Source organism: Chiroxiphia lanceolata, chromosome 1 (genome assembly GCF_009829145.1).
Source record: "Chiroxiphia lanceolata isolate bChiLan1 chromosome 1, bChiLan1.pri, whole genome shotgun sequence".
NCBI classification, from domain to species: domain Eukaryota; kingdom Metazoa; phylum Chordata; class Aves; order Passeriformes; family Pipridae; genus Chiroxiphia; species Chiroxiphia lanceolata.
The window spans coordinates 20,407,741-20,551,919 of record NC_045637.1 but is presented as its reverse complement, the minus strand read 5'-3'; the positions used below and the strand labels follow the sequence as shown (position 1 = coordinate 20,551,919).

Below are 144,179 nucleotides of genomic sequence, written 5' to 3'. Positions count from 1 at the left end.
CAGGATTATGGCTGCTCTGTGGAAGCGAAACCTGGTCTTAGCAGTGAGTCAGTGAGACCTGCTACTTCAGTGCTATCAGTACCTGCTGGAAAACCAGCTGTCTGGAAAATTACATGCAGGGACATTTCAACCAAGGGCAGATAGATAATGCGTGTGCCAGCACTCCAGTAGTTGCTGATTAGCTGCTACAAATGTAGAGTCCAAGGGCAGAACTGAGGTGTACGGCTCTGGATCTTCAAAATCAGAGTCTAAATGAGAGTCAGTCTCTAATTTAGAATTTCTTAGGTGTAGTAGGTAGCATCTCTGCAATGGACCCTACCATCTATGACATTTCTGAGAAAAGCAATAGATACATTTTATTCAAAAAATGGATCTGGAAGGTTAAACATAAACAGTAAAACCATAATTGCAAGTTAGTTCTGAAAGTGCATGAAAAAAGGCACTTTTTCATGAAGGATATTATTGAAAAGGTATCATAGGTGTGTAACACTCCTCTTACTCTTTTTGTTGCTGTTGTCCCTGTGAAGTTGTGTATCAGCATTTAATTCCCTTTGAGTCTGTTGTCCTCTTTATCGGATGATCCTGATGACAACTGAATAAAAGGACTGACTGCTTCAATGGATCAATCCAATAATTGGCAGGATGTGTGTGACCCATTTCAAGTAGGGAGTATGGGTGTCCAAAATTGTCTTTCTCCTCTGTACGCAAAAATATGCATGCAAACTGTACTTTCTGCAGAAACAAAGAGTTGATTAAAAATAAAATTTTAAGTGCCAAAGTTAAAGCAAAAGGTCTTCCACATAACAGTTCTACCCTCCTGTATATCAGTTATTTTTGTTGTACATAATTTGAGTGTCTTTGTTGTATATTTAAAGTGGGTCTTATTCTATGGGCCATATTCTGACAGATTGTTTTAAAAAATATTTTTGCAGATCTCAGTAGGAACATTTGATGGGGTAAAAATGATTAAAGCTTTAAATTTATTTGGGTACTGAATTGCTGCTAGTTTGAATGGGAAGTACCAAAATAGCTAAAATGTTCTAGACCTAAGGCATTATTCAACATAAAATTAAATCTTTGAAATTTGGGTCCTGAACTCATTTGCTGATATCTATTACTCTGCCAGAAAAAAAGGTGGAAAGTGGCACTTGCAAATTATATGCTATTTTGGTCTTGTGCATAAGTTACTTCCTCATGAATCTTTGTCAAACCCAGAACAATTTCAAAATTGTAGTGTGACTGACTCATTGAGGGAGGGTATGGGAAACAAATTACTCATGTGAATTTTTTTACTAGTGCCCATCTTGGTTCCTCACCAAAGTCAAGAGACACACAACGCTGTAAAGAACCTTCAAATGCTTTACAAGAGTGCCTGTAAGTAACACTTTAAGGTTAATATCAAGGAATTTGGGATAGTAATCATGTACTAAGTTAGCTGCTCTAAGGTAAAAGGACTTGCTTTAAGTTAACTATTGTCACCTGGAGGGTGTATTCTTAAAGTTCATGAAACAGTTTAGTCCTAAGCTCTTCCAAAACTATGACTATGCAAAGTTATTCTGTGTAGGAAAAGGGACTGTGTAATCTCTCATGTTCCCATCCATCCCTCACACTGGAATATTATGTGTTTTGTAGAGTTGTTTTTGGCAGTAGGGGAACTACTATTTGGGTTTCCCAAACTGTGCCTCCATTCCTGCTGGTGCTTTAAGGGAAGAATATGCCTGTGAGTTTGTTGCATCACAGCTTTGTTACACAGCCCAGAGTGATGTGAGAAAATTTGATTTCTTGTTCTATGTCCCTTCCATAACTATCCATTTTCTACAGCTGCCCATAACACATTTTCCATGTCTTGCTCTGAGTGCCCAGCTTAGACAAATATAACCTGCTAGCAATGAAGAAACAAAGGAAGAGCTTCATCTCACATGGCTTTGGATAGCTCTGGCTGAGTAATCCAAACACTTTTCATAGCTGAGCTAGAGAAAAAGGTCTTCTAGAATGCAATCCATCCGTTTTGGGGTGGACTTCTAAAACAGGTCTGAAATATGATTCTGGGGGGACTACCCTTTTCTCCTCATTGACATATAGACAACTCAGATGTGGACATCACAGAATGGCTTGGGTTGGAAGAGCCTTTTAAAGATCATCTTGTCTAACCTCCAGTGCTATAGACATCTGATATTAGGTGACATCTAATCAATTTGTGGTATCCTAAAGACTTGTTAATATATTGCAGTGTTCACAATTTTTCTGAGCCATCTATTTTCAATACATGAAGAAAAAGAGGTCACAATCTATTGCTATTTTTGCTTGGTTGGTTGGTTTTTCCTGTGTATAAATTGTTGTTTTGTTTTCATTGTTTGTTATTTAGTATTTCAAGCCCCTATGGACACATATATGATTAGACATTTTAGCCATTGCTTCTGTTTAATGTGTTTAGTACCATTTACTTTTCTTCATCCTGCAGTTAAAAGCAAATAATGTGAACATGAGAAATGATGAGGGGATAGTTAAAGTAACATTGATGGATTTTTGGTTGGGCTTTTATTCTTCTGTTGAATGTCCTGCATTGACCAAAGAAAACAATGTAAGACTCCCTCCTGTATTTTTTCCTCTTACTAAACTGTAGTTCAGCATTGGATTTTTTGACAGTATCCAAAAAAGGGAAGTAATTCTCTTCCATTTCAATGTAACTGATCCAGGCTAGGAAAGAAGACTGCTGAAACTGCCAAAAAAGGAAATACTTGTTTTTGTATTCTTATTGTGTGCTTTCTCTTCTTTAATTCCTGTATAAAATCCCAGCAGGATTTATGTGGCAAAGATCATTGAAGCTTTAGCATCAATGGTATATAAGTTTCCAATTTAACCTAAAGTCTCTCTTAATAAGACTTTATTTTTATATATAAGAATCCTGCACAACATGGAGAGCCAAGGGCTTGCCAAACTGCCATACTCCTCCTGAGATCATCTGTGCAGAGCAAAGTTGTGTCAGACTTTGTGCAAAGGCACAAAAACTGGATGGTACTACTCAGTCCTAATTCAATGGCTTGTAGTCCTACAGCTTTGTCTGAGTCAGGTCTGTATCAAAATAGAAAGTAAACTTAGGTATTTGACTCTGTTTATCATGCTTTGTGAAATCAGCTGTGCCTCTATTAAAAAGTTCTCACTCGTGGCTGGGCTTCACGAACGAAGATTTGGGAAGGGCTCTACCCACGTTTATTGCAAGCGCGTTGGTGGCTGAAAAGGCCAATATGAGACAGGCACGTCGGTTGCAGAAGGCACAGCAGAAAGACTCCTTAGGTGGTAAATTCTGCAAGGTACGATTCTTTCTGCGTTGCCTTTTCTCCTCAAGGGTGATCCTGCGTGCTTTCTCAAAAGCATCAGCAGCGTTATAGATGGTGTGTCTCCAGGCCTCCTGATTGGAGGCCAGAGTAGACCAGTTATGGTGGTCAATATGGCCAAGGCTGAGATGTTGTTTCAGGGAGTCCTTGTATCTCCTCTTCAGGGCTCCTTTCTTGCGGCAGCCAGTGGCAAGTTCACCATAAAGCAGGATCTTAGGGAGGCAGTGGTCCTTCATCCTGGAGATGTACCCTGCCCAATGCAGCTGTGTTCTCAGCAACATGGCCTCAATACTTGTGACTGCTGCTTGTTCTAGAACAGATGTATTGGTCACATAATCTGACCAGTGGATGTTTAGGATTGTACGGAGAGAGCGTTGATGGAAGCGTTCTAGGAGACGCAGGTGGTGGCAGTAGATGACCCATGATTCAGATCCGTATAGGAGAGTAGACAACACTATGGCTTTGTAAACACTGATCTTTGTGCTTTTCTTCAGGTGTTTATTACGCCAAACTCTTTTATGGAGCTTTCCGAAGGCACTATATGCCTTTGCTAACCTGTTGTCTATCTCTCCATCAATCTTACCGTCCGAGGAGATGAGGCTGCCTAGGTAATTAAACTGCTGGACTGATTTGAGCTCTGATTGGCCAATGGTGATGTGGGGATGACGGAAGACTTCCTGAGGTGCAGGTTGATGGAGAACTTCTGTCTTCTTTAGACTGACTTCCAGCCCAAAGAGCTCAGCAGCGTCTGCAAAGCAGGATGTTAAACGCTGCAGAGCTGCTTCTGTGTGGGCAACAAGAGCGGCGTCATCAGCATAAAGCAGCTCCCGGACAAGATGGTTTAAGGTCTTGGTGTGGGCCTTCAGTCGCCTTAGGTTGAATAGGCTTCCATCAGTACAGTACTGAATGTAGATACCGTCCTGATCATCGAGGTCTGTTGTGGCCCTTTGGAGCATCACGCTGAAAAAGACTGTGAATAGGGTAGGAGCGAGAACGCAGCCTTGTTTCACGCCATTCTTTATTAGAAAGGGCTCGGAGAGTGTGTTGCCATATCTGACTTGTCCGTGCTGATCCTCATGGAGTGAGATGATCATTTTAAGGAACTTGGGGGGACAACCTAAACATTCCAAAATCTGCCAGAGACCTCTTCTGCTCACAGTATTGAAAGCCTTCGTGAGGTTGACAAAGGTTACATAAAGACCTTTGTTCTGTTCCCTACACTTCTCTTGCAGTTGTCTGAGAACAAATACCATGCCTGTGGTGCTCCTGTTGGCTCTGAAACCACACTGACTTTCAGGTAGAATTCCTTCTGCTATAGCGAGTATTAGTCGGTTCAAGAGTATTCTTGCCTCTATTAAAAAGAAGTTAACTATTTAGTAAATCCCATTCTTTTACTCACTATACACTTTTAGGACACACCTGCTTCTTCCATTAATATTAAAAATTGGTGAGGTGTTTGCATGGGTGGTTAATTCATACACTAGAAATGTAGGCCTGCTGATCATGTCTAAGCAAGCAGTAGCCTGGGTAGAGATTGTTTCACAGATGCTTCCCACAAATGTTAGGCATTTTGATCTATCGCAGTTGGACTAGATGATCACTGTTGGCCCCTTCCAACTCAATTATTCTATTCTATTCTATTCTATTCTATTCTATTCTATTCTATTCTATTCTATTCTATTCTATTCTATTCTATTCTATTCTAATGTAGCAAGCCATCAGCAGCTGCAGAGTGAGCAAGGGACTAGGACAGGATCAAACTGGCAGTAAGGACAGCCACAACTTTTTGGACGATGAATACAGAGGAGTCTCCATAGAAGGCAGGGAAGAAATCATACATGATATGTGCATATACTGTATAAAAATTACATAGCTCTAGCACAGAGCCCATGGCTGAGCTGGAAAGACATTTTCTAGGGACTCCTGATCTTATGCACTTACATTCTGCTTACTCAAATCTGTAGCCACATCTGACATATCACAAGCAGGATCATAAAAATGGTTTTAAATTGTTCTCTTTTATTTCAAAATGAAAATAGAACAATACCTCTTAATTATGTTACTTTACCTTCAGTACATCACAAGCCTTAAGAATCTGCTTGTTGAAGAGCTCTTTTTGAGAATTTGTTTTTATAATTACTGCTGCCAGCATGCCATATGGTAGATTAATACTATGCTTCCAGAGTGGAGTAAGTATTTCCTAGAGAGGGAAACTAAGGCATAGAGAGGTTCTCCTTGGACCTTACAAAAAATCAGATTCAGAAGCAGAACTAGAGCAAAGAGTTTCCAGCTCCCCTCTGTGGGAGTTTCTTATCATGAGAAACTATGGTGGAAAGAAAGTGGTACTTGAGAGCAAGAAATTTCTTTCCAAGAATAATTCTTTCCTTATGCTACATAAATAATGGTAACAGCCCCCACATTAGTTCATGTTACAGGACAGAAGAAAATGTACCTTGCTTCAGACTGCAATTGAAATGAAGGTTTTGTTCTTGTCAACCTCCTATTAGAATTTATAACTGCACCTAACAGCTTCAGGAGAGCTTTTGTGATTTATGTTTTTAAGAAGGATCATTCCAGAAAGCTCTCAAGGTTTACTATTTCTTTAAGCATTGAATTAGCCTCTTTAGTGGAGCCAAAGATTTATTTCTACCTTTGAGCCACAGTGTTATTTTCCTTTCCCAAGCAGTCGCAGCTGTTTAAGTGCCTGCTAATACAAGAAATTTCAACCTCTACATTTTTTCTAGGTTTAGAGTTTTCATCCTTTGAGTGATTTTCTCTTGCTGAATGCTGAATATCGATGCCTGTTGCTGATGTCTTATGGGGGAAAACCTGTGCGTCAGACAAGCCACCGAGATGCACACTTTTACCTGCGAAAGTCTGAGCTCAGAGACGGGCTCTGGAGGGGATGGGAACACTTCCCAATCTTCAGTGAACATACAGAGACACCTGAGTATCCATGCCACAGGCTCGGAAGTCCACTGGGTCCTTCCAATGCCTTTTCTGGGTTCGTGCTGGTTAGGGACAAACCTACCATGTATGTTCTGAGTACTGCAGAGGTCTCGTGTAACAGCATTGAGTCTGCCCAGTAAATGAGACTTTTTGATTATTTTTGAGTTCTGTCCATGTTTTGCAAGTCTCCAGCCTCCCAGTTCAGAAGTATGGCTTTTGTTAATTTTAAGGCTTTGTTCTTGACTCTCTCCAATTCTTAGATTCAGTCATGCCAAACTCCCAGTCACATATTGCAGCCATTTACTGAAAGCTTATAAGCATTAACCCAAATACACTATACCCATACATAGAAATGCAAAAACTGTGCTTCATAACAACTGCAAAATCGGTGCTGATCAAGAAAACTCAAAATGTGTTATTTTCTCACATGGATGTTTTTGCATAGTATTACAGAAATGCTAGCCTTTCTGCATTTTACTCTTTTATGGCTTAAATCAAGAATAGAATGCCAGACGTATTCACTGTACAAAGCAATTTTTCTTAGATCTAGGAAGAAGTTGTGGTGGCACATGCTTTTGGCGACCCAATCTAGGAACTACAAGATTTGCTGACACGGTTTGCTGGCTGTTAGGTCTGGTTCTGCTTGACTCCAGGATCATGAATATCTTCTTTTTGATAATGTTTCCTAAAAATGTCTTTTACTAGAAAGAGGACAAAGCAGACCATCCCCATAAGCAGAGGACAACTCATGGCAAAGCCACCAATGACAAAACTAGTAGCTAATTACAATGAGTAGAAGGGGAAAATGGTGCTGTGAATGGTAGCAAAATTCATAAAGTTAGTAAAATACAACGTATATACAAAATCATAGTTTAGTTTCTGGCTATCTGCTGTGTTCAAGCTAACAAAATTCAAAGTAATATCTTCAGGAGGTATCTTGTGAAGACAACTGTTCTGTATTGAAGATAAACTTACAACTGTTTATTTTATTTAATTAACATCTTATTTGTTCTACTATGTTAAAAGGCTGATATGCATACAAATTGAATCTTTGGATAAATAGCACTATTAATATTATATTGTAAAAGAAGAAGGAAAGATGTGAGCACTGGACTGTCTTCAATCAAACTGAATTGAATCACAGAAATATCCTGTAATTTACATAACGGGCATGTTGGTAGTCAGATGAGATGGTGGCAAGCATAAGCTATTAGGGTTAAAAAGGGTTAAAAGTGTATATGACATAAAATTACAGAATGTGTAAGATTGGAAGGGACCATAGTGAGTCATCATCTGGTCCAACCTCTCTGTTGAAGCAGGGTCATCCTAGAGCACATTGCACAGGATTGCATCCATATGGTTCTTGAGTATCTCCAGTGAGGGAGACCCCACAACCTCTCTGGGCAATCTGTTCCAGTGCATGGGCACCCACACAGTAAAGAAGGAATGATTCCTGAGGCACACTTTCTTCCCTCTGTACTAACCTACCTCTGTCTGAAAAAGCAGAGTTTCACTCCCCATCCCCGGGCAGTGTGCACAGGCTGCTTCACCCATTCTTTCCTCCCTGCCAGCTGCTCTGGCTGCTCCCCATGAATCAAGCCATGTTCCCCCTCATTGGGGTACCAATGGGAAGTTTCCATGCTTCCCTCTTTCCCTTCCTGGTGCCCCTACAAGGCAGGGAGCACTGGGTGCTACGGGAGACTTGCATTCCTCTCATACACGCACACGCGCACACGTAAATATGAACCATTATGTCTATATAGCTAATTGAAGTGTGCAAAATGTAAAAAGGAAACCATTTAGAGTCATCTCTTTAGTGTTTATATGTGTGATATTGAGGACAAATATTTGGATTTCACGTGCGGAGGTTCGGCCCCACATAAGTCAGACCTGCATTTTTTGCAGTGTGGAGAAATGCAGTTAAAACTGTGAAGCCAGTTAAAAGCACATTATTGTCAATAGCATGATCCTGTAACTAACAGTATTTTTCTTTTTCTTTCCTTTTAGTTTGAGCTATCACAGTGTCAGCAACAATCAGGAGAAAATGCGAACATTTGTCTCAATAGCCCAGAACACATGGGAAATTTTTATATCTGAAAGGAAGCCTGGCTGGAAGTCTTGGATGAAGCTTTTTGGAGTTTGCCTTGCAGTTGGCTTCCTCTCCAGCTTTCTTTTTTTCCTTGGCATGCACTTCTCCCTGGCACACCACTCTTTGGGTCCCTTACTGATTTCTGGATTCATCTGGATCTTGTTTTCTATCATGCTCTTCTGTTTCAAGCACCTGCGCTGTTTTAGTGTCCTGTTCCTTTTTTCCTGTGGACTGAAAAATGGCAGGAACGCTCTTATTACTGCTGGCACAGGTGTCATGGTGGCCAACAACATCCAAAATATTTTTCACAACCTAAAAGTTCTGGCAGACACCATAACCTGTCATTTGAAGCATGAGCAATTTGCCTTGATAAAATATTATGTTGAGGCAGTGAAATGGATTTACGAGTCAGCCAAGCTTTCCACTGTACTACCTAAAGATATAGTGATCTTAAAGCATGAATTCACACCATCTTATTCAGTTTCAGATGATGCATTAAAACAAGAGCTAAATGACACAAAGCAAGAAATCCAGAGAGTTGCTAACCAGATATATTTTATGCTGACTATACTGCCCTACATAGGCCAGAAAGTGTTGCCTGTCACTGGGATTTTTCTAGTTTCTTTTGGAACTGGCCTCTTTATCAAAAAATTTTTGGGTTCTCACAGTACCAAATTTAAAAATACTTATATCACAAAAGAGTTCATTGCATTTGATGAGCACCAAAAGCAACAGCAGAAACCATGTCTTTTGCCACTTAACAGAAAAGAAAGAAAAGATTATGTGACAATCCCATCTTTCTGTTTCACAAGAAAAGACAGGAAAAAAATGCTGTATTTTTTTCTCCCTGTAATTATTCATCTTTGCATCTGGCTTCTGTTTGCTGCAGTAGACTATTTGTTTTATTGGTTAATTATTTCTGTGAATAAATATCTTCAAGAAGTACCGGATCTAGAGATTCAACTCAGCCTCTCTCAGAATGTAAGTACTTATCAGTACTGTACATTTCTTAGTTTAGTTTTGAAAAATTTCCCTTCGTCTTCAGCAGCTGCAAGAGCAGACATATAGCCAATGAGCCATCAGTTCTTTCATGGAATATCACTGATTTCAAAAAGGGACATTGCCATCACAGATACATATTTTGGATTGAACCAGACAGTTGTCTGCACTTTCCAGAGCACCATCAATTTTCTAGAGAATGGTAAATATTAGAAGGACTTTCCTTCTTCCATTTATATATATGAAGAAAACCAGAAGCTTAAAATGGGACACTCACAATGCTGACATTTGTGAAGCACCACTTTTATAGTCAAAAGTCACTGTGACACTGATGCAATAGATGCCTATCTTTCTTTCGCTGAGTAGTGTGAGGAACTCATCAGTTGTATGCATGGTGCATGCACGCCAAATAATAGCACATTACTGGAATCTCAAGGTTCTCAAGTCCTGCTCCACTGCAGCAGGAGCAGCAGTGGCATAGAGAACCATAGAGTAGTTAGGTTGTAAGGTAAGTCTGGAGGCCATCTAGACCAACCTCTTGCTCAAAACAAGGACAATTTCAGAGGCAGATCGGGTTGCTCAGGGTCTTGTCTGAATGCTCCTAAAGGTGGAGATTCCACCACTGGAATGTGTGACCCATATGGTGCTTTTAGTGCAAAGGAAATCTGTCCAGTTCGATAGCTTGCAAGATCAGGCTTAAAACACTTTGTGAAAGTATATAACCCTTTGATACTTTCAAGATAAAAAGGTTTCAAGGAAATGCTTGACTGTTAGTACAATATGGTATATGCTCTTTCTTCTATAATTTTTTCTTACTCAGCATTTTCTGTTACTTCTTAGATCTCATAATAATGAGTATTCATTCCCATTTTTCTCCATCCCCTAAAAATTAATCAGTTTCACAGAGTAAGATTATTAAGGTGAGCAATGCAATAAGTGCATTGCTTGAAATCACAAGCATACAGAACAGGATGTACAATATTTGGCAGAGAGATTCTTTGTCACTTTTCCATATGTAACATATTGAACCTCTGAGCTTCTTCAGCCAGGCTACATTTTCTATGACACACTGCTAAACCATTGCAGATTCAGCTTAGACAGTGTTGTAGCAGATTGGTTGTCCCAGTGTGTTGTGGGATGTTCATGTGGTTGGGACTGTATCATGAAGGGGAGAGGAGATATAGTGCACAGCATCCTTGAGGAAGGGGAGCACTTCCAGCAAATGTGAGCTACAAATGAAACCAGCTGGAATGAAGTCAAGCTGCTGGTGAAATTCTGTCAATATTTTGTATTGTATATCAAAATATCAAACTCTTCCATGGGATAAAAATTAAATTATTGACTAGTTTTACTTTAGCAAAGAACAGAAAAATTCAGTATGGCAGTCATAAGCCAAATGTTCACAGATTGTTTCAGTGAAAAAACACCTTTCCTAGGGTATGGAGGCCACCAGCATCTAATTGTTACCTTTCTAATTGTTACCTGAACCTTCTTTAAGGAAGGTAAATGTCAAAGCCATTGGATTCACTGTAACTGTGCAATCCGCACACATATAACAAATCAGATCCATCCTGCAGATTTCAGATTCTTGTGCAAAAGCAAAGAGGATTTAATCATCTAGTCAGTCTGTCTAATGTGAAATATGTTGAGGAGACTGATTGCTCTATGTGCTAAGGGAGTTTTATACTTCATGTGAACCCTACTGCTGCACAGCAGCTGTGATCTAACATCAGCAGCCCAGCTTGTGATACGGTTCTGGTCCCCTGGGGGTCCTTGAGAGAGCAAGGGTTCAGGAGAGCTAGCTGATATTAAAAAATCACCTACTCCAATCTCAAGAATTATTCATCTCAACTAAATCAAGCAAAGGCAGTGGGATGCCAGCATGGGTCAGCAAGGAGCTCCTGAAAAAAGCTCAAACATTAAAAAAGAAGCATAGAGGAGGTGAAAGAAGAGACAACTGTTCCGGGGGGAATTTAGATACACTTTCTATTGCAGAAGGATGGGGGCAGGAGAGCCAAAGCTCACCTGGAGCTGAATCAGGTGAGGCAGGTGAAAGGCAGCACAGAGGGCTTCTACAGGTCCATTAGCAGCAAAAGAAAGACAAGGGGAAATGTAGGTTTACTGGGAATAGCAGGAGGAGTCCTGATGGCAATAAAAGACAACACAAAAGCCTAAGGTACTGAATGTCATCTTCAGTTCTTCCTTTACTTGAAATCCCAGGCCTTTGAGATAAGAGTGAATCTGGAGCAAGGAGGATTTACCCTTGGCTGAGAAGGATCAGGATAGGGAACATCTAACCAAGTAAATGCATGGGACGTGATGGGAAACACCCATGGGTGCTGAGGATGCTGGATAATGTCACTGTGAGACCACTCTTGATTGTCTTTGAAATGTCATGGGGCCTGAAAAGGGTTCCTGAAGAGTGGAAGAAAGCAAATGTTATTCACATCTTCAGCAAGAGTAAGAAGGAGGATTCAGGAAACTACAATTGGGTCAGTCTTACCTTGATACCTGGGAAGCTAACAGAGAATATAATCATGGAATTCATTTGCATACACGTGAAGGTCAGGAAACATATTAAGAGTATTAAGGATGGATTTATAAAGGCTAAATCTTCTTGACCAATCTAACAACCTATGATACAAACACTGGGTTGCTGGATGAAGGGAGAACAGTGGATGCTGACTGTGCATTTATGAAGTTTTCCTGTGCTGGAATACTGGAAGACAACATCCTTATTGACAAACTGATGAAGTGTGGGATAGGTAAATGGAGAGTGACGTGAACTGAAAATTGGCTGACCTGTTGGACTCAAAAGGTTCTGACTAGTGGTACAAAGTCACTTCTGATGTCCTTCAGGAGTAGACACGGGATCCTGTGTTGTTTAACCTCTTCATTAAAGGTCTGCACAGAGGAACAGATTGTAGTCACACAAGCCTGCAGACAATATAAAACTGGGAAGAGTGTCTGAAACACCAGTGGATTGTGCTATCATTCAGGGTGACTAGAAAAGGCTATAGAATTGGGCCAAGAGGAACCTCACAATATTCAGCAAAGCAACATGCCATGTCTTACAGTCCTTAGAGAGAAATAACTCCATGCACTGTACATACTGGGGACTAACTGGCTAGGAGGTGGCCTTGCAGAAAAAGGCCCTGAAAGTTCTGATGGACACCAAGTTGACCACAAGTCTGCAATGTGCCCTTATGGCAAAGAAAGTACTGCCTTGGGCTGCATTAGGCAGAGCATTGCCAGCAAGCTCTGGGAGGTGATCCTTCTCTGCTGCTTAGCACTGGTGAGACCCAGTGAAAGAGGGGCATATACTGGAGTGAGAGGTCAAAGAAAGGGTCAAAAAGATGATTAAAAGACTGAAGTATCTGTCACATTAGTTGAGGCTGGGGCTGCTCAGTCTGAAGGAGAGATGGCTCAGGGATATCTCATCAGTGTACAAAAATATCTGATGGGGGGTCGGGTGTAAGAAAGAGGATTCAGACTATGGAAGAATTTCCTCACGGAAAGAGTTGTCAAGAACTGGACCAGGCTGCCCAGGGAAGTAATGGAGTCACCATCCTTGGAAGCGTTCAAGAAACAACTTGATGTGACATTTAGTGCTATGGTCTAGTTGATATGATGGTATTTGGTCACGTTGGACTCAGTGATCTTGGAGGTCTTTTCCAACCTTAACGATTCTATGATTCTGTGACCCTTCTCATGCTCTGGGAGAAGAGGAAAATGGCAGAAAATAAAGGAAATAATTTTTTTATTTACTCTTCAGGTGATCAAACAGTAGAACAAGTTTCTGAGACAGGGTGTGAAGGCTCCGTCCCTGGAGATATTAAAAACCCAATTGAGCACAACCCTAAGCAACCAGTTATAACCTCACTATTTGCTGTGTGCTGCTGTGTGTGGTTTTGCCTGTGTTTCTATCCTTCGTACCTTGAGGGCAGCCTCTTATCATGGCCTGCCTTGGGTCTGACCCAAGACAGGGCAAAGAAGGAGCTTAGTCCCACTACCCATGGACAGAAGGCCTGAGCCTGACCATGTCATGGGTCTTGTACTATGAATTTGCTCTCTTTGTGTTCACTGTTCACTCCTGTGGAAAGCTGGTTGACTCCCCAAAAACAGAGAATGATGCTATCATCAGACTTTTTCTAGTTCCCCAAGGAAGGCTAGTTACATTAAAATGTAAAATTCAATCTCAACAGATTTGTCATAACAAGCCTCAGGGCTGCTAATCTCAGAGAGTCAAGGAAGCTGGGTGAGCAGGACAGACTGAACAACTTCCTGAGATGTTTATTAATTAGCATGAACAACAACGTTCTTTGTGCACTGGTACCCCTCTTTCATATTGAGTCTCTAATGCAGTTGGTTCAGTTTAGGAATAAAAGGTACTGAGATGGATTCGAAGAGGGTAATGTCCAGGAAAGTCTAACAGGCTGAAAATGGGTAGCATGCTTTGGGAACCTTATTTTTCCAGTGAGCATCTAGCAGAAGTGCCTGGCCTCTGTAGAATGATTAGAAGAGCTACAAGGCAGAGCTACACATCTCCCTGACGTGGTCAGAAAAGAGGGCTGGGTGACTCAGTGTCCCAGCAGTGTTCCTACAGGCCGAGTAGAAAGTTGCCTGCTAGTATGAAATACTGGTCCCAGCAGCATATCTAATTTACTCTCTCTCATTCAGCATTTCAGTCCACAAGCAGTGAAAGTCATCAGGTCTTCTAAGCAAAGGTGCCTACTGGAGGAAGAGAGGTGGCTTTGCTTGCCTGATAACCTTGTGGTCAGAGCACCTGCCTGGGTGGTATGGAAACGTTGATGATCACACGCTGAGACACAACCAAAGGGATGGTAACACTCTGCTCTGCAGTTTTACCCTGGAGGAAGGACCCTCCAGCAGAGGATCTGAGCAGAGTTGTGAGAGTCGGAAAATATTAAACCATTATAACCAGATTAGTTAAATATTTCTCTATCAGAGCCACTGAGAAGATAAGTTCTTAACAGTCCAAAATATGTGACAGTCTCCCAAGAGAAATGGTGAAAATACAGTCTGAAACATTTCTAAATAGCTAATAAATGTACTGTTATGAGCACACCATATACAGACGCTAGATGGACTAGATGACTTATGTTCCTTTGTAAATCTGAATGTTCAATAGCAGAAATATTAAGAAAGGAGGCAATCAGTACCATAATCAACTTTTTTTCCCCTTTTCTTGTGCAGAGGAATGAGATTATTATTCATATCGCAAAGCATATTGCGAAGACTGATTCTTTCAAGATCCCTTTGTTTAAGCATGACTGCATCCCTCATCCAGAGCTTGCTCTCTCCACGGCGTGGATCCAGCTTGGGGTCATCATCTTCTTCTTAATAACTTTTGGATTATTCTCTGGCCTCCTGACCCAACTTAAAATACTTGTGTCAACTTCTTTTTATCCTGACGCTGCGATGAAACGGATACATCATTTGCATGCAAAATTACTCAAGAAAAGAGCAAAGCTACAAGAGAAAACTGTGAAGAACATGTTTGCTAGAAGGGTAAGCCATCAGCTCTAGGGAAAAAATAAATCTTTCTCTTGCAGGGTGGTAGCCAGATCCAGGAAATACTTAAACACTTGTTAACTTCAATTATTTATTAGCACATTATTGACTTTCCCCAGTGGTGTCCTGCTCAGGGGGCAGAGACAAGTTACCTAATACTGAGATTAGATCATCTAATTGTTTTGTTCTGTCCTTCAACACACATGCCTCAGACATGACATCAGTACATGCAAATGACTGTGTGCTGGTAAGAAAATACTTCTCAGATTCAGAGTTCTCCAGAGAAGAAGCTTCATTTTCATGAACATATGAAAAGCACAAAGAGTATTCCTGCAACACAGACAGCAAGTGTTAGGCAGTAAGAGTAGCCTCTAAATGTTGAGAAAGATGTTCACTTAACTCTTAGAAAAACAGAAGGTGATATGTTTCTTTTTAAAACACAGTATGATTGCAAATACCATTAGGAAACAGAACTTTTCTGCCTGCAAGAACATTTATCTTGTATCTATATGTATTTATACACTAACGGAAATAACAAACACACACTTACCTATGGCAAGTCCAGATAGATAGCTGCAGATACATATAGTTTGTTTAGGTTTCATTTTTTTTACAGCCTTCAATACTGACTATACAAGCTATTAGAGTTTGGGTGATCTCTAACTCAGTAGCACTATGATCATATTTCTTTCTTTTCAGGTCAGTTTTTGGTTTCCAATACTCAAGGCAACAGAGGCAGTGTGGAAGAAAGAAAGGAGTGTGGCAAAATGACAACATAGTGTGAAAAAGACCAAGTGAATCTTTGGATATGGCTGAAATGCTTTAGCTCCACAGGGACCTGCATTTTGCACCATCTTTCCTGTGGAATGTCAATTTAAAAATGTAAAAATATCAAACTCAAAGGCTGAGCATCAGTATTTTTGAAAAGTGTTAAAAAGAAGGCATTGTAGATACTGTGCAGTTTATCACAGATTGCTCTGGATTGCATTAACACTCGTTTTTCAACCTTGGGTCTGCATTATCTGGTACTTTACAAATTCATGGAGAATCTGTTCTTCTATCTAAAAGCAATCAAACAGTTTGGACCTTTTAGGACTACAGCACAAACCTCTTTGGGTTGAGCTAACAGAAGATGTAATGACAGCAGCAGGTTTGTCTTTACATTGCCAGAGACTGAAGATAGAAGACACAGCAGAGGCTGTCTATTTCCTTCTGGGATGGACAAGAACCAGGGCTTAGGTGTTTCTAGTAATTTCTATCTATTTCTCAACCCTCAACTGCCACAAATCCTTCAGCCTGGTTATTTGCCATCCCTAGCTCCCAGTCTCCTACCTAGTCTCCCATCCAGAATTCCTCACTTGGTCTTAGTCTCCTACTTCCACATATCCATAGACTGTATCACTAATTCAGATTGTACCATGTCTTTGATGATCATGAGAGAGGTGATGTAACATGTAGAAGTGAGAATGCTCACGAGAGCACAGAGGAATCAGGTGGTGTGGGTGCAGATGAGAGAGCTTTGAAGTGTAGGAGATATAAGCAAAGGTGAATGTTTCGAATCTTGAAATCTGAGGAAGCTTGCATAAGTGGCAAAAATGGGCTTAATTACATTGCCTAAGTCACCATTGCCTTCAGTGAAATAAAACTGAGCCAATACTGAAGTGTGATACTCAGTGCTTCACCTGTTCAACTGACATTGGTGATGTGACCTTCATATAACACAGGAGCAAATGTAAAAACCCTAAAGACACAGGAACGACTGACAAAGTGCTAGAGATTTAATGTAGAGCTAAATTTAATGTAGACCTAAAAATCTATCCAGCAGGCAGTGTACTCTTGATTTTCAGCCACAGCCAGCTCCTTTTTTTAGGTTGCATAACAGGAAATTCTACTCTGTTCCTCTATAATACATGCATGGTGGCAGGACAGCCACTGATCAATGTCTCTGTTATCTGAATGAATAAAGACTGACTTAAAACTGTCTAGCAAGTGTCAGAAGTTATTTTCCACCTAAAAAACCGAAAAACACCAAGTCTGTTTTTCTTTGGGCCTTCCAAAGCCTCACTCCTCCATGGACACAGGTGGTTCAGGTTGCTGGTGTGACAACAGTTTGTCTCTAGAAAATGGTGCTCAACCGAAGCATTACTGAGGGTTGTGCTGAATGTCTCCGAGAGGCTTGAGTATATCCTTTTTTGCTAAAGTGGGACAGCCCTGGATAGTAGCAGGGTGTCTGTTTGTATCTCAGGTACTGCTGTCAAGGACCAGTAGCAAGAAGCATTCTGGTGAAAGAGAAGCAATTAGAAGGTTGCTCTAAATTTGGATTTACAGACTAGCTATCCAGGTACTATTGACAAAAGGATACAGTCTTGTTGTCATTGCAGATTAAAGGGGAAGAGTTAAATGTCAGCAAGAACATTTTAGTCAGAGTTCCGGCAAGTTCATTGCTGGCAGGAGTTAGATGTGCTCCTTTCAGTCTCAAAGGACAGACTGGTGAGAAGCCCAAATCTCCTACTGAACACTATGCCCAAAGGTTGGGGCAAGTCTGAATAAGAGCACTACTACAAAACACCACCTGCTTCACTTGGCATCAGGAGGCAAAACTTGTTTTGGAGTCTCTTGCCTTTCCTGTTTGATGGTGTTGCCACCCAGCATACCTTTTCTCTCTATTGTTCTGCAAGGAGCAATCAAAAGCTTTACAGCCCATGAGAATGGTTTATCAAAATGACTCAGATAACAATCAATAGTTGGGAGAGATGCCTAAATCTGTCAAGACTTTGAGTCTTGGAGAATACTCTCAGGACAATGCCATGTCTGCACTTTTTGTTTACTTAAGGAAATTCAGCCTAGTATGAAGAAGAGCCTTGCAGGGTCACAGAACAATGTTGTGTGAATTCTGTGGCTCCCACCACTACCTGACAGGGCAGTTAACTAAGTACTGCTTAGTTTGCCCTCCAAATTGGCAAGACTCATGACAGTGACAAAAGACAATCCTTCTTGGTAAGCTAATTGTAATTCTGTACAATATGTTCAGTTCTGGTAAACATTTTACCTAGATGATTGATCACACTACAAGTGATAGAAGACATGGAAAAACCCAAGGTTTTTCTGGGTCTTAGTCTTTACAGGTAGTACTGGTTTTTAGCCATACCAGACCCCTCAGACCAGAGGGAAAGGCTGGAGCAAGGAAGACTTACCCCCTATGAAGGATGATATGTCTAGAGAGCAATTAAACAAACAGCTCATACTTAATTCCATACAACATGATTGGAGGTACCCATGGGTGTTGAGGGTGCTGGATGATGTCACTGTGAGGCAACTCTCAATTATCTGTAAAAGGTCATGGTGATCAGGAAAGTTTACTGAGGACTGGAAGAAAGCAAATGACCCTCCCACCTTCTAGCTGGGCAAGAAGGAGGATCTTCTAACTAACAGGTTTCTCAGCCTCATCTCAATCTGTGGGAAGGTGATGGAGCAATTTCCCCTGGAAGCTATTTCCAAACATAAAGGCCAGTAAATTGACTGGTATATCACTGAAACACAAGAAAAACATTTTTACTGTGAGGGTGGTCAAATGCAGGAACAGGATGCCCAGAGAGGTAATGGAATCTCCATCCTTGGAGATACTGAAAGACGTGGCTTTGAGTAACTCAGAGGAGCAGGGCTGGAGCAAATATCTCTAGAGGTGTCTGACAGCTGCAGCCATTCTGTGATTTAGTAACTTTTATGCAAACCTTTGCAGATAAAATATTGAACATTCACAGCAAAACCTTGTTTTAATTTGTGAATATGCTGTGCCAGCAGCAAGGTGCCACCTGACAAATATTGTTACCATTACACTCATACTAGAGTCACATACTTGAATGGACTAATGCACTCTGTTTGTGTGACCATGCATGTGCATATCTGTGTGCCGGAGATGAGCTGAATGGCAGGCAAAGGAGATAAATTTGCTCTTCCCCATCTCCCTCAACCTGGATTATTGGGGAAAGTGGCATATTCTGCACTTTTTTTTTTTAAATTCTAAATCAAATTCACCTTCTGTGTCTCAAAGGCATTGAGTTTTATCTCAGTGGTAGGAAAATTCTTACCCTTACCTACAGTACTAGTCCTATTTCTTCAGCTGCCCCGTGGTCCTCTTGAGTTGTACAGATGAAAAGGTAGGTCTGTCTCTCCCTTGGCATTACACAGAGACATACTTTTCATTCTCTGCAGACCTTATTGGCTTTTTGTTTTTTCCCATTTTTTTCTGTCTTATGAGCAGGGGAAGTCTGGGGATTTGTTTATCTTCAGCTGTCTCCTCTGCAAGTTGTTCAGCTATTTCTTTGGCCTCTCCGTTTACCATAACCCTCAACCTCAGGATTACATTGTTCCTTTTTCTTAAAAAAAAAAAAAAAAAAGTCTACGAGTTACAAAAAATCCCCAGCATTCCATTCACAATTATTTCTGTTCCTCTTCTTGTCTACCATCTCCTCAGATTTATTACATTTTATTTTGGCTCTTTTCCCCTGTCTTTGTCATTCATGGTCTTCTTTCCTCTTTTAGTATGTTTTCTTCAGGTCCAATAGAAAATTCTTCTCCATACATAAAAGCATGTACTTCTTTTCTTTCTGCTGAACTAAAGGTGTAGTTGAAATTAGGGACTTTATTTATTCATTTGTTTGTATAATAGAATTTTTTAATATCTTTCATGTTACTGGACATTTTCTCTAAATGCCTCTGTAGAACTTGTCAGAAATGCACTCTGCACTCAGAAGAGTCTGAGGAGAAGTCTGAATTTGGGTTTTGACTCATTCCTCCCTCTCCTTCCCTCAGTTCACAGCAGAGCTCAACTTCCTTTTTAAACGTCCTTCGCTAGTGTAGAAGCTGTTTGATTTACTGTGAAAAATCCTCCAATTGGATCAAATCTAGTTTGTAAAATTAATGAAAGGCTGACCTAATTGTCTTGTGAAGATAATTCAGAGAGACATGCTAGTGCTCCTGACCCTTCTGGAGCACAATACAAACAAGGACATTTCCTTTCAGCAACCTTGTTTACGGAACTCTCCTTATCACCACTGCATACCCCCAGACCTGGCTGGCTTCACAGCCAAGCTAAAGGCTTCTTTTCCTTTGTGCTAGTTTTGTTGCAGCATTTTGTGAGAGCAGCTGGGTGTGCAAAGTCAGAGGATGCTGGGTTTACAACTGCTTTCTCCCTGACTCCTGCTCTATCAATATTATCACACTGACTCACTCTGTTTTCATCACAGTTTAAATAGCTCAGAGGTGCAATTAAAGAAGAAATGAATAAGCAAAGCCTTTCCTCTGTTCGGCTTTACATTGCAAAAGTGGAAAGTAAGGATGAAAGGATCACTCTCTGATGATCATGAAATAAAGCCTGAAAATAGGGATGTTATTGTCGACTTTAGGGGCACAGATTCCAAAACGCGTAAACATGCTTCACGGGTGCTGCTGTGCATGAGAGCACTCTCCTTCTCGTTTCATACCTGATACATTGTACCTGCCCTGCCCTCCAGTGGCCCAGTACTGCCACATGTCCCAGTACCGCTGCTCTGCAGAGATCCATCCCCTGTACTTTAGGCTGAGGAGAGAAGCACTGCAGATGTAGCTGCACCACAGCCATGAGCTTTCACAGGCAGTGAACTGATAGCTAACAATTGGGCAATAAACACATGCTGTCTATACGAGGCTTTCTCTGGCAAATGATGAGGATGAAAGCAGTATTATGTGTGTAGGGATCAGATCTCCCAAATTCCTTTTCTGCTTCTTCCCCTGGAATCCACATCACCAGGGAGAATGGAGTACTAACGATCCCAAATTTCTGTCTGGCAGCTGTGGAGAGTGATAAAAATACGGTTAACAGAGTTTTTTCCTTACTTTAACAATGCATCTGAATCCTTAACCTTTTTAAACAAGAAATAGGAGGAAACCAGTAGGATCCCAAAGGGAAGACTAAGCAAGGAAAGGCTGTTCTGTGTTTTATGCTTGACAAAACAAGTCCTTGGCTCCTCTATATGGACATGTATTGCTCCAGAGAAAAAGGGGTTTAATGCTCTCAAAGCAATCAGAGATAGTCTACTCCAGCTGAGCGACCAATAGATTAAAAGAACAATCAAAGAAAGCAAACATTTTTCTCAGTAGGCCGTGGAGAAGCCTGAGGATAATGGCTAAATGAGATAATATTCAAACATCTGGGAAACAATTACTATCTTACTTCCCCATGAAAGGCTCTAGACAACTGTGTGGGCTGCAGAAGTCATCCCTAAGACACCTTTTCAACCTAGCGTGTGGCATCAGTTGTCTTAGCACAACAGTTATAGCACAGACCCAGCAAGAACTTGAGAATGTAATGAGCAAGTGATAGCTGGGATGAGGCTGCAGGATGAATTCAGAAGTCTTGTCAGGTTCTAGAGACTGAGGTAGGACTGAAAGACCACTCGTGCTCCTTCCAGTGCTCCACTTCAGGACCTGTGCTGACACAACTGTAATCCCATTGCATTCCAATCTACATGCCTGCTAAAATAAACCATTCTGCTGTATTTGGCTCTGCTGTCATTCACTACTGGTGTTTTGGAATAGGGACCCAGGCAGCCCCAACATTACACCCCTGTGAAGATCCCACCATTACAGCATACTTTATGTAAGTGGAAAAAGAACAAGGACAACAGAGATTTGCAGTCTAACAGTCTCAACTTTAGTAGGAGTGCCTGAATAGCACCATTGAAATGTTTTTGATGTCACATCATTCCTCAAGGGCTGCTAGGGGCAGGATTCAGGTACTAGGGCCAGCATGTGTCAAGGCAAAGAGAATATTCATGAATATCACAAACCTGACAGGCTCAATAAATTGTTGCACTAAGGATGTAAAAATACCACAAATGATTTTGTGTAAATCCCAGTTCACAATATACAGGTGATTTCTTTCATGACATCTGCACAATAGTTAAAGAGACATTGGAATTAAAACCATTGGTATTTGTTAAGAACAAAACTAAAGGATAACTCCTACTGGGAGAACTGTCCATAACACAGAGCAGTAAGTACCAACATAGGGATCAGGAATCCTTTGTTAATTATACAGAAAGATGCTTACTCATTTCTAATCCAATAAAAATCAGTAGGAAACTTAAAGACATCATACATTTCTCCATAGACAACACACATTCACAGTTTGGAGATTTCAATTTACAAAATGGGTGTCTATATAACTGATAAAACTACTTGCTGCTAGCACACTGTGAAAACACCTGTTTGTAGAAAAATCACTTTGTTCCTTTCATTATCTGGAATCTTTTGTATCATTTTGATCTTAGTAGGTATCACAGGAGCCCAAAGGACATTTGAAAGGCTCAGGCATACCCACAGTATCCAAAGGACTGTCATCCTTTACTCTTGGGTATCATTGTCATAACTGAGTCATTTTGGCCTTGAGCAACGAACTTAAGCCAACATTGGATGTTGAACATAAGGCAACAACATATATTCAACCACTTGAGAGATTTCAGGTCCTTGAGTATCCATAATTCTCACAACTATAAACTTCTACTTATTATATTTACTTGTCTCACAGGTATATGATGCACTTGCAAGGTTCTAATAATGAACCTTGAGTCTTCAGACTCAGATGAAAGACTGCACACATATATAAATTATTGCTAGAGGTAGAAATGAATCCTTTCTTCTACCCATTTTCCCCCTTACTTTTACCAGATTTCTCCTTTGCTTCCAAGGTGGCAAAAGATTAATTAGAAAAAATGAATTCATGGTTGACTTGCACCCTTGATGAGACAAAACATTAAAAAGACAGGCATCCTTCACACAAGAAAGTTGCAGTCCTGAGAGGCAAAGGTGGGCTAGGTGGAAGGCAGCTGCAAAGAAGACATCTACACCACTGGTAGATATGCTGAGCAGTCTTTGTAGTCAAAGGAGACAAAGTCGCATCGCAAGAAAACTACCCATCTCATCCTAAAGGAGAACAACTCCAGATAGATTCATCTAACCTGTGTTAGATCTTGATGCAGAGATGAATAAAATTCCAGAAACACCTCTTTCTCTGTTGATTGCAGAGGGACACTGGACAATAAACTGAGATGCAGAACATAGCAGTACAGAAGTCTATACTGAACAGTGAACTGTTTCCTTGTAATAGTCATTGTAATAGCACTGGATTCCTGGTTCTGCTGTTCTGCAACCCCAAAGACAACCTGAGAAACAGGAACCTGTGCTAGATCTTCTGACCATCCCCATGACTATCTTCAATCATCTTAGAGAGAAAATCCTCCTTTGTTAGAGACACAAGAACTACCGACCTAGTAGGAGTTTGTTTCTCATACAAACTCATCCACAGCTGGATGCCTGTGAATATAGTAGGAACCGCGAGACTGCTTTCCACTATCGAATTAAAAGTAATAGTAATTAGCATATGTTTAATGTGTCTGTCTTAAAATATGCAACACTTTCTGTGTCTGTTTGGTCTGTGAGTTGCACAGTGCAGGTTATACTTTTTCCACTCGTAAGACAATAAACTCATTGTATAGGTGATTTTGTGTTGCCCTCGTTTCTTTTTGTGCTGGTTTTGGCTGGGGTAATTTTCTACATGGTGGCTGGTATGCTTTGGATTTGTGCTGGAAAAAGTGTTGATAATTCAAGGATACTTTTTTTATTGCTGAGCAGCGCTTAGGCTGCTTCAAGGCCTTTTCTGCGTCTTATACTGCCCCATCAGAGAAGGGGTTGAGGATGCACAAAAAGTTGGGAGGGTACACAGCTGGGATAGCTGATCCCAACAGACCCCAGGGATAATCCACATCATGCTCAGGACATAAAGTTGGAGGAAGAAGGAAAGGGGGACATTCAGAGTGCTTTCCTGGGGATGGCTGAACACCTGCCTTCCAGTGGGCAGTGGAGAATGAATTCCTTGTTTTGCTTTACTTGTGTGCACAGCTTTTGCTTTACCTATTAAACTGGTTTTATCTCAAATCACGAGTTGTCTCTCTTTTACTCTTCCAGTGCTCTTCCCCATCTCACTGAGGGGGATTGAGCAATTGGCTGTGTGCTACTTAGCTGCCAGCTGGGATTAAACCATGACACTCTCTTAAATAATCTCCAGTGCCAGCTGCTTAAAAAGAACAGCTATAACAGCTGAAAATGCAACTTTAAACAACATTCAAGTTCTCCAAGACAAAACTTGTCTAGACATGGTAACAGAATCATGCTTCTAAAAACACAATTACATCTCAAAAGGGAAATCAAATAAATTGAGCAAATGAGATTTTTTTTTTTTCATCAGGAACCCTATCCTACAAACACCCAAAGTATGACATACATTGGGAAAAAACTCACATTTTCAACAAAAAAAAAGGTTTTTGACATTAATGCATTATGTTTTTGCTCTGGTGATCCCACTTCGTAAGCCTTCAAGTGATGGGTGCATGTCTCTCCATAGAGCCAGAACACAAAACAGTATTGTAGGTTTATGAGTATGGTTAGCATAGGTTTGCTTAGGGTGCAACAAAGGGAATACTTGAACACACCAAGAAATGTTTTGTAGCGTAGTTGGCAGGGAAAAAATATATAAAGTTCTTTAAAGACAGTGACATGGAGATGTGGCACCAGCTCTAAAATAATTAGTGTTCTCCTGAATCAGTATTTCTCTGTACCTGACCCCTTCCAGGAAGGGAAAATTAAAAACTAAAATTCAGCATCTGCTAACAGAATTCACCACATTGCCAAGCACAACAGAGATCTTCCTAATACATGAAAGTAGAGAATTAAAATTCATGTCCTGTGACCCAACAGAGCAATAATTTAGAAAATGCTTAAAGACCATTGTTCATTACTTTTACTTTACTGGGTAGCTGATACCTTCTAAGGATAAACATTAAGAAACATCATCCCCAAACTTACTTACTTTTAAGAATGTACAGAGCTATTGCCACACTACAATTGTAGTTATTATTTTATTATTACTCCATTTTCTAAAAAGAATTTTCCAGTTCTTATAACAAAATTACTTTTACAGAGAAATTGCAATGACAACTTTTATGTAGGAAGCCAAGTATAATGCTTATTGGTTACTGTTGTTTCATCTTGGCTCTTGAGAAGTTGATTGTAGATTGACTGTTGGACCCAGAAGGCACTGTTTTGTTGGGGACAGCAGGGTCATTTTCATTTGCTTTTATCTACAGAGAAAAAAATACAATATGATATAATCTTTCGAAAGAAAATCTCTTCTTTGCAATTTGTCACTCAGAGAGGTAATAATGGAGAAACAGTGCTAGGAGCTAGAAAAAACGATTATTGCTCCCTCACTCTATTGAAGCTTTAGCCTTTAGTCCTCTCTATTAGAAAACCTTTCTCCCTTATGACAGAGAAAACAAATGGGATGGTGCACTCTGTTGTTGCTACTGATGCCCTGGATGAGGTTTAAAGGAATGATACAATGAAATGTGGAAAAGCTAACTTTATCCTCCCACTATTGCAGTTTTGTTCCTTTGCCCATATTAATTAACATTAAGAACAGGCCTATTTTATGTGAGGTGCAAGCTGGGGCTTTATATTTGCCTGTTGGGAAATCATCCCTCAAACTAGCTGGTCTCATTGTTGGTACACATACGCACCCAAAACCTCAGCCTGGATTTTGTCATGCTTACTGCCACCCACTGTTCCCCCAAAACATATTAATCAACTCCTCTGCTGTAGCAGAAGACATTAAAGCTGCAGTTGGCATACAGCAGTGTCATGGCTCAACTGTGCTTGCTGAAGGTCTTACCTAGTTCTTTTACCTCTTCCTGAAGCATTTCCTCTGCTTGTTGAACTGTTAAAGTTAAGTGTTGTCACCTAGTCTTTGTCCCCAGCTGCCTTATCCCATCCATATGCTGCACTGTGCTGATCTCTGCTAGGTTCTTCTAGGAGACACTTCAACTCATCAAGGCAACCAAAAACTAACCCAGAAAAAAGAAACTAGTTGGTTTCTGCTTGCTTAGCAAGGAAGTCAGTTCAAAGGTCTGCCAAGCACCAGGGCATATACAGGTGAGAGACTGTCATTAACCGAGCTACACACTGTGAACACTGGAGAGGAGGGAAGGGGATATGCCAGGTGTTATTGCCTTGTTAGCAGAGATGAGCTTACACTAACTCAGCCAGCCATTAGACCACTGCTGTCATTGACTGCAGCACCACTATTCATGGAATCATAGAATGGCTTGGTTTGGAAGGAACCTAAAAGATCATCTGGTTCCAACCCACCTGACATGGGAATGGACACCTTCTACTGGACCAGGTTGCTCAGAGCCCCATCTAACTTAGCCTTAAACACTTCCAGGGATGGAACATCCACAATTTCTCTGGGCAACATGTGCCAGGGCCTCACCAACCTCATGGTAAAGAATTTCTTCCTAATATCTAACCTAAACCTACTCTCTGTGTAAAGCCATTCCCTCTTGTCCTACTACTACATGCCCTTGTAAAAAAAATCCCTGTTCAGCTCTCTCATAGGCTCCCTTTAGGTACCGAAAGGCTGTTCTAAGGTCTCTCTGGAGCCCTCTCTTTTCATGAAGACAGGTTTTGTCCTTGCAAAACAAATCTGTCAGCTTAACCCAAACAGCACATTTGTTGGAGGGTTACTGTCTGTAACACAGGGACACCAACAAATTTAATTTTTTACATCAAGTTGTTTTTGTTGGTGGTTCTGGTTTTTTCTGCAAATTTGCACCCAAACATTCATGCTTTGTTTGTACTCCTTTCATAACCGAACTCAGATTTTCTATGGGCCTTTATACCCACAGCTCAGTCTAGCAGTTAAACTCCATCTGTTCCTTTCAGCTTAACTTCTTAAATGATGCTCCAGTCAGAAAGATGCTCTCCATACCTGGACTGCCACACTTTTTCATCAAATTTACAGATACCAGGACAACTCAGCTTCTGAGAGGGCTTATTTCAGACAAGCCTGTCACTACCTATGCAGCCTGCTACACTTTTGATTTCTTGAAGTTTCAGAGTGGCATTCAATGAAGTAGTTTTCACTAACCAAAAGAGATGGTTACCTGCAAGAGCCAGAACTGGTGAATGAGCACATTATTTTCGTGTGATGGATATTCCTGAGACCATGCCTGTATATGGTGCTCTCTTGACAGGAGCAGGCTGACAGACCTGCAATAAAATATTTTTTTTGTTACTTTGTCTTCCCCTTGAAATTGCTAATTGGACGCAATTAAAATAGCAGTCCTATGATGACTCAGCTTTTTATGTAATGCATCCCAATACTTTCACCAAATTTCTCTCTGAAAAAGATCCCTTGCACTGGGATTAAACTGTTCAGTTCTCAGCTTTCATCAGGAGCTGGGTGGCTAGATCTGTTTGACATTGTAACAATGCAATTCTAAATCCATTTCTTTAAAGAAGTAAATGACTGTTTCCACCTCATTTTGTGGATGCTTCTCTTTGCTAAAGTATTCACATTTTCCAGTGACGCTTTTAATACAGGTAAGAGATGTTAATAAATATCAATGAAACAAAGCAAATTCTGCCTTGTGTGGATATTTACCATCCACTATTCCAGCCACTGGCTACAGGAGGCCGAGCTAGTTGAAAAATCACTTCCGAAGACATGCTGCAATTGATGTTTGGGTTGAGGAAAAATTCTCCTACCTTTGATGGGAAATGGAAACCACTATGTTCATGGAATTCTTATGAATTGTGTAATTATCAAATTTCTTATAAATTTTAGCTTAGTTTTGATACTAGTTATCTACTAATTATGTGTATGAACTTGTAGGCAACTCATTACCTCCTGAGAAATTGTGGTCTTTAGAGGAAAGCCTCATTCAGCCACTTTTGCATGCTCTTCTCAGTCCATAAAGACAATAGCAGAAAGAAATATACAGAATTATCTTGGAAGCTTTTCACTAGGCCATATCTCACATGGATGTTAGTCTGATTCAACTTTTAGATCCTGCAGTGAATTCCACTGATTAGGTACATTTTAAAATTTACTTACGCTGGGTGCTTTTGAAAATCCTAGTAACAGTAAGTAACGCTAAGGACACAAAAGCATCATGAATGCTTGCACAGTAAATAGGCACTGAAAATTCAACCTTCAGGTATTTGCAATATTTCTCTTAAAAAAAATAAATAACAAGAGCTTGAACACAGCTATCTTGCTTGGTCCATCAGTGTGCTTTGTTCAGCTTTTAACACACTCTTGCTGTAACACAGCAAAGTGTTTAATATTCTACAGGGTTTAGCTCCAAAGATCCGATCCGTGAAAGAGTTAGAAAATTATTGATTTCTTCCTAGGTGCAAGATTTCTTGACACAGATCTTAAGGTTCTCTGATTTTCAGTGAAATCAGTGATGAAATGCAGCAGCTGGTCAGATTACTCAGGAGCAAAACTTTGTCCACTTTTATTGCAAGTGGGACATGTCTATTTTAGAAAGTACTGAGGCTTATTTCACGAGTTGTACAGACTACTGTAAGAGCAGGAACTAGTCTATGATATTTTTCTGTAGATAAAGAGCAATAAACATTGAGTTCCCTAGTTTCATTTCCTCCCACCTTGGCATATTTTGATTAGTAAGGAAAATTACCATTGAATCCCCAAACCTCTCTTCCCAAGAGCTAGTTATCCTCATGTTGTACAAGGCATTACAGAGATTTATTAGTTTAATTAACCTTCTCCCGCTGCCTGACTCGTTTGTAGACATATGGAGGGAACGGTGGACGGGAGACATATTTGCCTTCTCCTGCTGTGACATTGAAAACTCCACCTTCATAAACCACTTTGCCTCTAGAAACTGTCGCAGCTGGGACTCCATGGCAGACCATTCCTTCAAATATATTGAAGTTATTTGCCTGGTGGTGCGTCTTTGCAGATATTGTCCTGCGTTTAGAAAACAACACTCAAAATTACTATGATCCTTGCATTTCACTTCATTATAAGCTTTTGATAAACTTATACAGGAAGAAAATTTAGCAACATTATTAAACTATGACACTGTGCAGTACATCATGAAACAGCTTTAAAAATAGGATAGAGAAATAACATTTCATTGAACAGTAATTGCATTCCAAAAGAATAAAGAAGGAACCAAAAAGACAGAACTTTGCAGACTTGAAATGCAAAATTTTCCAATAGAAAAGAGATTAGTGGAAAAAAAATCAGGCTGCAAAATTTTCTTTGGATAACATGATTTCATTTTGCCTTGTCAAGCAAATATCTATGCACAATTCAGTCAATCTGACCTTTTAGCTGGAATGACTTGCAATTTCAAATTTGAAAAGCACGGCTGCAATATTTCATGTGTTGAGACTCACAAATAGCACAAAGAACATTCCACTAGAAAGTCAGCAGATGATAATGATTTTTTGGTAACTCTTAGTGTGAGTTGGATTGACTTGATGATTGACAGCTCAAATATTTCAATGCTGCTAAATAATAATGACAACATCACACTTCTACATACCTTTCCTTCAAGGGTATTAAACAAATTATAGTTTCAGACCTCAACAGTACTCATTTGAGTGATGATATTATTACTTTTGTATATATAGACCTCATTCTATATGATTACCATTTTTCTATACAACTTCTCCAACCCTAAGTGGCTACATTAAAGGCAGAGTCAGTGCTGGAGCTGACATTAGCATCTGGAAGCGCAGGCTGTGTATACTTCCTTTGTTATCTATTCTCCTTACTGAGCTAATTACTGGGTACTGTATCTACAACAGGTCAAACAATTTTGAATTTTAACTAATTATTTTATGAACTTCCTGTATCCAATCTACAGAGTTTTTTTATATATATAGTTTGGAGAGTTTATATTTTTATTATTTGTAATTTCTGAAAAGAAGAAAGCTTCATGCTTTTGGCTACCAGTCAGACTTTTTCCAGTACAGGCGCTCACACGATCAAAAACTTATCATGCCTATATTATAATACATACATATGCATTCATATTATTCCAGAGACTACATCTTTTGCAAAGGAATGATCAAAGTCAAAAGCAATATGAAATATTAATAGATTAAAGTATTGATCTATTTGGAGAAGAATTTTCTAAAATTAGTTATTGATTAGTTGATTATCAAAATGAGAAAACCACAAAAAAATTCTATATCTTACTTGAATTATAGTCATTTTCAAAAGTTATCACATATTAAATATTTCAAATTATTATTTATACAGAGGAAAAAAAGAATTTGTGGAAGGATACTTAGTTTTCCTTTCATATCATTCTGTTGAACTAAGAGAAATTGGTTTGCTAAAGGCTACATTTAAATCTTATGGTGACTCACTTTTCAAAGGCTGTATATGTAGAAATACTCTCTATGACCAATCTACCCATAGGAATAAAAACTTTTCCTTATTCAGCACACCTTGGACAGAAAGCTTATGCATGCCTGCTCACCAGTATCAGCATCACCTTGTAGATTCTTAGTGGAAAGAGTTAAACATCTCATTTTCAATTTCAGTCCTATGAATACTGACAAACAACATTATCCATGGGTGTTATAATAGCCCTACAAGGCTATTATATGTGAACATATGCGAATATGTTCCCATATTCCTCCAGCTTATTGCATTACCCTTATGGGTCCAATTGCTAGAACAGTAAATAAGAACAACTGTAGTATAATTATCTTTATAATTCTCTAGGTATACATCATATCTATTTGCATAATAGCACTGGGACATGAAAAGAAAGATCCAAAAGGTAATTTCAGCAAACAAACATAAAAATAAGTGAGACCCTTCAACTCAACATGTGAGCTGTTTAAATGTTCTAGGCCAGGATCACTAGAGATAAACAGACCTCAGAGATAAGTACATCCATCATTTAAGGATACAAAATGAATGGAAGTTGGCACATTTAAAAGTAATATCCATTTGTACAGCTAAACCTTACAATATTAAAAGATACATTTCCAGAGCTTGTCTCAACAACAAACCTGTATAGAACTCATTTGTAACTCTTCTGTTGAAACAAGCCTTAGGTCATGTTGCCTTTTCTGGAGGTGAAGTGAATTCTCCCTGCTGGAGATCACCAAAATCTATCTGTGATTTAACCCTTTGACATTATCAATGGGAGGGAAAGTTTCAGGTAGCAAGTGGGCAACCAAATAAAACAGAACTAGATGGTGTGCTTGGGTTTGAAGCTTACAACTCAGCAACCTTATGCAACAGACTGTTTACTGCTGTATCACCAATTTCAGTAGCAGGCAGTTTAGCAACATGCTAAAGTTTGCTCTCAGCTAATGGCAATAACAGTTGTAACCTATTAATAATCCAAAAAATCAAGACTGCCACCATAATGGAGTACAATTTAACAGCTGTCTCCAGCATCCTAAATGATGTCTGACAAAGGATTACTCAGTGTGAGAGAGCAGATTCTGACTCCAGGCTTAAAAATATATATTTTATTTTTTTAAATAAAATTTGTAAAAATCTCTATCTCTGGTTATAATTTACAGTGGCTCTTGTTTCAAACAACTCTCAAATTGAGACTGAGAACAGAATTATTATTTCATAATTTGAAAGAACATTCTCCTCTAGAAAGAGGATACTGCAAAGACTTCAGGTCCTTTATTGTTCCTACTCACATCAGTGTTTCTGTGCAGTTCACTTCAGCAGCTTTTGATATAGCTGGCTTGCAAAGATATTTGAAGCTATTAATATAAATATTGACATTCCTCTAGTTCCAAAGGAAGACATGCTTCTGAAGTTGTCTTTTTCTCAACAGAGTGCTTCTGTCAAACTAATTTAGAGTCAAAGAGTAATTTAGTCTAAGATTAATTACCAGATTTTCTCTGTGGCTAGTAATACTGTCCTTATTTATACTTTAAGTGATAAAGGGCTTTACAGATACGCCTAGAATATTATAACTAAATAAACTACAAACTGCAGCTTGAAAATTTGGAAAAGAGCAGAAGATTAGACTAATGCAGCAATATGTAGAATGAAATTCAAGACTCTACAGGTAGTAAGCTCAAAAGTTATGACCTAAAGCTTTGTTAAGGAGTTAGAGGTACCAGTTTTCATCTCAACAAACATCAATGTCTAATGATTTCCCTTCATCCAGGTCCCCCTCCTGCCCAATTGTAACTCACTATTTAGCATTTCGGTCTCTGACTGAGACATAGAAGTGATCTTCTACCTTTCATAATGCATAGATGATGTAGGAAGCTACATCATCTTTAGAACCTAAACTTTAACTGCCATGAGGATTATCCCTTTATTTTTCAAGATGACACAAGCAAATGAAGAATTTCATTACTTTCAATAGAAACTAAATACATACCTCACCCAGTTTTCTTTAAAATTTCAGGCACTGGAATATGAAGGAAAGCTGTAGATGACAGCCCTTAAGCAAGAACAGCAGCTCAACGCCTCAGTAAAGGGAGGACACCTATTTTATAATTAATTAAATAGTTCATTTAAAACATAGTAATAAAGTCAGGTAAATTAAATGAGTCCATTATTGAAAACTCTAAGCTTTTCAGAGTTGGGGGTAGGTGAGAAATGCCAGTTTGCTGAGGGTAGTACCAGCCTTTGGGAGTTGCCTTTTCACACCACTTTCAGATGCGTTTGAACTCTCTCTCCTGTTAACCTGCTTTTCTAAAATCTAGAAAAAATTAAATAGATCTTTCATTTTCTGTGCTTTCTGAGCACTGATAACTGAGTCATCAGTTATTTATAATGATAATTAAGACTAAGTTTTATTAAAAAGAAAGGCATAGAACAGGGAAAAAAGAGAAAAATAAGAAAGTCTTAAAATCTGTGTGCAAAACCACTGGCTATAAGCCTATATGAGGATTAAAAACTCATTTGCTACTTTATATTAAGGAATTGCAATAACTGCACATGCAAATATATTCAGGCAACTATTTGTAAAGTTGTATTCTTAGCCTCTTAAAAAACATCTTCAATAAACATTGCTTTTGAGTAACTATATGAACTAAGAATTGTGGATAAAACAACAGATGCAAGAAAATGCAGGAAGTTAATTTTAGGAGCTTCAACTCAAAGTGATTTATCTGAGGAATAAGATCTTTATTTCACATGAGCATTTCTCCTAAAATTTGTTATTTTAAGGGGGGTAGAGAATGATAACTTTTTTTTTTTTTTTAATTATGGTAAGTAACTCATTTGTCAACAAAATTATCAGTTTGGTCCTACCAATCACTCCAAGCTGATATCAAACTGTGGGCAGAAGAAAAACAGCATTGAGAAATTAAGCTTGTAGAAAATCATACAAAGAGAGGAAAACACAGATTAGTCTATTCAATGACTAAAGAAGATCTTGGAGACCAAGGAGAAAAAAATCAAAATTATATAAGAGAAATATAAGAAAGATTTAATTTTTTTCATAACATTTCTCAGATTCAGTTCCCTAAAGAGAACAACTGACATTTTGGAGGCAGCAAGTTACTAGGGAGACGTACATCATGTGTTCTCAGAGAGGCTTATCTTGTTACGATTCACAGAACCGGAGAGTCACTGAGGTTAGAAAGCATCTCTGGAGATCTATTCTGAACCCTCTGCTCTGATCAGGGTCAGCCAAAGTAGATTTTTCAGGGCCATGTTAAATCAAGGTTTAAATGCCTTCAAAGATGGAGATCCACAATCACTTTGGGCAACCTGTGCCAGTGTTTGATCACTCCCACAGCAAAAAAAAATATTTGTTATGTTTAAATGGAATTTCCTACATTTTAATTTTTGCCTATTGTTTCTTTCTCTGTGTTTTCTTAATTTGAGATAGAGGCCTTTGGCAGGAACTCTGATTCTAGTGAATTAGTGTACATTCACGCATACACGAAGTTTCACTTATGCAAAAGAATATGGGACTATTGAAAATGCCAGAACATACTTGAGCTACACATAGATATTTGTATGCCACAGTATTTCATTTTGCCTCATTGTGACTAGATGCAGTTATCCATTCACTCAGTATTCGAAATTATGCTCATTCATCAAAAGAGTAAGACAGTTGCAGCATTATTTATTCTAATCTTTTGCTAACATCTTGGTTTCTTCCTCTCTCTTGTTACTAAAAATTACAAGCAGTTGGCTGGTAGAGTGCTTAAATGTTGTAACTTGTCCCTACTTAAGCCTCTGAGGCTGAAGACTTGACTACAAATGAGGCAGACATAGGCTGCAGATTTTGGTTCTGATAAATGCAGAAGATTTATCCATGAACATATCTACATGCAAACAAAAGCACTGAGGAAACATATGCCAGCAGACTGGGGAACTCTGACTTCTCACTGATTCACATCCAGTCGCTATTTCCCCCAAAATGCATAAACACTGGAATCAGGGTAGAAAACACAGCTTCCTATCATTTCATAGCAGGTCGATTACAGAGTAACCTGTCCTTTTCCTTCCTCCTATCCTTACCTCAGGACTCCTGTATCCCTGCTGACCAGGGACCCTGTTCCAGCAGCTGTTTAGTTGGGGTGCAGCCACCACTACTGTGCTCGGGGCCTGAGCCCATCTCCACCAGCACACATGAGGCACACACTGGGCCTGCCAAAGAGGGACACTCCAGCAAAGTTGAAAGAGGAGGGTGCTACCTGCACAACCAGCTCAGCTTCCTCAGTCAGAAGTATCTAACTTTTCAGCTATATTTAATGGGGGGAGGGGGGGGAAAACTGGTGAGTGAGGCTTCCCAAACTGCATATTGTTATAATGAAGTGGCTGGACTTAAACTCTGTTTGAGACAAGATTTTTATCTTGCCATTTGATCTTGCCTTTGGGGCTTGATCCAGAATTTATTTGCAAGGTTCCAACAGGCTACAGTGAATTTATTGAGCCCTAATATCTGCTGGGGGTTGAATGTCTCTTATGAGATTTTTGGGATCTTCTGTCCCTACTTTACAAGGGATGCTCAGCTCTTTTTACTGCCTGAATTGGGTACTGCAGTATTCAGACTCCTTGCTGAGCATTTCTGAAACAAGCCCTGGAGATTTTGAACTCTTGTTTGCTTTCAGATGGCTAAAGGCATCAGCTATAGAGGACATTGACTTGCTGACAGGTGATATTCCCTTTTCCTTGCTTACTCTGCTCTCTCCTCCTGGAAAAGCCTTTAGAGTTGCTTTTGTTTCACAGATGTAGGGCTGTTACATTATTTGTATGCAGCTGAAAGAAGCCAATGAACAATTCTTGATCAAAGCACAGATTAAAATAAGATGGTACAGTGAATACACATTTGCTGCCTACATGCATTTTCCCAAGGAGTTTTCACAGAACAATCCTGTGTGCACAGGCTGTACTTTGGATGCTGAGGGTGTTGAGGTCTGCAAGATGATGTTTGGTGGGACATGGCTTACAATAAGCCAACAGTTTGGTATTTGTGTGATCTTTAATGAATGCAATGAGTATAAGGAAACTAAGAAATAGACCTCATCTGGAAGGATCCACAACCTGTCTTTTGAAATGCAATTTCTAACCAACTTGTACATTTAATGTTTCTTACCAGTAATGCTTGCTGCCATGTAGACCTGCTAAAACCATTGTTTAGATGCTTTTAAATAGAGTAATGAATGTCATAATTGTTCACGTAGTCTTTTCTCTAGAAATTGCCAGAAACTGCTAAAGAAACAGACCAGTCAGTGAAGCTGACCCTTAAAAAGAAAACCTCAGCTGAAGTGGCAGAGTGCTGGAAGCAGAACCTTGAATTGCAATTGCTCCCAGCTTGTGTAGCTGTCACATTGAATTCACTAGGTTTTTGCAACCTAGAAAGAGAAAATTCTGAATAACCAGATAGCACCCAACATGCTGTTATTGTGCAATGATGTAGGAAGAGAAAATGCAGCCAATTTTGTGGGGATACAAGTGTTTGTATTTTGAAGAGATTCACTACCTTTCTGAATTACTCTAGAATTTTCCTTGTAGAATTCCTCTGATTGTGATAATATCAGTTCCTCACAGAAATACTCCAGTAATTATCTAATTTTTTAAGCTAGTATCAGTCAGTATTTTAAGACTATAGCAGCACAACATCAAACCAGAACTGGAAAATTACATTTTTCTCTTACAAGATTTAGATTTGCAAACAAGAAAAAAAGGCATGCACAAAAGAGGAAGGACTTAGCAAGAAAGAGGAACAAGCCTATTGTGAAACTGAAAATCACTCCCCAGAGTCAACAAAGCACATGAGGTTGCACCTTGTGTAACATCTTAAATGGCTGAAGTCCATTAGTGAGATCCTTTTTTTTTCTGCTGGGCTGTTTATGCCCTCTTCAGGATTTGTGGTGAAATGAATAGACAAGCACCAGCGAGACTTATTTATACTCACTCATGTAGTTCACACAATTGTACAAAGCCAAATGGATAAATGACGGGAACAGCACCAGATTATGGAAAAAAAAACCCCTGTCTGAACTTAAAACCAGTTTGCTCAGTAAGACAATACAGTTTAGTGTTAAAAAAAATACTTGAACTAAAACTGCACCTTCACAGCTGCAGTGGGCAAAAAGGCAATTAGAGTACTCAGGAGAGAGTGAAGAGAAGCACAAGGAATGTTTGGGAGGCAAAAAAGATAACTACAGGAGCTGACAAAGCACCTTGAGAACATTGTCAGAACTCTGCTATCCTTCTAGATTTATTTGTCCCCAGGCAGAGCAGAAGTGAGGTCAGAAAACAATCCTTCAGGGGCTTTTTTAGTCAGAGTTCATAGCTCCAGTCTCCTGAAATATCTCATTGCTGGTATCTCAAAATATGCTTGCTCAACATGCCAGAGGGCATAATGCACATGAAAATCTCCCTGACCCAGCACTGGGCAGGCCTCTATGTTTATTTGGATTGTTGAGACTCCTGCAACTTCTTTTGCTGGTGCTGCCAGTTTTTTGTGGGACTTCTGAATAGCAACCTCCATGTCTTCAAATGTTTCAGCTTAAGGCAAAGAACACTTTTCTTCACACTCTTACATGTTTTTGGTACTCATTAGTATACTGAAATGAGAATTGCTTTATCAAAAATTAAAAAATGAGGAGATTGGTCAAGAAATTTTTGTTTTCATAAGGTAAATCTAGGATTAGGGGTTTTTTTAATCTATTTGTCCACCAAAATCAGATATGCCCATTTATGTTTCAAAACTTTCCTCAACCAAGAGCAGAGTCTTCAACTTTTTTTTCAAAAAATATGGCTGAAAAGCACCATTGGATGCTCACACTGCTTTCTGAAGTTGAGCCCATGACAAAAGCACCAGCCCAGCACATCTCCTGACCTGCTGCTGCTGCTCTGTGCATAAGTGGTCAGAGGCAAGACTTAGTTGTTAAAGTACCTGCAGGTTTAAGTTATCCTGCTCAGCACTGGAACAGTGGAGATGCACTCACACAGCCCACAGGCACCTCAGCTAAGAGGGACAACTCCCCAGGTGCTCTGGCTCTGTGACATCCAGCTGCCAGACCATGTCCAGGTAGTTTAAACAAGACCAGAATGGGCACAAGAGCCAGAGCAAAACTCAAGACATATAATTCCTGAAATATTTATAGTGTCCTGAGCAAGGAGCTGGCTGATGCTGTGAATATACCTTAAGACAGAAATCAGCTGTAATGCACAGTACACTGTGTGAATTAAGGCTCCTAGAAAGAACTGCTCTTTCTAGCAAAAACGTACCATGGCATCAAGTCATGCAGGGTGAGACAACAGGACACTTTTTGTGCACCTGTTCTTGGTGTGACAAACTCTATTTTAGCAGAATTACTGTGCACACAATCAGAAAACTAAAATACAAGCATAAGCATGCACAGACTGAGCTTCAGAAGTGTTTCCAAGATTTAAATATGTCTGAAGTAGTTGTAAATTCAAAACACAAGCTTTTAATGGGTCATCCTGCAGCAATACAAGCTCTTCTCCCTGCTCTTTGTAGTAGGAGGAAGACAAACATACTCCAGCACTGAACAGAGTTACTCTAAAATCTCAAAATGATTATTTTTACTCTTAGGATATCAAGCCCTGGTTGCATAATGCACAGACTTTTAAATTTTTGCACTTAGTCAGCAATCTAGGAGAATACTTTTTAATCCATCTGGGGATTAAAGATCTCTCCTTACATACACTATTGTAGGAGAAAAAAACTTATAATTAATTCCTGTGAGGTGCTGTTGAAAGACATCATAACCTCACCCAAAGGCTTGTTGTTTTACAAAGGCTTTGAGATATTTTTTTTCTGCAGAAAGGCTGGATGGGGGAAAATAATTTCCCATACATACCTTGTAGCTTTAGGATCCCAAATTACAATGTCAGCATCAGAACCTACAGCAATTCTCCCCTTTCTTGGGTAAAGGTTAAAGATTTTTGCTGCATTTGTGCTGGTAACAGCTACAAATCTGTTTTCATCCATTTTTCCACTGTACTGTAAAAGAGTACACAAAAACAAACTCATTACTTTTTTAAACAAAGAATGAAAAAACTGTTCCTCTTATTGAAAAAGGTAGGATGAATGACATCACAGCAATTTTTTTTTTAGATGTCATACTGAAGATTTTAAAAGAAGTAAAAATAACAATTTGTCTCAGATGCCCATACTGCAATGTACTTTCACTGAGTACCATAACTTTATCTTACTTTATCCCACAGCAAAGAGAAAAAAAAAAAAAGACAATTTTAAAGTCAAATGCTCTGTGGATCCAGTCATATGTCAACTGAAATCGAATGTTTTAGTTGGCTTTAAATCCATACTCCTGTTCAGTAGTTTCCTCGGGAAACATGTCCCAAGTATCTAGGTTTTGGAAAATGGTGAGACAGTATAAAGGAGAGTCTAGAAGATGATGAAGAAGAGGTGAGGTACAATGTGTAATATAGGAAAACTGATTTGCAAATTTCTTTGGCAATAACAGAGAGGATAGTACTGTTCAGTAAATGTTGAAATCAAGTAGTATAAGAAACAGATTTGCTGATGTGACACATCAGTAAAATGGAAAATCATAATGGATATATATGTGTCTTGGGACTGTCCAGTGCTATGTAATTAATTTAATCCAGCCTCCATGACTGTTGTTTGCTTGGAAAGCCAGCTACACTGGCAGTAATATTGTGCATAGTCAGAATGTCTAGGAATCAGAATGTCACAAAAACATGTTTATATGTCTGTGAGCAGTCATCTGAGAAGAAAAGCATAATGAAAATGCTGAACACTACTCTTCTAAATAATGGTGTGTGGGAAGGGAGGAAGCTCTTAGACAAACATTACACAGCTGTGTAATATTTTACAAGTGAAAAAACGGAGGATAATACCGATTGAAGAACTTCTTTAAAAATTGTCTTGCCCAACAGGATACACTGTTCAAAAGCCACACTGATGTACATATTCATGTCTCACTTTCCTACAAAGCTAGATTTCAGTTTACATCATAAAAAATCACACTAGAGCTATGTCACACCTGAACATAGGCATAAATGTGTGTCCTTTGTATAAAACATCCCAAAAACCATAAACAAGAGAGATCATGGAGCAAATGCTTACCAAGTGTGTGAGGCAGATAATTCTACTGTGACCACTGTAATATACTTCACAGTGCATTATCAACATGACTTCATTACCGCAAGAGAACTTAATATTAAATAGAACTAGAGCCTCCAGAACTGAACAGTTTTCTATTAGTTTCTATTGTTCCAGAACAATCATAACACCCAGTATGCAGCAGATCCCTCAACAGATTGCCTCACGTCCCCCAAATCAAACACAGTCCTGAGAAGCACTGAGCATTCTTGTGTTGGTGCTGAGAATTTGAAGTCAGTGAGATTTGAAAGTGCTCATTTCATCATATCACACAGCTGAGGCACACATTAAAGAAGCATTTCTTAAAACCCAAATTAGAAGTTGAGAGGCACATACCCAGTGAAGAAACTCCTCCAACAGCTAAGTTTGAGAGAGATCAAAGAGGAAAAAATACAGAGCTGATCAAATTGAAACTGTGGGTATGTCTTTCTTTTTATTTTCATTTCATCAGCTGAAAAAAATGCTGCAGGGAATTGTACTGTGCACTACCACTGAAACAATAGCAATGCCTTACTGCTGAATGATAGAAATGATTCTTTAGTGATATATTTTAAGCACCAAGAATCTTCTTCCATCTTCCAGGATCATAAAATGAGAGTTAGTAATGACTATGTTATAGTCTTCAATAAAATGAGTTAACCTATGATAAACAGACTTGATAAAACTGGACAGATAAAAACTGCTGAGAGATTATATTTGGAGTTGGAGAAATCAGCTACCTCCATGTTCTGACATTTTTATATACTTACAACGCCTTTTTCCCATATGACTGACATTCTGTCTTCCACACCATTCACTCCATTAGGGATTTTTGTGAAGTCATCCTTTCCCAGAGCTTTCTGACATGTGTCAAAGGTGCAATTGTCAGTCCCTGTCGCAGATAGGTCATCGCTACAGAGAAACAAAGTTCATTATGAATCAGAGCATGTACCAGGCAGTGGCATATAGGAAAACATCATTCAAGGAAAAAACAATATGCCCTGTCAGCCTGTCTTCAGTTCCATCCTCCAAGAGCAGCTCCACAGTAACAGACAGTTCCCCTATGAAGAAGTTTCCTCTTCAGAACCCCCTTGGAAGAAACCAAGCACCAACACTAACATTTTTACTCTGGATATGTCAAAGGTGTCCCACAAGTGGAGTACTGTTTCACTTTGCCCAGAGCAAGCAGCTTAGTTTCATCCTCATTTTGGGTAATTTTAGTCTATGCCACTCCATATGCCCTGTGAAATTACTACAGATCCACAAAACAATCATTGAGTGTTCAGGCACACCTTCACAGGCTCTTTGGTCAAATTCAACCCTTTTGTGGAGTTAACCTTAATTGTTAATGAAATACCAGCAAACCACACATCTTATTAACTGCAGGTGTCTGAAAGATATTTCTTTTTTTTAACTTCCTTCTGACAGAGATGTTATGAAGTGCATAACTTATATGTACTTTCAGAAGTTAGCAGGCTTATTTTTTGTGCAACATTCAAATTTCAAGTGAAAAAGGCAGCTGACAACAAAACCCAGAAAACTTAGATGTGACCTAGCTTTTTACACATTTCCCACTGACTTACAGCCTTACTGTCCTCCTGGGCATGTTGCAATTTTTGCTGCAGTGTTAGCAAGGCCAGGCTTATTGAATACAATCACATGGGGACAGAAGGCCACAAGAGTTCAGAGAAACAAAATCTGGAAACTGAAATGTTTTTCTTCTATGGTTTCACCTTCTATTTCTCCTTCCTGATAATGTAACATTCTGTACTTAGAAAATCTCCAGAGCATCAACCAGCTATTATATAATCCAGACAGAATTTGCTGTGCACTTGGGTATCAGCTGTCACTGTTCATCTGCTTACTTGGCCAGTAAGTTCATGAGGAAACCAGGAGTAGATGGATCAGGTCTCAGTGGAGGTCCCATCACATATGCTGCAGCATGAGCCCAGTCTTTATTCCAGTAGTTGGTGCCATCGGTGCCAAGACTAGCAGCAATAGGCTCCCCATAAACCACCTTTCCTGAAAAATGTAGAGCAATGGTGTCATCATCAAACAACATGAAAATGTTGAGGATCTTTTTGGTGGCAATGAATTTAAATTTGAATGAGTGTTTCAAATTAAACACCATCATATGGAAGGGCATAATAAACTAAGCTATAACACAGCATCTTTGTTCTGAATATTCTGCTGGTGATCTTACAATATATTTCCTTATAAGAACATTGCTTGGGCAAGTTTTTTAATTAAATTGTTGACATATATATTATAATGGGTTCTACACATTGTTTACAAGACGTGATTGAGATTTCAAAAGGAACACTGTCCTCAGTTGCATTAATTATGTTCAAGATTCATATACTTGGTAGCACCTATTTGGTGCTCTGAAATTACTGACAATGTAACAATGTAAGTTAATACATACAGCATATAGACTTTGCAAGATGGTACTTTTAATCGTCAGGCTACAGTTGTGCCAGGAAGAACAGTATGGCACTAGACATAAACTGAAAAGTATAAAAACATTTCCCAAATCAAAAATCATAAATAATTTAATTTTAAAAGTTATGTCCCAAATTTTAATCTTTAATCCTTTGCTGCATAGTATTTTAGTTTCCTAGGAAGAGGACACCAACCCAGACTGATTGTTAGCCTTTGGACAGAGCTAACATATTTTAACTATTTTTTCCTCCTGGGTAAAATGGGTTTGAAACTTGTCAGAACAAGATGTTTCACCCCCTGAGGACGTTGTCCAGCCACTTTGCTGTTCTGTAGCTGGCAGGTGGCAATGCCCCCAACTGCAATGGTCACTACAGAACCAGAGTGAGCTGGGACCTTCCACACCCACTCATAGGCTGCTTGGTTCTGGTTAAAGGCAGCCCGTGCTGGATCCCCACAAGAGTCTTCTCCCTCCTTTGTTCCCTGCAGACTGTGGGCATTTTGCTATGGATCCCAGATTTCACTCCAAGCTCAGTTTTTATTAAAACTACCAGTGCATTACCCCAGCAAGGCCTCAGCTGGTAATTGCTTGGTAATACAAGACAGCGACCTTTCTCTATCTTTCTGTGCATAAGTCACACATTCATGGTACTGTTGGAAAGCGACAAAGCAAACCTTTGCAGATTGTACATTGGACTCTCTTTTAGACTTGAAATCATGATTTAGGCAGTGATTTACTGGTTTTTGCATCTTACGTTCAGGTCTTAAAGCACTGACTATGAAGCCAGGTGTGGAAGTGATATGACCACTCATTCAATTAGGAGGTTTGAGTCAGATCAGTGTTTTCCTAATGCAGAGCTCCTGCAGGAGATCTTGACCTTCCCTGGGCAACTCCAAGCACTGTATTTGAGGGCAGGCTGCCACAAATGGAGGTATAGAGAGAAAAATTCTGGTATATGTAATTAATCTATCATATTTACATATTAGGCTTTTGGCAGATTTTTTATGATTAAAGCCAGGAGAAAGGGAAGGGAGTTGATGTGTGCGTATGTCTCTCCTACTGCATCTAAACAAGCTGAAGAAACTTCTATTCAAAGTAAACCTATACTATGGATCATTAGGATATATCTATAAATGATTAAAGTTGAAATGGCAGTAAAAGACTGAGTTTTTAGCTTCCATAAATAATTTTCTTATCTCAGTTTCACAACATCAAAGTGAAAGGAAATTTCCAAGCTCCCAGTTGGATATGCTTAGTTGATTCTAACTCATTGTACCACAGCTGATTTCTACAGTCAGAATTTGACTTGACCAGATTCCTTTGTTCCCATGAGTGGGAAGAGTAGAGTTTTTTCTACAAGTGATTTTGAGTCTGAACATTGCAGTTTCAATAGACTACCTCTGGACAGTTCTGCTGACAGAGAAATTTCTTGCATTTAATTTGGACCGTGACTAGCCAGACTGAAGGATAAAATAATATCAAGACTCTGCTTTAATCCAAATAACAAGGAAATTCCGCACTGAGACTCTTTTAGTTCGATTGGCAACAAGGATATTCTGCATTAAGGTTATTCAAGCTTGACTGACTTCTGCCTATAGGCATAAAAGTAGAGTAATGCAGTAATAAATCGGGTCTTTCCACTTGTTATGTTTTCCTGTATTCAAAAAAAAAAAACACCAAAAACAAACTGGAAAGTGTTCTGCTGTTTGGTCTTGCTGACATTTCTGAGATGCTGAGAAATAGCTCTGGATGTGGCAACTTCTTCATCAGATGCCCAAACTGGCTAGCAAGATTTATTTTCACATAGATTACTATATAAAAGAGAAGAACATTCAACTGCAATTTATTTTACCACCTATCAGAACTCATGAAGAGTTACAATATTGATAAACACCAAAAAACATTTAAAAGCTTGAAAATCTCATCTGTATGTTCTTAGTCCAGTAGAATTTTTAGAAGCACTTAAAGTCATATGGGGCAAGGATACTTACAAGCTATGCTCTGAAAGGTACAGAACTGCAAGGCAGGGTTTATTAGATCAGGCACAGCATTGCACCAGTTAGGCTTTTTACAGTCTGGACCTGAGATGTCCTGCATGAGACAGCTAAAAGGTTGGCATTTTCAGTTGCACTCCTGTGCTCAGAATCAGCTTCAGAGTCTGTATACCCTCAAGTATGGAGATGCCCTTCCTCTCACTAAGAGGAGACCTAATCTGTGACTGATGGTGGGAACTGACCTTGTAAATCTAAGCAAACTTCTTGGAATCTGGCCAAGTACATATTTTTGTATGCGGTTTTTAGAAAAGGAAAAACATTTTTAAAGGTCGACTTTTTTAGCAAGATTTTGCTCTCCACTTCTGATCTTCACTAGAAATTCTCATTTCTCTGGCTGTAACAGCACAGCTAAATGAGCAAAGGGATATAATCTTTAATCATTATACTAGATGATCTTTAAGGTCCCTTCCAACACAAACCATTCTGTGACTCTATGGTCTCCAGCCTTTCATGCACTTAAGACTGAAAGCATTTTTTAGGGGGAGACAGTATAAATCATCTATCCCTAAATCATATTTGATTAGCCTTGCTTTCTGCATAGGCAGTTCTGGTGGAAGGAATGGGCAACAGGGCCCCATTAAGTTTACCTCACCTAGTCCAAAGAAGAGAAGGAGCTACACTGCCTGACAAGTGCTCTACAGACCTCTCTTCTCATTGTAGTGAAGATTTTATACAATAGCAGGATGATGATCCTTTTTGTTTTCCACTTAAGAGAATAAGACTGTCATGCATACAGATATATCAGACTGCCCTTCTGTAAAAGAATACAGTTCCTCTATCTATTCTATCAAGATTCAAGATCATGTTTCACACACGGATGAACAAACTGACACAAGCAAGGACAGTTCTCACAGAGAGGTGCTGTCTTTGCCCTCTCAGTGGAGAACTGATGAACCATTGCTTTTACAAACAGTCTGGTAGGGTACCCAAGAAAGAACAGGATGGGGTCAGGAGTTAGCCTGTCCCTCTCCAACATAGTCACAATGTGGGAATTTTGGATTTCCAGTTGAATATTCAGCAGCTACTACTGATGTACATGAAAAACTTGCTGCTACAATCTGGAGGTTTCCTTCAGTGAGTGGTGTTGCTGGAGATCAGAGCAGACATAGATAGTGAAGTTTGGCATGGAGGGGAGAAGGAAAGACTTTCACTCATCTGGTTCTCTTAAAGTTTGCTTAATCTAGAATAAGAACTACTATCCCTTTACACTCTGTATAACTGATTTTAGCCTTTAAGATCTGAACTAGAGATCATAGAAGACAACAGAACTACGCCTACTGTCTTCAGCAAGCTGTATCAGGCCTTTGGTCTCTAAAATTATTTCTCACCTTGTATGTCTAAATGAGGGACAAAGAATTGGGCTCTGACTTACATTTTTGACTAGGAGAATCACCACCCATAGAACTTGAGAAGCAATGCTTCAGTTCTGGTATCACACTGTCACTCAGAAAATAGATTTCACTCCCTGAAGACTCTCCTTCTGAGGCCAGTGATGGAATTGGAAAGGGATAGCAATCTTCCTCCAACAAGGGCGGGGATGAATATGCACACACATATTGTTCTTCATGCTAAGTGCTTGGAAAGGACCAAGAAAAATGTCACAATTGTAAATAGCAGGAAGCTAGCATCAAGATATGGAGAAATAATCTTGGAAAGATGAATAAACCCTATTAGAGTGAATTTTTCAAATGCTTGAGAGCCTTCCAGTATTTTAAGAGTTTACACAGTTTTCACATTCCTGTGGTTTTTAATCTGTCCCAGTTGAATGTCTTTCATCAAAATATTTGAGTTTGATTTATGTAATTCATATAATAGTTTGAGAATTATTTTTTTTTTTGTGGTCTGGAACTCGTTGTTTTCTACTATCACTTTTCACTGAAGAACGGAAAATAACTTCTATTGAAACCAACAATAATGAACTTCTAATTGCCAAAATTTATATAAATCATTAAAAACGATCATTCTTGTAACTACCTTTATTTACATTTTGAAATTTCTGTTTTTGAGATTTCTGTTTTCTAAACAATACACTTCTATGCAAATAGATATTAACTATGAAGAAATGTTATATGTTGCTGTGCACAAAGGTAAGCATTAATGATTCTGACTACATCAGTCCAGGGAGCTACAAAATACAATTTGCACCACAATAAGCATAAGTTGTCCCTGTCCCGATTTCATCTTCTTACATATCAAAGAATCATGCATCTATCATCAGTTATCAAACTGGCACTGCAGGCTATTCTTATAACACATGCTTAACAGTATTTTACAGTATTTACTGTCAGCAAAAAGTTCTGTACTTGAATAACGTATTATAAAACACCATCTTCTATCTTATCCCTTTTGTGTTCACAGCCAGTGTTTCATCTTTAAGCTGGGTATTTTAACTGTTGTAACAGCTTCTTGTAGTTAATGTTCACACCATGCCTGTGAACATACAAATAACCATGCACTGATGGATATAATCCACATTCCCAGCAGCACTGTCATCTAGTGGAGGAATCTAATATAGCACAGTACTAAAAAATGTGCTTGCAAAATACATTCTGACGAGTTCTTTTATAAACTTGAATTACTTCTAAGTCTTACTAGAAGTCATAGCTAACACATATTCTGCATAAACATATCCATCTATATTAACACAATGACATGACACTGGCTTTGATTTGCCAAGCTCTCATACTCTACATTTTAATATTAATAATCTATGCCCCCTGTGAAGGCACTATCTAAAGTCAAGAAATAAGGAAAATGAGGTCTGTATGCAATTCATGCTAGGTCAGGTGAAAACAAGCTGTAAATGCAAAAGATGTAAAAATGAAGCAAAAAAGATGTAAAAAGATAATGAGGACAGATATTCCATAAAGTTTTAGGTTTTCCAAATCATGAGTTTCTTTCCTGTTCCTTCCACCTAGACAATGTCTCCTCATAGTGTTATAGTTCCACAGGCTGCTCTGGATGAACTTATAGATAAGGAGATAAAACATCCTAAACATTTACAGCCTTCAGGCTGCTTCTACTCTGTCCAACAGATGGTCAAAAAGGTCAGGCTCCCTTGGCTGACCAGACCTATTTATGAATGCTGCAATGCAAACCTGAGAAACCCTGCACTACAGGCAATTGAGGCTTTCAGGCATTGTCATCATCACCATAACTTCTAAATGACCAGTGAATAGGAGTTGTAATCATGTCATGGCACTGTCTGTAAAAATATGGTGTGGTCTCTGTTGTAGAATGTCTCAACTAAAATAGTGGATAAAGTCTTGCAGACTCAATGGGGGGCAATAGCAGAGCATTTATTGCCTTGGACTGGTGACATAATTTCTAATGCAATAATGCTGTCCTGGTCCTCACTTTGACCTGGGAGGTACAGTATGAAGAGAAAACAGTTTGCTCTGGGGAGAAAGTCTTAATTCCAGTTGCTGTTGTTCCACACTGCTCCCCTTGAGCCCAAGAACATACACACAGTTTCGACATCCCACTCCGAGAAATTCACCCATGTTCTGAGGCTTATGGCACTCATGACAAGTAGGACACCAATGCTGTGTTTGGTTTTCCATGACCCCTTCTCCAATGTCACTGTCCAAGCATAAAAGAATTCGGACTTTTACCTTCTCTTCGTGCATTACTTATCACCCTTGCTGAAGATTTACTCATTACATGGACTACATAAAGGGGGCAGTTTACAGCATTTGCTATGGTAATTGCTCTTTGTGTAGCTTCAGCCTCCACCTCTTCAGGACGGCACAGCTCGTGACCCTCAGGGCCAGTTATTCCCATTGCCAGCATCTTCGTTGCACCCTGAACACCACACAAAAACATGTAAGAGTCAAATAAAGTGTAGCCATGGATTCATGAACGTGCTGCCAGTCAAATGGATTCTAAACCACCCATTGCAGCCAGTTCAAGGGAAAAAAACCAACAAGGCAGTTACAATTTTTTCCTAGATAAATTATTGTTGTTTTATCTGAAATCCAGTATATCTCAATAAATGCAGGTCTCAGAATAGCTAAGTAAATTCAGAGAACACACTTCACTAGCTTGCAGGGGTAAATCACCACTTTTGAAAACCCTACTCCTCTCTCAGTATGTGCTCTTAAATGATCACAGCCAGTAACTGTGTTACAGTACTAACCCCCCCAGGTAAAAAAGAAAAAAAAAAGAAAAAGGAAAGGTCCTTACTAAACAGAAAGATACATATTCAGAGCCTCTGAAAACTCCTAGGTTTTAAGAGGCATAAGATTTTGTCCCTACTATATTTCAGTAGCCCAAGATTTGCTGATCTGAGATTATTTAGCAATAACTTAATTTTCATTTTGGGGCCTGGGGCAGAGTCAAAGCACTGTTGACAAGAATAGTTGAAGAAACTATTCTAGTATAGCCACTATAGTTATAACTGGTATCTAGTATAACCAGGACAGTTATACTCTCAGTGCCTCCACATAGCACTAAGGGGACAGTGGCAAGTGTGAAATGAGGCTAATTACACTTAGAGAGATGTTGAGACTTTCATGCCCTGTCAGTGAAACTTTGTCCTTACTTCTGGATTTGTTCCTGTTAGATAAGCTGACTATGTTTGGAGATACCATCTATATTCCTGACTTCAATGAAAAAAATGTCATATGTGCACCTGTGCAATCAGCTCCCCATTCTCGGCATGGACTTGAGCAACTGCTCCAAGCTCCTTGCAGCAGGAAAAGGCTGCAAATAACTCCTCATCATTGACCATGTATATGTCTTTATAGGCCATAAACATCTTGAAGGAGTTGACTCCTTTGTTTTGAACAAGATGTTTCATTTCTTCCTTCACCTGAAAAACAGTCAGCAATTTTCAGAATGCAGCAATTATCTTTTACATGTTAGCAACCTTGTATAAAGAAATTGTAACTGAAGGGTGAGCCTTCACTCACTCATCAAACATATGTTCAGTATAAGCAGCTCAAGTCACATATTTAAAGACTGACTTCTACTATTCTTGTAATAAATTAATTCTCGAAGTATATAAATGAGTAGCATGGCAGTGCAGATATTGGAGGCAAAAGTGAATTGCATGAAGGGAATGCTTTTTGCAAAAGATACTGAAGTAGAATTTTATTCCAAATAAACCTCCTGATGTTGAGAATATCCAGTCCAGTATTACAGTCAATGTGTCCAACTCACACAACATATACATTTGTGCAAAACTGATTTTCAAAATTGGATTGTAGTAGGCTTCAGCTTCTGGCAAACAACAGAATGACAGAAAAGATCTCATCTCTTAGAGCTTTGTCCTTACTCTAAACAACACACAGCCTTTTGAAATATTTTGTTGTCAAACAAAATGGTTCCAAAATGCTAAATGCAAGCCTGTTTTGTTTATATGTTTGTTTTGTTTTTCCTGGGGGGTGGGGTGGGGAGTGGGGGGTGTTGGTGTTGTTTGTTTGTTTGTGGATTTTTTTTGTTTTGTTTTGTTTCTCTTGTATGCAGTCCTTGATAAGATGCCCTGTTTCTGCTAGGGTCTATGAAGCCCAGCAAAACATTATGTCCCAAAGAAAGAAAGACACAGATTTTAGTCCAAAGGCTTCTTGCTCAGCTGGTTAGTTGTAACATACCTTATGTAACTTTGGCTCTCCCTTCCCAGTAAAATGATGGTGACAGTAATTGACATGAATCTGCAATGCTATTACAATTTCCATGGGATTAATTCCTTTCAAAAAGTACTTTTTTTTTTTAATTTTTATTTTTCATCTGCTCTTTATTAATCTGGTTGGATCTGCCCAAGAAAGGAGAGATTTATATAAAACTCAAGGAATTTTTTTTAATTTATCCAGAGAAGGAATGAGAGCATATTTTAAGTGGGAATTATCAAATAAAGGCCCTGTTCTGGCTCAAATATAGAGGCATGTCATTTGTTCTCTTCTTCCCTATTTACTATAAAAAAGGGAAGGCATTGTAAAGAATGTATGCTTTTAATCAATACTTTAAATCCTGAGGAGATGAGAGCTAATCAGAAGGGCATGGAATATTCTTCACCCAGGTCCTTTACAGCTACAAAATATTAGACCTTTCTATTTCTTTCAATCAGGGTCTTTAAAAACATTTAAATTCTTAATATAGACCAGAACATTTCATTGATTTACACTTCTCTAGTTTTATTGGATTTTTCAGTACTTCACTGTTCTCTACCAAGGCTGTTTCAAATGCACATCACTCAAACTTCACTGAAGAATTTATTTTATGTCTTTGCTTTAAGCTAGAAGTTGTGGTCAGCCTATTTTAGTGCTCAGCATACAGAATATCAAAGATGTGTTGTTTGCAGAGTGAAGACTTTCGTATTCTTATTTAAAAATGGAAATGACTTAATATATCTGTGTACTGATGCGTAGTTCTCTGAGAATCCAAAGTGATCTTGTAACACATGGGGCACATTCAGATAGATATCAAGCACCTGAAAAATTAATTAATTCAGTAAAGCTTCCAGGTTATTAGCAAACATTCACTCAACAGGGATGATTCTCCCATATATAAATTTCAAAAAGGTTTTTTAGATAATCTCACTTTCAATTTACTATTTTCTCCAGTCCTGCTTTACTTTAAGGGGGTATTACTGCAGTTACCCAGGAATAGAAGTCTTCCTCTACAAATGAAGTAAAGTACCATATTTTTCAGATATACCTTATTTAAAAAAACCCAAATACAAACTACCAAGACTCAACAGGAACATAAAATTTCAAGTGTTCAAGTGAAAAAAGGCAAAATTATTGCAAAAACCTCTTTCCCCCTCTGGCCTGCCTAGTCTTGGTCTCTCACAACTGCTACCTTTACCTTTGTGCAGTATTATCCAAAAATATAGACTATCTGCAGACTTTCTTTAGTTTTTTAAATATGTGTACTTTTAGAACAGTGTGGGCTATTTCAAATGCTGTTTTTACTCACAGAAATGCTAACCATTATACTGCCAGCAAGCTATATTTAGCACGTGAGGACTAATTCAAAGCAGGTGTGATACCAATTCATGGAATTGATAATCAGCTCTAGTTTCTACCTTGTTGCTCCACCATGTAACCGCCACGTGCAGCGAATAATCACAGCAGACTTTAGGGTCTGCCCAGCTTTTCCATGTATCAAAGGCCTCAGTAAGAGAACAGCCTTTCTGAGGGATGGCAAAGTCGATGATCATAGTGGTCCCTCCTGCTATAGCAGCCTGAAAAGAAGAAAGTCAATATTTAGCAATCAGAGAGAATGCAAATTTCCTCCCACCCTCTCCAACTCCCTGTGTAGCAATTAATCTTGATACACTGGAAAGCCAAAAGCCACTGAAGAGTTTCCCTGAGTGAAGTCTGAATTTGCAAAATGATTGTGGAGATTAATTTCATCTGCTTTGAGAAAGATGTTCTCAAGAGGTATTCAGGAGAATCACAGTGAAATTCTCAGACTGAAAGGAAAAGCTTTCGCTCATGTACAAAAACTTATCCTAGATTTGGAGATGAGCCTGTAGCATTCATGCATCACTGAGTTTCCTTAAGTGTGTGGAATCACAGAGAAAGAAGAGCACCAGAAGACCAAGGTCAACTTGAGAAATGTTTCCTCAGAATCTATATAGACCATAAAGCAAGCCTGTGTGACAGGGAAGTATTAAAGGACAGATACACAATCAATAAACCAAAACCAATTCAGTTTGAACATACACTGTGAAAATCCCCAAACTCTTGTCTAACACCAACAGGATTGTAGAAGTGTTTTAAAGTTATTTTTATTAGTGGCAGGATATCATTTAGTGAAACTGTATAGCAGATTTTTAAATAGAATGAGGTAGTTACATATTTCATATAAATATTTTCAAGTCATTAAATAAATAACCCCCCCTTACTTTATGAATGCATGAGAATCAAAAATTGCTTTTAACTAATAATTTTTTACTCTCCCTAATGGAAAATTGAATTATTACTTTTTTTTTTTACTCTGAAGGATTTTTATCAATCACTCAGAGAAATCAGATTCTCGAATAACAGAAATTAATTCAATATAGAAATTCCTTTACTGAAATTATTTCTCTCTTCCAAATTAGCAAGGGAAATCCTTTCTATTGCTCTGAACAATATTCCTTTGCACAACCACTTCAGATCAAAATATACATAGTTCAAATTCATGCTATATTACTCTTTCTAGATCAATCAGTCTCTTCCCTCCTGCAGTTCAGTTAGCACTCAGAAGCAAAATTGTAAATATGTCAGCATATTTTGCAAAATGAGAGGTTGGGAGAGTGACATAAGTATTTGAAAATCTGTGATGAATTCAGTAAAACATTTTCTCCAAGAAAAGTTCTTCAAACTGTCAAATATTTTTCAACAAGACCGTCTAATTTGTTAAACAGGATTTAGAATTAAAGAATATTTATAGACTTCAAGAAAAAAAAGATGTCATGGGTTCCACAACTCCACTAAAAGTCTCTTTTTATCCCCAGTATATTTTCTCCTCTCTTTGTAAAGAGAGGTACCTTTACTTATTTAACTGAATGAGTAAATCTTAGCTAATCATTGTAGCATATTTTGCAATAGTTTTAACACAACTCTGTCTCCCTGAATTTCTTGCCAAAATATTTGTCAGATAATGACCTTCAGTGAATAGCTCTGAACGCTTTCCACACTTTGACCTGGATTAAGAAGGTCCACAATATCTAACCAGATATCTGATCACTAAGCTGGATCTAGAATCTTCTTCTTGTAGGCACCAAAGAGACTATCTGGACACTCTGTTTTGTATATGCAGTCTCTGTTTCACAGCTTCCCTGTCCAGTATCTCAAAAAGTTATTCAAAAAACAATTACTTTCTGCTTTTTAGCAAACCCCAGTTCTGCTGTGAGAGGAACAGGATATAAAAGCTCTCTAAAGGTGTTGGCTACCAGACAAGCCAAGCAGGGCAATGTGATCCCTTCTGTGAGCAAAGATTTCAACCTTCACAGCAAAGCTTTTAGAAAAGTGCCTTAAAATTTTTGGGGAGCTCTGTATTTTAACTGTATGGAGATGATGCATAATACTGTTAATGGGAGGAATTGATACTCTATTCACATGCAGGGAATATAACGAGATCAGCTAAAAAGCTAAAAAAAACCCCAACACACCAAGGGTAAAACTGAGAGAAATTAGGTAACTCCAGAAAGTTTATTTGAACTGGACTTGCACTGAGAGACACACTAAGCTCCGAAGAGAATGACAGAAGAAAAGCTTGCAATCCCCTTTGCTAACAGAGGAGAAACAACAGATTACCATAGAAGTGCTCCAATGACGGTGGGGAATTCAACTGTTGCTTTAGTTAATCTTTCCTCAGAAAAGTATAAAGCTTGATGCAGGTACCAATGCACGTTGAGGGTAAATGCCTGCCTTTAACATTTGTCACCCTCAGCCAGATTAGTTTCTGAAGGAACCTAAGGAACAAACTAGTTGAAGGTGGACCTCTGAGTACTCCAACTTATGACAATGTCCTGGTCAAGAGACAGTAACAGTTGCCTGTGCTTGATTCACACTCTCTCATAACCAGCAGACAGATCTGAGAAAGCCCAAATGCATGCACAGACACACATACGTGCACCCACCTTGGTTCCAGTATAGAAGTCATCTTTTGACCTGCTACCCATAAAAGGGAACTCCATGTGTGTGTGAGTATCGATGCCCCCAGGGATCACCAGCTTGTTGGTTGCATCCAGCACAATGAGTCCAGTCGAGGGCTCTGGGTTTAAGTTTGGTCCCACCTGCTGCACCACTCCATCTTCCACATACACATCAGCCACCACGGAGAGGTCATCATTCACGACTTTTCCCCCCTTGATCAAAAGTTTCTGCTGAGCCTGTTTTTGGGGTGGCATGCCAGCCTAGAAGGTGAGTGAGGCCTCAACTCAGAAAGTTGCTCTTGCCTGAGAGTATTTCCCTGCCCCCCTGCTTCCAGAACACCAGTTATCTCCAAATGGCCCTAAACTCACACCACAACATGCTCTTTAAACGGACACTGGAACTGCCCTCAGTGCCCCTGGCTGCTCCACCTCCCACCTCTCATGTGGCTCAGTGAGCTGGATGGGGGCAGAGCACTGGCATCAGGCCCTTTCTGCTCTGGACTCTGCCCAGGGAAAGCAGAGCCAGGCTTGCAGGGGGGTCTGGCAGGGTTCTCATGGCACTCGCTCCAGCCTGGCCTATGCACCTGGGAGTTTGTAACATGCTGGGATACTTTGAAAATGTGGCCCTTCATAGCCTTGTGATACCCAAAGGTAACCCAAGCTCTTTGCACCTGCATTTGAGGAAACCAAGTGTGACCTGAGCTCTCCACAGAAGAGGCTGGGGAGCCCAAGGGTGACCTGAGCTCCCTACAGGCATGTCCAGGGAGCCTGAGAGTCCTGCCTGTGCAGAGTGGCTGTCTGAGTGCAGCACTATGGTGGTTCAAGTGTCACACTTTCCTCAGCCAAAACAGCAGGGTCAACTCAGGGACCATGGGACTGAGCCACCACTGGAGGACACTGTCCATCAGGAACTGTGCCCGAGCTGTTTCTCAGAATACGATTTGGGACACACAGCCCTTAGGATCCAAACAGAGTTCCCCTCACCCCCACAACACCACTCTGGCCTGAGGAGGAAGCCATGGGTGTGTGTCAAGGTCCATGTGAAGATTTCAGTAGCAGATGCCTTGCTCCATCTGCCCCACTAGACCTGTGCTCCCACACCTTTGGTACCACTGCCTGCACAACTGCCTTTGGCCTATCCAGCCCTGGCAGCAGCCCCCAGGGTTTGCTGGCCACTCGTGCCTCCCTGCCCCATAGGGGCCCTTCTGAGGGCCAGAAGAAAGGGAAAGTAGGGCCTTCTGCAGTGGGTTTCACACGCAGGGCTGGCGTGACCTCAGCGAAGAGATGCGCCTTGTGTGTTTCAGGATATAGACCCGGAAAGAGAAGTGGGAAAGTAAAATGAAGATAATTGGAAAAGTAGCTAAAAGCTTGGTGCAGAGGAAAAGACCTGCTCTGTACCATCTCAGAGACACGGTTTCTATGGAATTTTCCCACTTCCCCCATAACCCTATGTGTGCATACTCAGCAGTGACACTGCTCAAGCGTGTCCCTAAATCTGCTGAGCACCTGCAACTTCATTCCCTCACCTCTTCCAGTTCAGTGGCAACGGCATCAGCAGGCAGAACATTGTCTCTGAGGGCTGTGAGAGAGTGCACATATATGCTACAAAAAAGCCACTTTGACAAATGACATGAGATTTGGAAAAAATTCACCTTCCCATCAGTGTGTCACCTTTGTTCCTTGCCTCATGATGGGTAGGAAAGCAGTGCCATATATTTGCCTTTCTATCTGCTCATCCCAAAGTATCCTGTCTTATACCTCATCTCTGTGTGGTGTGACAAAGACCCACTGGGACTCATCACACCACACAGCAACAGAAAAGGTCAAAACTCATTTGGAAAAGCAGAGGAGAGAATGAGCAAAATGCCTCAATGCTACTGAGGCAGCTGTGCAGTGCTGAACAGGCAGGAAATGGCAACATGCACCTACCATGTCTGCTGCATTTAAAACTGTTAAACAGACAAGGGTCAAGGTACTGTGATGGGAATTCAGGCAGGAACTCTGGCTCGCTAATTACAATGGCATTGATGAGCCAGGAACGGCTGAGTTTCAACAATATGATTACTCAGATGAAGAGCTGGGGAATAAAGATGCAAGAGGGAAGTCAAAGTAAGAGAGCAATTGCAAAGATTAGAGAGTGAGGACAGAAGAGGTCCAGGTGGGCACCAGAATGGGGCTATAACCTGAATCTCTGCTGCTGCTAAGGCAGTGAACCCACTTTTCCCAACATGCAGATAGGCACCTGAATAGCTGGACTGCCAGGGATCTGAACATGTCTCAGGTGCAAAAGTTCCACTTTGTATAAATGAAGTGACCTTTGTTAAGTGAGGAAAGTGGGTAGCGAAGTCAGAGGTTCATTTGATCGTGTGCAGTCACGGGGGGTACAGCAGGCAAGTTCACATTCCTACTTCAATGGATATTTAATGATTTGATGTGGAACAGCCTCAACAAAATTTTCAGTATATGTTGACAAAGAGACTTCACTCTGAAGCTGAAGTTTCAGCACCACCTCACTGCCTAAACTGTCAACCTAAAATAGTCACTTTCTTACCATTTCTCCCTGGTCAATGAATACTTAGTATTTTCTGTGAAAGGAGTTTCTACATGACAGACTTAGTCACCTCCGAGTATGCTCTTGGGCTAGTGGCAGCAGTAAACTGTTCCTGATCAAATCCTTCTGCCAAATTGGGCAGAGGGAGATTTGAAGGCAGGCCAGCCACATCACAGCAGATCACACCAGGATATTCAATTCCCTTTTTGTGTATGTTGCACAGGAAAGAGCTGACATGACTTGGATACTTAAATGCATGAAGACTAGCACAGCTCAAAAACCTTCCTATCTGAAACTTCACGTCCAACTCAGATCTGCAGAGCTGCCAACAAACCGGCAATGTAACTGAGTGTCACGTCTTGCAATGCTGTGCCTAGAAAAACTAAATTTATCCCACAGGTGGTTTTGAACACCTGTATTAGCACATAACATTCTGTCTAAGCAGTCCATTTATTTAATCTATTGGCACCAGCAAGATAATCTCACATCAGTTGCATTTACATATATTTGGTAAATATTTAATATTTTGCAGCTCAGCTATCCCTCGAAAAATGGCCTGAAATACCACAGGTGGGACAGAAACAATTCTCTTAACACTGTGAGAAGACAACTGGCCCCGTATTCTTAATGATCACTGAATATGTATTGCTGCTGCAACAAGGCTTCTGGCTCCTAATTCACTCCATTTTCAGTGAGATAAAACTAACAGAAAGGATACCAACAATTTTCAGTAATGCTGGATAAAGCACTTGGTTTTGGAGAATTGGTGCAAAGATGTGTCACCTTGAGGTGAACTCTGGATTTGCAGATGGGAAAGAATAGTTATCTTTTCCCATATTCAGAAAGTCGAAAGGACTGTGAATACTCAAGTAGGCATTTCTCTGCAACTTCTATAAAGAACCTATAATGCCATCTCACCTGGGATTTACTTTCACACTCCTTAGTGTGCATTTAATACTCATTCAATAAAACCAGATGGTCTACACATAATTGTACCTGCAAAGTCTTCATAATTGTGAGACCAGTCAAGGTGCCCCTTGTCAAAACCTCTCAACTATTTTTCAGAATAATCTGGTGCTGACTACTTTCATGATTGATTTGCAGACACAAATGAGTGGTTATTTTTAAAATCTAATCTCTAAAGCCTTCTTCAGCTGTAAATGTTTTCCAAAACTAGAAAGTACACTCTATTGGTTTTCTATTAAAAAACAAGGCTAAAAAAATGTTATGAAAGGAATTCAATCCTGTAGTTTCACATAAGTGGTACAATTATAAATATGCTCCCCTCAGTACACGTACTGGCCCACATCCAAGATCCTAATGCCAGTCTTTCCTCAAATACATTGGAAGTGATGGTGCAGCCCATTAGCACTCAGCCTCAGGCTCCACATGTGTGACACAAAGGAAGGCAGCCAAAGCTGTGCATGTGCTGAAGACCATCCTACTTTCTAAAGCAAGAGTAGGTAGTAACTGTTCCCTCTCATTTTCATAAGGCCAAGTGCCTCTTCCTCCTTGAACTTGCTCAACACAAATGATGGACCACAGACAGCAGAACCAATAAAGAGAAAAGAATGACCAGGAACCCAGGAGAGGAACATCTAAGGAACCCTAGTATTATGCTCTTTAGTCTTTTTACTAATCCTTGGCTCAACAAGGGTCAATAACATGTCCACTTTCTAAATATCTGTGAGGCAGTTCAACTCAGGCATTTACTAAGTTTCAGGATGATCTGTAAAAAAAAAAAAAGACTCATCATATCTGTCAGTTACTTACTGGTGGACGATATCAAAGAAAGAATTCATAGGTGAGATTTTTCCAACTCCAAGAAACATGACAAAAGCGGAAATTAGCTGCTTGGAAACAGAACCATAACTGCTGGTCAACATACTAGGCAAAATAAAGCAAAACTGAACATCTCTGTTCCTTGCCATACCACTGCAGAAAAAAAATGTCTGTTTATGACAGTCCTCACTATCCTGTATATTGCTCCAGACTATTTTTCCTCTGGTGCACCAGAACCACTTCCTCCAACTGTCAAAGGTGGTTGTTAAATAACCACAGGAAAGATGACAAGTTTTAAAAAAATAAATATTACCAACTGTTTTTCCTCAGTTTTATACACCTGGAGAGGCGATAAAATGTTTTCTTAATTTCTGTTGGCATACCTTCAGAGGCACAACTATTTGATTGCAAAGGTATGAATGCAATTCTACTAAACCATGAGTCAACAATGCTTAGACAAAATCTGAGACTTCTGCTCTGAATTCAGACACCTGCCTCTGGTAGGTAACATCTACAATGTATGCTTATTTCAGGGGTCAGTTCCTTGTACCTTAAAATAATTTTATTCCTTTGTCCTTTACATTTTCCATAAGAAATTATTATTTGTTAGAAAGTGCACAGTGAACCAGAACTCCTTTCTTTCTCTAATACATTCCTGATTTGACATGCCCTACATTCTTGGGATGCCGTCCTACAATTGCTTACCTAAAAAAAAAAAAAAAATAATCCTTTGTGCAATGTAACAGATTATAATTATATTCCTTTAGAGTTTCTAGTCCATTTTATTACAACCCTTTCATCAGACAAGTTCAAAATTCAGTGACTCATCCTTTCATCTTAGTTGGTTTTGCCTCCTGTGTTCCATCCCTTCTTTCCTGCACAAGCAGCATACAAGGTAACTGTAATCTGAAAAAAAAACCCCTTTCAAATTGAATGCAAGTATTTCAGATTGTATCTTTTCTTTTGTTCTTTGATAGTATGATGCCACTTGCTCACAAGGAGGAATTAATGCTGAAAGCTAAACTCTTCTGCTAGATTTCAGTGTGTGTCTGTAGAAATACCACAAACATTAATTTGTATCTGGATATTCACAACGATTAGCTAAATTTTGTTAATGCCAAATGCCTTTTCACAAAGCGTGACTAGGAATCAGTAACCAAGACTGCTTATAGAGCGACATCTCCCATTAACTCCATCACCGATGTGGGAAGTCTTGTCATTCTGAATTCTCAGCTGATACTTCAGTTTAGTGAATACTACATTCTCTTCCCTCAAGTTACTGTTCACCAGATAGACCACAGTGAGGTACTGCACGTGAGCGGACGCCTGAACCGGACACATTGACTTGAATGTTCTGCTATAAAACTTCTCTATTTCAAGTCCAGTAATTACAGACTTTACTTTGATGAGGGAAAGCTAACTACAGTAGTGAAATCCCAATGGAGGATAGAAGGGACAGAGTTGTAACCATCAATCTGCTTACCTCTCCTTACTTTCGGTGAGTTGGCAAAGGGACAAGACAGACTCCTCCCTTGTCCTTTCAGAACATATCCCATTTTGGGCAACTGAGCTGTAGCTGATGTCCTGCAGGAGTTCAGTTACCAATTGCTTATTTTCAGAAACCCACATGGGAAGAAGGAAAGAGATACAGTCAAAAAAACCCTGCAAACCAACAGAACACACTCCACAAAAAGGTTCATCCCAATTACAGGAAGATTAAAGCTGTTGACTTAAGGTTTATGGGAAATGTGCAGCACTTCCTCAGGACAACTGTCACTGTCAAACAGCTGCAGGAGAATGAAACATTCACTTTTCAGAAAGGAAGCAAAAACTCATCCCAAAAGTAAAAGTCCTGAATTTGATCTGCTGCGAGTCTTTAAAATAAAGACTCACTGACAAAGTATTTGTGTCCTAACTTGAACTGTGACTTTCCCAGCCTGAATGCAAGCTTTGACACAAGTTCTTGCTTTGGCATTTGGATGGGAAGTGGAACACATGATACTGTAACTAATTCCAGCATCCTCTCCAGGAACCTGTTTTGAAAGAAGAGTTATCAGCAATATTTGCTGAACTTGCACTGAAAATGGACTTTACTTTGGAAACAAAACAAACCCTCGGAAGCTTAGCCCTAAATGTTTCAGTGCAAATCAAATGACAAAAAAAGTGTGATATGTGAAAACGAACAATGACAAACTCTTTCCACCGCTTAAAAAGTTTTACATGAGGAGAAAACTTGCCTCACAATAACCTGCATTCTTCAAAGTTTTCAGATTAAAGTGACTTATTACAGAAAACAAGGTAATTCCACAGTAAATAATTCTGACTTTTGTTCAAAATGCTCTAGCATTGTAGCACAGCTAAATCAAGAATCAATTAAACAAAACACTAATTCAAGTTCTCCAGAATGAAAAGAAATGGGGTAATAATGACCTATTAGAAGCCTTCATAAAAGCGAACTAAACAAATACAACCCCAACCACTAATACATTACTCAAAGGAAAAAATGATCGCTCCTTTTAATATCACCAAGAAAAAAAATCACTGCAACAAATTTGCCTCATACAAATATGAATTTTATTTACAGTTTTCCAAATTCTCAATCAAATCCAACTTCTCAGTTAAATGTGTAGCATTTCTCCTTTAAAACAAATTAAACATTGTGTTCTTTTTACATCTGCAATATGGAGTCCATAGGTACATGCTATTTGGGGCATCTAATGGAACAAATTTAGATCACTATGTGTGTTTAACGCCAAAGGTATTCTGTGAAGACTTTCTTCAAAATTTATCTGCCTCAGGGACAAGCATTTCTGTAACCAGTTTCTAATGACAACTAGAGTTAGGAAGGTTTAAAAACCCAGTATTTTATACCAGGACATACCGTTCACATATACTTCAGGGTGCGTTACCATGTTCCTATTGCAAAGTTGCCTGCTCTAAAAGCAATGCTACTGAAATCAGACTAAAGATTGCCCACAGATTTAGATATTATTCAATGTGAATAAAAATGGCCATTGATGACTTTTACTCGAGTATGTGTAATTATGGGCCAACCTGTACCTGATCTGGTACCAGTGTGATGTGATCTGTTCTGAAACTTGAAACCGCATGGGTCATTATAATAATAAAATTTTTTACAACTGTATTGCACATAAGATTCCTCAAAAGCACAAATCTACATAATTGTGTCCTGAACTCAGAATTTACCTGCTAACTGTCATGAAAAAATCAACCAGATGTTAAAATCGCTTATTTTTCTCATCCCAGTGTCTGTGAATGAAGAGAAGAGGGAGAAGATATGTACACTTTGGAATCCGTTCAATTGTTTGTTTCTTCTGCATGTGATTTGTACTTCAGAGATGAGGATTTAAAAAAATAAAAAGCCAGACAGACCTTGGATTTATCTTTAAAAGTACCTCAAAAACATAACAAAAATTCAATTTAATTTTGATACATATTAAAATTTTAGTCAGTTCTGCCCGACAGCATAACACGACAGAAATGCACAAGACTTTAAACATGCTTTAAAATGACATTCAACAAAGTATTTAAAATTTAATAAATAGCATACAATCACACACAAATACATTTCATACTGGATCTTTAAGCCTACTGAAAACAGACTGGCAAAGAATAAATAAAACAGTAGTTGACATTTTTGTTTTTAAAAGTGTAGTTTCTTGTTGTCACACTAGTAGCCACATATTAACCTGCTTATCACAAAATTGGAAGTTATGAGCTTTTTTTCTCACTGATCTGTTTTGCTCCAACATGTAACATCATAAAAAAATACACTAAAAGGGGTTTTGTTTTTTTTTAAACAACCAGTCTGCAACCAAGTAAACCAGTTTTTAAATACAACGAATAAATAGGGAATTAGTAAAGCAAATTCAATTGCAACAAAAATGCAACACCCCAAGAAAAGAGCCATGGAAATATATAGCCATTGCAATATTAGACAATAATAGTACTTAAAGTGATAGTGCTTGTGCACTAAGCTCATTAGAGACCTTAATATGATTTTAGTGCAAATCCCTTGAGTCCAAACAAGCTTTATACCCTACAGTATTAGGGAAAGATCTATTACCAGTTGGAACTTATTCTGTAGTGTATTTGTACATATCAGATATTTAAAGAACTAACACATATTGTAATATCTTCGGCCCTTTTTTACTTCAAATCGAAAAGACTAATGACTGGGGATTTTACATACAATTTGGCTGTACCATATTAGACTGCAGTTTAGGAAAGTCAGTGCTATAAAAGCTTTTGCCATCAGTTTATCTATTATGTCTAAATTTCATATATCATTGCATTTTGTACTTCTGAAAGAAAAAGAATGCTCCTGGAGAAAGTTTCTCCTCCCTTTACATAAATTCACATTATGATGAAATTTAAGAATATTTAGACAAAGTGTTGTATAAACTCAAAGAAAAGTACATATTTTACATTAACAATCCTTACCAGTACTTAGTATATTAAGTTACAAGTATGTTGGCAATAATACAACAGAGTCAATTCCTAAATGAAAAGAATTCTGTACAAATTCACCTGTTAATATGGGGTTAAACAGGCAGCCAAATGAGTCTTGAGCAGCCATGTTTCTGGTTTGAACTACAGTACCAGGATAAACTAAATTTGAAACTAACTGGGAAAACTTCGGTTTAAGGAGTAATCTGATTATACTGGATACACACTGTGTATTCAGAGCCATTAAAATGTTCACTCTAATAGTTCCATAATGTCATCCAGTATAAGAAAAGTTTAATCAATCACACAGGCTAAAGTAGTTTTAACATACTGTTGTCCTGGAGTTTTTAGAACTAAAAACTAGTTTTAACTGTGAAGTACAAAACAATGACAGATATTGCTCCAACTTGTACACAATCTTTCCTAAACAATCCGTACCTAGCAGAGTAATAATGCCTCATCGTCACTAGTTTCATTTTTCACTGTTGCCTCTAAGCAAGTGTCGGGTATCTGGGCAGTGTGTACGATGCCACAGCTCTCACAGGGGCCATCTCGACTGCATGACCTTACACTGTGATGCGTTGCACTGTAAGGCTGTCTAAGCCCTGGTCCTTGATCTGAGCTGAGATCAAGTAGAGGTCTTGAACAGTCATTCATGTCAAAGTCTGATGCTACATCAGAGACTGGAATTAACATTTCAACATCATCATCCTCTTCTCTTCCACTTACCCCATTATCAAGCTGTCTCAAAGGACTTTGGTTCTGATTCACTGAGCTTGATCTCCCTAAAGTGAAGCGCACCCAGCGCAAGCCTTGAGTCATACGGCTGAGTGCGCTCGTGAGCTGGTGACGTGCAGGACTTGTGCTCGGGGGCTCTACACTCGTCACTTCTCTTCCACCATCCGTGTTACTGCCACTGCCACTCTGAGCAGAGGAACTCCCACACGCTCCCACTGTTGCTTCTATTGCTGTTGCAGGAGGGACTTTTTGAGGCAAGGTGGCAGCAACACCACCAACTGCTCCTGCTGTGTCTCTTCTTTCATTTTCTGTGTCTGTATCATCAGATTCAACTGAAAATAAACTTCTGTGAGTATTATTTCTTTCAGTTTCTCTACTAGTACTTTGGTTGGCAACATCATCTCCATCTGCTGAGACCAATGCCAACGATCCAGAATGGCGTGACCTTGCAAAATTAAAAATTCGATTCCAAATATTACTTGATCTGCCAGCAATAGGAAGTCTGATTGAGGTAAATCCAAGCTGAGAACGTACTGCCAGCCTCAGGTTTTCCAGAACTGAAGCCTAAATGGGAAGACAAGCAACAAGCAGGTGTTAATAGTTTGTTGGTACTGTTCTAACAAAGAAAGAATGATAATGATTGTGCAAAACAGCCTATAACCATGAATTAAAATCTAGACCCTTAGATATTAAAACGTGTTGCATCTTTAATAATAAGGATCTGGTAAACGTAGTAATATGCTATTTTAAAAACAAAGTTGGCATGACAAAAGTCTAGATTTTCTAGAGGAAAAAAATATTATGAACAGGGAAATTAAGTGGAAATACATAAGGAAGGGGAATAAAAAAAGCAATGAGGTATAGATAAGGTACACTTCTGCCCAAAACAAGGATCTTTATATAACAGCAAAGTGAAAAGCAAGGCGCTATAATCAGGATATGGTGCAACCACAGACCCAATACAGCAGGCGTACAAGATCTGTTACAAACAGTCTTACAAGGAAGGTAAAGTAGTCATTGTAAGTTTTAAAGAAAAGCACATAAAAACAGGACTCAAGAAGTTTAGGATTTGAAAACAAAATCTTTCAGAAAGATTTAACAGAGGTGACCACCTTTCCTTAGCCACTACTATAGGGTTGCCTCAAAGGGACTAAATTAATTATCTTCTCCAGCAGAGCTTTGTAGTTTGATTTTTTTTCCATTTTGGCATAATCAGTTAATTCCAGTTTCAAAATGTTTTAATGCCCCTGTTTAAATAAAATTATCTTATGTGTTCTAAAGCATACATTTTCCAAATTCAGTATGTATTTTCCAGTCATTCAGTTACAGAGGAATGCATGTCTGAATTTTCCTCTTTAAAACTTTGTATAACTTTTCAACTGTAAAGTAACACAAACACATTAACACCTTTGACTTGCAGATCCCTTACTCAAACTTGCACAGAAAACACTGCCTCAGCTAAGTAGCTCAATTCTCAAATAGGGCAGAAGATCTGCCATACGCCCACGATTTTAAAAATATTCATGAATGTGTTTAATTACAGGATAAAGTCCATATTCACAACTTTTAATGAAGATTATGGAAAAATAAAGAATATTCTTCAGAACAGCCATTTTTCCCCAATTAAACCCTTAACATACATGCACATATTTCCCTTTGTTTACAAACACTTCAGTTGTCCCATGCCATCACCATCAGCTCCCTACCACCACCCTTCAGACAACACAACACAGTATTCAAACAATACCTCATGCACAACCTACCTCTTCCCTGCCAATAGTTCACAAGATGGCATTTGAATTCAAGCTTAAAAATACATGTGTTCAGCAGCCTTACTTTCAAAAGCTACTGAAGAGATTGCTACTCATCCTCAAAAACCCAGCTCTGAAGGCATGTATCAGTTTTAGATGGAAAGCATTACATACAATTTAGAGCACTCAAGATTCCTCTAGCTTGAGACTTCTAGAAAACTTGAACTATCTTCAGTCCTACTGAGATTTGCAATCTTAAATGTATATATATAGCTCAAAACAAAGTTGAACACAACTTAACATTGACTCCCCCAATACTTAACTGTATTAAAAACTAAGTTTTATAATTTATAGAATTCCATTTACATTGCCTTGAGCTTTTACTTTTACTGATGTTCTCAGCTCTGAAAAACAAAGTTTTTAAATTGTGCAACTTCATTGGTTAAGTAGAAGTTTTTATCATGGAAGCATCAATGACTCCAGAATGACTTTTTATTACTTTTGAAGATGATGGCATGCTCACTACTATTCTTTATTTTTATGCTAGTTAATTGCCCAGTATAGCTACTTCAGTTTTCAAGGTCACAAGTCTTATCTGAAACACTGGTCTTCATAGTGAGAGTTCAGTAACACTCTTTCATTGTTGAAAACTATTGTATGTGCATCAATATTTTTATGGAGTGTTAAATCATAGTTACAGAGAAAGACAATGAATCTTTTGTTGTGTTTAATTACAAAAGATTGCCATATGATTCCATTATACTGTAATTCTGAAAAATAACTTAAAATATATCCAAAGCAACAGTGGTTAATTCAATTAAAGTCAAACTAAAGATAAAAGAAAATTTTAATAATTGCACAGCTTTTTAACAGATCCAGTACCAAACTCTGACTGCCACTACATGTCTGGATTTTCCAGAATTATTCTATGAGGAGATTTCATTTTAGTAAAAAACAAGATCTTAGGTCACCTTTGTGAGGTTTCATGATGAAAAATGGGTCTGAGCTAGCCAGGTTTTTCCTGTAAATTTTAATTACTACACATGTTCATGTACATCGAACCTCAAATGTCCCACACAGGGTTTGTTCTGCAGGAGTTTGTTCCAAGTTACCTGTACTAAAGGACTTGCACATCTGAGCATGACAACTGCACTGTCTTAAAAGACTTCCTTCAGCTAACCCTGCCTAAAGAGACTTGTGAGCACAGATCCGTCACAAACTGGTGAAGCCTAATTTTGGAGAAGAGGACAGCAAGCCAAATTTGAAAAGTACAGAACCATTTTGAAACAGAAACTTATTGATCTTTATTATAATCACAACTACCCATCCAACAAGAATGAGGGATTCTACGGTGTTCATTTTAGGCATTTATTAATAAGTTTGTGAATGAAGTTTAGTGCTAATTTAGCTCCTGAAAAATCTTTACAGTATCTTCTTTCTGATACATTTTCAAAGCCTCTCATGCAAACCTTTCCTCTTTTCCTCTCCCGAACCCTTTGCGGCAGATCACAGCTGCTTGTGAACATGTAAGCACGAAAGAACATGTAATGGTCTTGTAACTATTTTTCTTACATGTTCAGCAATATCTGCTAACAGTAAACTTTGCTGTATTAATTGCAACACATAATACAATTTAATCCCAACTCTAAGACTGCGCAGCAGGATTCTTAGACTAGGACTTTTCTTCTATTTCTCAGAGGAGCTTTGTAACTTTAGTTAATTGAAAATGTCTTTCAAAGTTGTTATGATAGAAACCTCATTCATTAATCAAATTAAGAATTGTGCTAATCATCTATATGAGAATCTGGATGACTAGACACTATTAGTTGCCATTTACTGGCTTTTACTTTGTTACTCGTTCATGTTACTTTTATATGATATTACAGCCTTGCCTTTTCCATCATCTTTTCTATGGGCATGGTGGTACCCAAGCACATGTGGATATCAACTAGCATTCTGCATTAGAAGTTTTAATTCTTCTTTCACAAATTTCCAAGTGCTATCTTGCACAAGTGCTAACTTACACAATGTTAATAGAGAACATATAATTAGATCTACCAATCTAATGCAAGAGGGGTTCTATAGTGTGCATTACTGGCATGCATTATCAACAGAAAGGCCTGCAAAAAAAACCTGAGCGGTGTTACTGTATTGTGATTTTGTCCAATGGCTAATCATTAGCGTAATGTTATTGACCTGAAAGGAAGAAAAGGAAATGCTGTAGAACAAAAGAATGCAGATGAAAGTTAAAAAAAAATCTTTATTTCAGTCTCCTTAAAATTTAAGTCGTCTTCCTGCTATTTTGAAAGCTTACCTGATTTGGTGAACAAACAGGAAAATCTTCAACCGGTGGAATTAAACCCTGGGCAATTAATTGTCCATAGGATGGAGGAGCTTCTCTTCTTAACAGCTCAGCCTCAACCCTTGACAAATGAGTTTCAAATGATCTTTTGAAGAGAAAAGAAATTTCAGAATATATAAGACACTGATTTATACATATTTTAAAGATTAAAAGTACATCAGACTATTATAATCTGAAACAAATTTCAGCAGCAGAAGTTTTGCTAATTTAATTGAAATTTAATTGACAAAGAATATACAATATGTCCTTTCAGTCCTATGGGTCTGTCCATGGGTCCTATGTCCCATTCCTATGGGTCTGTCCAGCTGAAATAAGAACAAAAAAATCAACCCAAAAATAAATTCCTTAAAAAACAAACAAAAAAAAACCAGCCCAAAAATACGGGCTAAATATAAAAAGCACCATGAGAGATGCTCACATTATTTTATAAAAACTGAAGAATGCATAATCCTGGTATGAGCTAGTCTACAATAGAAGAAAAGAAACATGCTGTCAAATACAGAACTGAAACATTAATTGCAGTTTAATTAATTGCAGTTTGTACCACACTTTCTTTTTGGTAACAACACTTGAAAGCTTAACCCTCAATAGTTAAGAGATCAGAATATATCCTCTTTTCTTCACTGAGAGAGTGGTCAGTCACTGGAACAAGCTCCCCAGGGAACTGGGTCATGGCACCAAGCTTGTCAGGGTTCAACAAGCATCTGGATGATGCTAAGCCATAGGTCTCAGCAAGGTTTAGTTTTAGATGTCCTGCCAGGAGCAGAGTCAGATTCTAGGTTCCAATTTGAGATACTCTTATGGTTAACTAACCTCTTTTTACTCTCAAAGAAAAAGGAACAATGTCTTTAGAAATCATGCACAACAATGTCTGTACAGTAATAAAACTGCTTCAAGTACAAACAAAAAAGACACAAAACCATTTAATACATTTGAACTCTCAAGACCATCTGTTCTACTCACCTTCGCTCAAACATCCTGAGTGAGTACAATTTACAAGTACATCCCAGTGCAATGACAAGCAGCAATCCACAAATAAGACTCCCAATGACAGCTGCAGTTATCACTCTAGTGGGCACAATGACTGGGCAATTCTCTTCATCGCTGCCATCGCCACAGTCATCTTGAGAATCACAAACCCAGCTCTCAAACACACAGCGGTTATTTTTGCAGTGAAAATTTCCTGGCTGACAGAAGAAACAATTCTTTTCATCCGAACCATTAGGGCAATGATTCTGGTAGTTGCAGCGATCTGAACGAGGGTAGCAAACACCATTTCGAGAGCAGGGAAACTCATCTCTTTGGCACATGGTGCAGTTGGTTTCATCTCTTCCATTTGGACAGTGCCAGTAGCCATCACAGCGTTGCTGCTCTGTGTAGCAACCCCAATTTCCACCGCATGGGATTTCCCAGGGCAAACAGAAGCCATCTACTTGATACGTTGCATTGAATCCTCTTGCAGCATTCACTTTGTCAGCACAAAAATGCACTCTTATCTGTCCTGAGGATGAAACAACTGTGAGGGGAGCATGAGAGTCAAACGCTGTTAGTACACGCAACAGCCTCCGTGGATTCTCCTCTAATCCATCATATATTTTAACATAGTCTCCATAACCTGTACCATCAAGTTTAAAATCAGTGAATCGCAAGATTACTTTGCGATGATCACCGGTGTCTATCAGCCAGGTGCAGTTGCTGCCAGGTGGGTAGAAGTCAGGATAGTTGGGAGAACTGAAAGTACCATAAAAGTATTTCAACCACTGCCCACATGTTGGCACAGCACAGTCTATTTCATCTCCTAGGTCAAGACAATCAATGTTACCATCACATTTTAAAGACTCTGGAAGGCAAGTGTAAAGCTTGGTGAAGCGGGAAAGACACTGGAACTGATTGGAAGCACAAGGTTGAAAGGAAGTAGCTGTCGGAGGATTAGCTTTGGCACAGATTTCTTCGTCCGAGTTGTCTCCACATTCATCCATATTATTACATTTCCAGCTTTCTGGAATACACTTCCCATTAGCACAATGAAACTGGTCACAATCACAACTTGGTTCATCAGATTTCCCTGAAAGAAAAAAAAAATATCTTAAGAGTTTAGCACTTCCATGGTTTGTGTTGCATACGCATTTGCTGCAGCACGTACTCCAGAATGGCAAACCAGCTACTTGAAGTCTCTGTAAAAAACAGCAACTTTCAGTAAATTTCAGGATAGAACAGTTTTTTTCAAGTCGAATTTCCATCAGCAAATCTGCATGAACCTTACCCTTAGCTGCTTCCAGTCAATTAACTTTAACCCAATCAAGAAAACAATGCTCATTTATAGCTATTGAGAAATCTGACTTCTGAAGTGCTAAAAATAAGTTAGAAAAATACTGTTTCTCTTCTCTCTCACTCAAAATACAGAAACATTTTGTGCTGCAGTACTGGTAACCTCCTCAAATTCCTTCCCATTAAAAGCTTTCTCTCTTCTGCTTTCATAGGTTTCTACTTGGTACCAAAGAATCTATGGCAAGAGAAAAGCTGACAGCTGAAGATTACATATTACTGCAACCAAAGAGGAACCTCTGTCCTTAAGTCCTCCCACTGTTTGCTCCTGCCTCTCCTCCAGTAACTGAGAGCGCAGCAAATGCAGAGATGCATGCTTGCCTGAACAAAAAACAGTACTTTAAAAGTTAAGAATCCAGGTAATGGTCCAGAAAATGTGGAGGTGAGGGTTTTGTGGGGTTTTCTGGTCTGGTCTCTCTTTTTTTTTTTTTTTTTTTAATTATTACAGGGAGAAGAAAATGTCAAGAGACACCTTTATTGAAGAAAATGTGGTCTACTGGCTACTACCACACTTATAACATCAAGGATATTTTTCAGGCCTTCACTGATTAAAGTTCCAACCATGTGAAACACAGAAACATACCTGAGAACCAAGTTAATTCAGCTCTCCAACATTTAAGCTGAGTCAAATACCACGGTATCATTTTAAATCACTATTATTTCTAAAAACCACAGTACAGACTGTAAAATTGGCTATAAAACAAACTGTCATGGTCAATCCCCCCAAAAATTTAAAAAACCATCTGCAATGCACATGGTCCTACATAGCAGTAATTTGGAAAATAAATTAGACAAATATATACCCATTCTAAGTAACACCATACTTAAGGCTTTAAAAAGGAAACAGGAAAGACAGCATGATGAACTCACTAAAATCCAGATGTTCCCAGGAGAAGCACGTTCTCTCTTTTTTTACAAGAGGACAATTCAGATTTGAATGAAGGTCATCTAATCAAATCACCTGCTCAAAGCAAGGCTAACTGAACTTATTAGGCTCTTAAGGGCCTTCTTCAATCAAGTATTTTTAATGTTCCAGTGCTTAAATATTCAACATGATAAAAGTCTTCATAGTGAGCCTGAATTTTCCTTGCTGCAACTAATCTGCTGTGATAGGTCAAGTCATATCATACCTCTGTTCCCCTTTTTTCTACTTTAGTGCATATTAGAAGGCATTAAGAATAAATACTGTTTCTTAAAATAAATTTTTTTTAAATGTGCAATGCATTTTTAAAATTTCACAAATGCTAAGGTTTTTAAAAAGTGAATGCAGGAAAAAATGGAATCAACAGGAGTGATAAACATTATAAGCACTGCTGAAGAGTGTTTAAGTCAACAAATTTGGTGACAAAGAGTGAAAGGAGAGCAAAATGCATGTGCTGGCAGTGATCAATTTACAGAAAATGTTCATTGCACTAAAAAACACGAAGAATAGATGTAGTATAAATGATACCATCTTCTTGTTCTGTTACATATATATGCATATTTTTATATATATAGTACATTCACACATGCTTCATAAAATTAGGACGTCAAATAGAACCTTGGCCTTGACTTCAAAACTTGTAAAACTGAACTACTAGACTTGTCCTACCTAAATTGAATGACTATGCTCCAAAGGTGGAGGTAATACTAGTAGAATATGTGTCATTAGTATCAAAACATGATTTTTTCCCTCTCTTGCCATATTTATCATACTCAGAAGTCTACCTAACTAATTTAACCAACTAATTTTAGTCCAATGAAAACATTTCAAATCTCAAACTATGTTAAAAAAAACCTTCCAGGTGCCTGGTATTAACAGCTAACTTTTTTCTTCCCCAAATCATTTACTCTGCTTATTGCTATCATTGATTCCCACTTTGAATATTCAAGTTGTGCATGGGATCAAAATACCTTAACTAACATATATCTTCCCTAATTTCAATAAACCTTGAAGTGACTACAGGTATTTCCTGTAAAGGGAATTATCCTCCTACATGGAAATACTTCTTGAAAGATGAAACAAAAAGTGAAAGCATAAAATTATACTAGGTATCATTTGAAACATACCAGCAAAGTAGGCTAATCTGAAGCCTTTTCTGGAGATGCTATCATCTGAATGAAACCTGATCCAAACATGATCCTGTGAAGAGATGTATGGTGAGGGAATGGAAGAGCCGCACGCTCTGTAGCCTTCAACGTTCTTGTAGCTTCCAATTGTTAACCAATCTGAGCTGCACCGCCGAGATCCCTGAACATCAAAATCTTGAAAGCTGAAAAACAGAAAAGGTCAAAATTGCTACTGAACTGGATGTTACACAACCAAGCTGATGAATTACTACACATAAAAATGGAAATTAGCTGTAAGTTTTTTTACCACGAAATAAAAGAGCAGCTTCTCTATCCCTGTAAGAATAGGACTTAACCTTGTGGTGATACTTTTATATTATGAGGACAACAAGAACCCATTTAGTTAAACAAAATATTGCATCCACTACTTAAAGAAGCACAGTTTTTCTACAAAAAACAAACATTAAGTCTTCATATAAAAATAAATTCTGTTATTGAAATTGCTCTTCTGTGTCTCATTTAATGACTTTTATATATTAGTAAGTGGTTCTGTTTAACCCAAATTCCATCGGGATTTTAGCTAATTCTACACTTATGACAATGATATGATTTGACATTAAAAATACAGCCAAATTGGTCAAAATTATGTTTTCAGGTAAGACTTTCTCCCAATTGCACTACTCGGCTACCCAAACATTGTATTATGGAATGTCATGGTATGGCTACTATATCAAGACAGGCTGTCATGGTAATGAAGTGTGAACGGGAGACAATCTGGGCAAAACAGGTCTGTACAGACAACAGAGAAGTTTATCAGAACTTAAATGTGATATGAGTGGAAGAAAACAATGTGAAAGGGAAAAAATTAGTTTTATTAAAAAAAAAAAACAGTATGAAAAAGTTTAGAAAGTGTTCTAGTAGCTAAACAGTTTTACCCACTTTACATTGCATTTATGCCAGTTCAATATTTAGTAGAAAGATGGTTTAAATTAAGAAGCAATACTTGAAATGAATAACTGATGTCACAGCAAGTCTGTACTGGAAATCGAAGTAAATCTGCAGGCAATGCAGTTTCATGATTAAGTCTATGAAATGGTATTAACTTGTATCTTGATGCTCAAATAAACCAGTAATGGTGAATGAATTGATGAGAACTTCCATCTACGATACAAATTTTTGACATTACTACTTTAGAAAAGTGACAAGATTTGTGAAACTATGAGGAGCTCCCTGCATCAAAACTCAGCCTTTCCAAAACTGCAGTCATAGCTACTGACTCACTATTTGTCCCTGACATTTTTAAGCACACCATGAGACTTCACAGCAATGAAGCATTACAGAACTTCCTCTACACATTTTTAATGCAAAATTCTTATATTTCAGACACATTGAAAAGAATTCAAATAAATGAGCACATTGAACTTCTTGCTAGACACCAATTCCCAGCTGAAAACAAAGGCTACATGGCTGTGTGAGAGCAAATCAGATAACAGGAAAGGCAGAAAACAGACAAAACTGAAATCCTTCACTTACAGGAAGGAAGAGAAAACCAGTATACACAGCTGGCAGCTAAAAATGTCTAGTTAGTACTTCTTTGATCCATGTGGATAAAACAGGAGCACTGTTACCTTATAGTAATGATCTCCCCTGGGTTGGCATGGATGTACCAGCTACAATTAATTCGGGCAGGATACTCAGAGGGCCACCCTGGACTTGTGATCGTTCCACTTGGTGATCGAATTTGTTCTGGAATATCTCCACAAGCTGAAAAATACATATATATAGAAAGCAATTGATTAATTCCACTTTTTTAAAGCCAATAGGACAGAAAAAACCTCCAACCAATCAGAACTAATTAGATTATATACCGATTAAAAAACCCCAACTTCTAAAGGAGTTTGTAATGGAACATGTGAGTCAAAACATGCTTTTCAACATTGCCAGTGCAGCAGTTCTTACTTATATCAATTATTATTACAGATTAAAAAAACATTATTCTATACAGACTTTCACAACTTTAATAAAGTGAAAGATTTTGTATTTCATAATTTTATTTTTGGCCTTCACAAAGATTAAGTTCAATTTAACCATGAACTTAACACCTTAAACTGACAAGTGCATTGAAGGTACAAAATAAATTGAAGCTAAATTATCAAGTAGCTGAAATTTCTTGTCTTAGGTAGACCCAGTGTTTGACCACCATTTAAATACCTGCCTCCCAGTTCTTGACATGGAAATGACCTTCACACACATGATTCCAAATGCTTGAAAGGCAAAAAGCACTTACTGCAGCACACTTCATTTATAAATATGAAAAGTTAGGTTCATAAGAGATTATTCTTAAGAGAGACTTGTATTACTACTTTTCTGATAAAGGACTAGAAAGCTTGTATTTATAGGTCTAATTATATGCAACTGAAGTAACTCAGCCATTTGTATTCTTACTTTATTATACAGTAGCTTTCTGCATTGGCCTTAACTCAGCTGCTATTCCTCTTACAGGAGTGTTCTCAGCTCTGCTGATTTTATTTCAAGTCATGTATTTACTGAGTTTGTGGTTTTGTTTTCCTAGTTTTTTTCCCCTTAGCAGCCTTATATACAAACACCTGTCATATATCTGATTCACAACCTTCACGGTAATAGGAAGGCTACAATACTCTCACTGTAGACCTTCAAATTATGAAGAAGTTTCAGTGGTCAGAAAACACATTAAAAAATAATTGCCCTCTGTGTTTTTATTTTTCAGTTTTCTTACTGCTAGTCCAAAACCTGCAAGCTCCTAAAGTTTACTGGTAGCACAATCAGTTTACACACAATAGTTAAAACACAAGAACTATAACAAATGAGGAAGCATTTTCATTATTGTCTAATCACCAAAAGCTTTTAGAATTTTTATTTGATTAAAATAAATCACAACTGATACAGTAAACAAACACGATGAAAAATGAACTGCATTTAGAACAGTGCAAAAGTTGTAATAAAATAATTTGTAAAGAGGATTTTTTTTTCTATTTTTACAATCAAGCTTTCAAAATAATTTTGCAATACTATAAAGACCTGAAATTATTGTCTAGCTCTAATACAATGAGAAGTTATACTCTTAAATTATTATTATTATTATTACTTTAAAATATTTCTGCATGGCATTACAAATCCATTTCTGAAAAATATGTTTAGAAGTATTAAAAGATAAAAGTGCTGGCAAAATGTCAGAATTTTCTGTGTTAGCTTAAATACGGTAGCAAAAATAAACTCAGTAAGTTTACTGTTTTCCTGTACAGCTGTAAGAGAACATTGCTTTAAATGGTTTTTCACATGCTTCTTTTTAGAGCTTTATTCATGCTGCAAAGTATTAACATTAACTACAGAACATAAGACCTGCCCTTATATCTAGGGACAAAAAAGTCACAAAATACAGAAAGATTGCACTTGAACATGTATCGTTCACTTTTGTTTTAAATTTTCAGCAAACCCTATAGGTGGTGCTCTAAGACCATGATATTTTGGAACACAGCTCCTGTGTAAATGATCTTGTGATACTTTACATTTGTTCAGGCAAGAAACAGAAGGTCAGGAAACAAAAACTGGTTATTCAGTTTTTGAAGTAAAATAGCAGTTTTAACTGTTTCAGAAAAAAAATTTGCAAAAAACTAGAAGAAAGTATAAAACATTTTGTACCAAGCCTGCAAATGTTGGCAAACATTTCCACATACTACTTGGTTACTACTGAAATAGTGCTCAGCTTAAAATAAGTTACCTGCAGGTGAAATTTATACTACTACAACATTCACCTGATATTAGATATTTACAAGCTGACAGACATGATTTTGTTACTGAGAACCTCTAAAGAAGCTTTTAAGTTTGCCTGACAAAAGGAAACTTTGCACTAAAATACACGAAAATGATCCATCCAATATATATTCATTCAGTTTTAGAGAGTTCAACCCCAAAAACTTAAACATGCTAAAAACGTAAGTACAGTATGTCTCCGTTGAATAGGAACCTCCAAACACTGCTAGCAACTGTAAACTACAATGTAACCGGCTGGGCAAGTTCCTGTGCTGGCACAGCACTCCCAACAACTCTCATCTGCTCAATCCAACCCCTGCAGCAGCACAAACAGTAACTTCAATGCAAGTTCGAATGGAAGAAATTCTGCACTAAAATCCTGTATAACCAAGGTGATACTTCGAGAAAACCATGAAAACTCCCAGTTTTACTCAAATTCAGGATTTTTTTATCCTTTGTTTGCAGAGTCAGCCATATCCCTATAGTTTCTATATTCTTTTAATAAGATGGCTTTTTCTCTGTTTCCACTAAAGCTCACATTAAAGAGCTGAGGGCAAAATATGACCAGTTGCAGCACCACCCAATATGGGAAGAGAGAAGCAGACTATGGAGGGCATGAGGAAGCAAGAATGATCGCAGGCACAAAACAGGGCAACAGCACTGTGCTAGTGCTGTAGAAGAGGGGAAAAAAATATGCATGACAAAGTGTGGGTTGAAAAAAAAAAAAGAATGGACTTGAAAAGGGAATTATAGCTTCCTTAACTTCAGGTTAGCTACATATGCTAAATGCACTTGCATACTTGGCATATATTCATGTAATAAACATCTCTTACTTATAACTCAGGAGACAACAGAAATCTCCTCTTTGCTTAAAAAAATGTTAAAAGGTCAAGATGAACTGTGCAGAAGCCGCACTTCAGAAGTGCTATCATTTTGAGAGAGAATAATTTCTCAGCAAGATTTTTTAAATCAAGGATAACCTTTTGAAATAGAACAGTTTTAAAGAGAATATACTTTATAAATATAATAGCGAGCCTTTAAAATCAGTTCCTGTCTCTCTGCCTAACCAGAATGTTTCTCCTAGACCTTTTGGAACTATAATTTAAGATACATTTTATTCATGTGTTTGAAAACATGCAGAATGTGAGCAACATCAAGGACATGGGATTGCAACCAAGGCAGAAGCAGAAGTGAAAGTGAGAAGGTTGCATCGAAGAAAGCAAAGACACCCAGTGATGCGTGTCTCAGATGTTCTCAAGTCTCATGCTGGTGGCTGTAAGATTTGGAGGGAGAACCTTCTACGTGGGTGTTGCCTCTGCCTACATTCCCTTCAATGCCCTTTTATCCTTGAGTACAATTCTGCTCATCCATCTCCTACCTGTTTTAAACTCTTTCCTTTGAGAACCTTTATTTTGCTAACAATCTATTTGCAAATTTGTTACTTTGCTATTACTCTTCAGTACATTACAATACTGCAGTTAGGACTGAAGATGTTTCACGTACTATAGTGCAAAATAATGGTCAAAAGAGCTGTGCACATCATTTTCTGGTATATGTGGATTTTCCTGTAGATTTTTAAAAATAGGTACAACAGTTTTTCTTGTTTCCTTCTTCCTAAAATTTGTTTACCACCCCACATTACAGAACATTACAATAAACTACCTACGGGATGTTAACTGGTAAACAGAAGAGAGCCAATGAAAACTTGACCAAATTCAATTAGCAAGTTATAACATGCAAATAATTAAGAAACCTATGTAAAAATTCTGTAACAAGATCTAGAGAAGTAAAGTACCTATAGTAAGTAAGAGTGAACAACATGTCAAGGAAAAAAGTCACTTCAGAAAAGCAGGGAGAGGGAGATTAGGGATTTATCTTCACAGTAATGCCAGAAGATTAGTTGAAAAGATAAAAGAATTAGCTTTCAATGTGAACCACACGATGATAAGGTATGCATTATATTGGACATGGTAAGGACATGAATGCGGCTGGATAAATGATCTGAAGGTGTTTAAAACAGCTTAGAGTAAAAAGAGAATAATATTGTGATAAAGTCTAAACCATGAATAGGGAGGGTAATTATTGCATTGTAACTCTCAGGAGCCACTGAAAGTCTTATTTGCAGAACTACAGGGGAAGAAGGCATAGGAATCTTTGCCTCCAGGACAAGCCAAAAAGCATTATAAATTAAAGCCCTTTGCTCAGCAATACAGAGACACACTCAGCAAAATGAAATAGTTTTTATATATATATAAATATTTATATATATAATCATCATATATAAACTATATATATATATATAAACTCTCTCTATATATAAATAAAAACAGTTGTTAATGAACAACTGTTTACACCAGTGCTGAAATTCTTCAAAATGGAGAGTGAGGGGGGAGACTGGGGAGATGGAGGAATTGGTTTTGCAGTTGTGACAATTACGGCTCAATATACCTCAAAGGCAGACCTCAAAATATTTCTGAATTTTTCAGATTTTAAAAGCATAAACACTTTTCTCTACACAAGAGACAACATTTCACTATTGCTGCTGGTAGAAAAAGCATGTTCATATATTAGAGTACCTGTAACTTGAAAGATATAATATACAGCAGAAGCATAAATACCAAAGACCACAGAGGTCTGTGCTACTAAAACATAATTTAGGAAGGTATGTCACGTAGCCTTAGAGCAGCAGCATGACAGAAAATCTACCATTGAGACAATCATTTCATTTTAAATCCTGTCTCAGTAGCAACTGTTCAAGAAAATCACTTGCTTGGTTTCAACACCAAGTGAAAGTTGGATTTCGAAAGATTAAAGGCCAGATGTCTTTGGTTCTATTTCACAGAAACTCTGCTTCAAACTGTTCTGCTAAATATACAGCTGTCCAGGTATGCTTGAAAAACATATCACTTACAAGTTCAAAAATATGTTTGGGGCAACGAATTTATTTAAAAGGAACTAAAAAAATCATGTAATTCATCCCCATCTTTTACACTTGGGCCATGCACTTAACATTTAAGATGTATAAATAGGAGTAAGGAAAATGGCACTGGGTTGGGCTACATGCTTTCTTTGGGTTGTCATTAACAGACCATCCCCAGATCCATTATCTGAAAATTCCCCAGTGAAGAATTTGCACTTTATATTCAGACAGAAACTTTAGAGTGTGATATTTATTTTTTCCCATCTGGAAACACAGGAACATCAGAGCTACTTTTATATATATATTTTCTCTCTTTTTTTTTAATTTTCTTTTTTATTTATTTTTAAATGGACCTTTCCTCTCAGTAGTTAAAGGTCTATCTACCAGCTGCTGTTATCTTGCGTAGAAAGTACGTTGTGTTCTGCTCTTCTTGGCACTGCCTATTCAAGCATGCTGGCCAAAGTACTGGAAGCAGAGTCAAAAATTCCATTCACCTCTTGCCCAGCAGATGCTTTTCTGCCTGTATTGTGACCTGTGACATGACTGTTGCAGTAAACAAAGGGGTGTGAGGTTGTTAAAACACACCCTGAAAGCTGCATAGCTAGATTTTAGGCTGTGTATCTCATACATTCCAATTCCAGCAACAATTGTTCCAGCAGGGCAAGTAGCTATGCTGATATTTATTATTTACAGTGTGCCGTAAATGTACTATACATGATACTTGATGCATTACTACTGTTAAAAAGCAACAACATTTTTCATGATGCAGCACAAGAAAGGATATGAAAGGTCTTCTATAATTAGACTTTTAACAGTGTTTGAGTGGCAAACAATGAAAGGGAAATAGAAAGCAGTAGGGTGTAACAGAGACCATCCACTGACTGTACATTTATCCAAAAACTTAACTGTGAGCACAAGTAGAAATATAATGTTTGAAGCAATACTGCAAGCATAACTGCAGTGAGATGTGCAAGTTGTTTTCAAAAAGGACAAGTTTGCATTTTGACCCATTTTAGAAGAAGGGTGTGTGAAAATCAGTTTGATTTCTAGGGATTAGTGCCAGCTTCCCTATGGAAAGAATCAGGCTTGTATTCTTCTACCTGCTGAGGAGTGTTTATCTCCCCATTTGCACATATCCTGTGTATCTGTATCATAAAACACACCCAGCAGCTTGGCTGATGCTGCACAACATCTGAAGAACAAAGACTGTACAATGGCCACACAGTCACATCACTAACACAGAGTAGTCCCGACCGTGGCTGCTGCCTGGAAGAGGCCTGAGACTGACTGACTGGAAGAGAACACAGCAACCTTGGAGCAATGTGTGCTGCTTTTATACTCCATATTCTCCCAGCATCTCAGTCTCTCAGTTTCACGAGTTCTAAAATGTTTTTTTTTTTCTTGTATTAAGGAAACAGTGCAGTCAAGTGTACAGTAGTTTCAGTTACTGCTTCAATCTAATCAGGTGAAATGCATAACTCTTGGATTTATATTATTTGACAGTAGCAATGTCCAAAATTACATTTCAGTAAATTTCATTTCACAAAAACTTTACTGTGGAAAGAAAATATCAATTCAACTTAAACCAACTTTTCTCTTAGTTCAATGTTTGTATGGAAAAATAATTAAGCAGTCCACTTAGAAAGGCATAATCTGTTCATGAGCATGCAGGTATCAGTTTTATCTTATGAGAATTTTTCCATGTTCCAGTTGCTTCATTCCTTATTACATGCTGCAAAAGGCAGTAATAATTTTTATAGCCAAATATCTCTTCATAAGATACCAGGTGGCTTTCAATATTTACTATTTAAGTCATGCATGAAATTTAAACATTACAAAAAATGACTTACCCGTTGACACTCCTGAAATATGCACATTTTCAGAATGTTCTGCAAGAGCACCATTTCCTAAAATTAAACATAATGAATAAGCTAATTTCCAAGATAAAATTTGTAGAAATTCTTCAGATACCTTTTTACAGAACAGAACGAACAAAAATGAAGTTATTTTAATTAATATTAAACATTAAAGGTCCTACATTAATTTATGATAAAACTTAAAAGAGAAAACCTAGAGAAAAGTTACTATACAATAAAAAAACCTCAAGTATTGCCAATTTACTAGGAACAATTAAATATGCTAGAAAGTTAAGGAACAAGAGACTGTGGTAGAGTTTTGAGAAACTATGCATTTTAGATAGTAGACTTGTATGATTTTGTATCAAATGCTACTATATTTTCATGAAGGATTTATTTCAATGCATCTTCCGCATCTTCTCCTGGATCAAGATTTGTAAGTTAATGCTATGCAAATACAGACATCCAGGGGACTACAACCATCTATTTCACAACGAATTGCAGCCTGTACCCTTTATCCAGAAAGACAGTTCAAATACAGCAGGGAACTAGCTACCTTCAGCAGTTAACTCCTGGGAGTGCTCAGTAAAACTACGTACACTTGCGAAGATGAACAAGACCCATGTGGTCATCAAGAGTTACAGACAGAAAAGTTACCCCTCCGAATCCAATACTTTGCACTTCTCCAGAGTAAAAGCAGCCTGCTAAAGCAAATACCTTTGCTGATAGGTGGCAGCCCTGGTACATGCGATGGATCAAGTTGTATTTGTGCACATTTCTCCCACTGAACAGATTTCTCCTCTCCTTTATTCACCACCCTTTCTTTTAACCTTTACAATAAATTTTTAATAAAATCTTTCAGGCATTTCGGGAGGAGAGAGCTACTTTGATAAATAAGCTCCTCCTTTGAATATAGTCAGTGAATCTAAAATATAAAATACATCACTAAGCAAATCTTAAAACCATAACTCTTAATCCCTCAAAGTTTTGTAATATTGAGGATGTGCCATGTCACACAGGTTTTCATGCACGTGAAATCAGTTGTTGCACCAGCACTGCAATGTAAGTGTGGTATGTCTGGGTGACAAAAACCTTAAGTACACAAAGAAAACATAAATTCCTTTTATACTAACTTAAAGACTGTTACGAGCTGACCTAGAACATAATACACCTAAGCAGCCACAGCTCAGTGCTCCTCCACTGCAGTGGTTAAAAATAAAATGTTTCAGAAACTGCTCCCAGGGTTGACACCAAATGCACAAAGACATAATTTTTTATTTCTTAAAGACACCATACAGTTAAAAACCTGATGATCAGAATTTGCAGAAATACAGCAAGTATAATTCATTTATTTTTTAAAAAAATAAATTCCTTGGCTCCTGAAAGTTACGTTTCCCACCCCTTTTTCAATGTACAAATTTCACAACAGATATTTACTTATCAGGTTGCTTTGTCTCAATTTTTTTTTAAAAAATCCACACTGTAACAACTCTCCTCAATGTTCAAAAGCCTGAAGTATTTTAAAACAAAAACTATTTCAAATACTGTATTAGTGAGCAATTATTTTCCAATTAAACTATTTTCTAAGTAAAATATACTTCTAAGTTTTAAAAACCTGTTCTCCAAATAGTCCCTCCATTTTGCATATCACTGACATGCCAAGGAGTGCTGCCACTCTGATTTCATGCCTACAGTAAACTCAGCTCCCAATTTACAAAATAAGCATCTTTGCTGCAAAGTGATTTTAATTGTAACTGATTCCATAGAAACACATTTCTGATTGTTTTCTTTTATTTCCATCAGCATAAAAAAAATTAACATTTCGAGACCTTTTGTTTTAACCTAAAAATAGCTTACTAATATTTCATCTTTCAAATACATTAGGGATTATTAACCTTTTTTTTTCTTTGCAAAAAGGGGTACTTGCATGTTTATCTATAGTTGTTATTGAACATTGAAAATTAACAGCATGACAAAAAAGAAGGAACTCACAAACATTCAGAAATATGAAAAAAACCCCAAAACCTCAAGTAACTATGCTGAAGACAGTCAATACCTGGGCACGCCACTGATGCTCCCAGAATCTGAATTCCAGGAAAACAAAAACCTCAGAATACTAATGAAATTAGTTCTGATAAAAATATAGTAAGAAAACATGGAAAATACTGACATAACAATGAAGTGATGGAAATCAAAGCAAAGGAGAGAGAGAGAGAGAGAGAAAATATAAATCAGTAATAATGAGAAGCATATTAAAAAGGGAACTCACATCTAAATCTGGTACACACTGACCCAGAATTAGTGGGTTAAGAAAACTAAAGCCAATAATCAAAGACAGAGCACTTGATTATTTTCCATCTAAATATGCTTTACAATCTAGCAATTAATCTCTTGAGATAAAGTGATGTTACATTTATTGTCAATCTAACTTCAGTGATTAGTCAGAAGCAGCACTAACATGTCATGATGAAGGCTGATTTCAGATCCAATACTATAGTATCAAAATAAGGTGGGTTTTTTCAAAATTCTTTCCTTCCCAATAATCTTCCATTACATGAAAAATTAATCTGAGAAATCTGCCAGATTATTACTTCCTTTTCTTATTGGAAACTGTCACTGAAACAGAGCGTGTTCAGATGCCATTTAAGTGTTACTAACTGCTGACAGACACGTTCATGAATTTTTTGGGCAATGATCTTTATATGATCTCTACAATTATGTCACATATAAAGTGAGACTACTAGAATATCAATATATCAGATAACAGATCAGTAATTTCCATTAAGATATGGGAACAGAATTATCTTTGAAATTCCTGTTAGTCTATTTAACACAGCAGAGGACGAGTATGTAAAAAAAATTTCTTAGGTCACCAACAAGGTTTAAAGAAATATTTGTTATTGATTTCCATTTCAACACAGTGTTGGAAGACACACAGAGAAGCTCCTGCCTTCCATTCAGCCTGTAAGAGATCAAGATTGTTTTTCTAAAACCAACATCTTCATTCCTTTTTTTCTGCTGACTTCATAGAAGAGACCACTTGTGTAGCCAGGACTATACCCATCTTCTTCACATCCATTTATAAATATTTAGCAGAAATAGGCCACTTATTTTAAGTTGTATTAAACCAAGAAATGTTTGTCAACTTTAGCCCTGCAGCTTAAGATATGGTCAGCAACTGCATGTAAGTTAAATTCAATTGGAAAAGCTCAAGATAAAAACAAGTACTTAATATGTTTTTTCTAAAGAACAAAAAACCCCCCAAAGAATGTTTCCTAAATAGAATACAAGATATATTAAACTACTGGTAATCTATAGATTAAACAAAAGCATGGAAAGTACTTTTAATGGATTTCTATTGATGTGTACATGAGTTTGTTGCCACCACTCATAGTAATACCCCTAAAGATTCCTTGACTGCAATATAAAAAACCCAGCCAACTGGTTACTAAAAGAGTTAAGACTCTTGATAGAGTGTTTTACAGCATAGAATGACCCTCCAATTTCTGCCTTTCTGTCTTTGATAACTTTAACAATCTCTCAAATGGTCAAAGAGTGGTTATGGTCAAAGTTGTTTGTTGACTCTGACAGATGCATCTGTAAAATTTTATTTTACCTTCACAGCACAAAGCTAGTCCTTTTGACCTTCATCAGTTTTTTCTATTCCACTCAAATCCCCTGGGTTACAATGCCACCTCACCTTACGATCAGGCAGAAACAGACAAGTAGTTCCACAGACACTTGAATTAATTCCTTTTGATTCATGCCTCACAACTGGTTGACTACAGAAAAAAACAAGACAACACTAGGTTTGCCTTCAGGTTTTCCAGCAGTTGGGGCATTTCTCCCCTGCAAGTCTATGTGAAACAATGGTAAATTCCCCACACCCTACCCTGAAAAGCGAGACACTCTCACATCATCAATTCCCAGCAACCTGGTCCAAAGTCCTACACAGAGTCTGCAGAGGCAAACTGAATTACACAGAAAATAAAACCCACAGCCTTGGAAGGTATTTGACTCAGTAACTACTTCTAAGTTTCATCACAGGCAGGAAATTAAACACAGGCCAGGGGAGTGGGGCTGGCCACAACAAAAAATGTGGCACCAGCAAATACTCCAAACAAACAGCAGAGAAAAAGAATGCTCTTACACCTAGAAAACATGACATTTGGAAAAAGCAGCCACCAGGTTCTATGTATTTGAAACCCAGCCAGCAGCAGTGATGCTCAGCCTCAGTGTAGAGGCTACTGTAATGCAGTTGCCTTCATTTTAGGATGTGATCCCCTACATCCGTCCTTCCCCACAGCCTATACACCACAGCTCTCTCAAAAATGGAATGAGTATCAGAGTCAAAGGATTATCTGCATATAACTTTGGAGCACAAAACTATGCCTACAGTCCTGATACAAGCTTCTCCTTTGAGCTTTACTCAAATTCATGCAGTTTTCAAAAAGGCAAACAGACCCCCAGGCTCCCATAATGAAGTGTCCCTCTTAGTCAAAATATTCAGATTAAGAAAGGCAACCTTCTGTACTCCAGATATATATATGAACTTGAAAGCTTCAGACAAAGAACAAGTTTACCTAAATACTGGCATCTGAGATAGCAAATAATAACTCTCAAATGAAGCCTCATTTCGATTTTGACTTGACTAAAATTAGTAATACTAATTTAGTACAGTGAAGTGATGAATATTGCAAAAGTACACACAAAAATCTGGTACATGCAACTTTGTCCACTGTGATTGTAAAATCAAATTTTATAACTTTAATTTGACAAAACATCATATATCTAGTAAATGGACTGGATTTGGACCAAGAGTTGGACACGATGATCTCGGAGGTCTCTTCGAACCCAATCGATTCTATGATTCTATGATTCTATCTTGGGACTAAGCTAAATCCAGATTGTGTTTTACAGAAAAATTAATTTAAGTTTAAAATGAAAAATTAAAAGAAACAATTCACAGTGGCAAAGGCCAATTTAAGTTACCTTTATTTCTGCTGTTGCACCAAGTAGTTACTGTCCACAAAAAAACCCCCAAACAAACCACAAACCAACATGCACACCTATCTCCACTGAAGCTAAATTCTTCTTTATCAAGATTAAGCCTCTGCCATTATCTTTAACAGCTAAATTACAATCCCCCTATAAATAGAACTGTATAGATTGAAGAACTGCTGTAACTGAATGGCTGTGAAGAGAGAGCTTTTTCTACACTACCTTGAGTTAAAAGGTACTGTGGTGCATAATGAATGCTACATAAGCAGACTGGACAGGATATTTTTCTTGAACCACAATTATCAGGGACAGGAGATCAACAACACTTCCTGTATATAATGTGTTTCTAAACACCCTTTATCGTGGTACGTGTTCAACTTGCTTTACTTTAGACAATGTATTTCATGACCAAACTTCCTTTCTTCATCCTACTCCCAAAATTCCTTTGCACTCTGTACCTTATGAAGGGTAAGCTTAACTTGTTTACTCTGCCTTTTGTCAGCTGAAGTTACTTTGTAATAATCTTCACGAAATTTTGCTTCTAACTGACCAAATGTGGATGATGACACCAAAAAAAGGTTACTATATGTTTTCATGAACAATTTGGTGCTGCCTTCCATATTCCCTCACTAAAAAGTGATGGCCTAGTTCAAAACCAACAACAATATCCTCCTTCATCTACAGAAATGGCAGCTGGAAAGATACATGATGCCTCTGCAACATTCCAGGCTTTTTGGGAATGACTTCTTTTGTTACCACATTTTGTCACAGTCCCAGCCCACTTCCTGCAAACACCTAAGCACAGCTGTGTAGAAACAAGCTCCCCTTGAAGATGCCACTTTGTCACACTGAACCAGTCTGTGGGAGAAAAGTGGGCTACTGCCCACCCATCATACCTACCATCAATTCATAGCTGTGATGTTACATGTAGCTCAGAGTAGGGCATGCAGAAGACCAAAAGAAAAACAAGTACTACTACCGTCCTTCAGATAAACTACATGATCTTTAAAGGTTCCCCCCAACGCAAACCATTCTATGGCAAAAACATTTATTCAGTGTGTAACCAAAAATACTGTATTGAATTTACACGTAGGTCACATGCAGTTAAGGAGCTAAAAAAATTAGGTAGGAGCCTCGTCAGACTTTTTGGCTCATCAATTACAACTTCACCTCCTGAACACTTATATTTGTTAAACTACTGTACATTTAGAATTAAATGCATTAGCTGCAGGAATTTAATGCTGTAACAACTGCACAGCTACACGTCCATAGGTACATGGCCACACTGCAGCCAAGCTCTCCTGTTCTGCAGAAGGAGCAGTATACTGAGAGTATGCGACTGAGAAAAAACACTTTCTGTAATCTCAGATGAACATGAGGTTACAAAAGGGACTGAACGTGTTTGTTCCTCCTTTATAACCCAGAAGACTCTCAGAGAATATGGTTTCTCCCGTACTTTCATTTTCATCTGTGCAATGTGTTCTACAACCACTGCTAAACCGTGTGACAGAAATTCAGATTTTGCCCTCCTCAGAAGACAGGAAGAGCTGCAGGTGCACTTCAAATTACAAGAGAAAAGGAACTGAAAGTGGAGCAAACAGTGGAGAAAAAAACCAAACCAACCACAGTCTAATCATTTGAAACTTACCTTCCCAGAACAGTCTGTGAGATAAAGAGAATTATTGCTACAGGGAATGCTTCAAATTAAGGTGCAGCAGAGTTGCACACAGTCCACTGAAACCAGGCAATCATTTGCTACATCTCTATATCCAGTAAAAAGGTAAAGCAGCAATATCATTCCCAGATTTCTACAGAAACCAGTCACAGGCTTTACAAGTACCATCATTTTATTATTTTCTGCCTTCTGATGGCTTAGTTTGCAATCACTACATCCCTTCCATTAGAGATATGCACAAAATAAACTTAGCTTATGCACCAATACATATTTAGATCAAGTTCTCAGGATAAGATTCACAATTCACAGGAATCTCATATTTTCCTGTCTTTTTTTATATAGTGTATTGCACTTTGACCACAAGTTTTTGTCCAATATGCAACTACTGCTACTTCCTTGACAAAAGGCCACACATAATTCACGCAAAACACAATTAAAAAAGCACCATGAGAAGGGACAGTACTGACTTTTAGGCATTAACTGATCAATAATCTCCAGTTTAGCTGCAGAATCTTCCCAAGAATTATTGACAAATTTTGTATTATTTATTTTTAAATCAACAGTTTGGCCTTACTAGTTAAGTGCAGGGGTTTTTTTTTCCCCCTTATTTCCTTAGAGGTACGTACTGGAGTCATAGGAATTTCAGGTGCTCACTTGTAAATCATCATTACATTGTACAGCAAGATGCAAATTCTCATTTACATAATAGATGGATTAAATAACCATTTCTTTTAACACATACAATACACAGAAACATTGAGAGAAAGCCTTACTGCTGTGCAGACATCAATCAGAATTCTCTACTAAAGGCAAGCAGAGCAACATAGTGACAAGATTTATTCCAAATCCCTAACAGAAGAACATATGCTACAAAAAAAATACAGTAAATATATTTAAAATTTCAAACAGTGAAAGCAAGTGTTCACAGGAAATGAAAAGTGTTGTATACTCCAACACTACAATGGCATCATTAATTTCTTTAATTAAGAAAAGAATAAAAATGACTAACAGATGAAACTATACTGAAATAGTGGCTTATTTAAATGTTTAATGATACAAAAGCAAGTAATAACCACAAAATTTAACTGTAAAGGCAGATAAAGCACAGAACTTGTTTACAATACCCAATGCTGTTATTTTATGTGGTACCATTTTTATTTTGGGTCAACTGTGATGTAGCTTTATTTAGTAAACTAAGACAAGAACTAGAGAATCAATTCTGCAAAGGAATCATTTTATGTAGGTTTTAGATTTTTATTTTTACCTTTTACAACAACCAGTACCTACCATTTTGTGCTTAGACAATTATTTCTTGGGTATAAAATAATGAGTATGATGCTGCTAAAAGTCTGCACTGTATACTTAAAACATGTTGTCCAGCACTGTTTTCTTTAAATCACTCTCTCATTCTTATAGAGTCCTTTCCTCCTCACATAGGGACTTTAAATGACATGCAGCTGTATGACACCTTCAAAAAACAGGTTGTTATTCATTCTTGGTGAATAAAACAGTCATGAAACTTCCAAAGGCCTGTAGTGACAGGACAAGGGGTAATAGCTTTAAACTGAGAGAGCAGGTTTAGTTTGGATATCAGGAGGAAACTCTTTATTGTGAGGAACACGCTTCATAGAGAAGTTGTGGATGCCCCATCCCTGGAAATGTTCAAGGCCAGGTTGGATGGGGCTTGGAACAACCTAATCTAGTGGAAGGTTCCCTGCCCATGTCAGAGGGGATTGGAATTATATGATTTTTCAGGTCCTTTCCAAACCATTTACGATTTTATAATCCTGGTAATAATTTTATAATTATTTTATAATCCCCCCCCAAAAATATCCTACTACTCTTACATTGTTTAGTAACATTACCCCCACACCAAAAAAGTCTGCATTCTTTCTTCAAAAATTGACTATTAAAATGCATACTCTAAAAAAAATCTAAGTTCACTCTATCAGTGAATGCTTTGAATTTGAATATTCAGTGATCAGGTCATTACAGATCTATTAGTTTCTCTAACAAAACATAATACATCCTTTACTCCTGATAACTTTATGGTGTTAACTTAGGACTTGTCCACATTAGTCATTTACTTTGGGTAAGGGGCATGCTTTCTGAATCTCCTGATGCTCTCCACTTCCTGCGCTTTGGTTCACATTACACTGTGGCCTTGAAACCATCAAACTGGATTTCTTTTAGATGATATGCTCCTGCTTGTAATGGGTACTCAGGTTTTGGGCCACATGAGAGCTGGTCCAAGGAAAACCCCTTAGAAACATACATAGCACAAACATATATCTTTCAGGGTAACTTGTTTTGCACCACAAATCTGCTCCTGCCAGGCTGTTGGACGTGCCAACGCAGAGACCCCAAGCATGTTGTCTGCTCCCCACAGCTCCAGTGCTGCCAGGGAGGCTCCACCTCAACCTCAGGTGTAAGCTCAGCCTCTGCAGTCACTCAGTGTGAGCAAGACCAGCTCTCATTCTGGATTCATTAAGCACTGCACGTGTTACTCACTAATACTACACCAATGGTGAATGCTGTCACAACACACAAAAGAAAATTTCCAAAATTCCCTATCACCTGAGATGTTAGCATGATGCAAATTTGGCACAGATGCTGCCAGCCAGATGATGCTGAACTATTGAAACAGAGCCCACAGCACCATTGGGACACATCAAGCAAACATCTGGAAGATGCTGCAGTCTACAACTGAGTCACATTCCTACTCTGTAGCTGTGGTTTCCCAGTCACTTTCCACTCTTCCTTGTCCCTGGAGAATGTTGTCATTAAAATACACAATTTTAAAGTAGTAACTAAACTAATTTGACTTCTGAAAAGGATTTTTGTGTGAAAGTAAAAACAATTAAAGCTCCTCAGTTGTTGTTTTAAAGGGCAGGGACAGGAAAGAACCTGACATTAGTTTTTATTCTCAATCAAAAATTCCACAAACTATTTATAGACAGTTCTAATATACTTGGCAGCAAGCAGTGGAAATTGGAAATCGAGCAGAGACACTGGCTCAGCTTCAACAAGATGCCTGAATTTAAGCACATAAGTAGTTCTATTCATGTCAAATCCTACACTTCTGCCTAGCCAGGTACAAAGGAGGTTACCTTACTGACCACTGCCTGCAAGTTGTACATGTTCTCAGGTGGTAATCTAATAGAGCATTTCAGAATAGACAGAGAAGAAAAACCCAGATTACTAAACCAAATTTAGACCGTTCAAACAGTAAATACAGTCTCCTAAATCACAGCAAAATCTCAAGTAACTAAAAAAAAAAATAAAAAAAATAAAATTAAGGGAAATGAGAAGAAAAATAAGTAGATCAGAAACTAGTGGGGGAAGCCATAGAGACTATACTGCCTATCCATCCTTAAATATGCTATGTCCTTAACAAGGCTTAGGTGCCTATTCTGAACTGATTAGACTCTATCATTAATTCAAACTTAACAATTTGCCCTCCTATCTGGAAACTTCCACTGCTATATAACTTGAAAAACCCTAGGTTTCTAGTTATTTTAAACAGCTGTGTTTAAAATATTAAAACTCAATTCATTTAACAAAAGACTGTTCCAAGCATTTGTACAGGGTTCAGCTGCAGTAACTATTCTTTTCTTCTGAAATTCCATTTTGGAATTTCAAACTACGTCACATTTCAGAAGTGCCAGACTAGGGGAAAATTTCCATGTGTGGGCTGCACAGTGCTTATACAGCAGGGGGAAGAGCACTGTAGATTTGATTCATACTCTCCATGCTTTGTACTTTTACCTACCAGTTTCTTTAAATCACTGTTGAGTTAAAAAACTGGTTTTGATTTTGCTCCATGCAGGTTTAAATTAATCTAAATTACTTATAATTATAGGAACAAATGCCATTTCACAACAGTCTACACAGAGTTGGTATATTATATTAAAAAAATAAAATTGAACCCCCTAACATCTACAATCAACCAGAAGATTTCATGCCTCTATCACAAGTTAGATGGTTTCAGGTAATATATTTTTAAAACATAATACTGCTGGTTATCCTATCTAGTGATTTGATTCCATACCGTCTTGAAAAAGTGCTAACAGAAAAAACCAAAATCATTATTAATAAATAATAACTGCAACCATCATGAATCTATTATAAGCTTGCAGAAATGAAAATATTATCTGCTCTTACCCCATGAATCCCCACCAGGAACCCTCAAAACATCCAAGCTTCTAGTTCCTGATGACAGTATGACTCAGACTTACAACTGACTTTTTTTCCAAAAAAGACTGAAGTAGTGTAGGAGTACTTGATAGCTGAGGGAGAATCACGAGGGTTTTTGAAAAGAAGAAAAACACTGCTCTATTGCTGCATCTTTATTATTGAAACTACATCTCATGTGACCAACAACTCAAAACAGAAGACAAAAACAGTAGTCATGTTAGAAAGAAATAAAGAAGAAAAAAAAATTGCCTAAGATATGTCCAGAGAATGGTTTCAAAATGCAGGAAGCTCATTGGATTAATAAAATAAAGTTACAAAATCTATTTAAGTCTTTATTCAGCAGAAGGGTCAAGATGTTACAGTCCAGACAGGGATCAGGGAAGGAGTTTCATACTTCTGATTAAACTAGGGGATTGAGAAATCAAACCATAATTTCCAGATCTGCTATAGTCTTTCTTTCTGGAACACTGGCCTGAGCAAACCAGGCAATACTGGAGTCAACAGAATATACCTGCTGAGCTTCAACTCCACCTTTATGAAGGTAACAACAATAAATTAGAATTAACTGCAACCCATCCCAGCTGCATTCACTGTAGTGACATAACTGAATTGAAAGCAAGCAGTTTACAGGGAAAGGCAGTGAATCAACAATATATTTACAGCACATTTTGCACATACATCAAATATAAAAATCATAAAAGCACTGTATGTTTATTGCATCTAGGAAAAATATTCCCATTTGAAAGATAAAACTGTGTCTTCTTTCCTTCTTACCACTTATTACTAGAAATAAAACTTTGATTTTGACAACTTTTTATACTCTTTAATGTGTTTTGCTTTCTTTCTGATAGAATTAAAAAGCACTGTAGAGTTCCCAAGAAAGCTTGTTTTCTTTAATGCACAAAAAAAGGTCACAGAAACCACAGACCTTGCAAAGACTTATGCAGACTTGTTTATGCAAAGTCTGGGAACTGGAGTTTTTAGACCCTATGCACCTTCTGACCCCAAAACTGAACTTACAGAAAATGTCATGGTGACTGCCCAGCTAACTTCCAGTTATGCAAGACATAGTCTGAATCCCTTATTCATGCTCTACTGAACTAAGGTGTAAAAGTAACCTTGTATAGGGTAACTCGGCACACCATCATTCACAAGGACTGGAATAACACACTGAAAAGCACTGCCAAAGGAGGGGAGAGCAATGCACTTTTTTTGTCTGTCCCTTCAACAGCTGTAAAACAATGCTTTTTGTTAATCTCACACAAAAAACCTTGTGCTAAACAATTTCATTATTTATTATTAATTACTTGATCAAGTTATAGCAGACAGAAGCGGAGATGTCACTGAGTTTCAAGGGAGTCAACACATGTAGATGCTTCCATTCTCACTACTACAAGGACATTGAATTGTCACAGTTTTTGGCCTACTGTTATTTGTCAGCTTGAAATTTTCAATTGCTATGATAGTAAAGGCTATTAATCATCTACACAAATTTTCTAGACTTGCCTAAACTATGCTGTTTATTAAATATCCTCAGGACTTAGGAAGAATAAGAGACGAACTTGCTATAACTTGCTGGTCATAATGTATTGCATTCCTCAAAATGCACTGCGAATTGCTATTAGTCAAAACAGACAGACATTAAAAGACAGATTGCCTGCAAGATTTGAAATCGATTTTACTCAGATAAATAACTTCTTTATTTAAAGAAGCAGATCATAAAATTGCTAAAGCATACTCCTGCTTTGAACATGTGTACACACATACCTGCATGGCTACACTCAGCACCCATGAATTCTGTGTGTGACAGTCTTGATACTTTTAGGTTCTTTTGTTCAAATAGATTTGTTTCATCAAAGCAAACAAATGAGAAGGGAAATATTCAATAAAATTTATAATTTAGTGAAACTTATTTTCTCTCCTGCGTTTTATGTAAGACCTATGTACACTTTGAGAAAACTCCGCTACAGCTACTGCATTGTTTTGAGTCATTGATGCTAGACAGGAAATTTCAGAGAGCCCCATAGATATTTTAAAGAAGTCTAGAAGAAGTCTATATGTGTTTATATAATTTAAAAAAACAACAGACAAACAGGTGCATATTTTTAAGACCCAAACCCTCTCCCTCTCTTTGGAAAGGAGGTCTTTTTTTTTTCCCCTCCTCTTCCATGTTATCTGCCGTCAATCTTGTGATTCTTGTCTCACAAAAATAATGCTGGTGCTGTACCTCATGTTAGCATGAGTACACCTCTTTTATTTCAAACATTATGCAATGTCTTAGAAATAAATTTTCAAAATAAAGTTGTGAAAAATTCGGTCTTCTTTACTTGGCTCATGACACTCAAAATACTACTGCATTGCCTTTTTATTTTTTCATAACAGCTCAAACTAAGCTTTTCTCATGATTGTATCAGGAATTGTACAAACAAAAAAACTAACTCTTATTCCTACTCACTACTTTGTAAAAACTGTATATGATACGTTTTTATCAGGTAAAGGACCATAAAAAAACCCCCACGATACATAAACCAACTGGAAATCCCAGCCCACCACGTGCCAAAACATAATCAACTGGCAGTGCTTTATATGAACCACAGCAGAGTCAGAAAGCAAATATGATGGCTTCATGTTTCCCATGGACAGAACTACCCCAGTGGCAGGAACCACAAAAGAAAGAAAGGCTAAACTGGAGTAATGTTAATAAGTGATAAAGCTATCACTACTAAAGAAACACTGAAGATCAATAGGATAGTAACATCAAGTGAGACAGAACTTTGACTTACAGCTATCCTATGATAACTCATTTTTCCTCACCTTCCCCCTCTCTCCTCCAAATCACTGAGGGCAAAGTTCAAAATTCTTAACACGAAGGGGAAAGGTTTTTCTATTTCCCAAAGTGAGAACTTTGTGAAGCATCTGGAAAAGCCTGAATTACACTGATTGTGTTGGAGATAGTTACAGAGACTGGAGAGCTTATGTGAAATCAGTTTTAATACAGTAATTGCAACATAAAGACAGTTAAGACTGCTGCCATCTTTATATGCACTGGAAACAAGTGCACTTCAGGCAGCCAGAATCCTACTTCCCACAGTACTGCAGGGTACTGCAGCCTCTTGCCATAGGGCTTCCCAGTAGTTAGAAAAGCTAAATACAATCTTCTACGCTCAGAAACTACAAACATGAGTGTTGGATAGTACTGTGATTCCACAACTGCAAAATACTGCAAAAAAAATTAATCCTTTCTGTAGAGCTGAATAAGCATTTGACTTGATAGTCAGTTTAGGCAGCTGCAATTCAGCAGAGTACAGCACAACCTCAAGACAGCCATAGTATATATAACATTGGTCAAAGAGAATATAACAAAGTTAGCTTCAAAACACATAACTGTGTAATTTCCCTGCTATCAAACTAAATCCCTGAGACACATAAACTAACCCTGGAAAAACTTAAAATGTGTTAAAATAGACACACAACTAATTTGCCGTATGGATTACGGTTCTGGCTTTTTACAAGGCAAGTATTAGTCACAGAAACTAAGGATCACAATTACTTGAAGATGCCAGTGTACAAAGGCTGTTTGTGTGACCCTAAATACACTTTCTGTGCCTACTCTCGGGAGTCAATAAGAAAAAGTCTCACATTGTATGGACCACAAAATCCCAAGTTTTATTACATTACTGTAACTCTAAGCATGCAAGAAGAGACACCATGCAATCCTTCAGCTTTATCTCATTCTTTTATGTAACACAAAATTTGAACTACATCCAGCTTTCCTTCTTAAACGTGCACAGATATTCCTGTCTGACCCCCTGTCAACCACATCCATGTAGTCCTGTATAGCAGAACCATCATTTCAATCGAATTATTTTGCAAGGAGTGGGAAATGTCTATAAAATTCATGATATGTTCTTTATTTGTTTATCTCAGGGTCAAATAAACATGAATTTGGTGTCTCATTGCACTCTGAACCTTCATGTTTTTGATGTACTTTCACTGCAATTCAAAAGAGCAAACAGATTTCCAAGTTAGGTAGCTGAAATGGGCAAATTTACAGAGGTGTGAACTGGCCCACTCACTACCCCTTAATGTTACCAACTTAATGAAAAAGCCCTAGGGAGATGAATGACAAAGAAATAAGCTTCCTCCTTTCACTGAAACATGGCCATACTTGGAACCATACCCTCTCCCTCAGTCTAACCTGGCCAGCATGAGGCTGCTGATTTCCAACACCCCTGTCCTCAGGCTTACCCACCTGCCAGTCCAACCAGCAGAACTAAGAAAGGAGGTTCACAGACACGTGTTCCACAGACCCTGGGATGTGCACCAAGAAAACACAGAGAGCTTCACACTGCAGTACTTGAACACCTTACCTAACCACCAGGTCCCCCAGGGAGGGAAAAGTTGATAGCTATTAGTTAATGTGTACACACATACATGCGTGTTCACTCTAGGACAGGTTTCCTGTGACAAAAGCACAAACAGGAAGAGAGGTTTAAACATAGTTAAGAGGAATGAACACCTTGAACAAGAGAATGTCATCTAACAGGTATTTCCAAAATCCTTATCACCATTTACTCTGACATTCATAATTACCTTCCAGCATGCTATCCCTAAACCTACACCTTATCTCCACTCTTGCCTTGACACAAGTTCTTCTCATCTATGCCTTTCTTGACCAAAAAAAAACATTCTCACTACATATTTACATGAGTCATAAACTTCCTTCCTGAGAATAGTTTTAAACAACTTTTTTTTTCTTCACTCCAGCTTCCTAAAAAACCTTATTAAATATATGGGATAACATACAAAAACATGTTTTGACTCTTTCTCTGAGGAAATCCCTGCCAAGAATCATTCAGACAAAGACCAGATGAATGAGGGTCAAGTTACAGAGTAACTGCCAACTCCTTTGTCCACGCAGTTGGCAACCCCATACTACAAAAGCCACTTCAGTTGTTTAGTTTGAGCGTATTCACTGTTAACTGGAGATGTGCCTACCAATTCGAGCCTTGTTTTTCATGGATTACTCAGCATATGAGCAGTTGTGCACAGCTGTATATTCCCCACAACTGCCAAACACTTTGGACTATTTCTACATTTGGTAAAAGAGTAACGGTCCCAGAAATCCAGTTAATAAGAATTTCAAGAAAAAAAGTTTCTACTTGTATTCCAATATAAAGGTTTGATTGTAAATTTCTTATTACTAAATGTAAGAGATTCCACGCAGAATACAGTAGTCCACAATAAAAAATGTTCTACCTCTGCTTCCAATAAAAAGGTAGCTTGTCTGAAGGAGGTCTTTAAGTGGCAGCAGCCGATCATCACTAAACCTTTTAAAGCACTCTGCATCCATTCACTTACACAACAGCTGACATACACAACAGACCGTGTTTCTAATGAGCAGAAGAGGACTGGCATTTTGGGGATGAGAGGAAATCAGCTGGTAGTAGTATTTGTAAAATCAGACAAGGATAAGAGCTGGAGTTTTAAATAAAGTAGAACAGACACAGTGCTCTGAAAGTAGCCTACTTCCAGTTCCACAACAAAAACTCAGTAACTGCGTATTTCCCAGAAGGGTGCTGTTCGCATTTAAATAATTTAGGACCTCTCTTCATTCTCTGTCTTCCCTCTGAGGGCCAGACTAATCTGCCTACACTGAGAATTGAGACTTCTCTGAAGAGCAGTTCAGATCAGTAAGTCACACTCCCGTTGCCTCACTTCCCTTTAATAATCCTCTTTTCCCACACTGACTCTGCCTTAAATTAAGCCCAACCAAGACTCCCCACTTCACACTCACCCAGAAACAGCATAGGATCAGAAATGTGTAGTAACAAACTCTACTCATGCACAACCACGAAACAGTTATTTATTTTCTGTGCTTCAGCTTCTACCCTGCACAGCATACTGTATAGGAATACTGTCAATGTGAGGGTTTATTAATATATCTTAATAATTAAACCTCAGATAAAGAGCTTTTAAGTGACTACACAAAGAATATTTTAAAACAAAAATATTCATTGAAGGTTTGTTTCCAAGCATGTCACATCAGTAGAACAAAGTGAATTCAGACACAAGTTAGGTTTATAGTGTTCTTTCGGGATAAGCCTATTTTTAAGAAGAAAGTTCAGCACCAGCCTGGTACACAAGTACTCTTTTACAAAGATGTCACATGTGAAGTAACAGCCAGCTAGGGAAAGAAACCCAAACAGCAGCTATTTGTTGGGATGCTCAGATTCAACCTGTACATGACCGGGGAAAAAATGGTTCTTTGAAGAAAGGGAGGAAGAATGCTTTAGAAAAATAGCTAAGTGAAAAATATATTATTTTTTATGTTAATATCATTTACCAAACTTGGCAGGCATTTGTATTCTTTTGGATGTAGCCTCTTTTCAATAAGCATGAAAAGCATTGTTACACTTGTGCATTGATGAAAGCAGATTACATCCCTTATAATTCCTTACTGGTAACTCTGTCTATTGAATAATAATAAGTCACAGTTTAAGGGCAGTGGCTTTGCTGTGTGTTAGCTATTTGAGAGAGGAATAGGGTATCACTAGAAGAGGCACAGTCCTAGGAAAGAAGTATAATGGAAGTCTGGAATATTTCATGGTACCAGAGTTTTCCATTCCCCATCTTTTATTAATGGTAGATACCTAAATGACTTTTTAAAATTAGGGAGTACTTTCAAGTTGATATACAAAACTGAAGAGCAAGGTTTATTTGTGATAAAGAAGCTATTGTGGAGACAATATACTTGCAAATTTTTATTCTGTTTATACTTCACCACTGATTGTTATGCACTTGACTATTTTCTTGCTCTTCCTTTCTGGATCATCTGCAGAAGTACTCAGAGGCTCAGCACTGACACTACAAGACAACTTGTACACGGATTCAGTCACTATCAGTGTTGGGGTACAAAGACAATGTGATTTCTCAAGAGATCTATGTATTCATTCCTGAAGTATTTTAGCCAGTTCAGTTCCCAGAGGGTAACTGTTAGGTTTGCTGTGGCTAAAAGCAACAGTACAGGTGGGATTCCTGTCAGACTTTGTCCTCTCAAAGCAAAACAAAGTGTAAAGGTGTTGCAAATAAGTGGTTTCTTTTAAAAAAATAATCATAATCATGCTACGACAGGTAATACACTTCACCCTATACTGCTTCAGAAAGGTTCTAAAGCTCAAATAGGTATGGGTTTCCTTTTTGAAGAGGAAAACGAGCACATTAGGCTTCAATGCACTATTTCAGCTGTAAAATAAAGGAGAAAAGTACTGATACAGCAGACATTTCAATCTTAAAAGCCAACCTGATAACAAAATTCAGCACTTGCTCCTACAGCCTTTTTAAAGGGAGGCAGTGAATTTTAAAATAGCAAAAAATGTGACACAGCATGGTGACAAGTACAAGATCAATGTCAGACATAATGCCTACATGTTCAAATTCCTATTTATCTGCTTTTATATAATGAAGTGTATCGCTAATTTAAGCACACATCCTTCCTGTTAAACAGTAGATTTCCAGATATAAGGAGAAAAGCAGACCCAGGACAATGGAATCCCATAACCTGCAAAATAAATTCTGATTACATGTCTAAATAAATTAAAATATTGTCAGACACTTCAAAAATACATCAAAGTACACAACATTTCAGTAGAGGCATGAAGAAGTTGCTTAATAAGAATCTGATGCCATGATCCTTACATTCATAGCAATAATTTATAAACCATATTCAACAACTCACAAGTTTAAAGCTAGTTCAGACCTCCTTCCCATCAGAGAAACTCTTAAAAAACTCCTGTTTGATGCGATCATTTTAGCTGAGTACTACACATGCCTGAGAAACTGTGCATGTTTATTTCAAATTAGGTGCTTTGAGCACTTTATTGGCTCCCAAAAGTGCAGTACGGTCAGCAAGCAAGATCTCAGATTAAAAATTTAAATTCAACTTCATTTTGATCACCAATCCTTTCTGAAAGCTTTTTCATTTTATGCTGAATTCCTTCATCCCCAACACTTTAAGCAGCTCTATCTAGACTTCATTTCCACCTCCTTTGTAAAGTCACAAGATAGAGACAGTTTGAGAAAACTGATGAAAGAAAGTCAAACGTAGACCTATTCACTTGATTCTCACATACATCTTCCTGGCTTCCATGCTTTTAATTAACATTTTAAGACAGATGTACAGCTGAATATTTTAAGAAATTCATTCAAAAAACCACATTTAGAACACGGGATCTCTTATTCCAGCAAAAGTCCTCAGGGACCACAAAGGCACTACATACAAGCTCTGCAGTTCCAACTGATAGTGGGGAAAGCAGACTGTGTTCCTCACTCAGGGCAAGAAAATAAAGGTATAGTCCTTCTCCCAAGCCTTACAGTGTAAAGGCAAAAGGCCTGCACAGGCAGCACTGTCCTACATTTCCACAATGGATGAAGAAAACCAGAAAGCTACCATTGTGGACTTTAAACAAGATAGTAACATTATCACTCAGCTGTGATTGTCATTTACATGAGAACTGTGATATCACTGAAGCTTTGTTACAGGGTGCACAGATGACAGACACAACAGATATTTTGAAATAAGGAACTCAAGTGAGACAAACTAGGGAACAGGCACTGGTGATCCAGCATTAGCTGGATCACCAACAACAGGTTAGTAGTAACTGGGCTCTATAAACATGCACCTCCCAGGCACAACCTGCAATAAAGCTGCTAGAGTGCACAAATGCCAGTATCAGCCTGAAGAGGGATCACAAAAACGGATGTTTTTGATGAAAGCCATATACTGAATCAAAAAGTGTTCAAAGCTCTCCGTTTATCCACTTACTTTGTAAAGCACAAGTAAAATGCAAGACTAATATTTCTGTAACATCCCTCTGCCTGAGAAGAGGGCCAGAGAGTAAGACCTCAAGCAATTTCCAAGCTCTTCCTGCACTCAAACTCCTTTTCTTGCTTGCCTGTAAGAGTAACCTCTTAGGCTTATTAGATGCTCACTCAGCCACCATAGCACCCTTAAAATAAAAGGCTGGTTCCCTTCCTCCCTTCTACGTGCACAGCCTCTTAAACAACTGCTCTCGCAGACATCCTGGCCTCCTCTTCCACTCTGAAGAACAGCTCTGCCAGCTTTAGCTGTGAACATGCCTTAACAAGATGTCCCCATCTTTCCCACCCTGGCCACCCCAGCTCTCCAGTCTTCATGACTATCTCTAAGCATAGACAATAGCTGTACTTTAGCCATGGAACTGGTTGCCCTTTCAGCACCTTTAGATAGGAAACATGACCAGTGGGAGGTGCTCTGACAAGGGAAGCCATTTCTACTAATTACACAATCACCCCAACCCATCCCAGTCAGTACTTCCAAATGCATGTTGCTATGATCAAGAGTCATGTGTCTGATGATTTTGTCATTCATCTTCCTGACCTATCAATAGGCATCTCTCTCACATTATTTAAACTGATGTTTAGATCATGGGCAGGGTATATATTCTTTTGCCATACTTTTAAAAAAACTAACTGGGAAAAAATTAAATATGTACTCTTCCAAGACCAGTTAAAAATATTTCCATATGGTTTAGACATACATGTTGAGTTAAATCCTTATGCACTCTCCCTGAGTACTTCTTAAGAGCAAATGGAAAATTGTAATTGCTTAGGAATATGAAGTGCAGACTGAAGCAAATACAACAATATTATGAATAAAACAGCACATTAACTAGGACTCCAGAATCAATCTCTCTTTGGAAATTACTCTGTTGAGCTCTATGTGCAGGAAAAAAAGGAGGGGAGGGTTAAAGTCTCCACTTAAAACCATGTGATAAGAGGAACCTATATATGGATTTGTTTACTGCATGTGGCCTATTCACTATCTCAGTCCCAGTAACTGCAATATCCCTAACTGAAGCTTTTACTTGAGATACTCAAAATACAATTTCATAGAAGGAAAACACCCTACCAAGATATACTAATTCATTGGATTCTAATACACTTTGTTAAGTGTAGGAAAAAAAAGTCATTAACCGGTGCCTTATGAAAATTCATATACAGCTAAAATCTAGAAGTCAGAGTACATGAATATAAGTGTGTGCCTTCCTGCTACAAGGCGCATCAACAAGACTTCCATTTCCTGTTCTAAATTGCTCACCTTCAATTACTAAAGAGTTCTTTCTAAAGGAGCAGCTCCTTGAATGAGGAGGATCAGTAAATTTTTAAGAGACATTGACCAGAACAAACGTATTTCTTAGTAACACTGTAAAAACTAGAGGAAAAAGAAAATTCTATTTTTTCCATGGAAGAACTATTATCACTATTATTCTGTACTTTCAGAGGGACTATATGTGTCTCCCAATAGGTGCATACAAAGATGGAGTAATAAACCCAAGTTACAGGATCCTCTAGCAGAGTAATTTTTTTCCTAACTTTTAAACACAAGCAACTTCATTATAGACTTCCTCCACACCTCAAAGTGTGCTCACACTGCTTGTTAGAGGACCACTCTACTGTTTTCTGGCTCCAACACGCTTTGAAAGTCTGCTCTGGTTACCCACAGTCAGTCCCAGGGGCTTCCCCTTAGCAGAGGAAATATCTCAGAGGTCCAGTAAAAGGGTAGTCATGAATTACACACAATCAGATAGGTCAAACATGCAGTTCACATCTCAATATATAGTTCAAGTGCACTTTCCACTTACAGAGAAACAGAACTAGTTCACTTCCATTGCTTTGTGGAATTTATATTTTACTAAGGGTGGGCAAGTTCAGCTTTCTTGCACAACAAAAATTTCCACAACCAACTAAAGGTACCTGGGAAAGTACTGAAAACTCACAAGATGCTTAAGTGAAAAGAAAGACCACCTTATGACGACTCAAGGTACTAAACTAAATGGTTTTGTGTGACTCCCTTCCCCCTACTTCTAAATCTGGTCTACTTGTAAGCTTTCTTAATTTTGGGGAGGCTCTTACTTTTGCTTGCTAACTTCCTGACTAGTTCCAGAAAGTTGTTCCTCACAAAAACAGTTGAGAAAGCTATACACAAATTCCCTCATAACCTAAAAGTCAGAGTATCAAATAGAAGTGAAAAAAAAAAATCTAACAGATAGCTATTAACTAAGCTAGCCTTGACAAAAAGTCACCACCAAAGTGTTAACAATGTAGCAAAAGTTATAGTACATCCAAATTTAAAGTATCTGTCCAGAGAAATAAGTCTGACCCACAATTGAGATTACCGCTTTTTAAGTATGTGCACTGATCTGTCAATTATGCAGAATTTAGTAGTTTTAACTTAGATACAAGAATCAACACTATATATTTCAAAGCAAATGTAAAGCTTCCCATACTGAAGCATCAGTGAAGTAACAACTGCAGCAAAAATATCAAGTGTAGGAAATAAAAAAGATCATAGTCAGCACAACACAATTCTTCAGACTACGGTATCATACAGTTGGCTATAAACCACTTTGAGCATTTATTTCTAGTGAGGGGATAAACACAAGGAATCAGATCTACAACCAATTTCCACAGTATCAAATGCACTGGTACCCAGCATTTTCTTACAGCCATGTAAACTACAGAGGTTGAATTTTGCTGACCAAAGGACACCTCAGTAACAACCAGTACTGCAAAATGTTACAGCTAGTAATTTTGAAATACATACAAGCCAAAATCATTGTAGGCTGTCAACAAATCCCATTCTTTCAATTACTGCCTAGCTAGATGTCTCAGCTGTTCCAGTATTTAACATAATCATTAACTATCTGGGACAGTACAAATGGAACACTAAAACTAGAAAATGCAGAGACATCTAAGAAAGCAAAACCACACTTTACACTGTACAAATAAAACTCATGAATTTTTAAAAAACTGTAAGGAAATTAGTGAATTATACTTAATGAGCATGGAAATAATGTCTACAACTTGGGAAACTGAGGTATATGGTAAAAGATAAATGATGTGAGAAGGAATGTACCAAAGACATTAAGTTTAAAATTTTGAGATCTGTTAACAAACTATAAGAATGACCATAATTAAAGTTTTAGCCAGGTCAAGTATAAAATGATAATATCTAGGGCTTACTTGAAAATAATACCCATACAGTTTACATCTATTTGAGACTGAAACTGGAGTGACTGAAGTAAACAGATTCACCTGTAGGGCCTTTCCAACACTAACAGAACAGAGCTCTTCCTCTCCTAGCAATGACAGAAACAGATGAAAAAGCCATGCTAATTACACGCTTTGCTCTGATGACAGGAATGGAGTCAGATGGCTTTTGTCCTGATTCTAGTTACAAGTATGTCTCTGCTCTTCCTATGGATGACAATGTTCTCATTTAGTGCATAATAACAATCACACCAACTACCTTAGATTCAATTCTCAAATTCTTTTTGCTACAAGGTTGTCTTGGATGTGGGTTTTCTTCTTCTCCCCTAAAAGGAACATTGCTTTGAATATTGTCCACATGATCTCACAGATACTTTGACTACAGACCTAATTGTGGCTCTGAACAGCCAGTTGAATATGCATGTACTTGTATAAGTTGACATATGACCGACTTACATACAATACAAATTTCTATGGCATTAAAATTAGGACATTTTCACTTCAAGGACTACGAAACTGTTCTAATAAATTAAATGCAGTGGTTTTGCCGACAATATTATTTACAGCTTAGCAAAATAAATCTGTTCACAAAAGTGGCACTAAAGACTGGCATTCAGGAGCTTAAAATACAATAATTTATTAAACCAAGCCATTCCATTAGGACAGTCTGTTCTGGCTTCAGAGTTCAACTTCTTTAGAAAATTAAATAAACTGCCTGGCAGACCTTATTTGCTTACATGATTCAGGCTATTATTTCAAACAAGGTGAATGGATCCAAAGAACTATTTATTCTTCCTCATGTCATACCATCATTAGTAAACTGACATGCAAGTAAAATTCAGGTCCTGACCAGTGAACTTTTATGACAATTTTATCTGTCCTACCTAAAGCTAAATGAACAATGAATTATATATATATATGTTCCTGTTATAATCTCAAATAACATCTGTTCTACGGAAACCTGGAATGATTCTAATCCATAACCAAGTGTTTTAAAGCTTATATAAATGTAGTATTTTTTTTAAAGGGACGAAATAATGACAGTAGCACTGCTGTCTCAGTAGTCCAACATACAACATAGTTGCCACCACAATTTTTGGGAATAATAATTTTCTGACCTCCCCCAATGTTTCTCAGCCATTAGTCCTTCAAAGGGTACTCACTAAAGTCAAAACAACACTGGAGATAAGGACAATTAACACTGATCTCTATCTGCCCCCACTTCTACCCTTGAACTCTTAGTTTCCCTGTCCTACTACTGTAAGTATTTTTCTTTGATGCACCTTTACATCCAGTGAAGCCAGAAACAGGGAGATTTACCTATTGTACCACTGCACTGACTACTGCCAACTGTACAGAACTCTGTTAAAGTTTCCTGTAGTCTTCTGTTCAGTGGGAAAGAAATTCAAATTAATTATCAGGGCAATAAGTATAGTTAAGACTATAAAAAATTTGAATTTCCAGAAACCTGAAGAAGCCAAATGCCCATGCTTCCAGACTCCATTCCAAAGGAAGGTATGTCCTAGTTTTTGCACTGTGCCACCTCAGAGACTTTTCATAACTCAACCTCTGCTCTGGAACACCAATCCCTCCAAACCGGTCCTGAAAATGCTGCATTACAGTACCAGTAATGCATTATTCTGCCAAGAGTGAAATAAAAATCAAACAAAATGGTAACATTAGAAATTCAGTTCTCTAATCTAAACTCATGTTTTAACAAGAAAAAAAGTAAGATAACCATCCTTGAAGTATTTAAAAGATGTGTAGATATGTTGTTTAGGGACATGATTTAGTGATGGACTTAGTAGTGCTAGGATTACAGTTGGACTCAATGATCTTTAAGGTCTTTTCTAACCTACATGATTCTATGATTCCAAGATTCACTTGATTTCCAGTTTTTCAATCATGGAACTTTGGTTTGAAAAACACTGCCCTCAAGAACAGGACTAATTTCTCAATTTACATTTTTCCCCCTAAAAAATTACTTTGCAGCACATATGATTCTGTTTTGAACTCAGAAAACTGTTAGAGCCTTTGAGATAAGAACAAATATCTTCATATTTGTACCAGTACAAGCTATGCCGGGATTATGTAGAGGCATATACAATCAATTTTTTCTTGGATATAAAACTCTCAAGCCAACAGGAAAGCCAGAAATATAAAACAAAAAATACCATTACCCAATGCTCTACCAAGCTATAATTCTTGTTAGTCAGTGCTATTCCAATATTTCACTCATCAGTATTCCTCCTTCTCAAATTTTTATAATTATAGTCATCATCAGAAGGAAGGTTTGAAAAATTCACTAACCACAGGGAAACAGAGGAACATTCTCTGGAGAGCTCAATGCCCACATAACAACCTTGGTGAATTTAGTATTTTAATTAGTGGAAAATTCTAGATATTTTAGCTGTGCAACTGCATAATGGAAGGCAACCAAACTGATGCACCATTGCTTTTTCAAGCATGCATTTACCTTGGGCATTGTCTACAGCATTCAATGATATCTGCAAGGCTCTGCTCAGGATCAGTATCACAGTCCAGAGCTCTGCTGACAGCAATGTCTTGTTCAGACTCATGCCAATACTAAATTAGTTTAGTTTCAAGAGCTAAAAGCAGTTGTACAGGAAGGTAAAATGCTTTAATGAGGCATAGTTCCCAGTCCCATTTCCTTCTCCCAAAAGAAATAAACAGGAGAAATCAAAATGAAAGCTAGGGAAAGGGCAGTACTACACAGTGAATGCTTTGGATGCTCTGGTCTGGGGAGGAGAAAGTTCCTTTCCTTTGAGCAGTGAAACTGGTCAGAACTTCAGACATTTGTAACAAAAAGTGTTAGGAGAAACTAATCTCTCATGAGGATCAGGCAGTATAGCATGCTGATCAAAATCAAAAGCAGCTTCTCTTTCCTGGCAATGGCAATAAAGGATGGTGATGCATTTCTCTGCAAGGCAAAAGAAAATTATAGAGCCTTCTTGGCTGAACTTTGGAAAGTCTTGATTAAAAGTCTATCAAAAATGTTATTCAGCAAGAATTTTATTTGGTTGTTTTTTCTCTAACTAAAGATTGTGCTTATGATTTAAACTTTTATAGGGGAAATACTGGTAGTAACATCTAAGATACAGCATCACAATTTTGAAACTATCTACTTAGGTCAGGCTGATGAGGGATATCACAATTATCATTTTGACTTTTTACTTTGATTCTGTGACAAGTATAATAAAGTTAGCACATAGAGTTTGTTAAAAAAAAAGTTTGCACAGAAATTAAATTTCTCAAGTACATAAAGTATGCAAACACAAGAACAGCTTAATATATCCAAATGAGATTTTTGCTACCACTTTTTGCTCTACCATTAGCCAATTCCTTTATAGCTGTGCTTGCAATTTAGCTTTTCACACAAAACTCTTTTGCTTCACTTTATATGCATTTAAAAGACTGGTCAGTACCTTCTGTTGTTCGTGCAAGTAGGCCCCCCAAAAATTAAACTTTCCCAGAGTAGCTATTCAGTTGCAGGTACTGGCATATCTGTAGCTCTGTTTGAAGAAGCCTACCTTACTTTTCTACTCATGTAAATATAAAATGGGAAATGCTCTTACAAATTTCCGTGGTATGTCTACACTTTAGAGTTTGGATTGATTGTTGCAGCACAGGCATGTGCTGGACAAAGCACTTGGCACAGACAAATCTGAAATATCTTGATGTTCCAGACTCAAGTTTGTTTTCCTAAAGAGTAAAAGAGATTCCAATTTCAGATGCTCAATCACGTGTTAAAGGCAAAGGCATCTACTTCAGCAACTGATGAAGCAGGGCCCATGTTGCTGTCCTGCTCAGGGCAAGGCATGTACCCAGCGCTGTGCCAAAGGCTACTTCTCCCGCCGGAGGCCCATGGACACAACCCACGCTCGACTTCATAGAACAAACACAACTCCCGGAGAAAACATGAAACGACACTCCTTGTCAAGTATCTGCGTTTCGATCTATCATGTGCTACTGGGCCACCAGCATATTGCAAAAACCAACCTCAGTACGTTGCCTAACACATTTGCACAAATATTTTTCATTAGCAGCTCTGTTTAAAGACGTGTTTATACCCAGGGATGAAATGCCATTCCGGTATGAGCTGCAGGCAGGCTGAGCCGAACCAAAGGTCCCCGGAAGGGCTTCCAGGCCTGTGCTGATGTGTCACAAACTCATCACCCAGCGCCGGCCCCCGGCCCAGACGGGCCGCCCTGCCCCCGACACCAGGCCGGACGTGGAACATCTCCCAAGCATCCAACCCCATTATCCACAGGCAGCGACTACTCGTGACTCAGAGGATTTGGGGCTGGTTTGTTTGCGCGGCCCGGCGCCAACTCCGGAGTTCCCGGCAGCGCACATCTGCGGGAGAGCTGGGCCAAGCCCCGGAACCCCGGCCCCAGTTTTGAGGACTTCCCTGAGGAGATTTCCGTCCGCCCCCACAGCTAATAAACAAATAAACAGATAGATAGGTAGATAACACACAAAACCCTCTAAACCAAACAAAACAAAGCAAAAAAAACCCCGAGTGAGTCCTGGAGCAGTTGAGCTCGGAGGGGGAAACGGGGCTGTGCGCGGAGCAGGGGAAGTCCGGCGGACCCCAGCGGGGCCCGGCGGCGGTGCCGGGCGGCCCCAGGGCCCCCGCCGAGCCCGGCCGGGAGAAAGGCCGCTTTGTTCCCCCTCCCCGCGGCCGCCTCCCGGCCCACGACACGGAGGCGGGCGGGCGGCGTCACTGCCCGGTACCTACCACAGCAGGAGGCGACGAGGAGCAGGAGCTGCGCTGACCTCCAAGCCGGGGACCCCTCTGCGCTCCCCCAAGGGGCCATAACACCCGCCCGCAGGGAGGCGGCGCGGAGCCGGACCCGCCACCGCCGCGCCCGCGACACGGAGCCGGAGCTGCTGCCACAGGAGGGGCCGGCGGCGCTTCGCCCCTTCACCCGCCGGAGCCGGAGCGGCCTCCTCGGGGAGCGCTAACGGCGCGCACGGCCCGGCCGCCCGGCTGCCCACGAAGCCATGAGCCGCCCCCACCCCCACCGCCGCCGCCGCCGCCGGCCTCGGCCGCCCGCCCCCCGCGCCGCTTCCACCGCCCGGCTGCGCCCGCCGCGCCTGCGCACTGCCCGCACGAGCGCGTGGGGCCGCTCCCGGCAGCCGCGGGCCGGGGCGGAGCGGGGCCCCCAGACGGCGGGGGCGGGCCCGGGGGCGGGCCCGGCGCCGCTCCGCCCCAGTGCCGCCACGGCACCGCCCCGGCACCGCCACAACACCGTCCCGCCGGTGCCTCCATCTCCTCCGCCGGCACCGCCTCCGTATGCTTCCTCTCCGTCGCCGCCAGGTTTCGGCACGGCCCGCCCCGCCCCGTCCCGGCAGCCGCCACCACCAGCTGGGGCTGGGGTCACGTCCGGAGCAGAGAGGGTGGATCTCCCGGCGGAGCAGCCGGAATTTCGGGCTCGCACAGGATAACCGAGTGGGTGTTTCAGTGCCCTGGCTCTCCGCCCCGAGTAGAACTGCCTGAAACCAAACCCAGTCTGTAAAGCACAGAGACACGCTGGCAGCTGGCGGCTGTTGTGCTTCTGATCTCCAAATCTACGTTTCAGCAGTGAGACCCAAAAATTACCGTGGGAGCGCAAAAGCGTAACTCCTGTAGATGGAAAATTACGGACCCCATAGAAATTCCTTGTAACACTTCCTGTTCAATTACGATGGCTCGTCTTTCACCCTTTAATGGCACCGTTTTCCGGTTGCACAACTATCTATTGTCAAAAACTAGTGGGATTCACAGCACAACTTCTATATTTAGCTTTAATTTTGCAGTGCCTGTTGCAGACTGTGAGAAGTGTTTATTGCCCCTGTTGTGCTAGAACCACTTGTTTGGAAAAACTGAAGTATTACAGTTCCCTAGAAAAGCAAAAGTTACATTGGTAGGGCACTATAGCTGCGCCCTGAAAACAGATGTGTTGAATTGGACCAGAGTTCTTGCTCCACAAATGCTGATTGCTATGGGGAGCGCTCTATGCTATTTCTCCTCGCTCCTCTCATTTTTTTCATAGAATCATAAAATCATTTAGGTTAGAAAAGACCCTTAAAATCGTTGAGTCCAACCATAAACATAACAATGCCAAGTCCACTAAACCACGTCTGCGAGAGCCACATCTGTACCTCTTGTAAATACCTCCAGGAATGGTGACTCAACCACTTCCCTAGGCAACCTGTTCCAGTGCTTGACAATCCTTTCTGTGAGGAAATGTTTCCTAATATCCAATAACCTCCCCGTCACAACTTGAGGGCATTTCCTTTCATTTGTAGTTCTCTGACTTATCCCACAGTTATTTCCGATTGCCCATCTATTTGGGAAGAAAGATAAATATTTTGGGAGGATGTCTCTTTTAGAAGGGAGTAGAGGTTTATTTAAGGATAAGCTTCTGGATGAAGATTCAGCATTTATAATAGTCAGAAAAGAAGGACTGTAAACCAGACAAGCATGAATGCTTTCCAGCTCTGAGGAGTTGTAGTCCAGAAATACCCTGTAGTAGGGACACTATCATTAACAATACTTAATGGATTAGTCTTCAGTAAATTTGTCCAGTCACAGTTTGAACCTATGAGGGGTGTGACTGTTCACCTCTCCAAAGCTATGAGTATGTACACAAAATCAACACTTCAAGGAAGAAGAAAACACAACCTTCTTTTATATGTTTATACAAATAATTAAAGCATTCGCAACAGCTTAGCCAACAACTTTTTTCATTTGTTTCTGCTTGCAAGACTAACCAACTTCTTCAGTGAAACCTTAGGCGCCCTTTTTTTCACGCACTGGATCCCATTCCTCTTTTTGTTTTTAATTATTAACGATGGGATACTGGAGGAATGCTCAGGAAGGCTTGTCTGTAGCTACTAAGAGAAGCATTACTGGTTATATGAAGACACCACATAGAGCCTATGAACACACAGGGACTTCTAACCCTCCCACAGTAATTACAGCTGTAATGGAGAGATGTAATATGATTCTCTTTCCATAGATTTTTTTTGCAATACAAAGGAGACAACACTAATTATAATTTCAGATTAAATGCTATTCCAAACAACCCAAATATTTCTGTTGGTGAAACTACTTTCGATCACTTGCACAAACAAGTGGTCACCCTTTACCATGTACCCAGATTGAGTGTTCATGGCAGAGAGCAAAGCATCAACTCCTGGCATCACAGGCTTAATTTCAACATTCTTCTCAAAGACAAGGAGTGAAGGATGATATGCAAAAGAGTTCTGTTTCAGTACTAAATGAGCTTGGCAAGCAAAAGGTGAGATACTGAAGTGATGATCTAAAGAAAAAAACCTCTGCAGGAGCAGTTTTTCTGCATATGAGATGAGCTGGATCTTGTAAGTCCAGGGAAGAGAATATGTTAGTAGTCTGGATAAGACATTCAGGATGTCAAGCACCATCTTCTCATGTAACACCCTTAGAAACTTCACCAGATACAGCAAAGTTTCCTGAGTAAAAAGTTGTGCTTTTTTGTTGTTGTTGTTGTTTTTTGTTTTGTTTTGTGGGGTTTTTTTGGTTGTTGTTGTTTATTTGGTTGGTTTTTTTGGTTGATTTTTTTTGTTTTGTTTTCTTTTTTTTTGCTGCTCCTGTTGGTCTTTGCTGAGAGTTTTCTTAATCTCTTTAGTGTTTGGGGAGGAGAATATTGTTACTACTATGCCTGAATAGTACATTGTAAATCATATACATAATTTTACATACATGAAATTCTAATCATGACTGCATTTTTTGTTTGGTGGTTTTTCTTTACTCTTATCTGAAGATGACTAATAAAACTTTATTAGTGGGAATCATTTTAAAATGATACAGAAGTTGATGGCATCTTTCTTTTGTATTTGAAGTCAGATGAAGATAAAACATCCTGAAAATGCACACCTTGAACCAAACCAAGATTGTTGTAACAGTTTGTCGCTCCTCTGTCTGATGCTCAAGGTTGTCACATGAAGTTACTGAAGCAGCTTCAGCAAGAATTATCAGGCACTCAGTGACAATATCAACATATGATTTTTTTCCTCCTGTGGTATTCCTTTCAGCATTGTTTTCTTTTTAATGATCGGTTGGTTATTATCACTTCAGCTTTACTTCACTGCCTGCTGCACACATTTTCTTCTTGCCATCCTTGCTCTTCTTTTTTTTCTCTTCCTCATCAGTTCTCCCTTTCATCACTTCAGAGTATGCTGTTAGCAAATGCCATCCACAGATTTAACAACAATTTTATGGCCCATTGTAAAACTAGTCCACATTTCATTCTTTTCTCATTATTTGTGCTCTGACCATGTGTAAAAGGGGAGACAATCTTACAGTGTCTCTCTGATGCCACGTCCTGGATGGAACCTCTGAGAACATTTTAATACACAATGAGGATAATTTAAGATGTTGACTAGGTCTCAGCTAAATAAAGTAACAGCATTTTTCCTTTACCAATCTCATTGTTTTCTGTCCCGTAACTTCCCTTCACATGAAGTCATAAGAAATGTTACTATATTCAGTACCAGTATTTAATTTTTTTGTGAGACCTCTACCACATCTGAATTTACTTGACCTGTTTTTTTTGCAGAAGCCAAGTACTTTATCATAAGAAGGCCATCAGTGAAATTCTAAATATTCTTATTTTGTTATATTAGTTTTCAAAATCAATTATTTATAAACATAAAGCATAAATACAGGCAGCAGAGGAGGTAAATTTCTCTTCTAGACTTGCATTTATTTTGCAGCACAACCTATGAAGACTGGGACAAAAATTACTTGTGCCACCTATTGAGTGATTTATTTTTTTTTTAATAAACAGTTGTTTGCTCAGCAGTTGTCTAAAGGGTGCTAGTAAACTAGATTTTTGTTCTACGGTAATTTTTAATACTAGACCACAGTTACTTCAAATCTAGAGTACCCTACATAATTTTACTTCAAAATGATGAAAGACAGTAGAAGATGTTGTCAGAGATGTCTGGATCAAGGCCATTGTGCTAAAAATACATAGCATACATCAGAATCTGCTTACATTGTGCTGCTGTATGTATTAGTATTGCTTTTGCATGCTGGAGGAAATATATCAACTGTGGTAAGTCATCATTTATTTCCTTGGTGTTTATTATTAGTATCTTTGTGCGGTCTAGAGGTCAGTCAAGAGTAGGGTCCCATTTTGCTAAGGAGTGTACAGACATAGGACATGCTGTGCATTGAGCAGTGGAAAACAGTCCAAATATAGCTCGGTTAACTGCAAATGGAATATGCCTGGAGACAGTGGCAGTGTAGCTGCATCCTTGTAGCTTGCACCTCCAAACTAACTTTGTAGGGCATATTAGTTTAAGCACCATGCTCCACCAGCTGCTTCTGGGATTCACGTTAGTTTCTTCAAACTGCTGCACAGCCCTTCCAGTAAGTCACTGCTTTTTTTCCATGCTTTGTCCCCTGAGGACCTATTTGTAGGCAATTTGTAAGCTCTTTGCCTAAATCTAAACAGAATAACTGGTTCCCCAGGAGGAGAAAGGGATTTCTGCACAAACAAGTTTTAAGAAGTGCCTACAAAGTTTGTTACTTCAGTTAAAAGTAATTCATATTCAAATGTAATAGTAGTAATTTTTTTAGTCATCCAAATCTGGACTGTCTCAACTCATTTATGTTCATCTAACTGTTCATATTAAATCATGAATTGTAGTCACAGGCTCTGTAGTTTATCTAACAATAATAGCACTTCTGTCACATGCTACATGAATTGCTATTGCCTAATTTTGTAGTTTTAGACATTTCTGGAAATTGTGCCCAAGATTGTTCATTTATTAAAGTACAATGCTGCTCTTCCAAGGACAGTCAAACAGAAGTAACTTCAATTTGGAATAAGCCGGGTGACAAAAGCGTGCCCTAATTCAGTCTACAATTACACTGTGTAACATGTGGCTTACATAAGTACCTACAACATGATAACACCACTGGTATTAAAACTGCTTTTGTTCTTTCCTTACTGTCAGCTAAAACTGCCTAACCCTTACTGTGGTGATGGGGGCCCAGACGGCAGGCAAAAATCAACAAGTATGGTGATATATTCATTCCTCTGCTTCCTTCCTTAGTAACAGCCCCAGAAGTGGCTTAAGAACCATTATATTAACATTATTTTCCTACAAGATTTACAATGCACTTGATAAACATCAGTGGTTATCTAAAGTGGTTGAACAGTATCAGAGGATAGAAGAGAATCTAAGTCTATAGTCACACTGCATCTCAGAAGAAAATTTAGTCTTTCACTCCAGTCATTAGAGACCTATGACTGCTCTTAGCAGCTGTTCTCATACTTTTGGATTTATCTTCTCAGAATTAAAGAACAGCATCTTCTTGTTGATACCTGGAAGAAACTTCTATCACTGAAATTCCTATTTGATTTTTACATATTACTATATGAAACATAATAAACCCATAAGAAAAGCCTGAGTCTGTAAAAACAATGTATTTATATGTGAAGACATTTGTATAAAGCTTTCAAATATTTTTTTACTAATTATCCAATCACAGAAAGAACATAACTGTTCAGCTGATTCATGGATAGAATTAAGAACTAAACTATTATTATTATATTAATTTTAGAGCAAACCCAAAGACCAAAGAGAAGAGAAAGGCAAAACCCCCTCAATATGCCAAAAGAAAGAAGAAGCCAAGACAAAGGACTTCATGATTGCAAAGAAAACAAAAAAAATTTCTTCAATACTAATAGAACATTTCATGAGCAGTTTTCTAAATCTAAGAGGCTAATTAGTTAGTGTGGAAGGAGCTATTAAAAAGCCTACAGGGTTTTCTTTTGTGGATTTTTTCATTTTTAAAATTAAATTTATTTTTTCTTACACACAATTTTTGAAGCAATTATCTTTTCAAGCTCCATACTGACACTAGTAATATTCTTGATTTTTAATTAGGTTAAATTAGAACCTCCTTTATCTGGCCTGCACATGCACATTATGTCCCCACTGGTCATTAAGGCAGAAACAGCACAAAGTCTGAAGTAGTGAGCTAATTCCAAAGTACAGCAGTTGGGAGTTTACTGGAGTCACGAAAGTTTGAAGCAGCAGAATGTACTTTTATAGCAGTAATTATGTTCTGCATGTCGACAGGTGTGGAGGAAAAGGCAACCAATGGAATGTGTTAATATTTTGCCCAAGTAGATTTTTTAATCTTGTTGAATGCAGCTAATCTTTAATCACAGTTCCAGATCATCTATTTGTACTGTGCACCCATAACCTCCAAGGGGAAGACTTTGAATCAGAGAGAAGGATTCCAGTCACATGAGTCCTCACCAAAGAAAGCTGTTCAAGTGAGTCCAGGGAAGGAGGATGAAGATGATCAGAGGGCTGGAGCAACTCTCCTATGAAGACAGGCTGAGAGAGTTGAGGTTGTTTAGTCTGGAGAAGAGAAAGCTCCAGGGTGACCTTAGAGCAGCCTTCCAGTACCCAAAGGGGGGTTATAAAAAAGAGGGCGAGGGCCTTTTTACACAGGTTGATATTCATAGGACAAGGGGAAGTGGATTTGAACTGAAAGGAAGCAGGTTTAGATTAGATATTAAGAAAAAATTCTTTACTGTGAGGGTGGTGAGACACCTGAACACGTTTCCCAGAGAAGTTGTGGATGCTCCATCCTTGGAAGTGTTTAAGGCCAGGTTGGGTGGGGCTCTGAGCAACCTGGTCTAGTGGAAGGTATCCCTGTCCATGGCTGGAGGGTTAGAACTAGATGATCTTTCAGGTTCCTTCCAACCCAGCCCATTCTATGATTCTGTGATGATTCAGGAGCTTAAGCCAGTATCACAGAATCACAGAATATACTGAGTTAGAGGGTACTCACAAGAATCATCAAGTGAAACTCTTAAGTGAATGGCCCATACAAGGATGGAACCTGTAACCTTGGTGTTATTAGCACCGTGCTCTAACCAGCTCCTTCCTTAATGGATGCTAAAACTGATGCCAACAATTCTCCAGGACCAAGAATGAATGCTTTGTTTTGCTTGCATGATAGAAGTTAGAATATTGCTGTTTTTAAAATTCTTAACAGATTTGTTTGGCTTAGCAATACCTAATGCCATTTCATAGATGCGGTTTACGATTTGAAGAAAACCATGGGGTCTAAACTTGTAGAGGTGATCATGAGCACTCTGTAGGAAAACTAATAGTTTCAAAGGGAGGAACCCAACCTTTGAGCTGGATGTTCAAAGTGGGATTATATTACTTCAGTCTTACTCATCCTTTCCATTGTTCCAACCAGTGGAAAGTGTCCTTCAAAGTCATAATTTGGCTCTTAATGCACGACTGAACTGGATTTGACAAGAACTCCAGTCTTAAATCCAAAAGCAGTAGTGTCTCATAGGTAAAGGTTCATGAGAACTGTGAGTCAGATAATCTAACTATAGTAAAACCTTAATGTAAGCCACAGAATAGTCAGGGTTACAAGAGAGGGCTTCTAAGAACTTCTCTCAAGCTGTTAAATACAGACACAGCAACTGACAGCTACTGGCTTGAGCAAAAGCATTCCAAGGCATACTTCACTTTTCTACCTAAACTTTTGAACATGACAGTTCCTCTGTCAAAGGTCCAAATTTATCGTAGACACCTACACACTTGTGTGTGTATATATATATATATACATGCATATATATATTAAAAAAAGACAATAAGACTTTGTATATGACTTAACTCATAAAACTTGGCAATACAGTCATATGCTCACCTATGAAAGCTAAGACATAAATGATGTGGTAATATGTCAAGAGTGCCAGGGATTTGCTGGAAGTCCCCAAGATGAACACAAACTTTTTAGTTCTGAAGTATGTGTAAAATATGCATGGAAATTAGAACTCAAAGCAAATTTAATTTTTTAGTTTGTTTCCATTTACAAAGGTATTTCATAGACCATTCTAGTACTAGTCTACATTCTAGTCTAGTCCAACAAAACTGCCTTTATTTGAAATCTAATATACAAACTTTCCCTTATTTGTAGAAGCAAACCTGTATTAAACTGCACAAAAGACAGAGTAAGTGCATTTCAAGACTTTGTGCATAACCCTGGATGTGTACATTAGTAGACTCAAGTAATATAAATTAAAATAAAATTTCCCGAGTTTAATAATTCAGTATTTTAATTGGACCTTGTGTCAGGGTGATATCCTGTAGTGAAGAAAGATGTCTTACATTTTTATTTTAGCATTTCTCCATCTTTTAATAAAATTGCAAGAAAATGTGAAAGGAAGATTAAGATTATGACATTCACATTCTGTCACCTATTCTTCAGAGAACACACCAGCAGTACATTTTACATCTAGTCATTAGAGCTACAGGAGTAAATTAAAGCCTGAATGTCTCAATCCCATTTGCATCTTTCAGTGCATCTGCCGTGAGTGACAGTAGAAGATCCACAGCAGAACAGACATCCTCATATTCCCTGTTCCCCTGTATGTATAGAGATCAGTGGGTTACAATTAGCATGATCATTTGGAGAAGCATTTCAATTTACCAAAAATACATGGGACTAGACTCAATTGTTTTACATTTTAGTTCTTCACTATGCTGGGCCGTTTTGCACTTCATTCGTCCCTTTCAAGCTTTAGTCCTACTATGTTATGCTGCTTATTTATTGAAATGAAATTTTCAATATATTCCTGTCAGCCTTGTAGAAGGCTTTGGCATACTCCAAGTGAGCAGTAGCACAATAAAACTGAAATATTTTCGTGGCAATATTCAGAGACTTTTGAGCTACAGGCTGTATCATGAACTGCAGGAATCAGCATTGTTTCTCAAAGCGAATGAAGCTCCACTAATATCAGATTTTTCTGAAATCACTCTTGCATCAAGCTTCAAATTTTCTGTTTCTGAAAAGTTCAAGCATTTGATGAAGTTTCACTTGTCTGCAAACAGACATCTGGCTTTTTCTCCCCACTGGAAAAAAGTGATAGCAGCTAATAGACAAAGGCTTTTGTTTGTTTGCTACAGAACAGCTGCTCCTAATCTACCTTGGACTCGCACTGGTATTGCAGTATCAAGGAGGATGTAAGCAAACAAACATGAGGACAATGAGATCCTGAAGGGCAGATTTCCAGCACCAGAAAACCCAGTAGTAGTGGATTCAGATGCAATCTGATGCAATAGCAATGTACTTCACTGCAGTCATTTATTATATTGTCCTTTAGCTCCAAATGTGCAGAATAGTTTTCTACTGAGTCTGCATAATTGCATTGCAGGAGATATCTGGGACTCCTGGAAATGCTGGCAGCTGGGATCATTTTCATCTGAACTAGCATGTGAGGCTCTTAAAATTCAGAAAGGCATTTTGTTATTTTTCACAGTTACTTGTTTATTCATGACTGTCCAGGGCCAAAGGGTAAAGACACAGGCTCTGCCAGTAATAAACCCTCCATCACTATCTGCAATCCTGTCCAGATGACTGACCTGTGTCACAGAAAGCCAGCTAGCTGACACTGCAGCACCTGTCTCTCCTTTTAGTTCACTGTGTGCCCTCCCCCACCTCCTTATTCATCACAGATCTAGAGCTGGACAGATAAAAATTGAGGGGAAGCCAATATTTCTTTACACTTAATCTGTGTGTCCAGAGACAGGATAGTCCGTGGCCATGCTGTTAATCTCTAAATCCCCTACACAGATAAAGCTTTCTAGAGCAGCTGCTGTAGACACCAAGGAGAAGATAAAACTCACTTGGTTGCTTCCTTGGAAGACTTCAACTTCCTAGCCTGAATGTGGACATAAAGTGCAGGAACAAATACCTGTCTTGGTCTGGTAATTTCTTCCTGTAGGAGGAGATAAAACCTGCTGAAAATAGGGACAGAACTATAAAATTTCATTCTAGCAATCTGAGGCATCAAGAAACCTATCAAGACAAGCTCCAACGCGGCTGCTCTTTGGCTGTTTGCAGCAAACATGCTGGCTTTTCCTGGCCAGGCTCAGTACAGACATGGCACTTGTTGCTCTGAAGATTAAAGTGTCCTTGACAAAGGAAAGGTCACTGAAAGCTTCACATATTGCTGCAAATTTTCTCTGGACTCTAAAGCTCTGCTCTTTAGTTACTCATTTCTTGCTCTTCTAACTAGTGGCGCAGAGAAGTGGAACGTATCACATTTATTTCACTTTGCTGACTGCTTCAACTACCCATTAAACAGACCTAGACTAAAGTATCACTTTCAGTACAGACAATTCTGCATAGGATAATCCAGCCTAGCTGTAAGATCTGCTTAGGCCTGTGACAATTTGTGACATTTAGGCTTTACCAGGAAAGAAAAAAAGGAAGGTCAAGAGTAATAGAAGATTGGAGTGCTGCTGACAGGACTTCCATGGGAGCTGGCACGAACTGGCATTAAATCAAGAGATAACTTTTTAACTCTGCTCCAGTTATCCTCACTGACCTTGTGAAAAAACAAGGTCTTTCTGAGTTTCAAAGGTAAAGAATGAGGTAATACCCCTTTGCCCACCATTTCCTTTTAGCTGGAAAGATTTTAATGGTGGATGTCTCATTGCATAAATGTACAGTGCCCATAGTTCAAGGATTCTGATCTGAGTATGCTACAATGTGTTTAGTAAACTAAATTAAAAAACTGTGTTTGTAAAAGACAATTATAATTAATGAAATGTACGTTTGGAAATTCAGCAGGCCCTTACTGTAACTCAGCCTATTCATCTGCCTTCTTTTAAAAACACAAGGACAGTGCAAAAGCAAAAGGTGGATCCATGAAGTAGAAATTCACAGAGCAGAGATGTAAAGATAAGGCCTCTGATTAATTTTACTACAGCCATTAAGTTTCACCAAACATGTTCACCAAACACCTGGAAATCTTTGGAGTGAAATTTATAGCTGCAAATTGCTTGCAAATTAGATTTCATTGGAATATCAAGCCCCTCCTCTGGCTTTATTTTCTTCCTCCAAAAAATGCCCCAAGCCACATAAGGAATGTACAAACATTTTTTATATGCTTATATATACATGCATAATTAATATGTTGAGAGAAAAAGTACTTTAAAGTGCAGTGCATTCACAAATGAATCAATTTTAGCAATGGATGCACGTACAGCCTATGTTCTGTCTTTGTTCTTGTTCATTACATAGCACTCTCCAAAGAGTAAATGTGTATTTATTCTCCTAGTGTTCTTCTTAGGTTTCTAGCAGACAATATTCCCAGCATCAAATGGTTTATTTTTTAAACCTGTTGCTAATCTGTTCAACAGACTGCTCAAAAGCCATATGCGTGGGGTAGAAACCCCTTGACTAATAATTATAATTAAGAAATGAAGATTATGTCACTATATCTGGTGATCTGGCAGGTAAGGGAATACATGAAGAAACAGAATATATAAAGATGAGCCAGTCTAGAAGATATGCATCCTTGTAGTCTTCAGGGTATTCACTAATAAAATTACTGTATAACTTGTAATTATATTTTGTAAGTTAAGGGAGAGCCAGAATCATGTCTAAGGGATTGGAAATGAAAAGATGGATTAATTTTTTTGTTATATATAAAGAAATGGTAGTAATTACAATTTGCTAGACATATCTCAAACAATAGTAAATTTAATTAAGGTAATAAATAAGAAAATCTATAAGTATCCACATCAGCGAGGACTAATAACAAGTCAAAGAATGCAGATGCAAAGGCATATGACACAATATTTTAGGTCAGAATTTGATCAGATAGCTATTAGAGGCATCTATAAAATCTTGTGATACTTTAACAGTCATGGAGAGAGGAGCAATTCCACAATAAAGAGCAACATGAGTTTGAGAGCCCTCTCTAGTGAAACACTACAATGACAAACAGTAAAATCCAAACTTGCCTAGTTAAATATAGAGCCTTCATTATAAAAAAGAAAAAATACTTTATTCCAAATTTGACAGTACTTTTCTAGAAAACTTTCTAATTAGCTTGAAATAGTATGGGTGGAATTCTCCATGAATTTGAAGTAAACAACAAAAGACCCATGAGCTCCTGTGGGAGCAGACAGCGTTTAGTACTGTTTTATTCAGCATAACATTTTTACACTTCATTTATTGTTGTACTCTGAGTATCTTGTGGGGGACTGTCACCCATGGTTGCTCTGCTGCTCCCTTGGGGCAGAAGTGAATGTGTGCAGGGTGGTGCACTTTTCTCCAGGGGTGAAATGAAAAGATCCTGCCAGATAACTCCAGTGCTTCCTTATGAAAAAAATTGCAGTGGATGCGTATGCAGGAGGTGAAGTATATCTGGAATCAGGCATGTATGCTGTGTGGCTACTACACAGGGATTTGGCTACTGAAAGGAGTTCTGTAATGATGCCAATGTACAGAGGCTGCCAGGACAAAGGTCTAAGCCCATACCTGTACATCTCCAGCTTGACTGTACATGCTCTTTTACCAAGGTCTGAACAGAGCTAGCAATGAGCAGCTGCAGGGGTAAGGGAATTTGCAGTCACATTTCACTTTCACGGCATTACACTGCCAGTCATTCATCTGCTGGCTTATCTGACCCATATTTCATCCTCTCCAAAGTAGCTTAACTTCTAAGAATCTTCCTCTGTCCACTTTTAATTCAGAAGAGTAGCTTGTACTGATTATCCTACAGGACCTCTGAGTTTTTCCACAGGTGCAGTGACTATCTATGTTTATTTAGCTTGCTCAGCAAACAGTCCTTTAAAGAGTAAAATTACTGACAAATCAAAAAAAGTCAAGTTAACTGTTGCAGAAATACAAAGTGATCGCACAGTGTCTTAATGAGGAAAATACTGTTTGAAACAAGATATCATCAAAGACCAGTAAATTGAAAAAATGTGAAAAATCTGTTTGATAAGCCATTTATCTTTTTATCTACTGTCATAATTCTTAAAAAAACCCAACCAAAACATGTCCTAGTTAGAACAGCTGGGACCAGTTCATCACTGGATGGGTGTAACCCAAAACTATGTATTGTATAGCCTTCCATGCCATTTCCCAGAAACTGTTATCAATAAACCATTTACACCATCTGCCCATAGAGCCTGACTCCTCAGGCTATAAACTAGGTGTTAAGAGGCCTGCGAGATAGGAGGGTGCTCTTGTCCTCACACCCATTAAGGAAACCCCCCACCCTGAGGGAGGTACTGAGCATTCCTCCCTGAACTGGAGGATATATAATCTTGGAGTCTTGGGACTTTTTTAACCACTTGTGAGATCCAGAGGAAGACTGCAGATCACTGCTCTCAACCAGACTGCAACCACCACTCTTAACCGGACTGCAACAGCACTCTCACCAACAGGTTTTCCCCTCTCTTTTTACTTTGGACTCAGGGGGCCCAAAGAGCACCACTCTGTTCATGCCCCAGGGTGCTGGGTTATACATTTGGGTTTTGTGGGTTAAAACCAATTGTTTGTCTGTATAATCGTACTTGTTGTATTATTTTATTAAATTGTTATTCTGATTTATAATCTCTCTTTTGAGTTGAGTTCATTTCCCCTGCTGATTTACCTTTAAACCAGCACAAAACAACAAACCCAAAATGCTGCTGTAGCTACTCACTGGTGGAATACAGAAGATAGTACAGTAATCAGGTGATACAAAATTGTGGAAATAAATAATTGCCCATTTCTTAATTTCAGTAGACTTTAATGGTATCCAACTGAAAACCTCTAAAACTATGTCTTTCTAGTAAATATTCAGTTTACATAGTGTACTTAAGGATTATATTGCTAGCTCTACAGAGCACCTAAATAGCAGATCAGTCATCCTCTATTTTATACATTTGAAGAGTACTGATAATATATCTGACGTAGCATTTCCTCAAATGCTGTTCTTCATTGATCCGAGTACAAAGAAAGCAGGTGTGATTTTTTTTTCCAGTGTAACAGGCAACATTTTATAAAAGAATTCAAGGCTAAACAATCAACAAAGTCTCATTACAAATGGAAGAAAATTAAACACCATCATATTTTGTTGTTACAGTTATGAAAACGTTCAACTTGTGTGTCATGCGCTCCCTGCAGGAAAAAGTTGAAGTTTTCCATAATACTGACAAGCAGAAGTCTCTTTGCTTCCCTAGGGAAATTTCACATTCACACTTGCTTTAAACTTTTCAGTATTTTCTTTTAAATGATCCAATTATGCTTTTTATAAATCTGGATATATGTCTTTTGCATAAAATTAAATAGCCCTCACTTTTATTTTGTATATTTTGAATGCTGGGGAATTCAGAGCTGTTAGCAGTGATGATCCATAACAAAACTTCAGCTCTGACACTGGAACATGCACATTTCTTCCCAAACTTGGTATTCATATTCCTTTCTAAATCCACATATGCCAAGGGTCTCCCTTTTCATTTTGAGGGGATATCTTGTGTAATGTGAGCATAAACATATATGAAGAAATTCAATAGACACATCAACTGGAACATGCAGTATCAAACTTTTCTTTTACTTTCTGCAGGTGCTAGCCATAATATGCATAAAAAGAAAAAAAATATTCCCAAGACCAGATGGCAGGATGGCAGGGCCAGAACATGGCTAAGCCACATGGACCAGCAGACAGACTGACAGCAGGTATGTACGTCATTGATCCAAGGCCAAAGGGAAGAAGGACAGGAGAGCAGAGCCATCATCCCAAAGACCCATGTTGGCAGCCAAGGAGCATACTGACCTCCCAAAGTGAAACTCACTGGAAAGGACAGCTTGGAAAATGTGAGGAAGTAAATTGGATGCAGCTATTTGGTCTTAGTATGTCCACAGAGGCAGGACGCTGTGTAGATTTCTTTGTAAATAAACTGAATTTCTCTAAAGAAAGACCTTATTGTAAAAATCAATTTCCCTTACCAGGAGACTAATTGAGTGCAGCTCTGAATACTGGCTAAGCACTTGAGTAAAAAACCAACAAGATAAAGCTTTGAGCATGGTAGAAAAGTTACTGAAAGAATCTTTTCAAGCCTATTCTGGAACATTACACAACTTATTTCTTCTTCAGCCTTATCCCCAGTGCTCACTGCCACCATTCTCAGAGGTTCCTTTTTTACTGCCAGCATGTGAAAAGCATAAACACTAGAGGTAGTCTCCCTTTCTACAGCAGATTTCTTTCATGCCTCTTCAGGTTACAAAGCAAAGTCCAAATAGAGATGATGTGGGAAAATCACTCCTAAGAAACAGGAAATTGGCAAATAAATAGGTGGAGGCTTATCTCTTACTAAACTTTATTTATCTTTGCATCACTGTGGAAGGCATATACAGGTCCTGACTGTTTTAAAGGGGAGGTATTTGAAAGCCTGTATTGGCAGAGAAGGGTGAAGAATTAGGAGACATTCCAGTTGAGCAGTGGCTGGCTAGGCTCATTATCAGCTTACTTCCTCCAGCTCACAAACCACAAATTGTCCCTCCATAGCTAAATGTCATTATGCAAAAGGATAAGACTTGTCTTTTGTAACACCTCAATACACAATTAGCCTGGAGAACTTAGAAGATGCTATGTACATATATGTGCATATGCTTTTTTGATAAAGTCCTAAACTCAGAATACATCATTGAGGAAAGATTATTATTCAATAAGCTCACATGTCCTTGTGCTTTGTGCCAAGATTAAGCAAACTACCGTACAACAGTCAAAAGAGTACAATATCACCTGAATGCATGGAGATTTAATAGGAACAAAAGATCTCCCTCATACAGATGTGAACGCTGAGCAATTTCACCAGCTGCAGGGAAATTACTCCCTGTAACTTCAGCAGTTTATGCTTTTAGTGTTTAAATCTATGGATGTGCCTTCAATCTTGAGCCAAGTGTTCAGTAATATAAAACTTCATTTGTGATGTGTATTGTTCATTTGATTACATGTAAGTACATTTTGTTAATGAAAAAATTCCTTTTCTTTAGAATCACATTTTTTCTGTTTTGGGTCATAGGTAAATAAATAACAGTGTATGAAAACTCAATAAAAGTAACATTTGTACTGTGAATTATTTTCTTTTTCCTCTTGTTGAAAACATTCCCTCCCTCCCCGCTAGTAACCATAAATCTTTTTCTGTAATGCTCTGTTAGCTTTAATAAGAAGTACAGCACAGTAGCCAGCACTGGCTTTCACTTACTGTAGCTGAATGTTAAGCAGCATTGCAAAATGTTAAGTTGCAAGAAAAAGGAATAGTTTTTTTAAGACTTTGTATTGGGTTTCCATGGCAAGGTTTTGGAAAGGGAGGGCTACAGGGTAGTCTTCTGCGAGAAGTTGCTAGAAGCTTCCCCCACGTCCAATGGAGCCAATGCCAAGCAGCTCCAAGATGGACCTGCCTTGGCCAAGGCCAAGCCCATCAGTGACAGTGGCAGTGCCTCTGAGGTATCGTATTTAAGAAGGGGAAAAAACCTGTGCAACTACAGACAGAGCCAGAAGAAGCCTGTGACCCTGTGAGACAATCATGCTGGAGCAGGTTTCTGAGTGGACCTGTGGCCTCGTGGAAAGAGGAGCCCACACTGGGGAAGGTTTTCTGGCAGGACTTGTGACCCCATGGGGGATCCACACTGGAGCAGTCTGTTCCTGAAGAAATGCAGCCTATGGAAGGGACCCATGCTGAAGCAGTTTGCAAAGAACTGCAGCTTGTGGGAAGGATCCACTTTGGACAAGCTCATGGAGGACTGTTTCCCATGGAAGGAATTCCACACTGGTGCAGGGAAAGAGTGTAAGGAGACCTCCCCCTGAGGAGGAAACATGGGCAGAGACAATGTGTAGTGAACGGACCACAGCTCCCATTCCCTGTGGGAGATTGTGAATTAACAAAGCTTCTCACCTCCTTCTTCACACTCCAGTAGGAAAATGCTAATTTACTAATAACCTCATCATAGCTGTCTCACATTCCATTTTCTCTGTTTCACGATTCAGACAGGAACATATGCACTGACACCATGTGTCATTGATGGAAAAATACTTGAGGTTCCTTTCAGCAAAGATTCTGCTCACAAAACTTCATCCAAGAGAGGAAGAAAACTTGCAATATTTAGGCATGACACCCATATATCAGAATTTCAATCCTTTCTCATATGATCTTATTGATAATGTTTTGATGCTTTGTGGCTAAGGTTCCTAACTACAGGTATCTATAACCTGACTCTTGAAAAACAAAAATTACTTTAGTTCTCTTAACACTGTCAGTGGCAATATGTACTGAGAGGATGTGTTCATACTGTTGGACTGAATTTCCCACAGGAGTTCTAGTCCACAGTCATCCATACTGCCTACATCTTGGTCTGTCTGCGAGGAAAAGTCTGGAGGCAGGCAGATAGTTTTGCAGCAACTGCAGGTGGTCATAGCTGATAGTATTCCAGCTTGGATTCTGGTTTGCCTGCCTGCCTGCTGCCCCCTGACGTACTCTGCCCCCATCCTTGCTCTGTGCCACCAGGCACAAGGCACCATGTGCCCGATGCTGTGTCAGGCACTGCTGCAGTGAGCAGCTCTCACCTTCTCACTTCTGCTGTAACAGAAGCAAAGGTGGTGAGGATCAGCACTGTTTTCCCACAAGCGATGGTTCTATTGCAGTGAATCTGTCCCAGGCCTGGTACACACAGATTAGGAAACCATTTCACTTACAAATAAAACTCCAATGTGGAACATTCTTATTCCCCTAAAACAAATCTTTAGTCTGGAACAGCTCACCAGATTTACCCTTGTGTCACATGAAAAGGGGAAATGTCCTCAACCCTTAGTGTGGGGAGTTTTCCTTGACTCTTAATGTTTTATTTGTCTGCCAGCACCCCAGGAAAGCCGAGACCCTGGTACCCGACCAGTCCGTCCTGTTATGGGGACCCCTTACTGAACAGTCGTGTTGGATTGGAGGGTGGTTTGACTGACTTATTTAGGGAAATACGCCAACAGCATAAGGGAGACCCCTCAGAGGGTCTTCCCACTTGTATTCAAGTATGCTCCCCACTGCTGGCAACCGTTAGCACCCTGAAGGACTCACACGAATAGTTAACAGAATAACACCCTTTATTAATAGAAAATTGTGACAGCTTAAGGTTTAAGGTTTGCCAGTGATAGTATCTGGCTGCAAAAACGTAATCAAAGCAGTATACAAACAAGCTTTAAAAGTGTTCAGCGCGCATAGAGTCTAGTTCTCACCTAAATAGGCGCCCCTATGGGGGAGAAGACAGGTTCAGCCTGTCAACTGATCCCAGCAGTTACAATGGAGTCTTCCCTAACTTTTCCTCCATTCTCAACTTATTTTTATACTGTTCCTTTATGTTTAGTTGGAGCTTGGGTGACTTTAGTCATAAATACCTTTGTTACTGTAAAATTCTCTTGCTGCGCTTTTAAAGACACAGTCAAAAAAAAAATAGAATGCATGCCCAGCAGGGGGTGTTCATACCTTGGAGGTAGGTAACTTTGGGATGGAGGTGTGTGGTGGTTTGAAACTCCCAAGAATCTAATTTTTAAGTTCAAGCCCCCCTCCCACAGTTTGCCCCTGTGAGAGGGTTTAGTGATGGTATGGACTTGATATCTTTTTCACCTCATGTGGAGAGTTTTCAGACAAAACACAACCATTCGTTATTGGGGGAAGGGGAAAATATTTACAAAGGTTTATTTACACCCACATATATATTTACATTAACTTAAATTTCTCCTTTTCTTCAATAAAAGTCCAAGAAGAAAAGAGAAAAGTCTTTCTGTCACTTCTCAGGCCACAGTTCCTTCATTTTAGTTTTTTGTGGCACTGGTTAGTGTCCTTTATTTTCCAAGGCAGCAGATTTAAGTATGGCAGTCAGGATTTTGGTTCTTACTTTGTGGAAATTCCAATCCAGAGCCCGAGCCTTCAGGGGATTTCCTTGTAGATCTTCACTCCTCTTGGGTTAGAACATTGAAGGCAGCTTTCAGTTCAGTCTTACCAAAGCTCTTTTGCTCTGTCTCAGCTCACCAGCATGATAGAAGCAGCAGCAGCAGCAGCAGAGGACATGGCCACCTCCTCCACATTCCATCCTGGCTCAGCTCTGAGGACAACTCTGGGTTTTTTTCAGCTCCTTTCTCCCTCTCTCTAGCTGCTGCTGCATTTCGGGACTCCCTAAGGGTTTGGAAGTCCACCCCTCTTCAAGAAGTCTCTGGTTTTTGGGAAAGTAATACAGTCTTACTCCAAACCAGCTCTGTTGAGTTTTCCTCTGTTTTGTTGCTGGCTCTCCCTCCTGCAGGAACATCTCTGTGTCTTTCAGCCGGCTTCACGTTATCTCACTGCTACAGGCTATCTTTTGGCTTTTAGCCACCGTTGTCTCTGTTCAGGACTGCTCCGCTGCCGCTTTCAGTGTCTTCTGCTGCTGCTGACAGTAAGGAAACTTTTCCAGCTCTTGATTATGGGACCCAGTCCAGCTTTGACACTATACCGGGTCTCCCGTAGCCTCAGCTGGGGGCTGGGGGCCCTTGGCCCCCAGAGGGGCTCACTGGCCCCCTACTTCCTCCTGGCTCAGATCATGGCTATCTACCTTCTAAACTATCTTCCCTACCTTCTCTTCCGTTTCTGTGGGTATGTAATTTCCGTAGGGTGCACGTGGACTATTGATTGGTCCAGTATTATCAGTGGGGCAAACCATTACTACCTCAGAGAAAAGGTTTTTCAAGCCACCACATTCTCCACCCCTCGCCCATTTTGCTCTCCAAGGCCACATGAAGGAGTCATGGGTTTTCTGGCCACATAGTAGCAGGTGAAACATGTCAGACAGACAGAGAGACATATAGATAGACAGCAGGGTAGTACCATTAGCATGGTGCCTTCAGAGAGACAGCTGTATCTACCAGGCACCCCAGCGTTGCACCTGTGGCCAGGAATCTTCTCTAGGCAATTCTCCTGGGACAAGGCCTGCAGAGAAATGAGCCCAGCCTTGACAAAGGACTGTGAGTAGTGATCTGGCAGGAGCCTGACTTCTAATGTAGAGTCTCTCCTCTTCTCTTTTCCAACCTATTGGGAGAAAGAAGAGAGTGAAGATTTGCTTCTGGGAGACTTCTTCATGGCTCTAAGTACAGGCTCAAACTGGCAGGACAGGACAATGAAAAATGGGACATGAACATCAGCGCCACTTCTGTGCCTGATCTTTGCCCATTCCTGTAAACTGCCCATCAGAGAAGATGTGTTACAGCTGCTGTGGCCATGCAGCAGCCTCTGTAGGGAAGAGAACGCAAACCCAGAGGATGGGGAGTAACATAGCATCTGGACCTTTTAAGATGTGAAAGAGGAACAGGACACACTAAGCATACATTTTCAGGCCAAGATGGAAAGAGAAGGATAATGAGATTTTTGCCTTTTGGGTACAGGTACCTCAAAAAGGACAGTAAAAAGCACATGTCTCTGTGGATAAGACTATTCTAAGAGGGACAGATACGTCTTTGCTGTGATATAAAAGACAGAGGTTTTTCTTTTGCTACTCTTTGGCAGAGTTGCCCTGTTTTGCTGAATTGAAAGTATCTGCTCTTTGGTTTTATATGGGAGTCATCTCCTGCAGGAGGAGAGAATGCTTTCCTCCTCTGAGGTTTTGTACCCACACTGGACTGTGTTGGATGTAGCAGGGGAAGTGGTCACACTAGTGCATTTTGGTTTCCCTGTCTTAAAACTGCAAAGAGCAGATGGGTCCATCCTTGATTGGAAGTTTTGGGCAAATATTTCTTAAACTGTAAGTACTTACAGAACTGTAAAATACCTTAGGACTGTTCCAAAATCAAATAACTTCAGTGCCTGCCCACTCATTGCCTGAGCTAAGTGGCCAATAAAGTTGTGGCAATAGCTAAAGAAAAAGATACAGATGCTGACATTTATATGCAGAGAGGAAAACATTCTTTATGCGCCTAATGGTATGCATTTGGTTCTGCTGTCTGTGCACTCAGAAACAAACAAAACAAAAGGGCTAATATATAATGATGGTTGTTCCTGGTGTAGAAGTTGAGTATATGGTCCTATCAGCACTGGCAATGTCTCATTACCCAGTGGCAGTTCTACCCAGGGATGGCTCTCCAGAGCTGATTACTGTGTAGAGAAGGCAGAAGCATGTTCTTAGGTGGCATAACCTTCATTAATTCCCTTTGATATTGAGGAAAAGGCAAGTGTTGGGGACTGGGAGTAGGCATCATATGGCCTTCCAGTCCCAGGTCTCATATGATTTGTGGTCAGCATGGGAGCACTAGGCAGCGTGGTCATGCAATTGCTTAACAGTCTGGTGAAGGTTAAAATGATATATTAATCATATTTCCCATGTTATCATTTTTATCTGATTATTATTTTTAAAATGCCTACTTTAAATACCTTGGGACTCCTGGATCACTGAAGCCAAACAATAACTTTTAAGCAAAGAATGGAATAATTTTATGCAATGAGAAACAAATGATATTACAGCAGGGCTTCTGCTGTGACTGTAATTCAGTTTTTCACTGAGCACGATCAGCTCTTTGTTTCTTGGCGAGGAGTGTGATGGAGAGGACCTGACGTTTGCTTTGTGAACAGATGTAGGACTGGTGGCGCAAATTGTGTCTGATGTCAACTGCTTTGGCTCACCAAAGATATTAGGACACAGAAATCTGCTAATTACAAAAGTGGTGAATTGTTGCACTGGCAGTCTGTCTTCCAACGTTAGATAGCACGTATCAGTGTCACTACCTCTTGCTAGTTCCCTGCATTATACAATACTTGTAGATGAAGGCAGCAAAGTTTCCTTTGCCTCAAGCTATGAAGTAATTAAATGTGCAAAAATTTAAACCTCTCAGTGCTGGAGTTTGAGAGGTAAAGGCAGTGGAAGGGCCAAAGGTGGGCAAGAGGTAGCTAAGAGGTGGGCAGTCAAACTGTCTCTTCTCAGTCTCAAAACTCATTCAGTTGTAAATCAGATGACCTTTGTGCTACTTTTCCATTTACTTTTCATGGATAGATTGAGAAACCCCAGTAGCCTAAAGCAAAAGCTTAGCAAGCCAGGCTGTAAGTCAAGGCTTGCTTATCATGACCATTACTCATGATGACTTTCAGCACTTTCTGAAATGGTTTTCTTGTACCCATGTGGTAGGCATTTTCCAACCAGTGGAGAAACCGAAAAACTTGTCCTAAAAAGCATAAAATTCATGAACAGTAATTGAAAGGAGGCAGTTTACAATAGGCTGCATCCTGATGCCTGAGATTGGCAGGAAACAATATAAAATGTGAGAGGCATTGTACATGTAAGCCTTCCTTGTAAACACGATCAATGGGATGATGCAAAAAAAATGTAAGGTAAACAAATAAATTGTTTGAAAGGTTCTAGAACGGAAAACTCAGACTGATAGGATGAAAAGGGAAGCAGCTGCAGATGGATGCAGAGGTGGCTGCATTTAGTCTGTGCTGGAGGGAAGACATTTAAGGCTCAAGGAGGCCAAGCTATAGCAAAGCCACCATAGTCAGGATAAGAGATTATGAGTACCTATAAATAAGCTATGATCTAAGAACTGCCTAATAGGATGTGAAGGATGAAGCAACAGCTTGATTACAATTCAGTTGAAAAACTTTAAGATTCAAGTAATAATTCCAAAATCCACTTTAGAACTGAAGTGCAATGGAGCAATACATTATTAATTTCCCTCTTTTTCTCCATATCTTCTTTCCCCATTGTGCTGCTGCTGTCTATGAGTTCACTTTCAATGCACCCATCTCTTCCAGAAATGATTCTTGTTTCCAACATCTTTCCTCATCTCAGGCTCTTTTTTTTCCTTCTGCTTTTTCCTAGTTCCTTGCCATTAATTTCTATCTACTTTCCTCTCTTCCCTGGCTTAGTCCCATGTCTCTCTTTACCAGCTCAGTCCTAGTAATTGTTTGCAGTTAAAAACCATATGTTAGATTCATCACAGACTACTCTTGGTTTTAAATCCAAGTCCTGATTTCAGCAGCCTTTTATTGAAATGATGCTAGAAAAATGACACAGGTGGGGAAGGGAATTGGATTCCCATATTTACAGTTGTTAAAACTACATAATCAGTGTTACAACCCACTCCTGAAGGGTAACTGAGATTCTTGTAAATGGATCTCTTCCAGTGGATTAGAATGAAAAAAACACTGAATGACTGGTGTTTACACACACACACACATATATACACATATATATCTATATGTGTAGGGTTTATTTTAGAACAATTTGGTTGAAATGGAAAGGAGGTATGTAGCTGTTTTTATTATTATTATCTATAGTAATCATGGCTAGGCTTCGCGAACGAAGATTTGGGAAGGCACTATCCACTTTTGCTACAGGCACGCTGGTGGCTTATGAGGCCAATACGTGACAGACATCCGATTGCAAAAGGCGCAGCAGAAAGACTCCTTAGATGGTGTAATCTGCAAGACACGGTTCTTTCTGCGTTGCCTTTTTTCCTCGAGAGTGATCCTGCCTGTGTTCTCAAAGGAGACAGCTGCGTTATAGATGGTGTGTCTCCAGGCCTCCCGATTTGAGGCCAGAGTAGACCAGTTATGGTGATCAATATGGCCAAGGCTGAGATGTTGTTTCGGGGAGTCCTTGAATCTTTTCTTCGGGGCTCCTCTCATGCGGCAGCCAGTGGCAAGTTCACCATAGAGCAGGATCTTAGGGAGGCGGTGGTCCTTCATCCTTGAGAGGTGCCCTGCCCATCGCAGCTGCGTTCTCAGTAACATGGCCTTAATACTTGTGACAGCTGCTTGCTCTAGTACAGATGTATTGGTCACAAGATCATTATCCTTGGTGATTTCATCTATAGTAATATAACTATATAAAAGTATAAAGATATCCCATAAGAGGATACATAAAGAAAAGAAAGAAAAATAAAGGGTAAGTGCACATAGTGCAAAGATACCACCACCCATGGAACCAGCAATGAGACAATTGTTGCAATTTCAATGTCTGCTGGTTAAAGGGATGGTTGCAGTCTTGATCTGTCAGGTGTGGGGGAAGCCTGTGAAACATAGATTTCAATGGGTTAATGCACATTCAGGTTTATGTGGGAACGCCCAGGTACCTCCCCTGTAGAGGGGAGAGTCTTACACTGATGCAGTGCTGTGGATCTGTTACAACGCTGTGGATCATGGGCAGTCCTCTGGTGGAAGGCTCCAGAAATGAGTCTGGGGACACTTTGAGAGTCTTTGATGGTTTATGACAATTTCTAAGACATGACAGCTGCCTCTCACATTAGCATAGTTTAGCCAGTTATGCCCCATCAGAAGGGATGAATACCTTCAGGCCTACATGTGAATGTCCTGATACTTCCCTGGAGGGTGGGGAGTTTTACAACTGAGTCAGTTGTGTGAGAGAGGAAATTGGCATGATAAAAAGCATTATCCCACCTAGCAGGATTGCTTCTTATTGGCCTTCTGCCTTATCTGGCTCAAAACCCAGCTTGTTGCTAAACAAATCTTGGTTTGCCGTGGTCATGCTCTGGTGATGAGTACTCACCCGCTCTGTCTTGTGTGGACCAGAGGTTTCACCACCACACATAGAAACATCTCCTCCTCCCCTTAGGAGGTTGTAGGGTGCAAACCTGGCCTCAGCAAAGCACCCTCTTGCTTTTGCAAATGGCCGATTGTCTGAGTCGTTAACCACTAACATTTCAATGTCTCACACCGAGTAAAGTTCAAAAGAAGTTGAAACTCTGCAGTTAGTTCTGCATCATGCCCTTACATGTGCAGAGTTGTTTCCTCTCTCAGCTACACCTCCAGCACTTGGGGTTAAGGTGCTAGAGGACACTGCAGCTCAAAGCGGGGAGGACATTTATGACACCAAGAGACTTCTCTTTTAGAGTGACTGACTTTGCCTCCCACAGCACATGGCAAGCTGCAGCACTGCAGTAGAATTTGAGGGTAAATCAGGACACCCTTGACTGTGAGCAAGGCTACCAAATGTCTGGGGTTTGCATAGACTTGACTTCCAGCTCCCAAAATCTTTCTGCGTGATCATCTGACATATGAAAGCCCTTTGACGATGAAATTTTTGTTCCTATCATACTTTGTTGTCACAAAGTTACATTGGGCTGATGCTTCTCTTAGTGCTGATATTCAGCAAAAACATCATATCCTCTGCATTTGGCAGCATAGATCCTAATCCTGATCCTAAAGACTATAAAAATATTCCCTTGGCCAAAAGACCAAGAGTTGAATGCAGTGATTAACAAAGAGGAAAACAACAACAGTCCAGTTGTAAACAGAAAATAGGTGTTCCAATGGCTCAAGGATGACCACAATCTAGTATTTGGATTATCCAATAGCATCAGGCATTGGCAGAGCTAATGGCCCTGGTGCAGGGACAACCCTCAAACTCTTCTTAAACTAAATACAGATTGGTAGTCAAAGACTGGTCACTCTGATGACCAGTCACATTTTCATGGATGGTGCAAGTGATAAAAGCATAAAATCCACTGTGCATGCTCCGCACAGTCACAGAACCCCTATGAACATCAAGGAAGGATGAGTCAGCCACCCTAGTCTGCCTATGATACAGTGACCACCTGTTTCTGGCACAAGGGGTCACACAGTAACAAGGGGCTGCTACATAGCTGAAGACTATACCATGCATTAATGTGGAGGGGAAACCCTTGTAAATCTAAAATACAGACAGCCAAATGTGTTGGTTTATTTGGTTTGGTCTGGATGTTTATTGTTTGGGTTGTTGGGGTTTTTTTTTGGAGGTTTGTTTGTTTGTTGTGGTTTTTGTTTGCTTTTTTTTGTTTTGGTTTGGTTTTTGTTTTGGTTTGTTTTAGTTTTTGTGGGGGGTTGACCTTGGCTGCATGACATGTACCCACTCAGCCTCTCTATCTCTCCCCCTCCCAGCTGGACAGGGGAGAGAGTAAGATGGAAAACAACTCGTGGACTGGGATAAGGCAGTTTATTAAAAGCAGAAGAAAAGCAAAAGCTTGCATGGGCAAAAGTGGAGCAAAAGATAACACGGTTTATTCTCTACTTCCCATCAGCAATGATGGTCAGCCACTCCCGAGCAGCAGGGCTTCAGCACATGTAATGGTTCCCTAGCAGGCAGCCACTGAATGCCTGCCTTCCAGCTCCTTGCCTTGGCTTGTATAGCTGAGCTGACGTCATATGGTATGGAATATCCCTTTGGCCAGTTTGGGTCAGCTGTCCTAGTTGTGTCCCCTCCCAGAAGGAATGTTACAGTGCTGATGCTGTGCTCAGTAGTAGCCAAAACACTGGTGTGTTATCAACACCCTGCTAGCTACCAATGCAAAGCACAGCACTGTTGGGAAATGAACTCCAGCTCAGCCAGACCCAATACAGTTTTCAACATATTTTTTTTTCAATTTGCATTGCCAGCTGGTTTCTTGGAATTTTTTAGTACCATGACTGTAAGACAACATGTGTCAATACATGTCCTCACACAGTAAGTACTGCTGATAATATAATTCCTACATAAATGCTTCCTCTGGAAAAAGGGGTGATTTTTTCCTCTTCCTTTGTTATGGTCACTTGTGCCAATTGTTAACATTTTTTTAAAACATCTATCTTCTGAGCAATACCTTGTCCTAAACATGACACTGCCAAAAAAGTATGCTTAAATTAGGCACACTATTTTCAAACCTAGCTATTTAAACTTGTATATTTGTAATTGTATAAATAAAACTGTGGTCAGTGAAACTTGTCCCTCGTTCATCAGTTAGCATCAGTAATATTAAGTATCAGTTCTCTAGAAAATTAAGGCTTCATTAAAATCATCTGTCACTAATTAAAAATGCCAATGGTTGCTTTAATGATTTATTTTGATATCTGAATGTTAAAAGCAATGTAAATGAGACATTTGCAGAGCTAATACTTAGTACGTAATGAACACTCAGCTGTTGTCCATCAGTTTATTTATAATTACCACATGCGTAGTTAGAGTTAAAAATTTAGATTTGCATCTTTATCTTTGCTTTGATAAACTGTTTTATAAAAGGCCTGTAGCATAGTATCAGTGTAAAAACATCCTTTGCCCTGAGCGCAGAAAGATTTTTTTTAAACTCTCAAGAGCTTTTGTTGGTTAGCTGTTAGAGCATGTGGGAGGACAGGACCAAATGTACAATTTTGGAGAATACAGCTGCCATTAGTTAAGCACAGAGCATAAATTAAAGTGTCTGTATTGCTGAAAGTGTTCGGAGCCTTAAAAAAAAAAACCCCTCCATTTTATGTCAGTCAATTTAAATACATTAGTTTTGAGGGTATTTTTGCAATTTATCATCACAAGAAGTCAAGATTTTTTATGCTCTTTCATATAGAAAAAACGTTGGATTCTGTTAAATATAATATATATACATATATATATATATGCCATATAAAAGCTATCTTCATGATACATAGAGACTGTGAAACCAGTCAAAGTTAATGTGCCTGCACAACCTCTTGCATATTCATTACATGCAGGCTTTTTGAACATATCCTTTCACAGTCTAGGGAATACTTTAAACCTGTTTTCCCAAGAAAAACATTCCTGTTCTATAGGAACCATAGCAGCATACCATCCTAAAATAAGCTTTTGGCATTTTTACACAGCAGCCCTACAGACTGAGTGTGCTATCGCATTTCTGGCTCTTTGTTGCCTACTCTTTGCTGGGAGCTGTTGCCATCCCCATTTTGCAGGAGGACACTTCCCTTCTACACTTGCTGTCAGCATGGCCAGTGGATTCAGTCCACTCAGGGCTCTGGTTTCAATTCATCCAGATGACTCAGAAGTAGTGGCATGATTATTTTAATTTTTAAAAAGCTGTGGATGGGGACAGCCAAACAATGAGCAGCTTGGGTAAAATAATATCTCCAGTCAGTACAACCAGCTTGGAAAAGGGTGGATGTCCACAGCCTCGCTTACACCAGCAAAATAGTATTTTTGCCGGTATGGCTGCTACCAGTTCCCAGGAGAGAATCAAGAACTTGTTCATCTGCTTTCTTTTTTCCCCTTTTTAAACTTCATCTCTCAGTGGAGTCTAGATAAACCAGAAAATGACAGTGAAATACCAGAAGATTTTTAGATCTAGACCTGACATTAGACCTTCTGCCTTGAACATCGTCCAGAATTTTGAAAGTGATTAGCATATGGATCACAGGTCTTCACGTAATAATCAATCTTTCAAAGAAGCAGTGATTAAGATGTGGATCACTGTTCTGCCTAGGAAATCCTTTTAAAAAACAGAAATCAGCTCCTGAGGCAAAGCTAATGATTTACCTCTGGTACTTGCTTAACTGAAGTTCCAGCTTTGATGTGGTTGTTCAGTTCCCTCTTGTATTGACTCCTGCACACGTCTCCCATGGTTACCTCTGTAAAGATATGGTCTGCATAGGCCTTCGGTGTAAGCAGCATCCCAGAAACACTAATGAAGTTCTCTTAGAAAAATTCTTGGGTCCTGGTTAATATTAGAATCAAAAATCACAAACTTGGAATCACTTTTGTGCTTCAATGACTTGAGCGATTAGCGTTCATAAGAGGAAGGCACACAACAGATCTTTTAATACTTCTAATATTAGTGTTCTTTACAGTCAGTAAGTTCACCCTTCACAATTCTCAGTCATTATATTCACCTCTTCACAAAGAATTATTGAAATTACATAGTATGGTTCTGTAGTTTGATACTTACATTGAGAAGGTAGACAACTCCTGTTCTTCCTTCATAACAATTTTTTATTCCAGACGTGCATTAAATACTTGGAATAAATCTTCAGTTCTTCTCTTCTGACCTTGATTGTAAGACAAAAAAAATTATAACAAGCTACTCTTCAGTGACCTATCATAATAATTTTCAGCTTGGCTGATGTTGGTTGCTCACCTTGAGTGTGTATTTTCACTGTTCTAATAGACACCATATCCACTGGGAATAAAAGCTCTTCTTCAAATAGGACAAAAAAGTCTCATTCAGATTTTCTACAAATTCCCTGACTACCACAAGAAGTCCTTTCCTCTTGGAAAGCAAATTAGGAGTGCCAGGTCTCCTGCTCCACCCTGCCAACCTTTCAGTCATTTCCGTGAGAGACAGAGAAATTTGATCTCTACAATTTATTAACTTTTTGTTCCTTCTTTGGACTTGGCCAGTAAACTGGGTCAATTAACATAAATGGCAAAAGAGGCTGGACATCTGGGTAATGACACCAAATTCATTTTCCGTAAACTTTGAAGTAACCAGATGGCAAATGATTCAAAGTCCTATCTTCAAGAACCAGCTGTATAGTCCATTTACCAGAATAGTGTTAGAAGTCAGCCTTTACAGTAAGAAATTACACCTACAACTTTGCCAATGACCTTGCATAAAAAAATAAAAGTTAAAATAAGAATTGTCACACTACAGGAAATTTGTAAGGAGCTTATCTGTAAATTAGGCATAGGCTATCAACAGTTAATTATATAAAGATAGTACTTAACAAGAAACAGGGTACACATCTTACCTATGCAGGCTGTATATTCAAAACAGATTAATGTTAATTAAATGGTCCATCAAGCTGGAGTGTGCAAAATCGATGAGCACTGACAGCAGTATAATAGAGATAAATCTAAGACACTGTCAACTATAGAAGGAAAAGTTTAGACATTACAAATAAGCCACGACATCCAAATTTTGACTGGGACCTCCTCATAGATTTAGTGTTTATTTTGGGTGGGTTTTAGGGTCATTTCACATTATAACTTTCAATGTTAGTGGCTTTCTGACTAAGTACAAATTATCTCTACCAATCTCATATATTTCGGCTGAATTTCCCTCCCTCCAGAGAAGCTAGATGAAACGTGACTTTTAGAAAGAGAACTAAATCTCATGCAAAAGCTTTCTGTTGAACATTTACACTAAAGTCAAAGTGACATTTGACTAAGCAACATCCATCACTTGGTAATTTATTTCAGCTCTCTTCGTAGAATATGCAAATTTAATTAGGACAGTTTTTATAGCATAACATTGTTCCTAAAGAAGGGATTTTGGTCCTTCTGGAACTCCCTCCCCCTGGTCTTTGTATTAGAAATACACTAAAATGACTTCCAGTTATGAAACAAAGCAAGGTTTTAAATCAAAATGTCATGGAATATTAGCTCCATACTTCATGAAGTGCAAGTATTTTACTTGTTTCTATTTAATACCAGTCTGACCTAGAAATCTTATCTAACAATCTCATCTCTTTTTCCTCAGAAGACCTTCTTGATAGCAGGATGTCAAAACAAAAAGGGAACAAAATACAGTTGATAAGCCTCTTCCTATCCAACATCAACTCTTCTCTTCATGTCAACCCTGTGCCAAGCATAGCACTGTGGCATAAATGGAGACCAGAGCACCCCTTGATCATATATTGATATAGCTACATGACAGAGTGGAGAGAAATAGATTAGCTATACTTAACACGTATTTTTAGTTTCTTTTCTTCCCTTGACACTTTCCAGTCAGGACTCACTTTGGAAAACTGCAGGAACACACACATCTCACTGAAAGACTTTTTGCTGTCAGCTGCCCAATTCAGGTTCAGAAACCTTCCACTTTGAATAAATTATCACCATGGGAGCATCAGGCAGAGAGGAAGAGAAACCTTCTCTTCAAACATTACAAGTACTAAAATGAATGATACCTGGTTTCTACAGCTTGTAAGTGACTTCTCTTTTACTTTTCTAGAAAGGTGCAAGCTCATCTGAAACTTCTAAGGCCAGCTCATTTGTATATCATCCCTCTGCTGTTGATTACCTAGAGGATGAGCTCACTTGACATCTTTTCCTGAGGGCATGTATGGTATCTCCTTTCTCTAATCAATCATCTGTTTTCATAGAGTACAATTATCTCTGAAGGCTGATTTCTACAAGGGCAGTGAGCTCAAAAGTAATTAAGAAATGTACCCACATCTGTATATGCTTGCACAAAGGTAGCGTTATTTCATTTCCATAATAAGCCGAAAACCAAAGTGCTTTTTAGATATTGGTCCTTCTATGGAGTTTGCTCCAGTCAAAATTTGTGAGAAACATTAGCTAGCTACTTTCAATTGACTGCTTTGGTCACCAAATAAAATAATAATTAAAAAAAACCCTCAAGGAACTCATCAAAATAAAATAATAGCATAGTACAGGAATCAAAGGAGGATTTATGGAGGTACAGCCATACAGAGGAAAAGGAAACAAGTAGTAGCACATCGTAGACAAAAGGCTAAGAAAAGAGCATTTGAGTGACTCAGCTTTGCCACTTCTCATCCTGCTCTACTCTGTGCTGGTGCAGCTTCTCCTTTAGTCCCGTGTGCAGTTTTGGGCACCACAATTTAAGAAAGATATAAAGCTATTAGAGAGTGTCCAAAGGACAGCTATGGAGATGGTGAAGGATCTAGAAGGGAAGCTGTTTGGGGAGTGGTCACTTTTTGTTCAGTCTAGAGAATAGAAGACTAAGGGAAGACCTCACAGTGGTCTACAATTTCTCGCGAGGTGGAGTGGAGGGGCTTCTTCTATTTGGTGACCAGCAGTAGGACCTCAGGTAATGGCAAGAAGTTCTGTCAGAGGAGGTTTTGATTGGTTATTAAGAAAAGTTTCTTCACCCAAGGATGGTCAGACACTAGAACAGTTTCCCCAGGGAAGTGGTCATGGCGCCAAGCCTGGCAGAGTTTGAGAAGAATTTGAACAATGCTCTTGGGCACATGGTATGATTTTTGGCGTCCTTTGAAGGACCAGGAGTTGGACTTCGATGAAACATGTGTATCCCTTCCAACTCCGGATATTCTATGATTCTATGAACTCCACCATGCATGACAAGTAGTTCCTACATAAAAGCCTGATCTATTTTATGTACCCAGCATTTCATGGTGCCACTACTGTCTTTTGGGAACTCCTCTTTCTTTATTTGTTTTCCACAGCATCTTTTCTTCCTTTTTGGGACCAATTGAGACACCAATAAACATTCATTCAAATGTTTTCTAAGCTGAAATATTTTGATATTACTTTTGTTCCATGAACAGACTGAATACCAAAACATTCTGAGAAATTATTTGAGTTGTTTTGGAAAAAAACCCAAAATATATTTTTCCCCAAATCTAAAAGAAACATTTCAATATTTTCATATCAGCATATTTAATTTTCTTGCATTAAAACTAGCCAAAGAAAAGTTTACTGAAGGCCATATGAAGATGTGACAGCCTCTGAGGTTAAAGTGCTTCATGGGACCTGTCATTCTGGAGTCCTCCCTCCTGTTAAAGAGTTAGGCAGCCTTTTCTGCAGTGCATGATTGCCATGACAGTATGCCATAATGCATCATGAAACAGGTGTATAGATAATAAAAAGCTCAGGCCATGGAGTAAGGGAAAGCCAGAAAACATTTGCACAAAGCCATGAAACCATCCGTAACACATAAAGGTTGAACTGAATTCAGAGAAAAAGTTTTAGTGACGTTCAAAATATTTTAATTTAGATCAAATGAATTCAAGACGAGGTCTTTTCTTTAGTTTTCTCCTTAAAATAAAAACTAATAACAATTTTAAAAAGTAGTGCATTAAAAAAGCTATAATCATAACTTCATTGTTTTGAGCAGAAACTTTTGAGTGAGAAATGGCTTTGAGTGAGTCCAAAGGAGGGTCACAAAGACGATCAGTGGGTTGGAGCACCTCTCCTATGAAGACAGGCACAGGGAGTTGTAGTTGTTCAGCCCAGAGAAGAGAAGGCTTGGCCTTTGAACAGCCTTCCAGTGCCTAAAGGGGGCTACAAGAGAGCTGGAGAGGGACTTTTTACAAGCCCATATGATTCATAACCATTTGACTCATATGAAAGTAAATGTAAAGTAAATTTCTATAGGAAGAGTTTCAGTTAGTTATAATTACCAGGCAAAATGCTGGCAACCTAAACCCATTCTGGGGTGATTTGCTAAGACAGTGATCCCACACAAAACTCTTAGTTTTCTTTGGAGGTAAGTTTTGTTCTCAGAAATGTTGGCTGTCGTCTGGTAGGGTATAACTTTCTAATCTCTTTCCAAACCAGTTTGAAAGTGTGAATAATGCCCCATAATTTTAAGAATTAATTCCTCTTCCTAAAAGGTAAGAAGATTCAGGTGTCAGCCTTTAGGGACCTTTGAAAACATTATTATATTCAGGAAAACTATCCATAATCTTGCACACAGAGAAGAAGCCTTAGAAGGGATTAGAAAAAAACAGTGTTCTTTGTCAGTAAGTACATAATTCATTCAATTTAGTTAGTGCTAATCTTTTTTCTTTGCTTTTTTAGAACTGACCTGATGTGTCAAATTTACATACATTTCAATAGAAACACATTTTCTACTCACACAGAAAAGATTAGCTACATATAGCATGGTCCTTAAGAGTTCCAAACTGCTTTTAAATCCTACAAAAAAATCCTACAAAGCAATAGTTTAAAAGATCACGATATAAAAAGTGATCTTTTTATATAATTGCTAATAACAACATTAGCACTCTTGCCACAGTATCAATTAATATCATATATTAAAGATAATTTAATGTATCATTAGATCAACAATGTTGATTTCAGAAAGTATATATTATGTATATACATTTTAGAAAGATCAGACTATAATAAAATTTGGTTTATAAGTGTCCTTTTCCCTATGCTTATCATTACTAAGCTTTTTAAATAACCCATTCCCCAGTCATACCAGGGGAATGATAGTAAACCAACTAATCACACTGAAGGAAGTGTAATCTGTTACATTCTCTGCGGCAACCACTGTACAAAATATCTATCTAAAAATTAAAAAGAAGATAATAAAGAAAAGGCTTTCTGTTAATGAAAGAACAAACAGAAGAGAGATTGGCTGGATTGCCATGTGATTAAAGGCTTGGGATTACAATTATAAAATCTCGAGTCAATTTTTATATTTACCAATTCACTTCATGTTTCTGTTTCATAAGTCTGCATTTAAGGTCACAGGATGAGGTACAAAGGAGTTTTGGAATCAATGTGCAGGTACCACTTTGAAGCTAGTCATCCTGGCTATTTTTTTTATTTTGCACTGAGATGTGCATCTTCTACTCACACAGAGAGGAAAGGATCAGCTGTGCAGAAGAAGTTCAAGAGCTGGAAATTACTTCAAATCTCACAAGGCAGCAAGAAACATTTTCTGTTTGTGGTTTTTTCCCCCCACGATTCCTCCCATATGCTTTCTTTGCTTGGGTGGATTTCAAGATGGAGGAGTAAGGACGAAACACCCCATGACTACTGACCTTGTGAGAATGGCTGATGTGTGTAATTTCCCAGTTCTGTAGGAATTCAACAACCCCCTTCACTACCAGTTGAAAATCATTATGCACATCCTGTTTTTAGCTCACATGGTATTTGTTTGTGTATTTTATTTTTTTCCCTGTCTCTTCTTCTTCCCAGCAGACTGATTGCAGGCACTGTGGGAAATTCAACTCTTGTTTGATAAATATTAATTTTGTTAAGTTGCAACAAAATCTTCCACATTAAAAGACTAGAATGAACCACGGACATAATCTTTTTTCTTATAGACAGGACTATAGGATATCCTTGAATAAACAACCACTTAAAGCCTTGTAGATCTATTAAAATTATTTAGATTTATTAAAAATAATAAAGGTGGTAGACCAGCTGCAGCATTCATTGGTTAGTTGCTTGTCCTCATCATTCAAACAATAACAAAGCAATGACAAAGGAAAGTAAGCCTCCAGGTTTCAATTTCTAGGCTGACTTTTGTCAAGCATTAACTGCTGGGTACCAGTCATATCTCCATCTGCAACACCAAAACCCAGACATTCATCGGTTTTCCATCACAGGCTATGGTTGGGAAATAAGTCAGCCCTTAGCTTTTTCTCTGTCACACTGAAGCAAACAGCACACAGAAATCTCTCAGTCAATGAAAGATTAAAGGATGGTTTCCAAACTCTTTAAGCCCTCATTTAGCATGGGGAAGAACACAGCCCTGAGACAGCTGCATGGCATTTGAGCTGTGTCCTGTGCATCTGGTTCTCCCAGCTCCTCTCTGCTTTCTTCAACCTTTCAAACAAAACTGAGACCAACTCTTCCAAGGTCTCTTCAATTACATGCACAGGACCTGTATCTACTCTCCCAAATTTCCTATTTCCATTCTCATCCTCCTGCTTTGCCCTGGAAGGGCCCTGGCAGCCAAGGTCCTCCCCACAGAAAGAGCATCTTTTACGTCAGCTTCCCTCAGGATTGTCATAGCGCTTCATTTCCAGATGTGAACTGCATCCATCTTGTAGTAGATGCAGGTAGGATACACTGAACTACAGTACACATAAAAGCAGTTGGAAGAAGCTGTGTGGTCAAAAGTTTTACACAGTTACACTCCCAAGGGCTTGTGCAGTGTTATTTATAGCTTTCTGCTCCCTCTTATTCTACCCCTTTCCAGTTAACAAATCCTAGGTATACTTGGATAAGAACTTCAAAGCCGTATATTCAGAGAACAGTTACAATAGACAGCAAATATTTACAGTTGCCATGGAAAACAACTATACTCTATGCCATGCTCTGACATTTTAAATCTGTTTTAGTCCTGACAAGCTGAGCAACCAAGGTAATTACATTTAAAATACATCTAACCACAATCAAGCAGCTATTCTTTGATATACTGCAAAGACATAAAGAAGATGAGATGCAGCACTGATGGTATTAAACTCCATGATAATTTTAAGGCTAAATGTGCTTCTCCCTTTTCCATTTACATGTTTGTCCTCCAGATGGGCCTTAAAAACTTCATATCATTTGCTTGGTAATTACTGGCTTAACTGACACCCAGTTGCAAACAATAACATTAAAACCCCCAGATCTCTCAAAGGTATTTCAATACTCTTTGTCTTACCAAGGAGTCGTCAATGATCCTGAGGTGGTGGGCTGTCCTTTCCCTGCTCTCACTGCGTGGCACAGCCCTGCCAACAGCAGCCACCTGTGCTGAGTGGAGCCTTGCTGCCCCTAAGACCAGGCGGAATTTGTCATCAGCTTCCAGAGGCACCAAAATCATTTCTATGGAATGATCAAAGGGAGGCATGGCTCAGTCGGGTTTCAACTTTTGACATCTACCTGAATCTTGCAAGAAAGCAGATTACCCTCATGCAGATATTCAAGAATTCCAGTAATTGTGGAATTCTACATTTCAGCAGGACCATCTGAAACATCTATACAACTCTTAAATACTCAGTTGTGCAAATGTTTTCCAAAGTTGCAGGACAAAATGATATTACATTAGCTGTCTTGTGTGGCATCTTTTGGTGGCAAGCCATTCATCTATTTTAAGAGGA

The 144,179-nt window shown here is 38.8% G+C and overlaps 3 protein-coding genes and 2 long non-coding RNA genes across 9 annotated transcripts; 2 read left to right on the top strand and 3 right to left on the bottom strand.

Moving 5' to 3' along the window:
• The first annotated feature begins 8,328 nt into the window (after positions 1–8,328).
• Positions 8,329–15,729, top strand: DCSTAMP (dendrocyte expressed seven transmembrane protein). Of its 2 annotated transcripts, none has more exons than XM_032698468.1 (3): positions 8,329–9,354; positions 14,590–14,901; positions 15,583–15,729. In XM_032698468.1, exons 1-3 carry the CDS (start codon positions 8,329–8,331, stop codon positions 15,676–15,678), a joined length of 1,434 nt encoding a protein of 477 aa, XP_032554359.1. In that variant the 3' UTR covers positions 15,679–15,729. The 2 variants fall into 2 exon arrangements, with proteins under 2 accessions (XP_032554359.1, XP_032554368.1); XM_032698477.1 differs by having other exon boundaries at positions 14,590–14,904; positions 15,607–15,729.
• A 9,115-nt stretch (positions 15,730–24,844) lies between these two features.
• DPYS (dihydropyrimidinase) lies at positions 24,845–53,900 on the bottom strand. 4 transcript variants are annotated; one of them, XM_032676344.1, is made up of 10 exons: positions 53,452–53,897; positions 50,905–51,063; positions 48,511–48,690; positions 47,492–47,681; positions 41,249–41,405; positions 40,154–40,295; positions 38,116–38,258; positions 28,573–28,780; positions 26,946–27,051; positions 24,845–25,082 (listed from the first exon to the last, which is right to left on the bottom strand). In XM_032676344.1, exons 1-9 carry the CDS (start codon positions 53,719–53,721, stop codon positions 26,977–26,979), a joined length of 1,524 nt encoding a protein of 507 aa, XP_032532235.1. In that variant the 5' UTR covers positions 53,722–53,897; the 3' UTR covers positions 24,845–25,082; positions 26,946–26,976. The 4 variants fall into 4 exon arrangements, with proteins under 4 accessions (XP_032532235.1, XP_032532254.1, XP_032532245.1 ...); XM_032676363.1 differs by lacking the exon at positions 48,511–48,690 and having other exon boundaries at positions 53,452–53,896; XM_032676354.1 differs by lacking the exon at positions 24,845–25,082 and having other exon boundaries at positions 26,942–27,051; positions 53,452–53,898.
• Positions 53,901–58,561: 4,661 nt separating this feature from the next.
• Positions 58,562–59,421, bottom strand: LOC116780961. Its single transcript, XR_004354715.1, has 2 exons — positions 59,283–59,421; positions 58,562–58,705 (listed from the first exon to the last, which is right to left on the bottom strand). It is a non-coding gene; the product is annotated as an uncharacterized LOC116780961 (long non-coding RNA).
• Positions 59,422–60,350: 929 nt separating this feature from the next.
• LRP12 (LDL receptor related protein 12) lies at positions 60,351–108,038 on the bottom strand. The gene is made up of 7 exons (XM_032676336.1): positions 107,785–108,038; positions 80,054–80,110; positions 73,123–73,258; positions 71,495–71,697; positions 68,084–69,185; positions 67,073–67,205; positions 60,351–63,571 (listed from the first exon to the last, which is right to left on the bottom strand). Exons 1-7 carry the CDS (start codon positions 107,861–107,863, stop codon positions 62,708–62,710), a joined length of 2,574 nt encoding a protein of 857 aa, XP_032532227.1. The 5' UTR covers positions 107,864–108,038; the 3' UTR covers positions 60,351–62,707.
• Positions 108,039–109,731: 1,693 nt separating this feature from the next.
• Positions 109,732–111,495, top strand: LOC116780956. The gene is made up of 2 exons (XR_004354714.1): positions 109,732–110,332; positions 110,913–111,495. It is a non-coding gene; the product is annotated as an uncharacterized LOC116780956 (long non-coding RNA).
• Positions 111,496–144,179: the final 32,684 nt, after the last annotated feature.

Coding starts and splice junctions, on each gene's coding strand:
- LRP12 (XM_032676336.1), bottom strand. CDS start 107,863: ATGGCCCCTTGGGGGAGCGCAGAGGGGTCCCCGGCTTGGAGGTCAGCG. Junction 69,186..71,494: donor CAGATTAGCCTACTTTGCTG/GTATGTTTCAAA, acceptor TTTTTCTTTCAG/GGAAATCTGATGAACCAAGT. Junction 63,572..67,072: donor CTGTTTGTTCACCAAATCAG/GTAAGCTTTCAA, acceptor CTTCCCATTTAG/GCTTCAGTTCTGGAAAACCT.
- DPYS (XM_032676354.1), bottom strand. CDS start 53,721: ATGCCACCCCAAAAACAGGCTCAGCAGAAACTTTTGATCAAGGGGGGA. Junction 47,682..48,510: donor ATGGGGAGCTGATTGCACAG/GTGCACATATGA, acceptor TGTGGTGTTCAG/GGTGCAACGAAGATGCTGGC. Junction 28,781..38,115: donor TGGGATCCTAAAGCTACAAG/GTATGTATGGGA, acceptor TTCTAAACGCAG/GACAATATCTGCAAAGACGC.
- DCSTAMP (XM_032698468.1), top strand. CDS start 8,329: ATGCGAACATTTGTCTCAATAGCCCAGAACACATGGGAAATTTTTATA. Junction 9,355..14,589: donor AACTCAGCCTCTCTCAGAAT/GTAAGTACTTAT, acceptor TTTCTTGTGCAG/AGGAATGAGATTATTATTCA. Junction 14,902..15,582: donor TGAAGAACATGTTTGCTAGA/AGGGTAAGCCAT, acceptor CTCAGTAGCACT/ATGATCATATTTCTTTCTTT.